We start from the raw sequence: 144179 nt of genomic DNA on the forward strand, positions 1-144179 counted from the left end.
TGAATGTTTGCCTGCCTTGCTAGGTTGGGGAAGTTTTCCTGGATAATATCCTGAAGAGTATTTTCCAGCTTGGATTCATTCTCTTCGTCGCATTCGGGTATGCCTATCAAACATAGATTAGGTCTTTTCACATAGTCCCACATTTCTTGGAGACTTTGTTCATTCCTTTTTACCCTTTTTTCTCCAGTCTTGCCTTCCCATTTTATTTCATTGAGTTGATCTTCGACCTCTGATATCCTTTCTTCTGCTTGGTCCATTCGGCTGTTGATACTTGTGCATACTTCACGAAGTTCTCGTGTTGCGTTTTTCAGCTTCATCAATTCACTTATATTCCTTTTATTTTGTCCATTCTTGTTAGCATTTCGTCCATTCTTTTTTCAAGGTTCTTAGTTTCTTGGCATTTGGTTAGAACATGTTCTTTAAGTTCACAGAAGTTTCTTACTACCCACCTTCTGAAGTCTGATTCTGTCATTTCATCACACTCGTTCTCCATCCAACCTTGTTCCCTTGCTGGTGAGGAGTTGTGATCCCTTTTAGGAGGAGAGGTGTTCTGGTTTCGGGTGTTTTCATCCTTTTTTCGCTGGTTTCTTCCCATCTTTAAGGATTTATCCACCTGTCGACTTTATAGTTGCTGGCTTTCAGATTGGGTCTCAAATCTTTCAGATTGACATTCTGTTTGTTGATGATGAGGTTATTTCTGTTTCTTGGTTTTCCTTCTGACAGTCTGGCCCCTCTGCTGTAGGTCTGCTGAGGTTCACTCCAGGCCCTGCTTGCCTGGGGTTCACCTGCAGCAGCTGCTGAACAGCAAGGGTTGTTAACAGTTTTCTTCTTCTGCTATCTTTGTCCCAGAAGGATACCCGCCTAGTGTCAATCTGATCTCTCTTTTATGAGGTGTCTTTTTGGATATATAGGGGTCAGGGAGCTGCTTGAGGAGACGGTCTCTTCTTTATAGGAGCTCAAATGGTGAGCTGCGAGCTCTGTTGTTGTTCATTCAGAGCTGCTAGGCAGGTACTTTTAGGTCTGCTGCAGCAGAACTCATAAACTGCTTTTTGTTCCCAGGTGCTCTGTCCCAGGGATTTAGGGCTTTATTTATGAGTTTCCGTTATGCTGCTGCCTTTTTTTTTTTTTTTTTTTCCTTCAGACCTGCCCAGCCCAGCAAGGAGGCAGCCTAGTCACTGTAGGCCTATAGCAGCTTTGCTGAGCTGTTGTGGGCTCCGCCCCACTGCCGAGTGAACTTCCCTGCAGTCCTGTTTATATGGGTGTAGTTAGAACTGCTTTGGCGATGGTGGCCCGCCTCTGTTGGGGCGGAGTCTCTGCCGTGGCGGGTTGCCTTGGCAACGGCGGGCTGCCTCGGTAATGGCGGACGCCCCTCCCCCACAGAGCTGGACCGTCCCGGGTTCAGCTGCGCTTGCTGTGAAACTCTCAATCCAGAGTTTCTGGTTGCTGTTCTTTTGTGGGGGTGGGACCAGCCGAGCCTGATCGCCTGGCTCCCTGCCTCAGAGCCTTTTTTAAGTTGGTGTTCCAGTCGCCTGTTGAAGAGGCACCGGGGTCTGTTTTCCCCTGTGGCCACTCACTGTGCTGGCTTAAACAGCGGCACTGAGGTTTGTGGCGCTTTTTTTTCTTTTTTTTTTGCCCTGGAATCTACTGTCCTGGTTCTCTGCTCAGTCCCCTTTTTGAACCAGTGTATGGGCGACTTCCCGTGGCTCCAATCGCCAGCCTAAAGGGCCCCCGGACCAGTGTATTTTGTACGGAGAACCGCGGCTCCGGTGCGCCGACAAAGCAGCCGCGTGGGGCAAAGCAGCGGCGCCGGCCGGCACAGCCGCGCTGGCCGAAACAGCCGCGCTGGCGACCGTGGAGCACCTCTGCCTGGGAATTTCCTAGTCTGTGGGCAATAAAAACGCGGCGTCCACTCACCCTCTGCACTTTCACTGGGAGCTGCAATCCTGAGCTGTTCCTAAACGGCCATCTTGGATCGTCCCATCCCTGTGATTTTATTTTGCAACTAATTTATTATCTTTAAGCACTGCTGTGTATTTCTTACTCTTTTCTTCCCTTTTATTTCTAGTTTATTTTAGCCTATTACTTCTGCTATGGTTTATTTATAATAGTAAAAAAGTTGGAATAACTTAAGTGTTCACACATTACACATTAATGTTGGGGTTTAGTCCTTCAGAAGTAGTATAGTTTGGGTGACAATAAGAGCTATTATTATATACCAAGGTACTGGTATTACTATATACCAAGCACTATGATGACAGTAATTTTATCACTCCTATTTTACAAATGCAGTAATTAAAATCTTCACAGAGGCTTAAAAAATGTGTAGCAGGTGACATAGCTGTAACTACTACTGGTGAAGCTAGCATTCGAAGCTAGGAAGACTGATTCCAGAGAGAATGTTTGTGTATGGTTGTAGAACACATGGCTGAAAGGAAAAACTGCATTATTGAGGATGAAAAGGTCAGTGAGACGTGAAGGTTGTGTCTGATGAGCTGTCCACCTGGATGTGGATGTCACTCAGACTAACAATAGGTTTCTGGTTGTAGAGCTGGGAAAAGAGAGGGAGACTTCAAGTCAGGGAATAAAACCTTTAAAAGCACATGGTACGCACCAAAAGGCTGGTGAGTGACAGTAACAAGAAGTGAAGAGTAATACTACTGCTACCACTATTAAAATAATGGCAAGCGAATATTTATGAAATCCTTATTAATATGTATGGCACTTTTGAAAAGCATTATCTCAAGGAATTCTCAAAATGATCCTTTAAAAAAGACACTGTAATTTTTCCCATGTTATGAATGAATTAACTTTTTAGAAAAATTGAATAAATTGCCTAAGTCTATGCTCCTATTCCAAGTCACCAGTATAACTATGTGAAATAGTTTTCAGGGAAGTCACCCCTCCTTCATCCGTCTATCTGTCCCTCCTTTTATCTATTCATCTATTTGCTTAACAAAATTGAGTGTCTTCTAGGTTAAGCTCTGATTTAAAAAAATGCCTTAAATCCTGGCCCTTGCCCTTGAGTCTCATGAGAAGAAAAGATAAGGGAACAACTGCTAAAAGCTATAGTAGAGGTATAATTTTGTTATTTGTAAAATGAGATTGCTGTGTTGTCTAATCTTTAAGATTTCTTTGAATTTCACCACTGCGATTCTAGAAACAGCAAGAAGTAATCGATGAAAAACAAAGTGTACACACCCTGGTGGTATAAAACTTGAATCTACTTAACTGTTGTTAATGTAAGTCCCATTTATTTTATCAATGCTATGCAGACTAGCAAATTTGGCAGCCAAGGAACTCAGTGTGAGGCAGCTGGGCATGATTTTGGATGGGGGACTCAAATTCAATGTTAGTGAAGTGTTTACAGTTTGCATGTGCTTTGCAGGTGTGTGACATCACTTCCCATAACTGATGTGAATGCTGGAAACAGTGGCAGCAGACTGATAGCCTGCCTTTAACCCTTTCCAGACAAACCATCTTGTGGGCAGATGTTGACCACACCTTCTTGCACATCTCCCTAAATGAGCCTGGAGATGAGCCAGTTTTTTTCCAATCTAGGCCTTGGTGTGTAATGTACAGCCATTGAAGTTCTTCAGGAAATGGTATCAAGACTAATTGGGGAAGCTAGGAAACCAAGAGCCTTCCTTTAATGTCCCAGTTAATGGCAATCGTGGGGAAAACAGCATAATTCTTATCTTTAGGCTGCAAACTTGTTGATATTTTATAATCAAAAACTTTGGGAACGTGGGAGTAGAAACAGGCTTTTTATGTAGAGGAAGCCCTATTAAAGTAAGAGTTTTCAAAACTAATAGTGTAAACAAAATTTCAGAGAATATTAAAACTACTTAAGGGAACAAAATGTTTTCGTGTTTTTCCTTGCCAAAGTTTCTGCAGTTTATCCAGTGCATCTTTCCATTGATACTGAAGGAAAGAAACCTACTTAGTATAAAAAGTTATTGTGATGTAAAATTACTTCAAAGCAGTTATTAAAACAGATTATGCTTTTAGTTTACTCATATCCTTCAGTGTTAAATCAGGCATTTTATTCAATGCTGAAGTAATTTAGAATGACTGCAAAAAAGTTGCTAGTAGTTGGCTAAAGATGTTTCATATTGCTCATATTATATGTTTCCTGGAATATATGTGTACATGCACATATACATGTAAACTGAAATGTAAATGTAAGTTGTATATGAATAAAAGTATTAATACTGAACTTGTTTTGAAGTAGACTGCATTTTAGAATTTCAGTATTTACTTAAATTTTCCCTCCAATTAGTTAACTTTATAAAAATGTTACTAGGCTGATATTTTTTTTTAAATCTTAGACATTTACAGTGCTTCAAACCTTGCTGCCGTTTTTATTCTTACATGTAACTTGAGGGTGGGTAGGCAAGAAACTTGTTACTTGTTGGTTATCAACAGAGAAGGCAGAGCTTGATTCATGAACTTCTGGGGACTCAAAATACCATTCTTTATGATTATTTCTGGAGTCACAAGGGCTACTTTGAACAATTGAAGAAAAATATTGACTCTTTGAAAATAGACTCCACTGCAGAAAACAGATAGCTATATTCTAGCCTCATTCTTCTTTCTTCCCATATTAGAGTTGGTCCTCTGCATAGGTGTCTGTTTGGGTCACATTATCTATGAATTGTATTTGAATAAATTGGTAGCTCTCTTGCAGCTGCAGGTGCTGGTTATTTTGTTTGAATTTGTAGCTCTTTGAGGTTTTCTGGCATGCATGATTTTAAAATTTAGACACAGCCTGCAATTTTTTTAAGTTCTAGACAATTCTGATTGAGTGGGTCTTATTAACTCAGTTTAGAAGTTTGAAGCTAAACCTTCATAATCCTCCTTTTGAAAGGTGTCAAGATTTGTGGTAGGGGGGTTTATTTTTAATGAAACTAAACTTGCATATTTTTCAAGTTTGAAGGTAAAGTGGGGTTGTGTCTATTAATTTACAGAACTTTAGAGACTGTAGAGACAGGATAGTAATTGACGAGGATATTGAATTTTTAAAGCAATTTCATTTTACAATATTAAACTAGAATCTTACTGTAATGCTAGAAAGTTTAGATGACAGCTTCATTTTTCTAGTACAATTGATCTGTTTTCCCTATTCATGTGATGCAGACCACAATAATTAGTTTTGGAAAAAGGCAAGAGGAAACCTGAAAGGAAATTTCTCTTTTGATATCTTGTGAAGACATCCGCCCCTAAGATATTTTTCTGTGATTGCATTTGTGAGAGACAGAGTCAATGACACTAACATAGGCTTTCCTTCCGTCATGGCTGTGATCTGGCATGACTGAATATGCAACTGAAATAAAAACAACCGGTGAGTCTACCGTGGAAAACTCAGAAGCCAACTGAAGATCCTATGGCAGCCATACTCAGGCACATAATCAAAACCAGGTTACCACCTCTAAGTCGGAAAATTAAAAATGACACATACTGGTTTTGCTAAGGGAGTCGGGCTCCCCTTGCAGGCAGTGGCAATTCATAATCATGCATGAGGAAGGGGCAGAGCAAAGGTCACTGTTGTTTACCATATTACACATTTTCATTGTCTTCTAGATATTTCAGGGATAACTTTCTTTAGGTGGTGAAATTTAAAAAAAACCCAAAATGTATGATTTGCTAATGATTTTTATAAACATTTTATTTTTAGATAATTTTAGATTTGCATAGAGTTATAAGCAATAATATAGAAAGATTTATATGCCCTTCACTCAGTTTCCCCCATGGTAACATCTTACATAACTATAATACCACACCCAGCATACTGGATAAATCCATCAGTAATGAATATGTGTCAATCCATCAGCCTTATTTATATTTATCAGTTTACATGGACTTAATTTGTGTGTGTGTGTGTGTGTGTGTGTTTAGTATTTAGTTTTATTCAGTATTATTATAATTGCAAATTTGTGTGACAACCAAAGATGCAGAACAGTTACATCACGAAGATTGTATGTGCTAGACTATTAATGAAGGATACACTAGAAGATTTATTTATCAATTTGAATAGATTTTCTGAGGTTATTTGTATCTAAAATGGTTTGTGACTAAGTGACTAAGAAGAAATACACCAAGTGATTAAGAAGACGGAAGATAAACTCCTCACTAATTTCAAGAAATAAGCTGAAATTGTGTGAACTGATCTCTCTGTGGAGTTCTCTGAGAATACAATGAATGGCCATACTGCTTTAGAAAGAAGAAATTGCTGAGCAGAAAGCAGAGAAAGATTTTAATGATATCTGCAACAAAGAATAAAGTCAGGGCTTTAGGGAGAGAGGTTAGTAGGCCGTTTGCACAATTTTAACAAAAGTAAGGTAAAAATTACAGCCCCAGATACTTTTGTATTTTTTTTTTTTTTTAAAGAAAACAAAGCTATGTCAGCAAGAATAATAATTAAAAAAAAATTGTTACTGGTCTGTGCTCTGTAAAAAGAACTTTCTGCCCCTGGGAAAACAATAAAAAATTATTTGCCCCTATATCAAATTTAGGACCACTTACCAAAATGGCTAGCTTGGCAGAGGCAGCTGCTTAGCTGGGAGCTCAATTGTACGATTTACTTGTAGCTCAGCATGAACTTTCCTCATAGACAATAGACATTTGTGTTCACACATTTGAAAAATGAACTTACACAAATAACTGCAATTTATACTGTTTCTTGAAACCATAAAACATTAACACTTTTAAACTAATGGGTTTGGGGCTACCCTCAAAATAAAGCTTTGTGTTTTCTGCTGCTACCCTTTATTTCTAGGGTAATGAAGACCATGTATAAAGGGAAATTGTTAATAGCAGAGAAATTGTGAGAAGTCAGTCATAAAAGCTGCATGTTGGATTTTTTTCCCCGTCTTTTGTCCTCTTGGAATTAAAGATTTTTTTTGTTTGTTTGGAGGAGAATGTTGATTTAGATATTATGTAATTTAAAATTCTCCTCTTTTCACTAATAGGCAGAAAAGACTGCCAGAGACACTGCTGATTAAACGTATTTTAGTACAGTATTATCATCTCACTGATCAACTGGACTATAAGGTTTATTTTTGAAGACCTGAATTTTACTGCTAGATTTAGATGGTAAACGTCTAGGAGAATGTATGAACTAGAAATATATCATGGAGAAAATGCTAAGAGGACTAAAGTATAAGAACTTAAGGCTCGAAGTCTTGGAGGTTTCACTTCTGTTGTGCTAGCTCTACCTCAGTTCCTAAACTTGCTTTACCCACCCATCCACGACAGGTCTTCATCACCTCCACATGCAGGCCTGGCCATATATGCTGGGTTCTGTGCTACTCAGCTATAATTCGTCCCTTCGTTTTTCCATATTGGTTCAGTTATAGGGACTGGGCTTATTCCGTTTCCTACTTCTGAGAATGTTGTTCAGACACTTGGAGTTCCATCTCCCAATTTTGCCTTTTTTGTTCTTTCACCTGGGATTGGAGACTTACTCTGCATCTCATAAGGAGAATGTTTTATTTTTTGTGTTCCAATAAATCTTTATGTGTAAAAACAGACAACAAGCTGGATTTGGCCTAAGGATATAGTGTGTCAATGTTTGATCTATCATATCCTGGCCATATATCTCCAAAGTCGTGTTGTTGTTTGCTATAAAAGCTTATACCAATGACATATTTTTGGGGAAACTTAAGAAACATTCCCCATTAAGGTTTTGAACAAAGCAAGGAAGTCCACTATCACTTTAAGAATTGGATGTTCACTGTTCCAGAGTACAAACTGATGCAACTGAAAAAGAAAAAAAAATCCAAAAAGTTCAAATGGAAAATTTTAATAAAAAATAACAGAATTTAGAAAGATGTCTGAGTATAAAATTAGTATAATGAAATTAATAGTGTTTCTATATTCAAATAATAATCCTGTAGAAAATGTAATGGGAAAAATTACAATTTGTAACACAACCAAATAATAAGTTGTTTATTAATAAATGTAGTAAGAAATGTTTACAGCCAATGCAAAGAAGAATTTGAAAACCTAGTTATAAATATGAAAGAAAACGTGAATAGAATAGAAAGGAATACCTCATTCCTGTAAGAATTCATTAGAAAAAAAACTAATTAGAGTAAAATAACAATTTTTTCCTAAATTCTGTAAGTTGTATTCATAACAATAAAAATAAAAAATATATAAATGTAATATTTTAGCTGGTAATAAATTTGCTTTGTTCAGAAAATTTTAATATCAAAAATTAACAACGAAATATTCCTCCTACCCTGTACTTAATTCTCGTAACTGTCTCCCACCAGTATAGCCCCTATTATTCTTTTTTCCCTTAAATCGTGTATCCATAATACTACCTTCTAGTTCACTACTTTGTTCTTAAATATTTTTTATAAAGAATTTTTTCAGAAGCTAATGTTAAGCTCTAGATTTTCTTCAAAGAATAATTACAGAAAGAGACAGAGACAGAGCGAGAGAGAGAGAGAGAGAAAGAAAGAGAGAGAATGAACTTTTGCAAGCAATAGAAAAGTACATATAGCTATAGAGTTTTAATTCAGATTTTAAAAGGTATACAGCACTCTGATAGCTCTCTGAGTTCCATGGATAAATCTCACAGAAGTCTTTGCAACTCAAGTCAAGAAGCTTTGGTGTATTTTCTTAATCTTCAGATAAAAATTGGGGGTACTCAGATGACTTGCCTAGATTTATGTAGTTAGGCTTTTTGTTCAAAGGCTGGATGATAAATAGTTCAGTTGACTGTTAAAGGAAGAAAAATACTACAACTTTCTTTGTAAGTACTAATTTCCTTCACTTACCTGATTGTCCTTTTTCTCTTCCAGCTTTGGCTTTTGATTTTGACTTTTCCCTATAACTATCTTGATTGCAGTGATGGATTGATATTCATGTGACCTCTTTAGTTTCTCCGTCATTCTTGTTTGTAGCAAAACATTCCTCCTTACCAAAGTGATTGTGGATTAAAGTAGATACCAGATAGAGACAGGAGTTTATCTGATAATATTTTTAAAATATGTTTTTTTTTGTTTGTTTGTTTGTTTTTTTTTTTTTTTGAGAGAGTCTTGCTCTGTCACCCAGGCTGGAGTGCTAACTCCAACCCCTGCCTCCCAGGTTCAAACGATCCTCTTGCCTCAGCCTCCTGAGTAGCTGGGATTACAGGCACCTGCCACTATGCCTGGCTAATTTTTGTATTTTTAGTAGAGATGACGTTTCACCATGTTGGCCAGGCTGGTCTCAAACTCCTGACCTCAGGTGATCCACCCACTTCGGCCTCCCAAAGTGCTGGGATTATGGGCATGAGCCACTGTGCCTGGCCATAGGTCTTAATTTTTTTAAATATATGCATTGGTGGATAATTTGACTTCCTAGAACCAGACAGTGGGTATATTTAATACATTAAATCACACTCTGCATGTGATTAGTCTGCTCAGGCTGCTGCAACAAAATTCTGTGACTCAAACAACAGAAATTTACTTTTTCACAGTTCTGGGGGCTGGATGCCTGAGATCAGTGTGACAGCATGGTTGGATTTTGAAGAAGGCTGTTTTGCTGGCTTGCAGACAACTGCCTTCTTGTGTGTCCTCACACAACAGGGAAAGAGGGACAGTATTCTGTGTGGTATTTCTTATTAAATGGTCACTAATCCCATCATGAACTTTTCTAAACCTAATTTTCTCCCAAAAGCATTATCTCCAAATACCATCACAGTGGGGGGTATACATTTTGGATATGAATTTTTGTGGCTACATAATTCAGTAATGGGAGCATCTCTGTATGAGGAATATAGTGAAAAGCATATAGTGACCAACACTTCAAGAAGTATGAGTCCTTCAGCTGCAATTTATGTGCTAAGGAAGTAAGGAAAGGAGGGGCAAGTGAAAATCACAAATGGAGAATAACAAGGAAAGAAATGGAATTTCTAGGGGTAGAAGATTATTGGATACTTACATTGGTCTGAAGAATAATTATATTGGGGACAGAACAAGACCTTGTTCCTCCAGAGATAAAAATATATATTTTTTATTTTAGCAAAATAACTCGGTTTTGGATTTAGAGTGAAAAGTAGAAGAACAATTCTAAACATTGGTTTTGAGTTCCGTTGAACTAACAGGGAGTAGTGAAGACAAGTGATGCCTGAAAAGGTTTGTTTGTAATTTAAATCTGGTCAGTCTATCAAAATGGAATTTGCTTGTAATTTTCTTTAACAGGGTATACTTAGTGCTTGAAATTACATTCGGAGTAGTTTTGTTTAATGAGTTTCCTTGAACACAATCCTATGTGGGTCTTGAACTTCACTGGATAGTGGGAGAGTTTGTGCTGCTAAAAAGCTGAGATGCTTTTTGAGCTGGGATGTTATTATTGTGGCAACATGAGGGTATTGACAAAAAGTGATCTCAAGATAATGACATATTAGAAAGAACACTGGGCTGACCAAAGTGAGATGTTCCGTTACATCTTGAAAGAATGACTTTAAATTCTGATAGAATTCAAGCATTTCTCTTTTGTGAATGTATTTCTTGATAAAATTGGGGATGTACCGGCCTAAGAAATGCACATCAGGGGTTCTGACTTTGTAACAGTGTCTCCATTACTGGGGAGAAAGTGATTCAGAGCATGAACCTTAGTGTCAGGAATGAATTGGACTCTGCCATTTATGAGCTAGTGTGACCTTGGACAAGTTACATTAACTTATCTAATTAGGCCTTAGTTTCCTAGCTTGGTACTTATAAGGACTGGATGATACAATGTTTAGAAAGAGCTGTGCATAGGGTTTGGTATATTTTAAAGCTCTAAGAATGATAGCTGTTATCAGGCTGGTAATTCATCAATTCTGTGACTGTTCATGCTTGGAAAAAGTTTAAATATGACTGTCAAGCCCACTTTTATTCCACAAACTGCACCACTGAATTGTGATAGCTAACTTTCTCTTTACTTCTACTGATAATTATTCATGACTTTTGACTACTGTCTCAAAATGCCAGCAAACAACAGTAGATATGTGTAGACTTTTCTCTCTTTTCTGGTAATAATAAAATACAAAAAGAGCCTGAAGTGAAATTCAAATGAGAAGCAGCAGAAGACATTCAAATTTTGGGGGGAACCAATTAATTAATTTTGATTAAGTATGTTTTAATTAGACCTAAGCATACAGAACAGGCTTACTTTTGGGTATAATCTTAAACTAAGTTAAGATGAAGTCAATTCAGTAAGTTTTATGTATTCATCCTATTTAATTTGCCATTTGAATAGGGATATATTATCTAAATAGAATTTAATCATCCAAGTTGTTTCTCAAATCAGGGATTTCAGGCATAACTTGAGAGTCAAATATTTCCATATATTGATATATTTGGTCAATGTATGTCTGGTAGAACAGTATTTTAGAGAAAAAAATAAAATCCAAGATCTTACAGGAAAAGATTTCTTCCTGGCTCCATTAATGGAAGCTTTGGATTTAGAAAAAAACAGTAGAATTTCACCCTGAGAGGGTGAAGTAGCCAAGGCAACCACTTCTAATAGTGGGATTATGACCCAATCTGGTACAGTAGCTAGACCACAAGAGAGACAAAAATGTTTCACTGTGAATAAGGAAGGATAGTTCTTTTCACTCTATCCTTTTCCTATTACTTTCTCCCATCCAGCTGTGCAGCCTCAGATCAAAATTCTACTTCTATTATACTGTAGATGAACCTAATGAGACTCAATAGCTCCATTATGCATTATTTTCTCAACATCTGTTAGCTGCAGCTCTTGAACTTAACTTTAAAGCCTTCTCCTTTGCTATTAAAGTCCTATTCATTTGCAATTTTTCATAACCCAATAAACCACTCTTTTTCAGCCCAAGTTTAAGTTGCTTGCTTGCCTGAGGCCAAATGTGCAGACAAGCTGAATGGTCAGCTAAAGTGTTAACAGGTTATTCTAGACTCTGGGTTCATAGTAATCACCTAAAAACACTAGATGGCACAGGAGAGATATGAATGCACCAAGGAGATTCCAGCCTTCAAACTTGACATATTTTTAAAAAATTTCTAAGTTTTAAAGGAGCAATAATTTAGGATATTCTTGTATGTTCTTTTCTATTAACTTTCCTGTTGTTGTCTTGAGCTTTATCACTGAGATTTTTCAGAAATGGTTGATGTAAGGTCAAATCCTCCTATCTAACTTGAAAACAAACACTTAAGATAATTCTTAATTGAGTAGTGCCTTTATTCTTTTAAATTAATTACAGAAAGCACCCACACTCACAAATACACAGAGATCTGCATATTTATATACTATTATATATATATATATGTTTGTATTATCTTTATGAAAAATTAAACATGTTCTGTATCAGAGCACTTAGAGATAATGTACACAATGGTATGTGTAAATATGCACATGATTCTATTTATTTTTCTAATTATGCAACTAACTAAATAGAGTTAAATTATAAGAAATACTTTTCCAAGAGGAAGCATCTAAACATAGAAGTCAATGTTATATGATTTCTATTTTTTTTCTCAGCTTGTAATGAGTACTTGTATTCCAGGAAGTTTCATGTATATTGTATTTATTAAATATGAGTACTTTATTATTTTCTTTAATGGAAAAATTATAAGCTATGAACAGGAAAGTATATTAAGCAAATAGTGAATGTTAGGACTCAAAACTGGTACCAATTACAGCAAGAGTACTATTAACCTTAATTACAAAATCATACTCATTTATAGGGCACATTGTACACACAAAGTCACAAGGTAATCAATGGTCTGCCACTGAATTATCTCTGAAATTTAGTGGAACTTAAACTGTAAATAGGAAGCTTATAGTTGTCATCATAAAACAAAGTCCTGGCACAGGAATGACTATTAAAGAATGATAGATTATCATTTTTAAAAAACAGATTTTGGAGGAAAGATCCAAGGTGGCCAAATAGGAACAGCTCTGGAGTGCAGTTCCCAGCAAGAAGAATGCAGAGGGTGAGTGATCACTGCATTTCCAAACCAGTTTTTACTGCACACAGACCAGGAGATTCCTGGGCTGAAAAGTGCCATGAGTTTCCAGCATGGCTGTTTCAGCCAGTGCTGTAGGTCTCTGCACAAAAACTTGCACAAATCTGGGTGGTCATTTCAACAGGCACCCAAAACATCTGGGTTACAGAGTTACCCATTCAACTGAAAAAAAGGGGGCTGAAACAGGGGGCTAGGTGATCTGGTTCAGCAGTTCCCACTCTCACAAAGACCAGCAATCCGAAATGATCTGGACTGAGAGTTTTGCAGCAAGTGCAGCTGGACCCCAGGACAGTCCAGCTTGGTGGGAGGAAGGGCATCAGCCATTACCAAGGCAGTCTGCCACTACTGAGGCAGTGTGCCATAACTGAGGCAGTCCGCCATTACTGAGGCAGACCACCATTACCAAGGCAGTTCTAATAGGAAGTTCACAGAGCAGCAGGGCGGACCCCACAGCAGCTCACTAATACCTCTGCTGGCAGACTATGGGTAGACTACCACCTCCCTGGGCCTCTCTGAAAAAAGGCAACAGCATGTCAGGAACTTATAAATAAAGCCCCACCTTCCCAGGACAGAGCACCTGGTGAAAAAGGCATTTATGAGTTCCGCTGCAGCAGGCTTAAACGTACCTGCTCAGAAGCTCTAAATGGAACAATGGAGATTCTAGCTCAGCACTTGAGCTCCTACAAGGGACAAACTGTCTCCTCAAGTAACTCCCTGACCCCTGTGTTCCCAAAGAGACACTTGTAAAGGAGAGCTCAAGTTGACACCTGGTGGATACCCTTCTGGGACAGAGATAATAGAAGAAGAAACCGGCAGCAGCCCTTACTGTTCTGCAGCCCCTGCAGGTGGTCCCCAGGCAAGCAAGTTCTGAAGTAGACCCCCAGCAGGACTACAGCAGAGAGGCCTGATTGTTAGAAGGTAAACAAACAAACAAACAAAAAAAACCAGAAAGAAATAACTTCAGCATCAACAAAAAGGATGTCCACTCAGAGACCCCATCCGAAAGTCACCAACTACAAAGACCACAGGTAGATAAATCCACAAAGATAGGAAGAAACCAGTGCAAAAAGGATGAAAACACCAAAAACCAGAATGCTTCTCCTCCTTCAAGAGATCACAACTCCACACCAGCAAGGGAACAAAGCTGGATAGATAGAGTCTGATGATTTGACAGAAACAGGCTTCAGAAGGTGTGTAATAAGAAAATTCTGTGAACTAAAAGAACATGTTCTAACCCAATGCAAATAAACTAAGAATGTTGAAAAAAGGTTAGAAAAAATGCTAATGAGAATAAACAGCTTAGAGAAGAATATAAATGACCTGATGGAGCTGAAAAACACAACTAGAGAACTTCACAAAGCATACACAAGTTTCAATAGCCAAACTGACCAAGCAGAAGAAAGGGTATCAGACACTGGAGATCAACTCAATGAAATAAAATGAGAAGGCAAGATTAGAGAAAAAAGAGTGAAAAGAAATGAACAAAGCCTCCTAGAAATATGGGATAATGTGAAAAGACCTAATCTATGTTTGATAGGTTTACCTGAATGTGATGGAGAGAGTGAATCCAAGCTGGAAAATACTCTTAAGGATATCATCCAGGAGAACTTCCCCAACCTAGAAAGGCCGGCCAACATTCAAGTCCAGGAAATACAGAGAACACCACAAAGATATTCCTCAAGAAGAGCAAACCCAAGGCACATAATCATCGGATTCCCCAGGGTTAAAAGGAAGGAAAAAAATGCTAAAGGCAGCCAGAAAGAAAGGTGGGGTTACCCACAAAGGGAAGCCCGTCAGACTCACAGCAGATCTCTTGGCAGAAACCCTACAAGGCAGAAGAGAGTAGGGGCCAATATTCAATATCCTTAAAGGAAAGAACTCTCAACCTAGAATTTCATATCCAGCCAAACTAAGCTTCATAAGTGAAGGAGAAATAAAATCCTTTACCAACAAGCAATTGCAGAGATTTCATCACTACCAGGCCTCCCTTACAAGAGCTCCTGAAAGAAACACTAAACATAAAAAGTAACAACCAGAACCAGCAACACTGAAAATGTACCAAAGGGTAAAGACCATTGACACAGTGAAGAAACTGCATGAACTAACAGGCAAAACAATGAGCTGGCATCAAAAGGCAGGATCAAATTCACAAATAACGATATTAACCTTAAATCTGAATAGGCTAAATGCCCTAAATCAAAAGACACAGACTGGCAAATTGGATAAAAAGTCAAAACCCATTGGTGTACTGTATTCAGGAAACCCATCTCACATGCAAGGACACACAGAGGCTCAAAATAAAGGGATGGAGGAAGATTTACCAAGCAAATGGAGAACAAAATAAAAAGTAAGTGTTGCAATCCTTGTTGCAGATAAAATAGAGTTTAAAGCAACAAAGATCAAACGAGACAAAGAAGGGCATTATATAATGGTAAAAGGATCAATGCAACAAGAAGTGCTAACTATCCTACATATATACGCACCCAATACAGGAGCACCCAGATACATAAAGCAAGTTCTTAATGACCTACAAAGAGACTTAGACTCCCACACAATAACAGTGGGAGACTTTAACACACTCCACTGTCAATATTAGACAGATCAATGAGACAGAAAATTAACAAGGGTATCCAGGACCTGAACTCAGACCTGGAGCAAGCAAACCTAACACATATCTGTAGAACTCTCCACCCCAAGTCCACAGAATACACATTCTTCTCGGCACCACATCGCACCTACTCTAAAATTGACCACATAATTGGAAGTAAATCACTCCTTATCAAATGCAAAAGAACAGAAATCATAACAGTCTCTCAGACCACAGTGCAATCAAATTAGAACTCAGGATTAAGAAACCAACTCAGAAACAAACAACTTCATGGAAACTGAACAACTGGCTCTTGAATGTTGACTGGATACACAATGAAATGAAGGCAAAAATAAAGATGTTCTTTGAAACCAATGAGAAAGAAGACACAATGTATCAGGATCTCTGGGACACATTTAAAGCAGTGTCTAGAGGGAAATTTATAGCAGTAAGTGCCCACATGAGAAGCAAGGAAAGATCTAAAATCGACGCCCTGTCATCAAAATTGAAAGAGCTAGAGGAGCAAGATCAAAAAAACTCAAAAGCTAGTAGAAGACAAGAAATAACTAAGATCAGAACAGAACTGAAGGAGATAGAGACACAAAAAACCCTAAAAAAATCAAAATATCCAGGAGCTGGTTTTTTGAAAAAATGAACAAAATAGACAGGCTGCTAGCCAGATTAATAAAAAAGAAAAGAGAGAAAAATCAAATTGATGCAATAAAAAATGAAAAAGGGGATATCACCAGAGATTCCACAGAAATACAAACTACCAGCAGAGATTTCTACAAACAACTCCATGCATATATAAATAAACCAGTAAAACGGGAAGAAATGGATAAACTCCTGGACACTTGCACCCTCCTAAGCCTAAACCAGGAAGAAGTTGAAACCCCGAATACAACAATAACAAGGGCTGAAGTTGAGGCAGTAATTAATAGCCTACCAACCAAAAAAAGCCCAGGTCCAGATGAGTTCACAACCGAATTCTACCAGACATACAAAGAGGAGCTCGTACCACTCCTTTTGAAACTATTCCAAACAATACAAAAAGAGGGTATCTTTTCCAAATCATTTTATGAGACCAACATCATCCTGATACCAAAACCTAGCAGAGACTCAACAAAAAAGGAAAACTTCAGGAGAATATCCATGATGAACATAGATGCAAAAATCTCCAATAACATACTGGCAAACCTGTTGCAACAGCACATCAAAAACCTTATCCATCACGATCAAGTAGGCTTCATCCCGGGGATGCAAGGCTAGTTCAACAAATGCAAGTCTATAAATGTAATCAATGACAGAAACAGAACAAAAGACAAAAACCACATGATCATTTCAATAGATGCAGAGAAGGCCTTCAACAAAATTCAACAGCCCTTTATGCTAAAAACTCGCAATAAACTAGGTATAGATGGAACATATCTAAAAATAATAAAAGCTATTTATTACAAACCCACAGCCAATATCATACTGAATGGGCAAAAACTAGAAGCATTTCCTTTGAAATCTGGCACTAGGCAAGGATGCCCTCTCTCAACACTCTTATTCAATATAGTGTTGGAAATTCTAGCCAGAGCAATCAGGCAAGAAAAAGCAATAAAGGGTATTCAAATAGGAAAGGAGGAAGTCAAGTTGTTTCTATTTGCAGATGACATGATTGTATATTTAGAATACCCCATCGTCTCAGCCCAAAATCTCCTTAAACTGACAACTTCAGCAGACTATCAGGATATAAAATCAATGTGCAGAAATCACAAGCATTCCTATACACCAATAACAGACTAATGAAGAGCCAAATCAAGAGCAAACCCCCATTCACAATTGCTACAAAGAGAATAAAATACCTAGGAATACAACTAACAAAGGATGTAAAGGACCTCTTCAAGGAGAACTATGAACCACTGCTCAAGGAAATAAGAGAGGACACAAGCAGATGGAAAAACATTCCACGATCATGGTTAGGAAGAATCAATATTATGAAAATGGCCATACTGCCCAAAGTAATTTATAAATTCAATGCTATCCCCATCAAGCTACCATTGACCCTCTTCACACAACTGAAAAAACCAACTTAAACATCATAGGGAACCAAAAGAGAGCCCGCATAGCCAAGACAATCCTAAGCACAATCCTAAGAACAAAGCTGGAGGCATCAAATTACCTGACTTCAAACTATACTACAAGGCTACAGTAATCAAAACAGCTTGGTACTGGTACCAAAAGAGAGATATAGACCAATGGAACAGAACAGAGGCCTCGGAGGCAGTGCCACACATCTACAACCATGTGATCTTTGACAAACCTGACAAAAGCAAGCAATGGGGAAAGGATTCCCTCTTTAATAAGTGGTATTGGCATAACTGGCTAGCCATGTGCAGCAAACAGAAACTGGATCCCTTCCTGACACCTTACACTAAAATTAACTCCAGATGGATTAAAGACTTAAACATAAGACATAACACCATAAAAAACCTAGGCAAAACCATTCAGGACAAAGGCATAGGCAAGGACTTCATGAGTAAAACACCAAAAGCACTGGCAACAAAAACTAAAATAGACAAATGGGATCTAATTAAACTCCAGAGCTTCTGTACAACAAAAGAAACAATCATTAGAGTGAACTGGCAACCAACAGAATGGGAAACAATTTTTGCAATCTACCCATCTGACTAATGGTTAATATCCAGAATCTACAAAGAACTAAAACAGATTTACAAGAAAAAAACAACCAAACCCATTCAAAAGTGGGCAAAGGACATGAACAGACAGTTTTCAAAGGAAGATATATATGAGGCCAATAAATAAGACATATATGAGGTGAATAAACATGAAAAAATGTTCATCAGCACTGGTCATTAGAGAAATGTAAATCAAAACCACATTGAGATATCATGTCACACCAGTTAGAATGGCATTAGACTTGGTTTTAAATTCTGGTCTCACCACTAATTAACTAGCTGATCGTGAGTACTGGATTCTCCAGGTCTTATTTTCTTATTTGTAACATGGGGTAAATACCATCTCATGATACAGGGTTGCTATGGGTTAAACAGGATTTTTCGATTTCAGTACTATTGACATTTGGGCCAAATAACTTTTTGTGTCAGAAGCTATTGTAGGGGCTGTCTTATGCCCTCTAAGATATTTAGCAACATCCCTGACCTTTTCCTACTAAATGTCAGTAGTGCCTCTCCCACAGCTGTGACAACCAAAGTGTCTGCAGACATTGACTAATATACCCTAAGGGTCAAAATTGCCCCCAGTTGAGAACCATTGGGTCAGAGGCAAATTATATAATATACTTGCATAAAACTGACATGATCTGAGGACAAATAATGGGTACCATAAATATTTAAGGTAAATTAAAAAAAAAAAGCAGAGTTCCAAAATTAGACTAAGAACAACAACCATAGAAGAGACAGTAGATATTCATGAAAGAGTGGAGTCAGAGAAACCATAAAAATAAAAAGTTGCAAGAGAGGATAAGAAGAAGACTCTCCATTGTACTGACATCTTTTATGCTTTTAAGGACACTTTGAATGAGAGATCATAGTTGGTTTGGGGTGACGGGGTTCTGGGGGCAAAATATGAATAGTGCCTTTCAACAATTTTAATTTTGAGTACTTTTAATTAGGGTTATTCTTTCTCTAGCTTCTATATGCTCCATCAATTCCTGTGCTTTAGGAGAAGGTAGAAAAAGGGGGCAGAGACTGGGTCTAAATGAGTATTTTAAATTACATACCATAAAACATATTATTCTTTCATTCCTTAGAAATTTCTTCAAAACTGACATCTTATGAGTTTACTTAGAGTTTCAGTTAATATGGGCACAGATCTTCAAATTCCTGACTTCTAGTCAGGCAATATCCCTGTGCCTAATACTAATTTTAGTCAAGGTTCAAAAAATAATTCTATCATATATTAGTATCAAAGTCTATTAGATATTATAGTATTACCAAAATGTATGATCTGCTCTTTCTTCTCTGTCTCTTAATGGCAGTGTATGTAATTTAAAATACTTCAGCCTAGGCAGTGTCGTGTGTGTATGTGTGTGCTCAGTTTTAATTTGTGGAGTGGGGGTGGGGTGCAGTTAGTTAAAATTCACAATAACCAAATATGGAATGCATATGCTGGAGGGGAGGGGTGGTTGGCTAGCACTTGAAAGACGCTAATCAAAATCCTACACTTTGGAGGTGTCTAATCCAAGTGTTCAATTCTCTTCATCCCAGATCAACGCCAGATGGCATGGTAATTAGCGCATAGGATGTAGAAATGTTTCATTGGCAAAATTAGTTATGTTCAAGATGTGGATCTGGGATTGGCTAGATATATTGATCTGTGGCTCCTGCATGGACAGAATTTCAGAATTTAGTGAACTTGATAGTCTACATTTCTTGGGAATTATTCCTTGGTTTAGAATTCCAAACCAATCTGGTATGAGTGTGTTCATCTGAGGGCTTTTTTTTCCTGACACCTACTGGGGTAGCCTAATTCTGCCTCTAGGAGTTTGCTTTCTCTGTCTTGCATTAACCTTTTATGCAGGATCCTGTTGAATACCTAAAAGCATAGAGAGCTGGTACTTCATCGAGCTTATAGAATTGCTTGTATTAGTATTTTTGTGACACTTTTAAGAGTTTGTGTGTGTGGCAGGATGTGGCTTGAACATTTACTTACAGCTTTATTTTACTCAGCAGCAAGGCTGCAGGTAAAGAGACATGCCAAAGCTAACAATATGTACTCAAAATAGCCCAATAATTGTAATCTACAAAATTGGGTCAGTTTGCAACCATCTGACACTCATTCCTCTGAACCGGAGAAAATAAAAATGCTTATTCCTTTATAGATGCCTGAGAAATTTTTGTAACTTAATGATTAAGCTTTAATTTTCTTGTGTAACAGAATTTACATTTATAGCTTAACATTGAATAGTCACATCATCTTACAAAGTTGTTAATTATTATTACTCTCATTACTATTATTCCAGTTTTTCAGATGAGAAAATTGAGGCACAGTGAAAGTAAGTAGCTGTGTGTTCAAGGTCATACAAGTAATTAACAGGCCTGAGATGATGATCTCAGGCCATCTGGTTCGTGATACCATGCTTTTAAACACAGCCTTCCAATAGCATTTAGGTTAAATGAGATAATTTATTTGAGAAATACTTATTAAGATATACACACTCAAACATTGGCCATATATAAATATGACCAAATATTGGTCTAATATGAAAAATCCTAGGATAATTAAATCCTCCTGTATATTTAGGTATATTTACTTCTTTCATAAGAATAGACCTACATTTATGTTATGAATTAATTATGACATTCATCTACAATGCATATGACTGTTTCTAGGAAATCATACAAAGAAATTCAACAAAGAAAGGATGCTTATAATGAAATGAGTCCTTCCTTATTATGCTACCATGTATATCATTATCATGAAAATGTTGCATCCATGTTTTACTTTGATTTTATTATTAATAGATCCAGTGAAATTTTATTTTTGAACACAGTATTTCCACAGTTTAAAAATCCTTGAAGAATTTTAATAAAATGTCTTTATCTGTCGATGATTTTTGCTCCAAAAATTTTCCAGATCTATTGAATATCAAACTTACTTTTAAGTTAGAAGGTCCTGTAAAGAAATCCTAACTTTTCCACTAATTGTCGATCAGACCTTGAAAAGTATAATTGGAAACAAGGTTATTTTTTTCTGTACACTACCTTCACATACTAATTTTTACTGACTGGAGTATTTTCTTGGCTTGGCTTCATTGGAACTAGGCAGGAGATTAAAGAGCTTGCTTTTGTTTTTCATGAAGAGAAAATACAATGGTTTTTTTCCTGGGTACCCATCAGCTTTAGATAAGCCTTCCAAGATCAAGAATGCTACAAAAGAAGTTAAAATATTTCTAAACCAGCTTTAGAGTTTCCACAAATGTGCTCAATTCACCTAACAGTATCTCAATGGGATGGCCAGGGAAATCTGGAGGAGACATGAGATTTCATTCTGAGTTCTAAAGGCAGGAGGAAGGAATGTTTGTTCCATGTGTTCACTCTTTGGAAAGCAGAGGATGGTCTGTTTGTCATTAATATTAACATGAATTAGTGTTGCTTACCTCACGCTGGAGCCCTTGTGATATAAAGACAGGACAGGCCAAACTTAGTCCCAAGAAAGATGGGTAAATACTCCAGAGGACCTGTAGACCTATTGTTTGAAAAATAAACAAGAATCAAACACCAAAGCCTATCAGAATGAGGGAGATTTTTCCACCACTGTCAATATGCTGTTGGGTTGTGGCAGTTTCTATGCTGAGAAACACAAGGAGGGAAAATTCTTTATGAACAGAGTGAACGGTTTTCTATGTAAATTGAAATGATTGATTAGTTGTTTTCTTTTTTTAAAGGTGTTTGATATATGGTATATCATTGTTGTCTCAATTTATAAAATAGGAGTTAAATTTTTTTCCTCCTTATGCAGGAATTTGTTGTGTTAAGTTATATAAACTAATAAGGAGAACAGATTTTCAAGAAACCATCATTTAAATATGAGATAAGACACATCCAGACAGTTTATAATGGTAGAAATGAAAATAGACAGAATTTTAATTGCATGTACTGTTATAATGATAGCTAACATTTGTGATGATCATTACCATAGATTTGGTGCTGTTTGTAACTTTACATAAGTTTTTCCATCCAATCAAAGCAACCCTATAATATAATATATTGGAAAGCAGAGGATAATATCTTTGTCATTTAACCGAGGAAACTAAAGATAGTAGTGATTAACTTTTTCAAGACCTCATATCTAACTGATGGAGTTGAGATGTAACCAAACACTTGTGATATTACTTTCCATTTAGATAATATCCTTTTCTGAACAAGTATTGGACAGTTTTTATACCTTTTTAAATGTTCTTCTGGAGGACATGACATTAACAGATGACTCCACTTTAGCAGTTCCAATATGTGAGAAAGTCTGAATGCTCTGCATTTGTATTAGAAGCTGGCCACTTGATTTCTATGGCCTCTGTAATGTATCAAGTAGGGGCTTGACCTTTCAAGTGTATTTAGTAGAGAAATACTGTTGGAAGATTATCATAAATTCTTAAACCTCATCATTTCAAAATTGAGGCAGATTATATAACTCTGCCTATTGGATACCTAACTCTCAGTAAACTCTGAGTGTGAAATATATGAGTAATGATTTGTGCTCTTGAAAAGTATTTCTTCAAAAAGTTCCAGAGTTAAGGTGGCTTACTGGATGGAAAGAGTGAGTATGAGTGGTCATCGAATATCCTCTCAGGTTTTTTGACTGTTAAGAGGCATAGCTCCCTTCTGTTCAGAGTCCTTTGTTTTGATTACTTCAGAGGGAAATCCTCTCTTTGGACTGACGCCACTCTCTTCAATTTGTCTGCAAATTAAAAAAGCAAACATCTATAAATAACACAAAGAACATTGACAATGTCTGATATTATCTAATTTTCAAAGTTAATATTGGGGTGCTTACTCTTTATCAGAAGCCCTGCAAGACATTTTATATCAATGAAATTTTGTTAATGTGTATAGCAAATCAGGAAATGTTATTATTTTAAATTCTTGTTTTATAGAAGATACTACTAAAGTACATTACTTTTCCAAGATCATAAACAAGAAGGATGATCAGAGATAGTTTGCATTCGTGGACAATAGCATGTATGACTAAGCTTTCCTCAAGGCCATGTTAACTTTCCCACTCTTAGTTATAATATAGTGCAAAGGATCTGCATTGTCTGGACATTTCAGAAAATATCTTTTTTATCTACTATATAGATGATATAATTGTATCAAATTAATAATAAGTGGCAGTTTTTTTTGGAAGGATTGGTGAGGTAGAAGGAAAGAGAAGAGCACTGTCAAGACTTAAGTATATACAACATCAGGGAAGTTTTTGGGAATATTACAGACTGGGGCATGCTGTGACATCCACTCCAAAATAAAGGACAAATCATTGTGTCTTTTCTACCCATAAAGAAGATGCTCAATGCTTATTAGACGCTTTGATTACTCTAGGGTTCTTGTGGAAAGGCAGCAATAGGTGAGAATGGAGTCAGCAGGCTGGCGGGGACAAATGACCCTGATCATCAGCAAGAGGCAGGGCTGCTGGTAGGCAACATGAGAAGGGAATAATATGCTTGCTATCTAGGTAATCCATTTGGACATCTCTTCTCAATCCCATGCTCCTCAGCTAAGGCTGGAGAAAAGCATGATATTTAGAGATTCAGACCAACAGATTCAAGGTCTAGGTTGTGCTATCAGGCAACCTGTCTAGCTTATTCTCCAAGCATGTCAATGGAAATAGCAAGGAGAATATGGAGGAGAAATATGATTTTGTTGTAAGTTTTAGAAGTAGGAAGATAAAATGGTTGTATCATGCTTTTATTCTTTGGAAAGCAGAGAATTGTGTGTTTGTCATTAGAATTACATGAATTAAATGTCCTGGACAAGGATGAAGGCAATTTGAAATAGGCAGTGGAAAGGAGGATGCTGAGGAAGAATTATAGCCTGAAGAACAACTGTAGCAGTCGAAGCTATAGTTCATTCCACTAATATTTCTTTTGTAAGTTTCCCCAGAAAACAAGGCCAACCAGAATATGGTAGAAACTCTTTTTAGATAGGGTGAACTTACCAAGAGAAGGAGTCAGTCGAGGTTTAAGTTCTATACTGCAGTGAATTCTCCACCCAGATTCTCAAGCTGATGTTTCGCCACCCTGTCCCTCACTGGAAACATCACTTGGCCCCAGAGAACTTCCTATTTCAAGCAGTTTTTCAGAAGATTTAGTTTATTTCTAGTTTAAAATATTTGGGGCCTCAGCTGGGAAGACTTGAAGACAGGGGATATTTTTATGGCTAGAACCTTGGGACATCTGGAGACGTCTACTCTTACATGTCTGAGAGTTGATGCTGGCCGTTGGCTGACACCTTAGATGGGCTGTCAGCTGGAAGACCTCCATGTACAGTGGCCTTTCCATGTGGTCTCTCAGATTGCATTAGTTTAGATTTCACAGCATGGTAATTATGTTTCAAGAGCTACCATCCCAATACAGAAAGACAGAAGTGCTTAGTATTTTATGACCTAGTTTTGAAAGTCACATATTATCAATTCTTATCACACAAAGCAGTCACAAAAATACACTCTGCTTTAAAGGGAAGGGGATAGACCCACCAATTAATGAGAGGAATGTCAATGTCACATTGTAGAAACACGGTGGGGAGTGAGAGATATTGTTGTAGTCATCTTTGGAAAATACAATCTGCCACATCAAGGAAGAGGAGACTACTTTTTCTCCTGCTTGTGCATTGTACATTTTTCAGTACATCACTGATGCATTAATTTTTTGAGATACTTTGAAGATAACATTTATTAGTCAAAAATAAAAGCAGAAAACAAAGAAGGACATAAAAAAATCAAAGTCTTCTAGCTGCCTTGAAGATAAAGTTTAAATTCCTTAAATTAGCATTCAGATATAATCGCCTTTACCCTCAACTTGATATTACTTCCAGGCATATACTATTCATTCCCATTGTTATAAAGAAACACCTGAGACTGAGTAATTTATTTAAAAAAGGAGGTTGAATTGGCTTATGATTCTGTAGGCTACACAGGAAGCAGAGTGGCTTCTGGGGAGGCCTCTGAAACTTATAAAATGGTGGAAGGTGAAGGGGAAGTGAGGACTTCACATGCCCAGAGCAGAAGAACTAGAGTGGAGAGGTACCATACACTTTTAAACAACCAGATCTTGTAAGCACTCCTTCACTATTATGAGAGCAGAACAACCCTCTGGATCCAGTCACCTCCCACCAGATCCCACGTCTAACATTGGGGATTACAATTCAACATGAGATTTAGGCAGAGAAACAGATCCAAATCATATCATTCAACCCCTGGTCCCTCCCAAATCTCATGTCCTTCTCACTTTGCAAAATACAATCATGTTTTCACAACAGTACCCCAAAGCCTTAACTTATTCCAGGATTAACTCAAAAGTCCAAAGTCTCATCTGAGACAAGGCAAGTCCCTTCCACCTATAACCATGTAAAATTGGAAACAAGTTAATTATTTACACAACGCAATGGAGGTATAGGCATTGAGTAAATATTCCTGTTCCAAAAGAGAGAAATGGCCATAAGAAAGGGGCTACAGGCTCCATGAAAGTCTGAAACCCAGCAGGGTAGTCATTAAATCTTAAAGCTTAAAAATAATCTCCTTTGACTCCATGTCCCATATACAGAGCACACTGATGCAAGAGGTCAGCTTCCAACCCTGTGCAGCTTGTGCAGCTCCAACCCTCTGACTTTGCAGGATTCAGCCCCACAGCTACTCTCCTGGGGTGGCATTGAGTGCCTGCAGCTCTTCCAGGCTAAGGGTGACAGCTACCAGTGGATATACCATTCTGGGATCTGTAGGATGTGGCCCTCTTCTCACAGCTCCACTAGGCGTGCCTCAGTGGGGACTCTGTATGGGGATTTCAACCCAATGTTTTCCCTCTGCACTACCCTAGTCAAGGTTCTCTGTGAGGGCTCTGCCCCTGCAGCAGGATTCTGCCTGGACATCTGGGATTTTCCATATATTCTCTGAAATCTAGGTGGTGGCTCCCAAGCCTCAATTCTTGAGCTCTGTTCACCTGAAGGCTTAGCATCATTTGGAAACCACCACATGGACTGGCACCCTCTGAAGCAGTGGCCTAAGCTGGACCTGCACCCCTATGAGCCATGGGTGGTGGAGGTGGAGTGGCTGGGATGCAGGGAACAATATCTCAAGACTGTACAGGGCAGCAGGGCCCTGGGCCTGGCCCAGGAAATATTCTTTCCTCCTAGGCCTCTGGGCCTGTGATGGGAGGGGTGACCTCAAATGTCTCTGAAATGCCTTGGAGGCCTTTTTTTCCATTGTCTTGGCTATCAGCACTTAGCACCTCTTTATTTATGAAAATTTCTACAGTCTGCTTGAACTCCTCCTCAGAAAGTGGGCTTTTCTTTTCTACTGCAAGGCCAGGCTATAAATTTTCCAAACTTTTACACTCTGCTTTCTTTTAAGTTCTAGTTTCAGGTAATTTATTTGTGCACACATATGAGCATATGTTGTTAGAAGCACCCCAGGCCACACTGTGAACACTCTACTGCTTAGAAATTCCAGTTTCTCTAAATTACACTCTTAAGTTCAAAATTCTACAGGTCTTTGGAACAGGGGCACAATGCTTCTAGTCTCTGCTAAAGCATTGCAAAAGTGATCTTTACTCCAGTTCTCAATAAGTTGTTCATTTCCAACTGAGACCTCATCAGCCTGTACTTCACTGTTCATATCACTATCGGCATTTTGGTCACAATTATTCAACAAATCTCTAGGAAGTTCTGAATTTTCCCTCATTTTCATGTCTTCTTCTGAGCCCTCTAACTGTTCCAACTTTACCCCAGTTCCAAAGCTTCTTCTACATTTTCAGGTATCCTTGTAGCAATGCCCCACTCCTTGCTACAAATTTTCTGTATTAGTTTCTTCTTGCATTGCTACAAAGAAATACTTGAGACTGCTTAATTTATAAAGAAAAGAGGTTTTATTGGCTTATGGTTCTGCACACTGTGCAGAAAGCATAGTGGCTTCTGGGGAGACCTTGGGAAACCTGCAGTCATGGTGGAAGGTGAAGCGGAAGCCAGGTCATCCCAGGGCTCCAGCAGGAGGCCTCGTCTCCCACAGTGGGGATTACAATTTGACTTGAGATTTAGGTGGGAACACAGGTTCAAAGCATGCCATATACTGTAACTTATTGTTTATTTATATAGTATATCTATGCCAGGATGTGTCCTAATGCTTTTTGCCTTTATATGTACTTTTTTCCTAATCTCAAAATTCCACCATAGAGTACCTCCACTGTTTGCCTAATAAAGTCCTACTCATCCCTTCAGGCTTTTCCTTCATGCCCAACCAGTCAGTGATTTCTCCTTTCTGCTTTCAAGCCTACTACAGCACCAATTAAGTACGAGTCACGTGTTGTTTATCCCAGTATTCTGAACTACATATTATTTTAGGAACAGGCAGTGCTTTATCATAATTTGTTAGTAAACACTATTTTCAATGCAAAGAGGATATCTTCCCACAGCAAATTTTAGAGGAGAGACCTTAACTTTTTCTAACCTTATTGCTTCTGTGAAGTAGTTATTATTCATTATATGACTCTATCTAACAGACCTGATTGTGGTGTGTTCTAGTTCTTCCAGATTTCAAAATGTTCAGAGGGTTAACTCCTACCTTTTTTTGGGTTCCCAGGGTATGTAAGGTGTTAATATGAAAGCACACAAGCTCTTCGATAATGTTAATGATCCACTCAGTGACTGTTATAAAGTGAATTCTATTGGAATAGTGACAAAAATTAATTTCCAGTGAAAGCTTTTAAAATACATTGTATATATTATTAATCCATTCACATGTATTAGATATATAACTATAAATAAATATATGTATGTATAACTATCTGTGGACATATATATGTGTGTGTGTGAATAGATGGTTTTAAAAAAATTTATTAAATTTGTTGTGGAACATGAATTTAAACAGTTAATCTTAGGATTTTTATTGCTTTAATTTTGCCAGTATGCTTTGTGCCTCTCTAAGGAAAGGTTATAGTAAAGTGGCATTTTCTATGTTTGCATAGCAGTCTCTAAATTTGTCAGATTGTAGGTCCAGAATCTCCTTCAGGAGTTACTTCTTGCTTGCAGAGGAAAGCCATGTTACTCTGTGGCCCTGTTTCCCCTACATTGCCTGACAAAGGACTTGACCCAGCAGAACCAATCTTTTCTCCAGGATTTTTGAATTTGGAACTGAAAGAAAATTGGGCCAATCTTGCTTGGATGCCTGGATTGTGGGTGATTTATAACACGCAGGAGCTGTTAATAGCCTTTCTTCCTACCATATAGGAGTGAAATGAAGCTTTCTCAGGTTTTTCCTGAGAAAAAGAAGAATAAAGTGGGAAGGAGAGAGAAAAAAAGCCCTAAGAGCATTTGTGTCCTTGAGTCTTTCTGCCTCAAATCCAATCAGATTCCTGAATTTAGCTTCTATAGGACATTCTATATTCTTTTTTTTTTTTTTTTTAATTATTTTAGGTTCAGAGTTACAAATGCAGGTTTGTTACATAGGTAACCTCATGTCATAGTAGTCTGTTGTACACATGATTTTATTACTCAGGTATTAAGCTTGATAGCCATTAGTTATTTTTCCTGACCCTTCCTCTCCTCTCACTTTCCACCCTCTGAAAGATTCCAGTTTGTGTTGCTTCCCTCTGTGTGTCCACGTGTTCTCATTATTTAGCTCCCACTTATAAGAGAAACATTCAGTATTTGGTTCTCTGTTCCTGTTGATTTGCTAGGGATAATGGCCTCCATCTCCACCCACGTTCCTAAAGAAGACGTAATCTTATTCTTTTTTATAGCTACATAGTATTCTATGGTGTATATATATTAATATCACATTTTCTTTAACCAGTCTATCATTGATGGGTGCTTAGGTTGATTTCATGTCTTGACTATTGTGAATAGTGCTGCAATTGATGTATATGTGCTGCATGTGTCTCTGTAATAGGTGGATTTATATTCCTTTGGGTATATACTCAGTCATGGGATTGCTGAGTCAAATTTCTGTCTTTAGGTATTTAAGGAACTGCCACACAGTCTTCCACAATGGGTGAACTAACTTATACTCCCACCAACAGTGTATACGCATTCAATTTTCTCCACAGCCTTGCTAGTATCTTATTTTCTGACTTTTTAATAACAGGCGTTCTGACTTTGTGAGATGACATCTTATTGTGGTTTTGATTTGCATTTCTCCAATGATCACTAATGTGAGCTTTTAAAAATATGATTGTTGGCCACATGTATGTCTTACTTTGAAAACTGTGTTCATGCCATTTGCTCACTTTTAAATTTTTTTCTTATAAATTTACTTAACTTCCTTATAGATTCTGGATACCTTTGTCAGATGCATATTTTGCTGCAAAAATTGATTTCCATTCTGTAGCTTGTTTACTCTGATAATAGTTTCTTCTGCTGTATAGACGCTCTTTAGTGTAATTAAATCCCGCTTGTCTACTTTCGCTTTTGTTGCAGTTGCTGTTGGCATCTTCATCATAAAATCGTTGCCTGTGCCTATATCCTTAATGATATTACCTAGTCATCTCCCAGTGTTTTTATAGTTTGGGGCTTTATATTTAAGTCTTTAATCCATCTTGAGTTGATTTTTTGTATATGGTGTAAGAAAAGGACCCAGTTTCAATCTTCTGCGTATGGCTAGTCAGTTATCCCTGCCTCATTTATTGAATGGGAAATCCTTTCCCCATTTCTTGTTTTTGTCAGGTTTGTTGAATATCAGATAGTTGTGGGTGTGTGGTCTTATTTTTTGGTTCTCTATTCTGTTCCATTGGGTGTGTGTGTGTGTGTCTGTGTTTGTGTGTGTGTGTTTGTTACCTAACCATGCTGTTCTGGTTACTGTAGTCCTGTAGTACAGTTTAAAGTCCTGTAGCATTATGCCTTCAGCTTTGTTCTTTTTGCTAAAAATTGCCTAGCTTTTTGGGCTCCTCTTTGTTTTTAAATGAATTTTAAAACAGTTTTCTCTAGTTCTGTGAAGAATATCAATTGTAGCTTAAGAGGAATAGCATTGAACCTATAAATTGCTTTGGGTAGTATGGCATTTTAATATTGATTCTTCCTATCCATGAGCATGGAGGTTTTTCCATTTGTTTGTTTCCTCTCTGACTTCTTTGAGTAGTTGTTTGTAGTTTTCCTTATAGGGATCTTTTGCCTTCTTAGTTAGCTATATTCCTAGGTATTTTATTCTTTTTGTGACAATTGTGAATGGGAATTTGTTCCTCATTTGGCTCTTGGATTAACTATAGTTGTTTTGTAGGAATGCTAGTGATATTTGCACATTGATTTTGTATCCTGAGACTTTGCTGAAGTTGTTTATCAGTTTCAGAAGCTTTTTGTCAGAGAATAATTGGTTTTCTATATATAGGATCATGTCTTCTACAAACAGGAATAGTTTGACTTCTTCTCTTCCTCTTTGGATGCCTTTGTTTCTTTATAAATAAACAAATTTTTATTTATCAAATTTCTGATTGCCCTGGCCATAAAAGAAAATACTAGATTGAACAGCAGTGGTGAGAGAGGGCATCCTTGTCCTGTGCCAGTTTTCAAGGAATTCCTCTAGCTTTTGCCCATTTAGTATAAAGTTGGCTGTTGGTTTGTCACATAAGGCTTTTATTATTTTGAAGTATGTTTTTTCATACCTAGCTTATTGAGAGTTTGCAACATGAAGGGATGTTGAATTTTTCAAAAGTCTTTTTTTACATTGATTGAGATAATCATGTGGTTTTTGTCTTTAGTTCTATGTATGTGGATAAATCACATCTATTGATTTGTGTATATTAAACCAAACTTGTATCCTGGGGATAAAGCCTCCTTAATTGTGGTGGATAAGCTGTTTGATTTAGCTGTTGCTAAATTCAGTCTGTCAGTATTTTGTTGAGGATTTTTGCTTTAATATTCATAAAGGATTTTGGCCTGAAGTTTTCTTTTTTTTTTTTTAATCTGTATCTCTGCCAGGTTTTGGTATCAGGATGATGCTGGCCTAGTAGAATAAGCTGGAAAGATTCCTCACTTTTCAATTTTTTGGAAAAGTTTCTGTAGGAATGGTACCAGCTCTTCTTTATACCTCTGGTAGAACTCAGCTGGGAATCCATCTGGTCCTGGGGTATTTTGATTGGCAGGCTATTTATTACTGCCTCAAATTTAGAACTCATTATTGGTCAATTCAGAGATTCAGTTTCTTCCTGGTGCAGTGCTGGAGGGTGTATGTGTCCAGAAATTTATCTATTTTTCTAGATTTTCCAGTTTATGTGCATAGAGGTATTCAAAATATTCTCTGATGGTCATTCATATTTCTGTGGGGTCAATGGTAATATCCACTTGTAGTTGTTATTTGATTTATTTGAATCTTTTCTCTTTTCTTCTTTGTTAGTCGAGCTAGCATTCTATCTTATTAATATTTTCAAAAATTCAGCTCCTGGATTCACTGATCCTTTAAATGGTTGTTTGTGCTTCTGATTTTGGTTATTTCTTGTTTCCTGCTAGATTTGGGACTTGTTTGCTTTTGGTTGACTGGTTTTTTTGGTTGTGATGTTAGGCTGGTAAGTTGTATCTTTGTTCTCATTAGTTTTGATGAACTCAATTTCTGCCTTTATTTTATTATTTACCCAAAAGTCATTCAGGAGCGGGTTATTTAATTTTCATGTAATTGTATGTTTTTGAGCGAATCTCTTAGTCTCTATTTCAAAGTTGATTGTGCTGTGGTCTGAGAGACTGTTTGTTATGATTTCAGTTCTTTTCCATTTGCTGAAGAGTGTTTTACTTCAAATTATGTGATTGGTTTTAGAGTAAGTGCCATGTAGTGATGAGAATAAAGAATAATCTGTTGTTTTTGAGTGGAGAGTTCTGTAGATATCTATCAGGTGCTGATCCAGTGCTGAGTTCAGGGGCTGAATATCTTTGTTGGTTTTCTGTCTCATAATTAACTATAGAAATGATCCATGAAAGTATAATCTTTAGTTTTCTGTCTCAATGATCTATCTAGCATTGTCAGTGGGGTGTTAAATTCTCCCATTATTATTGTGTGGAAGTGAAAGTCTCTTTGAAGGTCTGTAAGAACTTGCTTTATGAATTTGGGTGCTCCTTTATTGGGTACATATATATTAAGGATAGCTAGATATTCTTGTTGAATTAAAGCCTTTACCATTATATAATGCTCTTCTTTGTCTTTTATGATCTTTGTTGGTTTAAAATCTTTTATGCCAGAAACTTAGATTGCAACCCCTGCTTTTTTCTGTTTTCCATTTGCTTGGTAGCTTTTCCTCCATCTCTTTATTTTGAGCCCATATGTGTCTTTGCTTGTGAGATGAGTCTCTTGAAGACAGCATACTGATTGTTCCTGGTTCTTTGTCCAAGTTGCCACGCTGTGTCTTTTAATTTGAGGCATTTATCTTATTTACATTTAAAATTAATATTGTTATGTGTAGATTTGATCCTGTCATCATGATGTTAGCTGGTTATTTTGCAAAATTGTTATTGTGGTTGCTTTATAGTTTCACTGATCTGTATACTTCAGTGTGTTTTTGTAGCAGCTGGTAATACTTTTTCTATATTTTGTGTTTCCTTCAGTTCTTGTAAGGCAGATCTGTTGGTAACAAATTCCCTTAGCATTTTCTTATCTGAAAATCATCTTATTTTTTTTTCACTTATGCTTAGTCTAGCCAGATATATAATTCTGGATTGGAAGTTCTTTGATTTAAGAATATTGAATATTGGCCCCTAATCTCCTTGGACTTGTAGCGGTTAAGCTGAGAAGCTCACTGTTAATTACATGGGCTTCCCTTTGTAGGTGATCTGGCCTTTCTCTTTAGTTGCCTTTAACATTTTTTCTTTCATTTCGGCATTGGAGAATGTGATGACTGTGTGTCTTGGGGATGATCATCTCATGATATCTTATTGGCATTTTCTGCATTTCCTGAATTTGAATGTTGGCCCCACTAGTTAGGTTGGGGAATTTTTCAGGGATGAAATCCTGAAATGTTTTCCAAATTGGTTGTATCATCCCTATCTTTTTCATTTTTTTTTTCAGGTACACCAGTCTGTAATAGATTCAATCCCTTTATATAACCCCATATTTCCTGGAAGTATTATTCATTCAATTTTATTCTTTTTATCTCTGTTCTTGTCTGCCTGTCTTATTTCAAAAAGATAGTCTTCAAGCTCTGAGATTCTTTCCTCTGCTTAGTCTATTCTGCTATTAATGCTTGTGACTGTATTATGAAATTCTTGTATTGTGTTTTTCAGCTTTATCAGTTTGGTTTTTGTCTTCTCTATACTGGCTATGTTGTCTGTCAGCTTCTGCAATGTTTTATCATGATTTTTAACTTCTTTGCATTGGGTTACAATGTACTCTTTCAGCTCAGTAAATTTTGTTCCTATCCATATTCTGAATCCTCCTTCTGTCATTTCAGCCATCTCAGCCTCATCCCAGTCCTGAGCCCTTGCTGGACAGGTGATGTGGTCATTTGAAGGAAAGAGGGCACTCTGGCTTTTTGCTATTTCAGCACTCTTGTGCTCATTCTTTCTCATCTTTGTGGGCATATCTACTTCAATTTTTGTTGTTGCTGACCTTATGATGTTTTTTTTTTTCTTTTAATCTTCTGACCCCTTTTCTATAGGGCTGCTATAGTATCCTAGGGGTCCACTCCAGTCCCTGGAAACCTCAAATTTTCCAGTACCTAGATGTACCACCCCTGAAGGTTGTGAAACAGCAAAAATGGCAGCCTGCACCCTCCTCTGAGAACTCCGTCCCAAGAAGGTATGTACCTTTTGCCGGCCTAAGTGAACCTGTAGGAGGTGGCTGTAGACCTCAGATGGGAGGTCTCACCCAGTCAAGAGAAATGGGATCAGCAACCTGCTTTAAAAAAGTAGTTTAGCCACATTTTCTCAGAGCAGCTGTGCTGTGCTGGGGGCCCAGTTCAGCCCCCACACCCCTGATCACCTTGGACACTCCAAAGCCCAAGGCTGGAACAGCTAAGTTACTGAAACAGCAAAGATGAAAGCCCACCCCTTCTCCTGTGAGCTCCATCCTAGGAAGACCTGAAACCTCTGTCAGCTGAACACCAGCGGGGGTAACCAGAGACCCTGGTTGGGAGAGTCCACCAGTGATGATGAACAGGATTAGGAACCTGCTTAAAGAAGCAGTCTGGTCACATTTTCATGGAGGTGCTGTGCCGTGCTGGGGTACCACCTCCACTCCCTGTCAGCTTGGGCTTTTCAAGCCCAAAGCCTGAAACTGCTAAGTAGCCCAGACATCAAAGATGGAGGCCCACCCCTCCCTCTGAGAGTTCCATCACAGGGAGTTTTCAATTTTCTGTAGGCTACGGAATGCTGGTGGGGGTAGCTGGAGACCCCAGTTGGGAGGTCCTGCCCAGTAAGGAGGAATGGGTCAGGGGACTAAAAAACCAGTGTGGCCACACTTTTCACAGAGTAGCTGTGCTGTGCTGGGGTACTGCTTCCAAAGCCCACAGGCTGGAATGGCTACATTTCCCAAACAGCCTAAATGGTGGCCTGACATTCTGTATTCTTTATAAACATTATCCCTTTATATTAATTTAGTTCTTTATTTTTCAATTATAAGCAAAAGTATTTTAGTTAAAATATCATAGAATTGCTTTTTTTTTTTCTCAGAGAATTTTATGGAATTAATGTTACACAAAACTCATTTTGGATAATCCTGGCTATTAAATGGTAAAAATCAAAGAAAAGGGGCAGCTTTTTTCCAATTTCATCCTGTGACAGATTGGACAAAATTCTGGTTCTTCTAAATTTGTAATCTATAGAACAATAACAGTTTTATTTTATATGTACATATTTCTAAACATAATCATGAAATTTGGAGCTTTAGGAGACGTTGGAAATGATGTCATTGAACTTTTAAATTTGACTTAAAAAGAAATGGAGATCCAGAGGAGGTCAGTTTTACTCATGATTACACAGATAAATTGTAATTATCTCAACCATGCATTACAATCCATAGCATCCCTATTATTAAGCAGTCTCTTTATGGGAAAACACCTTAGTGAATCTCTCCAGATCCTGCTTGTTTGCAGGAAGTGATGTTTGTAACTTTCTAGGCACTTCTAAGGACCTACTGTTTTCCCAGTACTTCCTGTTTCTCACTTCATTCTGTCTGGATTATGGTGACAACTGCAGCAGTCATTTTAGGTATAGAAGTAGAAACCACATTTGAGATAGAACTGCCTCCGCCACAGAGTGCCTGGACAACCTCAGGAATCAGGGTTCATTATAAAAGAGAAATTAAGCTTTGCCTTGTCTGAGCCATTGCACTTTGGCTGTCTCTTTACCACTGCTTTTCTTATACCTGAATTAATATGCCCTAAAAATAAATCCTCATGTAGTTGTTGTATGATTAAATTATATACATATATATATTGCACTTAGAAAAGACAGGTAAACAGAGTAAGTGTTGAGTATTTGAATTTTATTATTTAATTGAAAGAAATTAGCTCAAATTGAAGACTAAAATTGTGAAAGTGTAATTGTTCTTAAATTTGTGTTAATCTTTCAAGCTGTTGTGGCATATATTATAAGACAAGGAGTAAAGTTTTCCATTTACTACCTTACCAGAGATGGTATAATATGGGGAAGTCTCAGATAGGAAGATGAAAAAGTAATCTGCCTGCTTAATTCTCCAATAGCCACCAAGAAGGATACCAATTAGTGCCCAAATGAGCAATGACTTTATATCTGGGATAGTGCCCAGAAGGTGATGGCCCAAGGTGATCAACTCATTCAAGCTTCTGAACTATTACTAGGATTTTGTTTTTTTACTAATGCCATTTTCAAAATAGGCAGATAGTCTATCCCTGCCAACAAATTCAATTTCAAAAAGAAAAGAATAGTGAAGTTTTTTTTTTAAAAAAAGGGGAAGGGAAAGTGTATATATCCTCTATTGAAGTTAAGTTATATTTTATTTTTTAATTTTAAGTGAAATCCAAAGTGCCTTTTTACTGACATGTGAAATAATCTGCTCTTTTGTGATTGACTAATGAATATCACACAGTAGTAATGGACAGGAAGACAAAGACACCCTCAGAAATAGGTCCTGTGAACTTTGCTCAATGCAGAAGATGCTGGCTTTGCTAGAAAACTCAGTGGTTACAGAATGATTACTAGGGAAATGCCTCCCAATTCTTGAGCCAATGCAGATCTGGACAGGGATATATGAAGACATTATTAATTTAGATGAAAGTTTTGTTTTTGCCAATATATCTTTTATTTGGCTCCAGATAAGACGGTTGTTCGGAGCTTTTTGAAAGACCTTAAGTATGCTATTTATTAGAGAAACATTCATTTAATCAAATAACACTCACTTTATAGAGGAAGAAATATTCCTCTGCTTTCAGGGCCATAGGTCATACATTGGAGTATGGCTTTGGTCACTGACAGTGCTGACATGATGGGGAATTCTTTTCCTCTTCCCTTATGAGGATTCTTTTCTGTAATCTCTGGCTGCATTAGAAACTTCGCTGCTTAACAGAAACAATTGTTCTTTGTTCTCGTGGCCAAATGAAAGCTCTTGTTTCCAGTCCAACTCTGCTGGCAGGTTAGATGCAATCAGAGGTGTCATCAAGGGAAGATGAGAATATACAGAATACAACCACTTGTTGTTTTTAGAGGCAAAATGCCCACTTTTTTGGCAAAGTCAAAGCTAAGCACATGTGAGAGAAAAGAAGGCTGAATTATGTATCTTTCAATGTGATGGTTAATGCTTTGCACAAATTCAAAGTAAGAGCTGAGAGCTTGAACACTTCTGCCCACTTTCATAAGATAGACATCTTCACAGGCAGGCTTAGACATTTTTACATGTTTCAGAAACTCAGAGCTTAAAATTTGATGCATCAAACACATCCATAATGCCAACACTTTAGAGTTCATATATTTATTCAAGAATCTTTTACTTGATGTGTGCAGTAGAAAGCCTATCATAAAATGATTTGTGGAATATCCTACTGAAAAAAATGCTTGAAAGAATGTAGAGGAATTTCTTTTGTTGCAAGTTTGAGGATGTTTAACTAGATTACCATCACACTAGGCTAGGTCTTTCCCTCTTCACAAACACTCAATTTTTCACAATATTGATTAGCCTGCTGCTGAAATAGCTCTCTGCTTCTTTGATCATTGTTTATGAATTACTTTCATAAGTACAGTAGTGCCACTTTTGTGAGCTTTAGGGAATCAACATAATTCATTTTTGTATTTGTGATTCCTAATTGCACCTAAGAGTTGAAAAAAAATTAAGAGAGAGGCTAACATCTAATTAAGAGAAATGCCTTCATGACCAAAGGTATTGCTAGAAGCTAGTGTCTTCAAAGATATGTGTATGGTACATGTGCAGAGAGAGATGACAGGGGCTGAGACAGTTGGAGTTCTAGAATGTGAGCTGATCAGGGAGCCATTAGAGAAAAGAGAGGGTCATTGAGGAAACCAGTGGAAGACGAAATGTGAAGGAAAAGGAAATGGACATCCTCTGTAATTGGAGCAGTGTTTGAGGGCTGAGAAAAAACTGTTAAGAGTACTGAAGGAGAGGAGAGTCTCAGGGGAATTGTGAGGCAAAAAGATTATCTTCAAACAGAAAAATTTCAAAAGCATATATTTAACAATCTGGGTTTTTTTTTTTTTTAATGAACATTTACTCTGTCTTTTGAAAGGAAAGATTTAACATTTAATTGCATTTTTATCCACCAGAAAGAACACATCTTCAGCTTAATTATTCTTCACAGGAAAAACCTGTGTGTGTGTGTGTGTGTGTGTGTGTGTGTGTGTGTGTGTGTGTGTGAGTGTTCCAAATGCTTAGTATCCACTAAACACACATTTTAGCGAAGTTCTAATGTCATGACAAACTAGAAGTGCACACACACACACACACACACACACACACGAGTAGATGATGTATGTGTGCTTTTTTATTAAGGCTTAATTCACAGTTGTAATGAACAATGCTGATTAGAAACAAACCAAAATTCTGGTGGTCTCCAAAGTGTGTTGCTGAAAACATTGACGCTTAACATGTAACATGGAGTCAATATTGACACATCTATTAGTACTGCTAGGCGAAGTATCATGCTTCTGTTAGAAAAAGTAATAGCCTTAAGGATCAGCTATAAGTAACCATCATGACATTTTTATCTAAGTTAGTCTGGTGATACTTGTGTTGTAGTCTTGTGAGGATTAGTTGAGTCAATGAATGTAAAAGTACTCTTAGAAGTGTTAAATATCTGTGCAAATGCATGGCACATATATGAATTGTGTATAAGGATATTATGATATGTCAACGTCTCTGAGAGAGCAGATATATGATATTGGTACTAAACTTCAGGTCAAGAATTGAAAAAATGTGTTCCAGGTTCTGGCAGATGTTCTCAGATCAAATGATTTTTTTAGTAAAAATTTATGTAAAATAATCATCTGATGCAGGATTAAACATGAAAAGATAATATAATTGGTTTATGTTTTGGTTTAAAAGGACTATTTATCCAAGTTTGTAGATGAGTTCATTTATGTGTTTGAGATCTGGCAATGGATGTAATGGGTGTTCCAGAGAGGCCACTATACATATATTAGATTCCATTGGGATTTAAGAAATTTAACAATAAAAGCACAAATAAACTATTATATGTGAACTACATATAATAAATAAATATGATAAATTTAAAACATTAAAACCAAGAAAGAAAGAAAAAGTAGAAACCAAAGGAAAAAGAGAATGAACATAGATGGACTATAAGGGCTTACAAGGTTATGGTTATACCACAAATTTATGTAATTTTCAACTTACAAAGTAAATGCAATAAATGTTATTTATAGAAAATGTTGAAAACACAGAAAGCTATAAAAAGAGAAAAGAAAAACTATAATTTCTCTAGCTAGAAGTAACCCTAAACATTTTGATACTTATTGTTCTAACCATTTTATTATCTATTAATACAAACCTTTATATACAAAAGTAAACGGATAGTCACATATTTTTTCACACTGCAATATATGTGACCATTTGCAATGACCTTAAAATTATTTGAGAAATAAGTTCTATATTCTTGTATATGTAACCATAATTTACTCAAACAATATCTAACGTGAGACATATGTTGTCTCCAAGATTTTGCTGCTGCAATACTGCTCTTACCATATTTGTGTATGAACACCTAATTTTACTTGAAAAAAATTTCTAGAAAATGACAGAAATTTTGACTGAGTCAAAAATCACAAAGAATTTGAAAGCTCTGAGGTTCAACTGTGTGAATGTGAATATTGGCTCTCCCACATCATGTCTCTGTGATTTTGAATAAGTTAACATCTTTGAGTTTCAGTTGATCTGAAATTAGAGATTATAATGATAACTTCTTCCTGGGTTTGTTGTGAGGGTTACTTTGATATTAAATAGCTGTAGTAAGCACTCTTCTTCACATCCAATGAATGTTAGTAGTTACTATTAATTAAACTATTACCTTAATAGTAATCAGTAATAGTAATCAGTGTTTTCAGCTAAATACTTAGGGGACCAGATTTTTGATTTGTTCCAAATCAAGATTGTTCATTATAACCATGAACTAAGATTTTAAAAAAATTCTGGAAGTACATATGTATCATCTAATCCTGTGTGTGTCTGTGTGTATGTCTAGTTTGTCATGCCAATAGAACTTTGCTAAAATGTGTGTTTAGTGCATAGTAAGCATATGGAACAGTTACAGACACACACACACACACACACACACATTATGTTACCATTATGTTTATTGGTGAAAACCGTACTTACTTTTGCACCAAACCTAATACAGTCATTATGTTTTGACATTGTGCTTTGGAAATATTGTGCCACTTAGAACTCTTATTTCTATCTCAGAACACATTTTAAAAATTCTTAAGTCAGCAAAGATGCAAATTTTTTGACATATATTGTATAAATATTATTCCAGTTTTTCACTTGCATTTTGATTTTTTAGACTTTTTATTTGTATGAGTCAAGTCCATTTATATTCACATAGCCAAACGTAAACAAATGATTGGCCACAAATACTTGAATCCAACACACATGTGGTGATGTGATTTTCCTCTGTGAAAATTAAGGCACCACATTTATTTATTTGTTTGCGAGATGGAGAAACCACATCAAGACTTGTGAGCATAGTAAGGATTTTCCCCAAGAAATATTTCTGAGTGTGTTTCAGAATTTAAATGAAGGTTTGCTCAAATCTCCAAAGTTCTACTTGCTAAATTAGGGATAAGATTATTTTAGTCTGAAAATGTTTCAAAGAAATGATAAGCCATTTCCCACCTTGAGTAGAAATAAAAATCTCCATTTCCTCATATTAAAAATTGTTTGCATCACATGCCTTCTCAGAACAGGTTCTCAGAAGAATTCACTGTAAGATATATCTTCTGGGGCTAAGTATAATATATTGACCTATCTATTTAATATGAACAGATTAAGCTTGGGTAATTATGATAAAAGATTGATATTAGTTAATTTAATTCTTGACAATAAGTATTTTTTTCTCATATTTCACGACTAAGATCAATTTTATTTTGATGCCATTCCTAATTTATGGACAATTACATCATATTGTTAGAATTTTGGAGAATATCTATTCCATTTTCTATGGTATAAACCAAGTATTTAAATCATTCCAAAGCTATTAATAAATAATGGGCTTCTACAAATTGTTTCTGATCTCTAAGGAAAATTTGTAACCTGCTTTGCCTCTGGCAGTGGTGTTAAACAGCAGGTTGGTTTGAACATCAGTAACCAAAAACCTTTATTGGCCTCCTGCAGAATATCCTACAAATAGGCTGACTGTGGTGGCTTATGCCTGTAATTCCAGCACTTTGGGAGGCCAAGGCGGACAGATCACTTGAGCTCAGAAGCTTGAGACCAGCTTGGGCAACATGGCGAAACCCCATCTCTACAAAAAATACAAAAATCATCCAGGAGTGGTTCTGCGAGCCTGTAGTCCCAGCTACTCCAGAGGATTGCTTGAGCCCAGGGAGTTGAGGCTACAGTGAGCCATGATTGTGCCACTGCACTTCAGCCTGGGCAACAGAGCCAGTCCACCCTCACCCCAAAAGGATAACGTACAAATAATCCACTTGACTGAGTCTCAGGTTGAGGAGAAATCAATAAAACTGTCAAATTCTCTTATATAATTTTGAATCAATTGTGAGACAGATGACAATAAGTGTAATACAATTAAGATTGGAGTAGCTATGTTTGGAGTTTTCTTTCTCTGCTTCTTAGGACTGGTCTTTAAGCCCAAATATACTCTGAAATCTGTTTACTATAAACATATTCATTCTTTTGGGGCAGTGAGGATTATTAAACAGATATGAACTTAGATTGCACTTATGGTTAGTTTCGTTCTGTTTAGGACTTATTCTAGATGTCTTGATTTACATATGCCAGTTTTCTTCCTGAGAAGAGTTACCACTTGGTAGACTTCCTTTGTATTCCTGACATTTTTTTTTAACAGCTTAGGATCTCTTTTAAGTTGTTAATAGATCTGTTGACTAATCAAAATTCTTTTGCGGGTGTGTGCTATCATTTTAGGTAGCAGAGTTATCAGGTAACACTGGAGTCAGATTCCACAATAATATCTTAACTATGAATGCAGGAAGCAATGCATAAGGCTGGACCAGTTAGCCTGCTCTTCCGTACTGACATTGGTACCACCTTGGAAAAAAGTAGATATTTTTCTGGTAATGGTTTGGACTTCTCTGTATTTTAGGCTTTTTGCTGGAAAGAATGAGAACAGTTTCTTACAATTGAAAACCTAGACTTTTAGCTTTAATCAGCCTTAGAGTCTGTTCTCTTGGTATTTACTCAATCCCTTTTATACATAAACTTCTTTTATCAACATAAAAATCTGAAATTATTAGTATTTTAAGAAAATGCATCTTTTTAAATCTGAAACTTGAAAACCACATAAACTATTTGAAAAGAAGAATGTATGCCAAGTTAAATTTCTCTCTCTCGTAGCTGATTGAAAGAAGAAAATTGGCCGGGCACGGTGGCTCAAGCCTGTAATCCCAGCACTTTGGGAGGCCGAGGCGGGTGGATCACGAGGTCAAGAGATCAAGACCATCCTAGTCAACATGGTGAAACCTCGTTTCTACTAAAAATACAAAAAATTAGCTGGGCATGGTGGCACATGCCTGTAATCCCAGCTACTCAGGAGGCTGAGGCAGGAGAACTGCCTGAACCCAGGAGACGGAGGTTGCGGTGAGTCGAGATGGCGCCATTGCACTCCAGCCTGGGTAACAAGAGCGAAACTCCGTCTCAAAAAAAAAAAAAAAAAGAAGAAAATTATAGTGTTGGCATAGTAGAAAGATCAAAATTCTAAACTCTGACTTAAAGTTTTCTAGAAACTGAAGTTAAGAGTTGTAGGCTTTAAATAAGAAAGAGAGAGAGAGAGAGAGAGGAGTGAGTGTGTGTGTGTATTGGGTGTGAATATGGTTGGGGAATATTTTGGATTATGCTTCTAATGTATGATTCAGTGTCAAAATTTGAATTTTAGGATACCTATTTCATATTTTAATGAGTTTATTCAAAGCATTATATGGAATTAAATGTCTGAATTTATTTTATACAAGTCCTGTATAGCCTGGCTCAAACCATTTAACGGCTTGGAGGTTGTTTCCTCAATTTTAAAATGGAGAGAATTGTTTGGCCAATCTGTCTCACAGGATTGTTGGAAACAGGGAAGATCATGTGTGTGAAATTTAAAAAAAAAAGTGGTAAAGATCCAAATAATTATGTGTTCCTAACCATTACTGTCTTTGCACTTACAATACACACACACACACACAAAAACACATGTGCATGCATTTACATGAATTTAAAGTAGTTGCACCATATGTTGAAACCAGGTAATATAAAATCCTCATGTTCTGCACACAGTGACCGGGGTTATAGGGGACTGTGCATGGAATTTATGCAAGCTGACAAAATTTTAGTGTGTGCTCTCACTTGTAAGCATTTACCTTGAGTAAACCTGTGACCCACCACCTAGTAAATGCTTCTGAATAGATGGTTGAGCTACTATGAGCTGTAGTTGCTGAAAATCACTGGCAGTTTCTGACTCCATTAATTCTGTGTTCAGCAATACAGTGTTTGGCACATTAAAAACTGCTAATTATGTCCATATTTTAATCATAATTTTCCAGTTCAGTTTATTATGATTTCTTCATCTTGCCCAAATTGTCTGAGTAAGCAGCTTATCTCCCAATATCTCCACTTGCCTAACAGATGTTGTCTCTCTCAACAGATGTTGGCACTTCCTAGGAAGGAACCAGCCATGTCTGAAGAGAGGAAATGATAATTAACTTCACCATGTGGAAAGCTTTAGAAGGAAGTATCTTGTCCTTCTGTTCAAACCCGCCTCCTCACCACCCCCAATAAAAATAAAAGCCAAACAAATAAAAAATTAGTGGTAGCTCTGAGTTTCTTCCTTTCACTTTTTCTCTCTCTTTATCCCTTTTTCTCTCCATTCCTTTCTTCTTTCAAATTACTTTTACTAGTTTAAGAGAATAATTCAATCTATGTTTGGAAATCTGACTTAAAACTTCAAAAATTGTACTGAAATAGCCTCCCCTTAAAGGGCGAACCAGTCATGATAAAAATAACAATTGATAGAAGAAAATAATATAAAATTAGCTGAGTTTATAGTTTCTTTTACACCTCCATAATTTATGTGGACTTGGAAATACAGAAAGAATACTGAAAACTAAGAAATTTTCTATGAATTATGAGACGTTTGCAATCCATATAGGCTTTAAGTCTAATATCAGGGGATAAAACAAATTGTCCTTAAATAACTTTCTGATACAACTTCCCCATTTCATAGATAATAAACCCTAGATAATAAACCTGAAGTTTCTGACCCCATTAATTCTGTGTTCAGCAATACAGTATTTGGCACATTAAAAACTGCTAATTATGTCCATATTTAATCTTAATTTTCCAGTTTATTGTGATTTCTTCATATGCCCAAATTGTCTCAGTAAGCAGTGAAGTAAATAAAGTGATTTAATTCAAGACACAGACTAGTTGATTTAGTTTGGATGTTTGCCCCTCCAAATCTCATGTTGAAATGTAATCCCCAGCGTTGGAGATAGTGGGAGGTATTTGCGTGACGGGGCAGATCCCTTATCCTCATGAGTGTCTTGATGTTATCTTTGTGATAGTGAGTGAGTTCTCATGAGTCTGGTTGTTTAAAAATGTGTGGCACCTTCCCACCTCTCTTGCTTCTGCTCTTGCAGTGTGATGTGCCTGCTCCCTCTTCACCTTACAGCATGATTATAAGCTTCCTGAGGCCTCACCAGAAGCAGTTCCCAGTATAATACTTCCTGTAAAGCCTGCAGAACTGTAAGCCAATTAAACTTCTTTTCTTTCTAAATTACCCAGCCTCAGATATTCCTTCAAGGCAACTCAAAAATGGACTGATAAACTAGTTGTTGGTATATCTATACTGAAAACATACTTTTATTTCTCAGTTATTTAAAATTTTTATTGAGAAATTGGTGAGTTCAAAGATGTGTTCATTTAACATTATACTATTATTTTCCCAGTCCCTAGAGAGGTATATTCAAGACATTGTATGTATTCATGAAGTATTTGTTTTTAAACAAATGTGTTCTTGTTTAATTAACAGCTTTCTCATTGAGAGACAATATTGAATTAAAGTTATAGATGGTGTTTCAGGAGCCATAACTGTTTAGGTTCAAATTCTGACTCCTCTATTTAACAGCTGTGTGATCTTGGGCAAATGGCCTAACTTCTCTGTGTTTCTGTGTTTCCATTCCCTAATTTCTAAAACAAAGATAATAAAATCTGCCTCATAGATTTTTATGAAGGTTAAATTAAAGTACTTGGAACAATGCTTGTCTAACACATAAACATTAAAAAATGTGAATTATTATTCTTGCCTTATGAACAAGTAGGACACATTTTGTTAAGAATACAAGTGTAATTTTCCTTTAACATAATGAGGCATAGAAAAATCTAAACATAAACCAATAAGGAAGGTTATTAGAATAGGATGGAGTGAATGTAAGTTGCTCATTTATTTTACAAATAAATATTTATGGGCAATACCGTGAAACTCAAATTTCATTCAGTTGGAGAACACTTTTGATGAATGTCTTTAAGTGCATTGTTTATATTCTTAGTAACATAATACAAGATTTGGAAGTGCCCTTAAAATTCCCATTATCTGCTTTCATACCCTGGAAATATTAGATAGGTCCCACTCCACAGAAAAGTTACTATAATAAACTAGTAAATCAAAGAGTAAGTATGGATAAAGAAAACACAGTATGAGAAACAATGCAACTTTGGATTGGGTACACCTTATTTCTGAAAAATTAGGAGGAAGAGAGTTTTTATAAAGATGTCCTTTTCTCTCTTGCAGCTTCTGTCAGGATTTTAAGAGGACAAGCAGAATTTTAAAGAAAAGGAAATGGCCTGTTTTTATGAAATTAACCAGTCTGTTTTCAAGGGGTAGGATAAGATATGGATGCTAATCATTATGAAGAAACTCATTGCAGAATTTTCTCCAATAGGTAGGCAAAAGAGTTAGGTATTTTGCTCTAAGGTGAAAATCTCAAATTGTGGAAGAAAGGGTGAAGTTAAGATTTAACAATGAAGTATTCCTTGCTCTTTGGATTTTTAAGACTTCTATATATCTTAAAGTCAGCTTTGTTGAGGTATAAATTACATATTATAAAACTTACCTCTGTTAAGTGTGCAATTTGATAAGTTTTTACAAATGTACACCATCATGTCATTATCATTTCAGTCAAGTTTACAGACCATTCCTATCATCCCTCAAATATCCCTTCTGATCTTTGTGACAATCTCCACCTCTCTGCCGTTCCCTGGAAGCTACTAATCTGATGTCTGGTCTTAATGTTTTGCCTTTTTGTGAATGTTATAAACTGGATTCATGAAGCAATTAGGTTTTTTACCCCTTTTTATTTCCTAGTAGTATTCCATTATATGGATATACCATAGTTTGCGTACCCATTCACCAGGTATGGGCCAGTGGGTTGTGACCAATTTTTGATGATTCTGAGCAATTACATATGGGTATTTGTGTGGACATATGTTTATATTTACTTTGGTTAAATATCTAAGAGCATGATTGTTGGGTCATATGGTAAGTATATATTGCAATTAATATGAAACTGTCAAATTGTTTCCTGGAGTGGCTGTACCATTTTGCACTATAACCAGAAATTTAATGCTGTTTCTCCACATCCACACTAGAGGTTAGTATTGTCAGATTTTTTAAAAAAGGTATCGTAGTAGAAAGGCAGTGATGTCTCCTTGTGTTTTCAATTAGCATGTCTCTAAAGGCTAATTATGTTGAGGGTTTTGGTTTTTCACTTTCTTTTTTATTTAACTTTAGTGGTACATGTGCAGGATATGCAGGATTGTTACATAGGTAAACATGTTCCGTGGTCATTTCCTGCACAGATCACCACATCACCTATGTGTTAAGCCCAGCATCCAAGAGCTATTCTTCCTGATGCTCTTGCTTGTCCCCCACTGATTCTCCAACAGGCCTCAGTGTATTGTTCCCCTCTTGTGTTTATGTATTCTCATTTTTCAGCTCCCACTTTTAAGTATTTGGTTTTCTCTTCCTGCATTAGTTTGCTGAGAATAATGGCGTCTAGTTCCACCTATGCCCCTGCAAAGGACATGATCTCATCCATTTTTATGGTTGCATAGTATTCCATGGCATATATACAGCACATTTTCTTTATGCAGTCTGTCAATGATGGATATCAATGTTTTTCATTCCATGTTTTTGCTATTGTGAATAGTGCTGCAATTAACATATGTGTGCATGTATCTTTATAATAGGATGATTTATATTCCTTTGGCTGTATATCTAGTAATAGTATTGCTGGGTCAAATGGTATTTCCACCTCTGGGTCTTTGAGGAATTGCCACACTGCCTTCCACAATCGGTGAGTTAATTTATACTCCCACCAGCAGTACAAAAGCATTCCTTTTTTTCCCACAACTTTACCTGCATCTGTTCTGTTTTGACTTTTCAATAATAGCCATTCTGACAGGTTTAAGATGGTATCTCATTGTGGTTTTGATTTGTATTTCTCTAGTCTTCAGTGGCATTTAGATTTTTCATATGTGTTGGCTGCATGTCTTATTTTGAGCAGTATCTGTTCATGTCCTTTGCCCATTATTTTTAATGGGTTGTTTGTTTTGTCTTGTAAATTTGTTTAAGTTACTTATAGAGGCAGGATATTAGAACCTTGTCAGATGGATAAATTGAAAAAATTGATTCCCATTCAGTAGATTGTTCATTCTGATGATAGTTTATTTTGCTGTGCAGAAGCTCTTTAGTTTAATTAAATCTCATTTGTCAATTTTTGCTTTTGTTGAAATTGCTTTTGGCACATTTGTTATGAAATCTTTGCCAGTGCCTATGTCCTGAATGATATTGCCTAGGTTTTCTTCTCGGGTTTTTATTGTTTTGGGTTTTACATTTAAGTCGTTAATCCATCTTGAGTAGATTTTTGTAAAAGGTATAAGGAAGGGGTCCAGTTTCAATTTTCTGCATATAGCTAGCCAGTTATCCCAGCACCATTTACTGAATGGAGAATCCTTTCCTCATTTCTTGTTTTTGTCAGGTTTATCGAAAATCAGATGGTTGTATGTGTGCAGTCTTATGTTGGGGTGCTCTATTCTGTTCCATTGTTCTATGTGTCTGTTCCTGCACCAGTACCATGCTATTTTGGTTACTATAGCCTTGTAGTATAGTGTGAAGTCAGGTAGTGTGATGCCTCCAGCTTTTTGCTTAGGATTGTCTTGGATATTTGGGATTTTTGGTTTCATATGAATTTTAAAATAGTTATTTTCTAATTCTGTGAAGAATGTCAATGGTAGTTTAATGGGAATAGTACTGAACCTGTAAATTACTTTGGACAGTGTGTGGCCTTTTTCACAATACTGACTCTTCCTATTCATGAGCATGAAATGTTTCTCCATTTGTTTGTGTCTTGTCTGATTTCTTTGAGCAGTGGCTTGTAGTTCTCCTTGTAGAGATCTTTCACTTCCCTTGTGAGCTGGTATTTTGTAGATAATTCCTAGGTATTTTACTCTCTTTGTAGCAATTTTGAGTGGTAGTTCATTCATGATTTGGCACTTGGCCTGCTTGTTGTTTGTGTATAGGAATGCTAGTGATTTTTGCACATTGATTTTGTATCCTAAGACTTTGCTAAAGTTGCTTACCAGCTTAAGAAGCTTTTGGACTGAGACAGTAGTGTTTTCTAGATATAGGATCATGTCTTCTGCAAACAACGGTGATTTGACTTCCTTTCTTCCTATTTAAATACGCTTTATTTTTTTTTTATCTTTTCTGATTGCCCTGGTAAGAACTTCCAATACTATGTTGAATACGAGTGGTGAGAGAGGGCATCCTTGTCTCATACCAGTTTTCAAAGGAAATGGTACTAACTTTTGCCCATTCAGTATAATAGTGGCTGTGGGTTTGTTACATATGTTTATTATTTTGAGGTATGATTCTTAGGTATCGAGTTTATTGAGAGTTTTTAACATGAAGGGAAGCATCTATTGAGATCATCATGTGATTATTTTCCTTAGATTTGTTTATGTTATAAATCATGTCTATTGTTTTACATATGTTAAACAAACCTTACATACAGGGATGAAGTCTACTTGATCATGGTGGATAAGCTATATGATGTGCTGCTAGATTCAGCTTGCCATTATTTTGTTGAGGATTTTTGTATCAATGTTCATCAAGGATATTGGCCTGAAGTTTTCTTTTTTTCTGTATCTCTGCTAGGTTATGGTATCAGGATGATGCTGGCCTCATAGAATGAGTTAGGGAGGACTCCTTCCTTTTCAATTTTTTGGAATAGTTTCAGTAGGAATGATACCAGCTTTTCTTTGTACCACTGGTAGAATTCAGCTGTGAATCAGTCTGGTCCTGGCCTTTTTTTGGTTGGTAGGCTATTTATTACTGCCTCAAATTCAGAGCTCATTAATGGTCTAGTCAGGGATTCAATTTCTTCCTGAATTAGTCTTGGGATGGTGTATGTGTCCAGGACTTTATTCATTTCTTCTAGATTTTCTAGTTTATGTGCATAGAGGTGTTTATAGCATTTTCTGAAGGCTGTTTGCATTTCTATTGGGTTAGTGGTAATATCCCCCTTTCATTTTTTTACTGTGTTTATTTGAATCTTCTCTCTTTTTGTTGTTGTTGTTTCAAACAGCCAGCTCCTGGATTTGTTGACTTTTTTTGAAGGGCTTTTTGGTTCTCTAAATCCGTCAGTTCAGCTCTCATGTTGGTTATTTCTTGCCTTCTGCTAGCTTTGGGGTTTCTTTGCTGTCGGTTCTCTAGTTATTTTAGTTGTGACATTAGTTTGTTAACTTGAGATGGTGCCTGTACATGTCTTTCTTAACATTGCCTTAGCTGTTTCCCAGAATGTCTGGTACATTGTATCTTTGTTCTCATTAGTTTCAAAGAACTTCTTGATTTCTGCCTTAGTTTTATTATTTACCCAAGAGTCACTCAGGAGCAGATTTTTCAGCTTCCATGTAGTTGTACAGTTTTGAGCAAATTTCTTAATCTTGAGTTCTAATTTGATTGTGTTGTGGTATGAGACTGTTATGAGTTTATTTATTTTGTGTTTGCTGAAGAGTGTTTTACTTCTGATTATGCTATCAATTTTAGAGTAAGTGCCATGTGGTGAAGAGAAGAATGTATATTGTTTTTTTGAATGGAGAGTTCGTAGACATCTATGAGGCCCACTTGATCTAGAGCTGAGTTCACGTCCTGAATGTCTTTGTTGATTTTCTGTGGGTAACCCCCCATATAGGCACCGAGGAATGAGAGCTAAGCAGAACCCTGGCACAGTTAGGGCTTGAAGAATATCTCACTTTATAGTGTTACTACTCAGCTATTTCCTTTAAATAATTCTTTATATAATCTTATATTTGTTTATAGAATTAGGGCTTGAAGAATACCTTTATATAATCCTCTATATATAATCATATAATAGTTGATAGTGTGAGTGCCTAAAGAATATTTCCATATATATATAAAATACATATATATATATATATATATATATACACATATATATAATTATATCTTAGTTCATAATGGGAGGAATGCCTAGAGTGGACGCAGTACAGAGCATGAATTAAGGAATAAGCAGCTTATAATCGGAGGAATGTCTAGAGCAGACACAGTGCAGAGCATGATTTAAGGGAAAAACAGTTATACCAGGACAAGAATCCATGGCCCAGGTGGCAGCGTTGAGTATTGTAAAGATACCCGCTGTATGGCAGGCTTGGTACAAGAGCCACTCCTCCTGATAAAGGAGTTGTAGGACCTTGCTCCAGTTCTTGTGGAAGGCTGCCCTCAGACCGGCAATCCACCTTGGTCACTGTGAACTTTATCAGCTCTTGCTACTGTGCTGTTCGAAAAGCATTTTCCCATAGGTCTCATTGGAAGCTGCCAGAAGGTGGCAGTAACACTGACAGCTCTGTCACTACTGTATGACTTAAAGCATCCCCTATAAATCTTCTTAGAAGTAGTTTGCCCATAGATAGACGTATTGCACACTGCGCCCTCTTCACTACGCGTGGTCCACCTTCAAGCCCCGGCGACCTAATGGGGGTGGACCCCTTACTGCACACGGTCCTTGCCTTGATGGGAACAGGCCCCTTGCTGTGCACTGTCCACCTCCTAGCCTAGGTGACCTAATGGGGGTGGACCCCTTGTTTTATTGCTCACAACCCTATCACAATCCTTAAAGATGATTTCACTCACTGCCCTATCCTCTAACCTATACACAATAAATACTCATACTTCTGGACATTAGGGGCCTCACCTGACTCTGCTCATAGGTAGTGTGGCCCCTCGAGCCCAGCTGCATTTTCCTTGTACTTCCGTGTCCTGTCTTTTTATTTCTCGGATGCTGAGCCTCAGCACAGCATAAAGCACACCCCACGACCCTGTGGGCCTTCAGCCCTACAATTTTCCGTCTTGATAATCTATCTAATGTTATCAGTGAAGTGTTAAACTCTCCCATTATTGTGTGGGAGCCAACATTTCCTTGAAGATCTCTAAGAACTTGCTTCATGAATGTGGGTGCTGCTGTATTGGATGCATATATATTTAGGACAGCTCACTCTTCTTGTTGAATTGATCCGTTTACCCTTATATAATTTTTTTCTTTGCCTTTTTTGATCTTTGTTAGTTTAAAGTCTGTTTTTTCAGAAACTAGGATTGTAACTCTTGCTTATTTTTGTTGTCCATTTGCTTAGTAGATTTTTCTCCATCCCTTATTTTGACCCTATGTGTGTCTTTACATGTGAGATGGGTTTCTTAAAGACAGCATACTAATGTGTCTTTTAATTGTGGGCATTTATCATATTTACCTTTAAGATTAGTATTGTTATGTGTGGATATGATCCTGTCATCATGATGCTAGCTGATTATTTTGCAGATTTATTTATGTGGTTGCTTCATAGTGTCACTGGTCTGTGTATTTTTTGGATGCACACTGTTTTTGTAGTGGCTGTTTTTTTTTAAATGTGTTTTGTAGTGGTGATAATAGTCTTTCGTTTCCATATTTAGTGATTAGAAGTTCTTGCAAGGCAAATCTCATAGTAGCAAATTTCCTCAGTATTTGCTTGTTTGAAAAGCTTTTTATTTCTCCTTTAATTATGAAGCTTAGTTTGACTGGATATGAAATTTTGGTTTGGAAATTCTTCTCTTTAAGAATGGTGAATATTGACCCCCAATCTCTTCTAGCTTGTAGAGTTTCCACTGAGCGATCCACTGTTAGTCTGATGGGCTTCCCTTTGTAGGTGATCTGGCCTTTCTCTCTGGTTGCTTTTAACATTTTTGGTTTTTTTCGTTTTGATTTTGGAGAATCTGATAACTATGTGTCTTGGAGTTCACCTTCTCTTAGAGTATCTTATTGGGGTTCTCCGGATTTCCTGAATTTAAATGTTGGCCTGTCTTACTAGGTTGGGGAAGTGCTTGGGATGATATCCTGAAGAGTTTTCCAACTTGTTTTCATAGTATTCGTTTCAGATATCCTAATCAATCATAGATTCAGTCTCTTTGCATAGCCTCATATTTCTCAGAGGTTTTGTTCATCCCTTTCATTCTGTTTTCTCCACTCTTGTCTGCCTGTCTTATTGCAGAAAGATAGTCTTCAAGTTCTGAGATTCTTTTCTCTGTTTAATCTATTCTGCTATTAATACTTATGATTGCATTGTGAAATTCTGATGTGTTTTTCAGCTCTCACAGGTTGGTTGTGTTCCACCCTGAACTGGCTATTTTGGTCATCAGCTCCTATGTTGTTTTATCATAATTCTTAACTTCTTTGAGTTGGTTTACAACATGCTCAGTGAATTTTATTATTATCTACTTTCTGGAGCCAATTCTGTCATTTCATCCATCTCAGCCTCAGCCTAATTCTGAGCCCTTGCTGAAGAGATGTTGCAGTCATTTAGAGGACAAGGGGCACTCTGACTTTTTGAGTTTTCACCATTTTTGTGTTAATTCTTTCTTATCTTTGTGGGCTTATCTACCTTTGATCTTTGAGGTTACTGACCTTTGGATGGGCTTTTTGTGTTTTATGTTGTTATAATTTTCTGTTTGTTTTCCTTTTAATAGTCTGGCCACTCTTCTGTAGGGCTGCTGCAGTTTACTGAGGGTCTGCTCCAGACCCTAGTTGCCTCAGGTTTCCTGTACCTGGAGGTATCACCAGAGAAGCTGCAAACAACCAAAGATGACAGCCTGCCCCTTTGTCTGGAAGCTCTACCTCAGGGGATTACTGACGTATTGCTGGCCTGAACATACCTGTAGGAGGTGGCTGGAGACCCTGGTTGGGAGGTCTTACTCATCAAGATGAATGGGATCAGGAACCTGCTTAAAGAAGCAGTCCAGCTGCTTTATGGTTGAGCAGCTGTGTTGTATTGAAGATCCTTTCAGCCCCCAATTGGTTTGGGTTTTCCAGGGCCCACAGTCTAGATTGGCTGAGAAGCCTGAACAGCCAATATGGTGGCCTGCCCTATCCCTCAGGCACTATATCCCAGGGAGAACATAGGCAGGGGTAGCCAGAGGCCTCAGCTGGGAGGACATGGCTGGGAGGACCTGCCCTACAAAAAGAGGATCAGGGTCCCGCTTAAAGAAGCAATGTGCGTCTTTTCTAATGTGCTTCCTTTTCTTCTATATATCTACTTTAGTGAATTCTTGGTTCAAATCATTTGCTCATTTATATTTTTTGTAGTAGTAAGTTGTAAGAGGGTTTTTATAGATTTTACATTCAAATTTTTTATCAGATATATGAATTACAATATTTTTTCCTCCCTTGTTTATGTCTTAGTTTTTAACACCTTTTGAGCATACATTTATGACTTTTGGGAGGTCTGATTTAGTACTTTTTTCTTTTACAGTTCACTTAAAGCTGACTTGAGCTCTTAACGTTAGGCTTATGAGTTCATTTGGAGTGAAATTTTGTATAAGATGGGACGTAAGTGTCATGGTGTGGTTTTTTTTTTCCTCCTTTGGCATATAAATATCTAATTACTGCAGCACTGTTTGTAGAAAGGGTATCCCTTCTTTATTGAATTATCTTGGCACCATTTGTCTAAAATAAAATGGTCATATTTGTGTCTGTCTATATCTAGAATTTTCACTTTTTTTTTCTTGAGACAGGGTCTTACACTGTTGCCCAGGCTCGAGTGCAGTAGCATGATCATGGCTCACTGCAGCCTTGACCTCCCCAGCTCAGGTGATCCTGTCACCTCATCCTATCATCCTACTGGGACTAAAGGTGTGCACCAGTAGGCTCAGCTAATTTTTTGTATTTATTCATAGCGATGGGTTTTTGCCATGTTGTCCAGGTTGGTGTTTAACTCCTGGACTGAAGCAATCAGCCTGCTATGGCCTCCCAAAGTGTGGAGATTATAGGCATAAGCCACTGCCTGGCTGCTTCATTCTATTTTGTTGTCTAATTTTTTTAGTCTTTTCTCATGCTGCTATGAAGAACTGCTCCTAAGTGGGTAATTTATAAAGAAGTTTAATTGATTCACAGTTCAGCATGGCTGGGAAGGCCTCAGGAAACTTACCATCATGGCAGAAGTGGAAGCAAACATGTACTTCTTTACACTGGGGCAAGGAGAAGCATGAGTGAAGGAGGGTGAACCCCTTAAAAAATTATATCTCATGAGAACTCACTCTCATGAGAGCAGCATGAGGATAACCACCCCCATGATTCAATTACTTTCCACTGGGTCCCTCCCACAACATGTGAGAATTATGGAAACTACAATTCAAGATGAGATTTGGGTGGGGACACAGCTAAATCATATAATTCTGACCCTGGACTCTCCCAAATCTCATATCCTCACATTTCAAAACACAGTCATTCCCTTCCACCAGTCCCCACATTCCAGCATTAACTCAAAAATCCAAGTCCAAAGTCTTATCTAAGAAGAGGCAAGTCCCTTCTGCCTATGAGCCTGTAAAGTCAAAAGCAAGTTAGTTACTTCTTGTTAGATACAATGGAGGTATGGGCATGGGTATCTTTCCAAAGGGGAGAAATTGGCCAAAACAAAGGCGATATGGTCCCGTGGAAGTCTGAAATTCAATAGGGCAGTCATTAAATCTTAAAATTCCAAAATAATATTCTTCAACTCCATGGCCCACATTCAGGTCACACTGAGGTAGAAGGTGGGCTCCCACAGGCATGGGAAGTTCCATCCCTGTGGCTTTGCAGGGTATAGCTCTCCTCCCAGATGCTTTCATGGGCTGGCGTTGAGTGTCTGTGGCTTTTCCAGGCGTATGGTGCAAGCTGTTGGTGGATCTGCCAATCTGAGATCTGAAGGAAGGTGACCTTCTTTTCACAGGTCCACTAAGAAGTGCCCCAGTGGGGACTCTGTGTGGGGGCTCCAATCCCACATTTCCCTTCTGCCCTTCCCTAGCAGAGGTTCTCAATGATGGCTCCACCCCTGCAGCAGACTTCTGCCTGGACAATCAGGCATTTCCACACATCCCCTAAAATCTAGGTGGAGATTCCCAAGCCTCAATCCTTGACTTATGTGCACTCACAGTCCTAACACCTTGTGTAAGCCACCAAGGCTTGGGGCTTGCACCATCTGAAGCAATGGCCTGAGCTGTACGTTGGCTCCTTTTAGCCATGGCTGGAGCTGAAGCAGCTGGGACTAAGGGCACCATGTCCTCAGGCTGCATAGAGTGGGGGGTCCTGGGCCTGGTCCAAAACTATTTTTCCCTCCTTGGTCTCAGGGATTGTGATAGGAGGGGCTGCTGTGAAGGTCTCTGACATGCCCTGGAAACATTTTCCCCATTGTCTTGGGGAAAATAACATTGGGCTCCTCATTACTTATGCAAATTTCTGCAGCAAACTTGAATTTCTCCCCAGAAAATGATATTTTCTTTTCTGTCATATTGTCAGTCTGCAAATTTTCCAAGCTTTTATGCTTTGCTTTCTTTTGAACACATTGCCACTTAGAAATTTCTTCCATCAGATACCCTAAATCATCTCTCTCAAGTTCAAAGTTCCACAGATCTCTAGGGCAGAGGCAAAATGCCATTAGTCTCTTTGCTAAAGCATAGCAAGAGTCACCTTTATTCCAGTTTGTAACAAGTTCCCCATCTTCATCTGAGACCACCTCATCCTGGACTTCATTGTTAATATCACTATTAACATTTTGGCCAAAGCCATTCAACAAGTCTCTAGGATGTTCCAAACTTTCCTACGTTTTCCTGTCTTCTTCTGAGCACCCTAAACTGTTCTAACCGCTGCCTGTTTTCCAGTTCCAAAGTCACTTCCACATTTTTTAGTATCTTTACAGTAGCACCCTGTTCACTGTGGTGCCAATTTACCATATTAGTCTGTTTTCATGCTGCTATAAAGCACTGCCTGAGACTGGGCAATTTATCAAGGGAAGAGATTTAATTGACTCCCAGTTCAGCATGGCTGGGGAGGCCTCAGGAAACTTATAATCATGGTGGAAGGGGAAGCACACATTTCTTCTTCACATGGTGGCAGCAAGGAAAAGTATGTGTGAAGGGAGAAAAAAGCCCCTTATAAGACCAGCAGATCTCATAAGAACTCACTCACTATCATGAGAACAGCATGAGGGTAACTACCCCCATGATTTAATTACCTCTCACTGGGTCTCTCCCCCGATGTGTGGGGATTGTGAAAACTACAATTCAAGATGAGATTTGTATGGGGACACAGCCAAACTATACCAACTTTGATTTCTGTAGCTTTATATAAATATTAAAATCAGGTGGTATGGATCCTCCAACTTTGATAGTCTTTTTGAAAATAGTTTTGGCTATACTAGTTCCCTTACTGTTCTATAAAAGTTTTGGAATCAGCTCACAAATTTCCACAAAATAAATATTGAAATTTTGGGGGGAATGTGGTAAACCTATAGAAAAAGTGAATAGGATTGATCTGTTAACAATATTGAATCTTGCAATGAATGAGCACAAGTGTTTTCATTTATTTAGGCTTTTAAAAATGTATCTTGGGAGTTTTTTATAGTATTTTATATATATATAATCTTGAAAGTATTTTATAAGATTTATGTCTAACTATTTAGCATAACAGTTTCATGTAATGTCTGATTATTTTAGTGTGTGGTGGGCATTTGGGATGCTCACCAGTACTTTAATTCTCTTTTTATTGTGCATTTGGCAGCTGTGCCCTTTTCTACCTCCTTGAAGGTCAGCATGTCCATATGTTCATCTTTTGCCAAGAACATTTCTGAACAAAAATCTGTAAGACTCGGTGGACAATTCATCCTGTTGCCCCACCACTGTGGAAAAATGGTACAAAAAAATGATGCATGCTTATGATATGTGTACATGCCAGGGTGATTGGAATGTTGGGTACGGGAAAAACGAGGAAGCTTGGAAAAGTAGTGCTCCAGATTATGGACACTTTCAGTGACAAGCAAAAGTGATTGAACTGTGGCTGGACACATGGCTTATGCCCATAATCCCAGCACTTTGTGAGGCCAAGGTGGGTGGATCATTTGAGGTTAGGAGTTCGAGACCAGTTTGGCCAACATGTGAAACCCTGTCTCTACTAAAAATACAGACATTAGGTGGGTATGGTGGCACATGCCTGTAGTCCCAGCTACTCAGGAGGCTAAGCCAGGAGAATTGCTGGAACCCAGGAGGTGGAGATTGCAGTGAGCCAAGATAGTGCCACTGCACTCTAACCTGGGCAGCAGAATGAAACTCCATCTCAAAAAAATAAAGGCAAAAACAAAAACAAAACAAAACAAAAAAATAGTGATTGAACTTTATTTTGAAAGCATGGGAGAACTTTGGAAGGGTTGTGAGCAGGAGAATAAAGTGACCAGAGCTGGGCCATAGAGTGCAAATCCAGCAACAGGGAGGATTAGACTGAAAAGGAGGAGGTACCAAGAATGGAAAGACTGTTTAGGAAGATTTCCCACTAGTTTGTTGAGATCAGGAGAGCCATCTATGTTTGCAATAGAGAAATCAGAAAGGAGAAAACAAAAATGGGATAATAGTAGAGACGAATTATGGGCGTGACTGGGCATAATCAACAGAGAAGACAAAGAATCTTTTAGGAGAAAGCTTCCCTGGCGATTTTGTAGGCGAGTCACCTTTTGGGGCATTTGGAAAATATGTATGTTTCTATTTTAATATAGAGGTAGCTATCATGGGTCAGTTGCTTTGTCAGGCTTTCCATTTTTACTGAGATGTGCGATAGGGTTGATACTTTCTCCATGGCAGAGTAGGAGAGGAAGAGAGAGGGTTCTAGGGAGATACTCTCCTACATTTCGATACTCAAGAAATAACCTTCTGACTTATTAAATAAAAACAGGAAAGGAGTTTTGTGTGGTCTGCTCTTTCTTCTGGAACTTGAAGGACTCTGTGAGCAGTCATGAGGTGATTATCCCTGGTGTTTTCCTAATTTTGAATCTAGGACTTATTATAAGATTGAGTTTTATTTTTTTTGCTTTGCTAATCAGAGCTCAAGGGTAAGTTTTTCAAAACCTTCATCAGCTGGCAAACACAGAGGCAAAGTGTGGACATAGTTGTGTATATATTCATTGAAGAATAAAACCCCGGTGCTTTTCCAAGCTTGCTTTCTTGTGGGAGAGACAAACATATTTTCAACAGGTGAGTGTCCTTTCTCTCCTCTGTTCTGTCCATACCCTATGGAGTAAAGCTGGACTGCAGTGAGAATGACCATGACCTACTTCTAGTTTTCTGAGCATGAGTTTTGCTATCTATTTGATGAAATTTCCTTTTTAGATCTTGGAATTAAGGAACTCTAGTAATGTCCCAGAGTATAGCCTTGTTTCAGTTTATTTTTCTGGCTACTTGGGTCCTTGTTCTTTGAGATGTATTCACGCACAGTGAAGGAGTTTGGAAATCTCTTGCATTATATTTCTCTTGGCCTGGAAAACATGTGCATCTGACAAAGGCACCCTCATAGCCAGCTTTATAATTGCTGGCTCTGTCAGCATTGTATGCCCTGAGGACTCATCTGATCTCCACCACTATGCTGCTATGCTTTGTCTTGGGAAGCAACGTTAGTATTTTTACATTTTTTTAAATGAAGTCGTATAGTATGTAATGGGCAGTAAAAAATGTGATTAATCAATCATGTAAACATAACTTTTAGATAAGAATACATAGACACCAGAGTATAAGGCAGACAAGGAGCCAAATCCAGCTGCTGCTTTTCACTGTGAATAATGTATAAAGAATGACCCTGGAAGCATCATATCCAGAAGCCAGTAATTTCAAATAATCAGTAGCATATATATCATTAGAATAAAAGTCACGCTCTTTTTCTTGCATTTGCTGATAGAATCTAGTACATAATAGTAATGACAAAATACACAGCAAAAACATTGTCCTTAACAGAGTACTAAAATCTGTTGTTAATCTGGAGTATTTTAAAAATTGAGAAGAAAGCTGCAGTGTCTGCCAAGTGGTGTTCAGACACTAGAGCGAATTTAGCCAATTTGTAGAAAAACTCACCTGAAGGCCAGGATTTTTTATAAACTCCCTATTCTGATTTCTTTTATTCTTTTATTTCTTGATCTTTGGTCTCAGTATTCTTCTGTACATCATTTTAAAATTAGATTGCTTCTTAAATTCCATTCTTCTTAACCCTAACTGACAACATGGTGATGACTTTACCTCCCATCATATACAGCTCTTTCAAAAAATAAGCTGTCAATATTATTTATGCATATGGTATTTGATATGTTTATTTGTTAATTTTTTATATTCATTTAAATTTGATTTTTATCTTTGTATAAATTCAGGAATATGAAGGTGTCAATTACAGGATTTGTCCTGAAACTCCTAAGCACTGGATTTCCTCCTATCTAGGAGTGGTCACAGCAGTAGCAAGAGTCTTTATTAATCAATAAAACATTGCTAAGAATGGACTATTAAGTGTCTTAAGCATTGGGGAGAATAAAATGAAAACTTACACATGGATTTGGCATCAAAATATAAATCTAATATATATATATCTATATGTCTATATATATCTATATAGACATAGATATAGATATATATAAAGGTCAGTGAAGGTTATTTTCCATAGATTATTGTGGTTCTTTGATTTTAATTGAGAATATTCTAAGACTCTGGAAAGTACAAGTTATCAACTGTAAGCCCTTATAGGCCCAGAAGCCATGCTATTAGGTTTCAGTTGTCCATGTGTGGGAAGATATACGAACTTCAAAGGAAGCTTTCTTGTGAAGAAACAATTTGAATGAACAGAAAAGTGATGGACTAGAGACAGCTGGGTTCAAGAAGGCAAAGTAATGTCTCACTACTTAATCTTCCATGAGGCAATGTTAGGAGATGTTGAATAAAAAGCAAAATTCGAAGTTAGAATTTCTGGAAACCTGAATGTTGAATATTATTTATTGATATAGTTTCTCTTTCTATCCTAGTCAATGGGTAAGCTAGATAGCTGTACATGTTGATTGACATTTATGAAGATATAACTACTTCTAAAGCTTGGTAATTTTCTTGTTGATCTGATAGAAAATATCGCTATAGAACTGAACTTACAAGGTTACTTAATTTATTGAGGGGGTAACTCAGGTGCAGGAGACCTGGTTCACATTTTTCTCTTGTGTCTGTAGAGAGGATGTAGTTTGCCACTCAATTAGATGTGGTCCCTTTCCATTGAATTTAGCACTTAAAATAAATGAGATTCCAATCAGAGTGGTCTTGTTCATTCACAAAAGGAAAGTAATTTCAAGTAGGAGCATGTGTCTGTGCAAACTCATACTGCTGATATATACAAAAAAGAGGTTTAGTTCACACATGTTTTCTATTGCTGCACAGGGATACAAATGAGAAAATTGGGCTATAAGACTTGATTAAAGTTTCAATATAGAAGCATTAAAAAAGAAATAAAATGCCCACAAAACAACATGCTGAAAATTTCCCCTGGCTTTGCTCTCTTGCCGGGTGGCAGCATGCTCCCTCTACAACAAACAAGCTTGATGCTATGAATGCCACAAGATTCCTCCCATGTGGTAAAGATCTGTCTCATTTATCTGAAATGTGTTCCATTGCTTTCCAAAATTCTTCCTATATTTCCTCTGAAGAAATCATTTCTAATTTGGAAACCTTTGTAGAAGAAATCCATATATTGTTTTACTATTTGGTGGGGAAGCAGCTCTCTTCTTCAGATACTGGATAATAATAGATTCTCTGAGTATGACAGCAATATGGCCAGCTTCTCTGTGAAAAGAATTGCTTCCATGCTGTTATTTGAAAGAAGAATAACAGCCTTTGTTATTGAAGAAATTGCTTCTTTTCATCAAAAATCCTGATTCATCTAATTGACTCTGAGAATATTACCTTTGTGTCCATGCTGAGATTCTGCCTCCAGCACAGATGTTGAAACCACAGATGTCCACCATACCAGATCAGAAACATTATTTTTCAAATAGTTTCTTAACCTCTAGCATCAAAACTGAAGATACGATCACAAATAGTAAGAACTCTTGTTTGTGTAATAGTTTAAGAATGAAGAGGCCTTTCTGGGTAAGGTGGTACTCTACATTTGTAGCATTCTATTTTTGTTTGGGGCTGGGGGATGCAAAGCAGATTGTCATTGATTATTTACAACATGTTCTTAAAGAAGAGTTTAATAAGCATGAAACACAGCTTTGGAAGGGTCACGTTGCCTGACCACATGTTATATATTAAGGAGAATTAATGCAATTGCAGATAATTTGTGCTATGGTGTTACTATTGCTTGTTAGTGCAAGAGCTAGAGGGTACGTGAACTAAATGTTCCTTAGTTCACAGGGTGGTGCATGATGCATTTTCTTGGCTCTCCTCACAAAGTCACAAATAGATTGAATGAGCTGAAAAATAAATCCAAAAGGATTTGCAGAGGGCAAGTACTCATTGGGGGCTATTCCTGACCAAATGTTATCTAGAGAACATCACATAATTTCTAATTGCTTGAATTACTTCACAGGTCAAATGCAACCCAGACTGTGTCTACATGGCACTATTGCAACTCTTTAAAATAAAAGCATCCTCTCTTAAAATCAGTTCAACTGATTTTGTTCTTCCCTTGAGCTGACAGGTTTGTTTGGCGTTGTATAGACAAAGCTTAATTTATCAGCAGTAAAACTTTATTCATTTAAACTACTAATACATAATTTGTGTTATTTTGATTTGGGTGGATCTAACATTTATCTTAGTACAATCTGTTAAAGACAATGAATAAAATTAGTGTACTAACAGTGTAAACTAAACAAGATTGTAGAGATTGGATCAAGATGGAGAAATGAATGCTGAACCCTACTTTCCCTTCCACCCCAAATGCCTAACAGATAAAATATTTTTATATTTAAAAATTGTTAGTTCATAATAACATTGTAAAGAAAAAAGAATGACTATAATAAAACATATGGAATCAGTTGAAGAGAAAACTTCAGCTCCCAAAATGTACAATAGGAAAGTGCAAAATATATGGAAGGATCTTTAGGGGACCTATAAACTTATGAATATTGACATTGCAACATAAGTAATCTCCAAAGCAAGGTCTAGCAGTTAATCGGCATGCCATACTGGGACAAATGCGTGGATTGCTTCACAGTGAATTTCAAAATTCCAAGCCACTAGTGCCCCCTAGCCCCTGGAATAGTGAGTGTGGGGATTTGGATCAGAGAGAGGGCTAGCTCTTAGTGGCTTATCCTGATGAGGTGTGATAGAAAACTGCACTGCTGTAAAACGATTTGCTGATACTTCCTTATTAGTACATTGTCCAACTCCTTTCCCATAGTGAAAAGGTATAGTCCATAGCAAATAGAAGCAGTATGCATAAATAGGTGAATAAAGATTACAAAATACAACCATAAGCACACAACTGAGAATTATGCATTAGGGATAGCGAACTGATTCAACATACCATCTGAAAAAAAAAAAAAGAGTGAATGGAGCATGCAGAGAAAGACTAGAAAATAAGTATAGATAATATTCACAGTGAGATGAGAAATTATCTCATCCATGAAATAAGAAATCTTTGAGATAAAATGATATAATTGAAAACGAATTGGATAGATTTAATATCAGACATTACTCAAGCATAAACTAAGGCGCTGCAAGATTAAGCAAAATAATTCTAGATTACAGCACAAAAAGACAAAGAGACGGAAAGTAGAAAGGAGTTAAGTGATAAACAGAAGGTTAATCATCAATGCTATTGAAGGTTCTGAGAGTGAGAAATAGTGAAAGAAACGATAAAAAATCTTCGAAAGATAAAGATAGACATGAGCTTTCAGGTGGCCTATAAGTGACAAATTAGATAAATTGAAAAAGACCCACATATACTTAGATATATTGAGTTTAAACTTAAAAACCATTATTTATATATAATTCTAAAGACCCAGAAAGCAGAAAACATATTTCTTTTTAAATATACTTTAAGTTCTGGGTTACATGTGCAGAACATGCAGGTTTTTTTCATAGGTATACATGTGCCATGGTGGTTTGTTGCACCCATAAACCTGTCATCTACATCAGATATTTCTCCTAATGCTATCCCTTCCCTGGCCACCCACCCCCAACAGGCCCTGGTGTGTGATGCTCTCCCTGTGTCCATGTGTTCTTATTGTTCAACTCCCACTTATGAGTGAGAACATGCAGTGTTTGGTTTCCTGTTCCTGTGTTAGTTTGCTGACAATGATGGTGTCCAGCTTCATCCATGAACTCATCCTTTTTTATGGCTGCATAGTATTCCATGGTGTATATGTGCCACATTTTCTTTATCTAGTCTATGATTGATGGGCATTTGGGTTGGTTTCAGGTCTTTGCTATTGTGAACAGTGCTGCAATAAACATATGTGTGTATGTGTCTTTATAGTAGAATGATTTATAATCCTTTAGGTATATACCCAGTAATGAGATTGCTGGGTCAAATGGTATTTCTGTCTTTAGGTGTTTCCGAAATTGCCACATTGTCTTCTAAAGTGGGTGGTACATCCAGAAAATGGAATATTACTTAGTGCTAAAAAGAATTGTGCTATCAAACCATGAAAATATACATGGAAAGGGCAACATGGCTGAATAGAAAGAGCTTTGGTCTGCAGCTCCCAGCGAGATCAGTGGAGAAGGCAGGTGATTTCTGCATTTCCAACTGAAGTACCTGGCTCATCTCATTGGGACTGGTTAGACCGTAGATGCAACCCACAGAGAGTGAGCCAAGGAAGGGTGGGTTGTTACCTCACTCAGGAAGCACAAGGGGTTAGGGAACTCCCTCCCCTAGCCAAGGGAAGCCATGAGGGACTGTGCCATGAGGAATGGTGCATTCTGGCCAGATACTATGCTTTTCCCATGAATTTTGCAACCCATAGACCAGGAGATTTCCTTGGATGCCTATACCACCAGGGCCCTGGGTTTCAAGCACAAAACTGGGTGGCTGTTTAGGTAGACACTTAACTAGCTGCAGGAGGTTTTTTTGTTTGTTTGTTTGTTTGTTTTTTATCATACCCCAGTGGTGCCTGGAATGCCAGCAAGACAGAACCATTCAATCCTCTGGAAAGGGGGCTGAAGCCAGGGAGCCAAGTGGTCTAGCTCTGTGGATCCCACCCCCACAGAGCCCAGCAAGCCAATATCCACTGGCTTGAAATTCTCACTGCCAGCACAGCAGTCTGAAGTTGACCTGGGAAGCTTAAGCTTGGTGGGGGAAGGGGTGTCCACCATTACTGAGGCTTGAGTAGGCAGTTTTCCCCTCACAGTGTAAACAAAGCCGCTGGTAAGTTCAAACTGAGCAGAGCCCCGCCGCCCTCAGCAAAGCTGCTATAGCCAGACTGCTCCTCTAGATTCTTCCTCTCTGGGCAGGGCATCTCTGAAAGAAAGGCAGCAGCCCCAGTCAGAAGCAAATAGATAAAACTCCCATCTCCCTGGGACAGAGCACCTGGGGGAAGTGGCGGCTGTGGGCGCATCTTCAGCAGACTTAAACATTCCTGCCTGCTGGCTCTGAATGGAGTAGTGGATCTCCCGCCACAGCACTTAAGCTCTGCTAAAGGACAGACTGCAGCCTCAAGTGGATACCTGACTCCCATGCCTCCTGATGGGGAGACACCTCCCAGCAGGGGAGGACAGACACCTCATACAGGAAAGCTCTGACTGGCATCTGGAGGGTGCCCCTCTGGGAAAAATCTTCCAGAGGAAGGAACAGGCAGAAATCTTTGTTGTTCTGCAGCCTCTGCTGGTGATACCCAGGGAAACAGGGTCTAGAGTTTACCTCCAGTAAACTCCAGGAGACCTGCAACAGAGGGCCCTGACTGTTAGAAGAAAGACCAACAAACAGGAATAGCATCAACATCAACAAAAAAGATGTCCACACAAAAACCCCATTTGAGGCTCACCAGCATCAAAAACCAAAGGTAGATAAATCCACAAAGATAAGGAAAAACCAGTGCAAAAAGGCTGAAAATTCCAAAAAACCGAAAGCCTCTTCTCCTACATAGGATCATAGCTCCTCACCAGCAAGGGAACAAAACTGAATGGAAAATGAATTTGACTAATTGACAGAAGTGGGCTTTAGAAGGTGGGTAATAACAAACTCTTCTGAAGTAAAGGAGAGTGTTATAACCCAATGCAAGGAAGCTAAGAACATTGAAAAAAGATTAGAGGAATTGCTAACTAGAAAAACTAGAAGAACATAAATGACCTGACCTGATGGAGCTGGAAAACACAGCATGAGAACTTTATGAAGCATACACAAGTATCAATAGCCAAATCAATCAAGCAGAAGAAAGGATACCAGAGATTGAATAACAACTTAATTAAATAAAGTGTGAAGATGATATTAGAGAAAAAAGAATGAAAAGGAATGAACAAAGCCTCCAAGGAATATGGAGCTATGAAAAGGCCAAACCCGCATTTGATTAGTGTACCTGAAAGTGACAGGGAGAATGGAACCAAGTTGAAAAATGCTCTTCAGGATATTATCCAGGAGAACTTTCCCAACCTAGCAAGAAAGGCCAACTTTCAAATCCAGGAAATACAAAGAACACCACAAAGACACTTTTTGAGAAGAGCAACTCCAAGACACATAATTATCAGATTCACCAGGGTTGAAATGAAGGAAAAAATGCTAACGGCAACCAGAGAAAAAGGTTGGGTTACCCACAAAGGGAAGCCCATCAGACTCACAGAGGAGCTCTCTGCAGAAGCCCTGCAAGGCAGAAGAGAGTGGAGGCCAATATTCAACATTCTTAAAAGAATTTTCAAACCAGGATTTCATATCCAATCAAACTAAGCTTCATAAGCAAAGGAGAAATAAAATACTTTACAGACAAGCAACTGCTGAAAGATTTTGTCACCACCAGGCCTGCCTTACTTCAGGAGCACTAAACATGGAAAGGAAAAACTGGTACCAGCTACTGCAAAAACATACTAAATTGCAAAGACCATCGACACTATAAAGAAACTGCATCAATTAAAGGGCAAAATAATCAGTAGCATCATAATGACAGGATCAAATTCACACATAACAATATTAACCTTAAATGTAAATGGCCTAATGCTCCAATTAAAAGACACAGACTGGAAAATTGCAAAAACATATTTCTTGTGAAAAGTAGAAATCAGGTGAAAATTAGACTTCTTAATGGCAACATTGGAAACTAGAAGAAAGTGGAGAAATATCTTTAAAGTTTCTGGGAGAAATAATTTCACATTCATAATTTTATATACTCCTATGTTTGCTTATAATTGATAGAACAGGGGTTTAAAATTTTATATATTTTTCACATTTGCAAAAGCTCAGAATATTTACTAGCCACAGATACATTCTACTACCATTTTGTTTGAATAAAATTAAAGAAAACAAAACAAAGACAAGAAAAGAAGTGAGTGTAACAAATGATAATAATAAATACTAATAAGTTACTTACGTAATGTTAAAACTGTAGTAATAATTACATAGACAAATATTTATTTTGCAGTGCTATTTTTCAGGCACTGCTTTGGGAACTATACATTGACAGAACGTGTAAACATTCATGTTGCAATTTAAGGAGAAACATTGGAAATACTAAATATGCATGTCTAGCTCCCAAACCACCAAATGAAAAGAATGGAATGAAAGAATTTGATCAATACAATAAAAGCAAGCAAAGACATGGGAAGCAGTCAGAGGCATGGCTTATTAAAAATGTAAATAGATGGAACAAACAAGCCACATATATTAAAATATATAGCCATAATCAAATTACAAGTGAAAGGATTAAATTCTTTCATGAAAAGGCAAGGAGTCCAGATTAAGTTTAAAAACCAGATAAGATTATTTGATGTATCTGACTCAAATCTTGTAAGCTTCCTCAGAGTCCCTCAGTTGTTTTCTTTCCTCTGAATACACCACTTACCTCTTTATGAAGTCGCTGGCACTGCCTCTGTGGAGTCAAGAGAGATACAAAGAATTGTATGGCATTTGCCAGATGTAGTTGAGTGCAATCTGATATATAAATGACAAAGACCGTTTTTCTGAGAGGGCTGCAAAGTACCATCAGCATATATGTGTGTGTGTGTGTGTGTGTGTGTGTGTGTGCGCGCGCGTGTGTGTGTATGTATATATATATATGTGTGTATATATATATGTGTGTGTATATATATGTGTGTGTATATATATATATATATATATATATATATATATATGTGTGTGTGTGTGTGTGTGTGTATATATATATAATTGAGATGAATTCTCTGTCATCCAGGCTGGAGTGCAGTGGTGTGATCTCGGCTCATTGCAATCTTCTCTTTCTGGGTTCAAGCAATTCTCCAGCCTCCACCTCCCAAGCAGCTGGGATTACAAGTGCATACCACCATGCCCAACTGCTTTTTGTATTTTTAGTAGAGATGGGGTTTCACCATGTTAGTCAGGCTGGTTTAAGACTCCTGACCTTGTGATCTGCCCATCTCAGCCTCCCAAAGTGTTGGGATTACAGGCGTGAGCCACCTTGCCTGGCCCATCAGCATATATTTTAAAAAGACAGTGTTAATTCAATACCCAAAAGGACGTTTTAATACACCAACTTTCTACAGCCGTGAAGTAAGCTGAGAGGAAGCTGCTTATCAATCAATAATGGCATTTTCTCCAATGCCCTCTTAAGATATGGCTGGGGAAGCTAATGGAAAATAAATAGATAATGGAGTATTTAGCCATAGAGAACTATGGACTAGGATGTTTATGCTAGGAATTGGGAGTTGGGCCTAGTCAGATGCTTTTGATTACAGCATAGGGGGATCTGTCCAGAGTGATTGGAATAGCTATAGACCAGAGACTGCTGTTTGCCTCCTGTTCATTTGTTTTTAAAATAGTCTTGCTTACTGCAGTTATCCTTTCCCTATCCCACCATTTGTGTTGGGCATACTGAACCAAAGGGTGTTGGAGGCAGATAACTTGTTTTTTAAGTTCATAGGTCTTGAGATCGAGAGCAACCACATTTGGATCCATTGTAGATCACAAGATCTGGAACTTTGTGCCCAATGTTTTTATTAAATGAGCCTTTTGGGGAATGTCTGGAAGGGGTGAGTTTTTCCTGTGTGACAGGGTGAATATTTGTGACCAAGGGAGTGGTATGTGGTGGATTGGATAATTATTCTCAATTTTAACTCCATCTCTGTACCATGCTATTTGGCTTTAACTTCAGTGAAGGAATCATTGGCTTTGGGCTTGGTGATGGAGCATGCCTTATTGTATCAAGAAGATGATTTAAATTTGCTTGTTTTGATGGCTTCTTGTGTTTCTACCATCTACCACGAGAAAAAAAATGTCTTAGGTAGGTAGTGGTCTTGAAGGAAACATACAGAATAGAATGATGTTTGAATTCAAGCCATAATCGCTTTCATCCAGAATATCCCAGCCAAGGGTGGAGAGTCATAGATGACCTTCAGACTCATACATGACAAATGAGAGCTTGTTGCAATGTACTGTTTGAGGGGATGATTACTTTGCAACACTTTACAACAGAAATCAAACACAATGGGAGTTGGTTAGGAAGAGTAATTTACAGACCTGTCAGTCACAGTGTGCTGGGCTATGCTAGGACAACAAACACAACATCTCAGTGGCTTATAACCACAAAGGTTTGTATTTTACCCATGCTGCATGTCTGTTGAGGATCAAATGTGGCTTTACTTCACAGTGTATGTACACCAGCAGCCAGGCTGATGGAGCAGCTTAAGTCAAGAATATTGGTAGTTTCATAGTTAAGGAGGAAATGACTATGAGAAAGCATATGCTACTTCTTAAAGTTTCCAGTCAAAAGTAGCCAGTGACAATTCTATTCAAATTTCCTTGCCATAAGCAGCCACATAGTTACTTCTAAGGTCAATAGGATGGAAATATATAATCCTCTATAACAGGTTAATAACAAATTTAAAAAAAAACTGAATTGCTGTGCTAAATGCATTTTATTTGCCTTTGCATATACTCTGTCAGCTGATGTAAAAATGTTACTAATTATTGTGATTAAAAGAGAAAATATTTTCTTACACTGAAACAACTTAAACTTTCAGTGTCCTTCATGTAATTACAACATATATATTTTGTGGCATGTTCTACATTATGCTGGACTTTTGTCACTGAAAGCAAGACCCCCAACAATACCCACTTGGACTTTAAAAGCTTTCTAAATTATCAATAGCTATCAATTGCTTGCTTTTTATGGTAGAAAGAACACTGGTTTTTGAGTATTCAAATTCTGACTCCTTTTTTTCTGTCTTTTTATTTGGCCTCCTTGAAACTGATTTTTTCGTTAAACAGTAAAATAAGGAAAATAATATCTATACTTTAATCCATTAGGATTAAAAAGTTATTTAAAATGTCTACATAGAGGAATGCTCAGTAAGTGCAAACTGCTGCTGCTGTTGCTTTTCTTCTCCTTGTTCCTATACAGGAAATTTCTTGATGAACAGCTGATCTAAGATCAATATTTTGTTACTTATAGAATGCATGCTATTCAAATAGGCAACAGAAACATGAGTCTTCTTTAGCATAGTGGCACTGACATCCCGTATAATGACATTCTGAGACTTGAAGTCTTGAACTGTCAATCCAATTATTGTTGGAATAAAAGAAATTCAAAATGCTTCTCAATGAGAATAATTTGTACAAGAGGCAATCATTTGGAAACTACATTATCATTGTTGATAAGAATTAGAGGAATCTGAATTTACACTTTCAAACATTTATAGAACAGATACCTCTGATATATTTGGACTAGTCATGAGATTATGTTTTTAGAATTATGACACATTATTCTTAGGCATGGACTCAGATGTGTGTCCCTTAGAAAGAAGCATGTAGTGTTTTTACAGCTGGCTTAGGTAAAATTTTGTCAGATAACTTCACAGTGTTTTTCCTCCCTTTTCTATTATTTGAACTTTAGGCAAGGTATGCTGTGGAACTAAAAATCCAAAATGTTTTTGCCCAAAAGAAACTCCTGAAAGTCCAGCATACTGGATGTCTTCTTTGAACTCGAGGAGGTTCACATGGACAATGCAGTATAAAAGGAAACATCTATTTTTCAGGAAGGCAGATTTGCCTGAGATCTATGAAACTTTGTTCCTTGGGTTGAGAATTGATAGGAAATTGGTCACTTCTGGGAAGGTTTCTCATGAAACCATACAATCATGTACTACTCAGCATTGTACTAGGAATCATCAGGTTTACAAATAAGACTTTGTGGAATTTACCTTTAAGTAGTTGACATAAGAAGTTAATAAATATGAAAAACTATGAAATGATATTGTGTTGAATTGAGCAAATGTGCTATAAAAATTCATCAAAATGTATAGTGAAGGTTTGGAAGAGAAGTAAAGTATCATCTTAGTCCTCGACAATTAATAATATTCTAAGTTACGGGAAGATCACAGGCAAGAACAAGGGAATAGGGAAGAGCCTGCTTTGTGAAAAAGCAATCAGATTGGGGTAACTATAACAGAGGGCTGGGATTCTAAGGGACTTCCTTGGATAATATGTCTTGAAAGTCAAGTTTTCAGAATTGATTTCAGGAAACTGCAGGAGGAGAGAGGATGAAGTGCAATGGTGTTGAAGGCAGGAAGCCTGGGATCAAATTTTTGTTTTGCCTCCAAGTAGCTTAATGAATAAGACATATAGGATCTTTATTGTTATGAATGCTAAGACTAGTGACAAACACAAATATTAAAGTAATACATTCTCAAATAAATGCATATTTAAAATTATAATGAAGTTCGTAGGACTAAAAGAAGTTACATTTGTGGCACAGTGAGCAGAGAAGGGCAGCATGTGGCTGGGGAGTTAAGTCTTGGTCAGATTCATGTTACAGATGGTGAATTTCATACCTAGAGTCATGGAAAAGAAAGTTTCTTAAGCTAGCAATCTGTTTGGGTGTGCGTTCTTTAAACAGTATAATGGTTGCAATGTGAAGAAATGCTTGGAAGAAGATAAAATCAGATTCAGGAAGAGTGGTTGGAATGCCACCAGAGGTACTTGGGCAGAGATGGGGTATGGGTTATACCAAAAGGCAGATCCCAGTGCCTATTTAATCCTACTTTCCTGGGACCTAGAGCAGTATGAATGAATCTGCAGGACACTAAGAAAATGACAGATTGCCCAATTGAGTAGTCCAGTACAAAAGACATCTTGATAATATTTGAAGTCCCTATTCTTCTCTCCAGAAGCTTCAGCAAATGATCGGAAAACTTCTAACTTTTCACACTCTCTTTTTTTATTACCTTGGAATAATGTCATGTTTTAAAATATACATGGAATTAAAATAAACATGCTGGCTAGAATAAAAAGGCGGATTTCTAAAGTAGAATTAGGAATCAAGTAGTAAATCTCACATTTTAAAAATAGAGATTCATTATCTTCAGACACGTTCTTCCTCACTCACATGTGGGACCAGGCAATGCTGTGTTGGGTTGTCCCATCACATGTGTTCCAGGCCTTGTGGACACACACCAGATACACAGGACTTTTGAATCATGGAGTAATCCAAGAGGCCCATTAGGTCTTGAGTATCCTGCTGCCACGGTTGCATTGCTCCATACCAGAGAGCTCTAAACTCATTGTCTAGTTGAGATTTAAATAGCTCATGCTAAATTGCTGTCTTCTTTTTCATTCAGGCTCACTCTTCATCTTATTTGAGGTCTGTGAAATCTTTTTTTTTTTCTTATTCTTCACTCTTTTGAGAGTTTTCTTCTCACTTTTCATTTTTCTACGCTTATGTAGAATTTAATCTCATGCCTTTATATTCTGGCACATCTGAAGTTTAGGCAAAAACAGCTGTTGATATTTTCAGCAAAGGAGGTCAGGGATTTAGCCTTTAAAATGTTCCATTTTCTAGGTGGATGGTGTCTTACGCTAGGTAGTCCTTCAATGCCAGTTGGAAGCCTTGGGTGTCCCTGCTGTTCACCTGCACTTCTGTAACAGAATTGCACAGCCACATTTCTACCTCTGCAAATATGTCCCCTGGAACTACTCTTTGGAAAGATGTTCTAGCCAAAATAAAGCTATTTATAAAAGTAGGGTCTACTTCTCTATTTTTACGTAAATTTAAAACACTGCACTTCACCTCACACTTCAAAAATCTACAGCTTCATCCTGCCCTATTTGATTTGCCTGGACAATGTTTATATTAGATTCAAAAGAGATATGTCTCTTGGAATAAAAATCTGCCAGTACACGTGTACTAAAGGAACAGTAGTGTGATGTTTATTGGTTTGTAAATCTGCCAGAAAGTAAAGAATGAGGCACTGCTTTTGTATTGATCACCCTTTCTGTCATTAACAGAAAGGAAAATTTTAGTTCTACCCACCAGTGCCTATAACAACAGGCAATTCTATATTTAATTTGAACTAATTATATAGGACTATATTTTGATATGAGTCTTTTATACATTGATATCATCAGTTTATTAAAAGAACACAAACTTCTTATTTTTATTTATTTCTCAAATTTATCTTTTGATCAACCACAAACTCCCTGAAAATATTCTCTTAGATGCTCAAGTCACATCTGCAGCATAGTAGTCTGCTGTTTTTCTTTCTGCCATTCTAGTTACCCATGGTCAACTGTGCTCTGAAATATTAAATGAAAAATTCCAGAAGTAGACTATTCATAAGATTTAAATTTCATTCCTTTATTCTTTATTCATTATTCTGAGTAGTATAATGAAATCTCATGTGGTCCTGCTCTATCCCACAAGGTGTGCAAAATCATCCCTTTATCTAGTGCATCCACGCTGTATGCGCCATTGCCCATTAGACACTTAGTAGCTGTTTCAGTTATCAGATCGACTGTCACAGCATTGCAATACTTGTGTTCAAGTTGCCCTTATTTCACTTAATAATGGCCCCAAAGTGCAAATGTAGACATGCTGATATATTGTTAAAATTGTTCTCTTTTATTATTATTGTTAATCTTTTTCTGTGCATAATTTGTATGTTGAATTTTATCATAGGTATGTATATATGAGATAAAAAACATAGTATATACAGGGTTTGGTATTATTGGTTTCAGGCCTCCAGGGGTCTTGGAACATATCCCCTGTGTATTAGGGAAAACTACCGTAGACTGTTTTGAGGTCATACATTTTAAGAAGATAGGGAAACTAAAGCCTTGACTTTAGAGCATTAATGGGTTGTTTGGTCTCTTTTAAAAGTAGGAATTCTTAACTGAGCTTTATATCTGATATCTGAATCTGTGATATGTTGAGACATTAGTCTGTGAGTGGTTTTTCCTCTGGATTTTCTCCCTTCATCAAATTACCTATTCCTTCTAGTAGATAGTGGTTGTATAATGCCTAACCTCAGGGAGGCCTGTTGCAGGAGAGAAAATAGAAATAGTCCGCAAGTCTTAAATGCTTAAAAGGTGGCAATTACTGGCCGTAAAGTAATTCTGTCAAAGAATCATGAGATAGAAAGGATTTCCTTTGGACTTTAATGTTTCCTCAGAGAAGTGGAAGGTGTGGGTCATATGGCCTCAAGAGCACACATGACCTGCCCCTGATTATTGGCAGCATACTGGCTAAATATGTTGAATAAAAAAAAAAAATCAAGCCTTCATTAAGAATTCAAGTTAATTTTATTCAGAATTTCCTACTGAGGATTACAGACCTGTGTCCCAGTAGCAGCCCTTTAGAGAGCTTCTATTAGACTGCTCAGGCATAGTATTTGAACTCACTGCTTATGTACAGGTAGGGGGTTATAGGTGCATCAGATTCTCTCAGAAATTACATTAAAGCAGAACCAGATCAAGGCTTGTGTCTAAGAGTACAACTGGCTATGGATTACAGAAGCTTAGTCATTAACCCCATCAGACATTATTTTATATGCCGGAAAAGGCAAAAACCAAGGTCATTTATCTTTTCAGAAACGTAGTGACTAAGACAAGAGACATTGGGGGCTGCGTGCTCTAGTTTGTGTTCAGAGCATCTTTCTGGCGAGTGGCACATTGTCACAGAGTCAGAGGCTTTGTGAAATTATGTTGGCAAGAAGAAATGAGCTAACATGGCTTATTATATTTGCAACTTTGAGTAGTGGCTTCATGGGACATCTAGACTGGCAGAGCTATAAGCAACCTTATAAAAGTGTTTTATGCATGGCAGACATCATCAGAGGGCTTCTGGACCTGGGGAGGTTAGGCTGAAAGAGTTACTAGGCATCTCAGGGGTAACCTGTGTGCAGACCTACTAAACACTTCCTGATGTTTAATAGGTACTACAGTAGTCTTTCAGTATACATTGGGGATTGGTTCCAGGACCCCTGTATGTACCAAAATCCATGCATACTTAAGACCTGAAGTTCGCCTTGTGGAACGTGCATATTCAAAAACTTTGCCCACCATATACATGGATGAGTTTCACATTCAATGAATACTGTATATTTGATCTGTGTTTGGTTGAAAAAAATCCATGTATAAGTAGAGCCACACAGTTCAGACCAATACTGTTCAAGAATCAATGTATAGGTAACCATAGTTCCTAACGCCTTGGTGCTGCTAATAGCGTACCTGAACTTTGGCACAAAGTGGGGAACGCCTTTCGCCTGAGCACAAGTTTCCTACTGGTTTATGCGGATGACAGCTTGAAATGGAAATTAAGTGGTTTTATAGAAGTCTCAATTATTTCTCACATGCTTAAATTAATGGCCCAGAACTTATATTCTCTACATATGTCTAGTGTTCTGTTAAGTTACCACCTGCATGAGGGGAATTCAATTAAATCTAAGTTTATTTTGCATCCTGTAACGTTACTAAATTTATTTATCAGTCTTAAGAGTTTTTGGTGAAGTCTTTAGGTTTTTCAAAATATAAGATCATGCATTTGCAAACAAGGAAAATTTGACTTCTTCCTTTCCAATTTGGATGCCTTTTATTTCCTTCTCTTGACTAATTGTTCTACCTAGGACTTCCAGGACCATGTTGAATAAAAATGGTGAGAGTGGGTTTCTTTGTCGTGTTCCAGATCTTAGTGTAAAGGCTTTCTATTTTCCCCCATGCAGCATACTAGCTGTGGCTAATTATGTTGAAGTATGTTCCTTCTATACTCAAATTTTTTAGGGTTTTTTTAATCATGAAGGATGTTGAGTTTTATTGAATGGTTTTTCAGCATGTAATGAAATGATCATATTTTTTTTTGTTTGGTTTGTTTTTGTTTTTCATTTTTTAAACAAAGTCTCACTCTGTAGCCCAGGCATGATTTCAGCTCACTGCAGCCTCTGCCTCCTAGGTTCAAGTAATTCTCTTGCCTCAGCCACCCGAGTAGCTGGGATTACAGGAAAGCACCACCATGCCTGGCTTTTGTGTTTTTAGTAGAGACAGGGTTTCATCATGTTGGCCAGGCTGGTCTTGAACTGCTGACCTCAAGTGATCTGCCTGCCTCGGCCTCCCAAAGTGCTGGGATTATAGGCATTACTCACCCCACCCAACCTTTTATATTTTTTATAGTCATAAGTTTATTTATGCTCTGATCTTTATTATTTATTTATTTTAATAATTTTGGCATTGGCTTATTCTCATTTCTAGTTCCTGTGGCACATCATTTTGATGTTTATTTGGAGTCTTTCTATTTTTTTTAATGTAGGCATTTATGGCTATAAGCTTCTCTCTTAGTACTGCTTTTGCTGTATTCCATATGTTTTGGAAATTAAGTTGCTTTATTATATTGTCCTTCCATTTTCATTTGTTCTAAAAGATTAAAAAAATTTTTTTTAGTTTATTCATTGACCCATTGGTTGTTTAGAAGCATATTGTTTAATTTCCATGTATTTGTACAGTTTCCAGTGTTCCTTTGGCTATTGATTTCTAGTTTTGTCCTTTATGGTTGTAAAAGATACTTGATATGATTTCAGCATTTTTGAATTTATTGAGATTTGTTTTGTGTCCTAACATTTGCTCTATCCTGGAGAATGTGCCATGTGCTGATGAGAAAAATGTGTATTTTTCAGCAGTTGGTGAAATGTTCTGTAAATATTTGTTAGGTGCTTTTGATTTAGGGTATAGTGTAACTCCAATGCTGCTTTGTTGTTTTCTGTCTGGATGATCTGTCTGTCTCTCAAAGTGCAATGTTGATGTCTCCTACTATCATTGTATTGCAGTCCCTCTCTCCCTTTAGATCTATTAATGTTTGCTTTATATACTTGGGTACTTCAGTGTTGGGTGCATAGATATAATTGTTATTTTCTCTTGATGAATTGTCTTCTTTGTTATTATATAATGACCTTATTTGTCTATTTTATACAGTTTTTATTAAAATCTATTCTGATATAAGTATAGTTACTCTTGCTCTTTTTTGGTTTTTATTGGTATGGAATTTCTTTTTACATCCCTTTACTTTAAGGTTATATGTGTCTTTATGAATAAAGTGAATTTCTTGTAGGTCACATACAGTTTTTTAATCTGTTCCACCCTTCCATGCTTTTTAATTGGAGAATTTAGTTCATTTGCACTCAGTTATTGATATGGCCTTACTATTGCCATTTTGTTATTTGTTTTCTGGCCACTGTGTAACTCTTCTCTTTCTTTCCTTCTTTTATTTTTTGTGGTTATGTGATTTTTCTCTGGTGGTATGTTTTAATTCTTTGCATTTTATGTTTAGGGCACCTATGATACATTTTTGCTATGTGGTTACCATGAGGTTTATAAAAAACATCCTATAGTTATAACAAGTTTTTAAAAGTGACCAACTTATTTTGAGCACAAAAATGAAAACGAAAAAAAAAAATTCCCCCAAATGTATTGCTTTTTATGTTTACTGTACCTATTATAAATTTTTGCCATGTGGTTACCGTGAAGCTTACAAAACACATCTAACATATTAACAGGTATTTTTAAATGACCAACTTGCTTTGATCATAGAAGTGAGAAAGAAATAAACAAACTCCCCAAAAGCATTAACTCCATTCTTATCCCACATTTTGAATTTTTGATGTCACAATTTATACTTTTATATTGCCTATCTCTTAACAAATTGTGTTATTATTTCTAGCATTTTGTCTTTTAGTCTTCTTATTAATGATGTAAATCAATTAGACTCAAAAATTACATTATTAAATACAACAATCACATTTATGTTGTTTTCTTCCAGTTTGAAATACTTCCTTTAGCATTTCTTGTAGAACAGGTAGATAGTGATAAACTTCCCCAGCTTTTTTTTTTTTTTTTTTTTTTGGATGGGAAAGTCTTAATCTCTCCTTTCTTTCTGAAGGATGGTTGTACTGGGTACAGAATTCTTGCTTGACAACTTTTTAACATTTAGAACTCTGAATATATCACCCCACTCCTTCCTGATTTGTAAGGTTTCTGAGGAGAAGTTGAGAAGTTTGCTGCCAGACATTTTGGATTTCCTTTATATGTTACTTGTTTCTTTCCTCTCACTACTTGCAAGATCCTTTCTTTGCCTTTGACTTTGAGAGTCTGATTATAATGTAACTTAAGGTATTCCTTTATGGGTTGAATCGGTTTGCTGACCTTTGACCTTCCTATACCTGAATATTTATGTCTTTCCCCATATTTGAAAAATTTTGTTAGTATTTCTTTGAGTAAACTTTCTACCTTTTTGTCTTTTTCACTTTCCTTTTTAACTCCAATAACCTGAATATTTGCTCTTTTGTTGTCCCATAGATCTCATAAGCTTTGTTCATTCTTTTTAATTTTTTATCCTCTGATGTTATATCTTCTTTTTTTAATTTAATTTATTTTTTTATTTTTTGATGTTGTGTTTTCAAATAATCTGTTTTCAAGTTCACTGATTCTTTTTTCTCTTTGATCAATTCTTCTGTTGATGATGCCCATTTCATTTTTCATTTTATTCATTGGATCTTTCAGCTCCAGAATTTGTATCTGATTTTTAAATTATCTTAACCTTTCTGTTAATTTTCTTTGATGAATTTATAAATTGCTTCTTCGTGTTTTCCTGAAATTCATTGATCATCCTTAAAACAACTATTTTGAATTCATTGTCTGAGAGATCACACATTTCCATCACTTTAGGGTCACTCTCTGGTACTTTATTTTGTCTGTTTGGTAAGGGGAATATGACTTCACCAAATGATGCTTAAGGAAGTGTGATGATGTCTGCTTATTGAGGGATTAGGTATTTACTTCAACCTTCACAGTTTGGCCTTGTTTGTGCCTGTTCTTCTTCAGAGGTCCATCCAGGGATTCTAAGATAACTGACTCTTGTATTCCTTGAGCTTTTGACGATTGTACCTATTTCAGCACTAGAGGACACTTTAAGTGTCCAAACTTCCTGCAAGTCTCACAAGGCCTCTAAGATTGATGCAGCTTTTTAGCCCAAATGGGCCTGGGGAAGACACAAGAAAGGTACTGGAGCTATGTGGGAACATTAGTTGGGTTCCTGAGCCAGAAGACTATCCTTGTAACCCTCATGAGTATGCCTCCCAGAGCCTCTGCACGGGTGGGATGGGTCCCTGATTGCAGCAAAAAAAGTGGAGTTGAGAGTGGGTCTGCTATGGATTAGAGATATGAATGTCCATCTCACTGGCCCAGATAGGTATGCATCTCTCAGCATGTCTTTGCACAGATGGGGTAGTTCTCTATCTACAGTGAGAGGGACCAGAACTAATACTGTCTCTACTTAGAATCTGCTGTGGGGTGAATGCTGGAGAGCTGGAGAGCTCATTTATCCATTTTGCACAGACTATTGCACATCTACCAGCAGGTTTCTGCACAGATATAATAATGCCAAATAATAGCAACAGGGGTCAGAGCTGAGGCTTGGCCCCTTCAGGATCTTCTGTGGCATGAAGGTTGGTAAGCCCATATGGGAAGTTTAGTCTCTTGAGCTGTGAGATATGGCGCAAGTCTCCCTCTGAATCCTCATGTGAGCAGCTCTGAACTGAGACCTCAGCAGAGAAGGGCTGGAGCAGCACCACAGGGCAGTTTTCAGCTTTACTGCCAAGACCAATGTCAGTGGGCAGAGAGCCTTTCCAACAATGCGCTAGTGTGTGCTATTTCTTCTGGACCCCTTGGCAGCTGGTTTTGGTTGTAGGCTTATGGCCAAACGGGGCTATAGCCAAACCCCTTGAGGGACTGAGCTGTTTCTGGGCTTGAACCCAAAAGCAAACTCAGTGGAGCAGATCAGCCACTTGGGTGTTACCTAGGTCTTTGACTCCACTGGGATTTCACAAACACCTACCTGAATCCTGAGGCTCCTGCAGAAAGAGTTTTGACTGTGGTTGGGTGCAGAATTATTGTTGTGGTAGAGGGATATGAGTACATAACCTTCTATTCTGCCATCTTGGTGGCATAATAGTTTAAATCTAAGAAATGCAAGTCCTAGAATCTTAAAGAACATCACTCTCTGGGACATAGTGCAAGTTTGTCTTCTTTACACATTAGGCACTTTGGTATTTTAGTTTTCCTTAGGAGAAAAGAGAAAAGAAAATCGCCTTATTTTCTTTTCTCACATGACTACCCTACAATTCTGGCTTTGGGAAACTGAGCAATGGATGCAGCTCTGATTACAGGAGCTGTCATCTCAGAGCATCCTTGGTCTACAGAGGATAAGCAGAAGAATTCAGGCACTTTTTTTTTTCTTCTTGAGACAGAGTCTCACTCTATTGCTCAGGCTGGAGTGTAGTGGTGCAATCTCGGCTCACAGCAACTTCTGCCTCCTGGGTTCAAGTGATTCTCCTGCCTGAGCCTCCAGAGTAGCTGGGACTACAGGTGTGTGCCACCATACCTGGCTATTTTTATTTTTTTATGTTTTGTTTCAGTAGAGATGAGGTTTCACCATGTTGGCCAGGCTGGTCTCGAACTCCTGACCTCAGGGGATCTGCCTTGGCCTCCCAAAGTGCTGGGATTACAGGCATGAGCCGCGACGCCTAGCCTTTAGGCATTCGTTCAAGGCCATTTTAGCTTCTGGCTTTCAGGACATGTCATCAGGATGACTGAGAAATAAAGTTTTTTGAAGAAATAATTTCCATCCAAACATTCACTAAGAGAATCAATGGTTTACTGATTATTTTAAATGAACCTACATTTCAATGTATACTTTCCTATATACATATTATATGTATAAAACATATGCACACATATATAAATATAAATATAAAAATTATATATGTATATATGTGTATGTAAGTATATAAAGCTGAAATGTGTGTCTGTGTGTGTGTGTGTGTGGCACAGCATTTTCTTTCTGGTTTTTCTCTGTTCTTTTAGCTTCAGAGCAAATGGAGAAAGCATAAGTAAAAGACAAAGGTGATTGAGAGAGACGGGAATTATTGGCTTCTTTCTTACCCTTAATGTTGACAAAATGTGTACAGTTTTAGACAGGGTCAAAATATCTATAACAGAGTATTTAGTTTGGGAATCTTTTATGCCAAGTCAAAATCTGGGTGATTTCAATTCAATAGATGACAATGTATGTTTGGATCTAGCTACCAATTCAGATTGCACAGTAAGCTATGCCAAAGAAGGCCTTCTCCTTAGCTCCATCTTCTCAAGAGCCTTGGTGGCATAATTTCAAGAATGAAGAATGACATAGAAAATTATATGAAGATCCTCAAGGAAAGCCTGGCAGTTTTATTCCTCAGCCTTTTGTTATTATCATTATTAAACTTTTCTGAGTACAGGTACATGCCCATATGTACTCATGCATATATATTTGTATCAGCATAGGAACTCCTGCAAAGAAACTTGAAACAATAAGGAACATTAAGACTAAGTTATTACTTAAGAAGGATTAAATTCTAGAGGAAATGAAATGGAAGTTTTCAAAAGGAGGGAGAGGTACAAGTTAGGAATGCCAGATTTATCAAATAAAAATATAGGTTTCTCAGTTAAATTTGAATTCCAGATAAATTAATAGTTAAAATATATAAGTAATATTGCATGAGATATACTTATGATTAAAAGTGACTTATTGTGTATCTGAAATTCAAATTTAATGGGAAACATATTTTATCTGGAAACTGTAGTACAATAATGATGCTTCCTGGATCATTTTGTCTCAAGGGGCAAAGTATAACTGGCCACTCTGAGAAGTCAGATTCTGGATTCAGAAATCATGTGATAGTCCCCGTTGAAGTCAAGAAAATCCTACCACTAGCCTGGGGATGGGTGTGGGTGAGGCCCAGTATCCTGAGGTTTTTTCGTGTGAAGAAACTACTCTGGATTGTTTTGAGAGGCATGTAAGTCAGTAGGTTAGAAGAAGAAAAATGGAAGCTGGTTCTTGAAAATGACAATTTTACAAGGGAAAGAAAAACAAAACAAATGTCAGAGAATTTTGAGAGTCATAACCTGAAGTGAAAGAATGAAGCAGAAATAGTCAAAATGCCCAGGTTAGTTTTTACTGTGTCTTTTTCTCTACCTTCTATCCTATTTGATTTCCAGGAGAATCAAGGGGGGAGATTTGGGTAAGACTAGATTTCCTAAAACTTTGCAAGTAAGAGTGATTGGGAGACAGTCAAGAGTTTCTTTTTTTTTATTCGTGATTTAATTATTTAATTTGCAATCATGTATATTTCTACCTAATACCTATGCATACCTACATAGTGATACATGATATAAATTTGGCCTTTAGCTTGGTGACTTAAGAAAGTAATAATTAATATTAGTGAAAAATATAATATGCATTTTAAAGGGAATGTAGGCCAATACCTTGGACATTTTTATTTTTCAGTGCATTTCCTTGTTCTCTTACTCTGGACCCTGAAAACATATAATCCTTAGTATTTAACGTAAATTTTCTTTTGATGTTGATGTTCGTCAGCTCTTAGTTTAAATGCCAAACAGTTCATACACCACAGAATCTTCTTGCAGTCCATGAGGGTAATCAGCATTTCATATTCTCCTTCATGTGCTTGCTATTAGTAAGCCTGCAAATTCTGTTCCCAATTACCAGAGATATGCTAAATATATGTATAGCAGAAACTTGCTAATTTGTAACTTAAAAGACTGGAAAACAATGAGCTTAAATTAATTAGGTATCTGGTATTTTTAAAAATTACAAAACAACCAAATGTAAAGCCGGCTGCCTCGCAGAGGGTTAAACACACACATCCATCTCTCTCCGTGCCTGATAACTACGTCATCACCCAAGCTCATTATCTGGCCTTGCCGCATGGCTTCCCCGCAACCACCTCCGCATACCAGACCCAAGCCCACATTCAGCACTAAATTATGCCTTCAACCCCTAGCCCGCTGTTGATAAACCCTGCAGAAAGTTTTTAAAGAAACCCCATCAGACCCTTCCCGATAGCAGTCTGCCCTGTATGCCCCCGGCAGGCCCACTTACCCAAGGTCCAGCCCGCCTACCCATAACAGCTAGTTCCGGATATTTCCTGCTTCTTAACAGTTAATAAGATTGCCTTCGCTTTGTCTCCCCAATAGCCAATCAAGGCCCACTTACCCAAGGTCCTGCCCACCTACCAATGGCAGCTAGTTCCGGGTATTTCCTGCTTCTTAACAGCCAATAAGATTACCTTCTCTTTGTTTCCCCAATAGCCAGTCAGTTGCCTTCTCTCCCCATAAAACCCCACTCCCTGAACAGCCCGGCACGACTTCTTTGGCCCCTTCCAGGACCACAGAACATCGCCTGGGAGCTGAATAAATTAGCTTCTCATTTTATTATTCTTGCCTCAGTTTCCTCATTTTACCTCAGCAATAAATCTTACACCAAACATTAACTAGGCTGAGAAAGAACAACTATTGTATTCTATAAAAACAGATTATATGAACAGATAATGGCTTACATGAGACTTCTGAGTTAGCTAACAACTATATGTGTTTACGGAGCTATACATTTAAATGCCAGTTGCAAAATGCCAAGGCCAATTTGCAGAAAATTAATGTATCTAAGAACCAATTTACTGAATGGCCAGTTCACTGCGTTACAGAAGCACTTCTTAGAGTTGTAGTTTTTCCTGTGGCCCTGCTTTTGCCTTCACCTTTACCACATTATCTGCACGTGGATGTTTTCCCTTAAATACAGTTTGCTCAATTCTCTATTTATGGCTTATGTTCATTCTTGCCTCTGGTAGCAAAATGGCTAAAGTGAACTTTTAGATTAAAATATTAATTTGGACCTTTGAGCAACTGAGGAATGCTAAACAGAGAACTAGAAAAGAACACTGAACTGAGAAGCAGGCCTAGAATCTGGCCTTGTTATTAGGGAGGTATGTGACCTTGAACAAGCAACTTATCTTCTATAGGCTTAGGTTTCCTCATCTAAACATGTTATCAAATATCTCAATGGAAATGGATCTCTGAGAAAGAAAGAAGTTGAAGTGCATGGTGCATGTAACTGAGCAGAGCTCATGGTCCCTTTTACCGATGAAGTATGTTGAGCCACCTCAACTGTTACTCATGTAAATATTGCCTATTGTGTGTGTCCTGATGGACAGAGGGTCAGCCAAATAGTCCTCAGATCCCCTTCAGTCCTGATATTCTATGATTCATAATCTTTTAACATACTAGAACTGCCATTTCTGGGGTTAGGATTTCTGTGTTTATGGTTTGAGGGAGTTTTCACTCCATAGTTTTCCAGGAAACTTAAAGTACAGATTTAGATAAGGTGCTTCAGCTAAATGAGATATAAAAGTAAGATACTTAGAATACCTTTAGTAATAAAATAAACTCTTTTATGCCAGAATAAAATTATTTAACATATATGTCCATATTCTTAATAAATCCATCTATTCATTCATTTAGAAAATAGTTATTGCGTAACTGCTATATACTTACATAGTAGATCTGGAACTTGAGGGATAAAATTTTTCACAAAATGTGCACAGACTTTTAAGAAGATAGTCATGCAATCGTGCAAGCACATATAATACAGTGTGAGAATTTCTTTGTCAGTTATACACAATGAAATTTTTATTGGGTTTGCCAAATCTCGGAATGTTGCCATATGATAGTCCCTTTATGGCATTTCTTGACCATAGATCACCATGCTGCTGCCCAGTGGAATTGCTCTGGCCACAGCTGGCTTGATCTGCCAACACACAGCACAGCTACAAGCCAGTGTCCTGTGGGTGTGGTGGTAGGAAAGAACACCTCAATAGAGATTCATGGTACCTCATTGCCTTGATAAAATCTTTTCTAAACAGTTTGAATTCAATATATAGAGGAAGTCAGACAGTTGATAACTGGAAAAGAAGCTGAAATATTGTGGGCTAATGATGACAGAGCCTGAGTAAAGGGTTTTCCATATTCTCTTTTAGGAGGAGAATGGTGAGATAAACCATGAAAGCTGCCTGGGGTCCTGAATGCTCTATTTCCTGAACCATGTTCCATTTTCCTGGTCCCTGGCTGGGGGGAGGGCGGTATTCTATTTGTCTGGGGCCCCTCTTCCTCACTTATACTCCAATCCTTACAACAGATGCCCACTTGTCCGTAGCCTGAGTGAGTTTCTGATTTCGGCAATGTGAAGTGCCGAACACAAAGGTATTATGAGATGATGAAAGAGGGAGTCCTAACTGCTTCATAGAGAACATGGTTCACCTGAGACTTGAAGGGCACATAGCGTGGGCCACAGAGAGGCCAGAGAACCAACTGGGCAAGTGCAGGGGAGCAAGTAAATATAAGCCAAGTTCAGGGAAGAATCAGTACTGCACAGGGGAGGTATGTGTAGGGATAAGATATGAGGAGGGATGGTCAGATCATGACCAGATCATGAAAATTATGCATTTCATGCTATAGATAGGCAGGAGCAATTGTAAGAATTTTCAAACAAGCACCTTGGCAGCAATATAAAAGGTTAATTAGATAAGATTAGATTTGGAGAGTAAAAGACAAGTTAGTGAATCTTTTAGGGCATTAACTAGCGTACGAGCAATATGTGTGTGGAAATTATAAAAGAGATTGGAAGGCAGTAGGATGAACAAGATTTGGCAACTGATTGGGTGTGAGGAAAGACTCAGGGATGATTCCCAGGTTTTCTGGTGTGGATGAAGGGGCAGATGAAGGTGACATTTCTTGAACAAGAGAACATGGGAGAGAAATTTGAAGAAAGTTCTTCTGGAATTGTGGCACGAAGATGTGTGACTGCATTTTTATTATGAGGTCTAAACTAAAAATGGAAGACCCTATATAAAGCAAGGTAATATAGAAATTATTCTAGGTCCTGAATGAATCTGACATTGCTTTACTTTTTCTTAATTACAATTCTGTAATTATTGGGCTCTCACAGCTTAAATTTACAGTAGCTGAGAATTACTTGACAGATGCCTCCTGATGTTCTTTGCCTTCAAGGTTACTCTGGGAGACAGCTGGGGCACACCCATTTTAAGCTACATCTCCCTGATGAAAGCCATCAGACACTGCAAGGCTGGACAATGATTGGGGGTTGGGGGCAGGGGAGCTTCCAAACCAAAATAACAGAATACAAAAACCTCTCTTTGTTTTTTATTTCCTCTCATTGTTTTTTCACTGCCTCTAAATGTAAGAATGGCCTTTGTTTTACATCTTGTCTAGAGTCTTGTCTCAGGGAGAAGTTGAGCTGGATTCTGAAGTAAAGGGTGGCTTACACAGGATAACTTTCAAGCTTCCACTCTTGTCTTCCCAGCTTTCTTTGATCCCTCAATAGTTTCAAGGTTCCCTTAGTGTTTCTTTTACTATACAATGGTGAAGTTGTTTACCACTAGAAGGAGTTCATCGGGTGAAATTTGCCAAGACTCCCTTAAAACTGATGCTGCATGCATGCATGAATTGCTTCCAGGGTTACTCACTCCTTTAGCTTTTGCTAAGGAATCTGTCAGTCAACTGAGTTGCTGCTGACAGCAACTTTTTAAGACTCTTTTCTCTTAACCATAACACATTAAACACTTTGAAAACAGATAAGCAAACGTTTTCTCACAGTCTGTTATGCATTTTTCCTTGCTGCCCATTTCAATATAATGAAATTCACGTTGTACAAAAAGAATTCCGGTAAAATGGATCAGATTTCATTCTTTACTATTTTGTCCATGTGTGTTTGGATTCCCATAACTCAATGACATATAGGGTTAGTGTGATAGCAAGTTTTCATTTTAAAGATTCAAAGTCCTACGATCTACAGCTTAACTTAAGTTTTCCTGGTAAAAAATGTGATGTTTCTGTTTGCATCTATTCTCTTTCGTTTTGCTCATCTTCTCCTTTAGCATGAGTCTAGCATTTTGAAACTAAGATAGCCCTCAGTAATGTTTTCCTAGGGGAGTACCCTCACTGTGATTGCAATACCCAACAAGCTATGTGGAAATGAGCTTTAGGATGATGAATCACTGTTGCAAAAAGAACTCAGTGCCACTGATAAATATTAAAGAGCCGCTGTTGCCCCCATGGAAATAATTTTATTTATTTGCTTCTAAAACCCATTCTCTGTACTTCTCTTCCCTTTTATTTATGTGCTGATTTACATGACAACAAAGTCTCTGGTCCTCAGGAGCTTGTCTGCTCCTGCTGCTATTCTCTCCTTGGAGTCCTCACCCTCTCTTTGCTGAGGAGATGAGTGACAATGAAGTGAAGAGTAAATGGCTACTAGAGCAGATGAACTCAGAGAAACAAAGATTCCCTTTTCATGCAAATTTCCATAGTGATTTAACATCAAGGAAGAAAAGAAACCAGGGCACAAGGTATCAAGAGAACTGGATGGTATTTGACGTTGTTCCATGAAGCCTTGACATCTCTTTAAGAGTGCCATCTATCAAAGCATCTCCTTCCCTTTCATATACAGTGAAAACACATTTCCAATTTGAAGAGAAACATGGAGGCACATAAAATCTAACCTCAATCCCAGGGCCTGGTTGTGCACTCACACCGCCAGTCCCTTCAATGTCTCATTTAACTGGGTCGCTCATTCCTAACCAATGCGAATGTGTCCCTGCATGCTTGCTTATTGCCTAAACTACCCAACGCGCCTGGGAGGCCTCCTCCTTTTCTTTTCTGACTTAAACTTTCTCTACCTTTTAAAGATTAATTCAAGCCCATTCTATTATCCTTAGAGTCTTTCCCTCTAGATCTTTCTTCAGAAATTCTATTGTACTAGTTCCTGCCTATAAGCTGAGTTTTCTCCAAAATTTGTTGAGAAAAGTAATCATGTAATATACTGCATTTTTTTGTCTACACCTCTTGATATAATAGCCAGCATATAATATGTATTTGTTAGATACACTGGCTGTAATTTAAGAATTATGAAACTAAGAAGGGTAAGTTTATTTTAGATATGCATCTATCTGTGATTGTTTTTTCTTTAAATTTAAAATCCATGGCAGCTTGCCTTAAAGATAAAGCAAACTACATGGCCTGCTTTTGATTAATTGACTCTTCAGGGATGCCATCAGTCACAGAAAGGTCAATTACTGCATTTCAGTTAAAATAATTTTTAACTCAGAGGCTTGATACTTACATTTGGTGAGAATATTACTGACAATAATAATATTTATAATAGTTAATACTTAGTGCTTACCTCATTATCAGTTAAAACATTTTAAGTATGCATACTCTCATTTAATCCTCACAGACAACCCTATGAAGTAGGAAATATTGTTATCATTACCATTTTATAGATAAGGAACCTGAGTGTTAAGTAACTTGCCTACAGTTGTAGAATTTGGACCTCGGCAGTCTGGCTTTGGGAATCTGCACTCTGAACCATGATTCTTTTCTGCCTGTTACACTACCATAGGTTCTTGCTCTGCCTTCCTACCTTTTGCTGTGTACAGCGTCCTTTACTTTCCAAACTTCAGCACTAGACATTAAGAGAATTTTTCTGCCAAGCCTTTTATGTGAGATCTTACTACTGACTATGCAAAACTCAAAAGATTTAATTTGGATAGAAAGGTTCACTCTAAGTGAATATAGTAATATACTCAAAGTTAGAACTAAGATTGTTGGAACATTTTAAAACCGATGAAAATATGGTGCCTGTGAAAACATGAATGAAGGTCAGTAGATCAAGTAGTTGGTTTAGAATTCCTTTTAATCATGGTTTCTTTCTATTAGTTATTTGTTAAGATTAAATTGTGAAATGGGTGAATAAAGATAAAATAATGCACATGTTATAAAGTTAAAAGAAGGAATATATATAAAACTGCCAGGAAAATATATAATATAAAAAAAAACAACCCCTGGACTTCTTCTCTTGCTATAAGGAACAGGTTTCTCACCTGAGAGGGAAAAGGCTCCTTGTCACTCTGTGACTAATTTGTGAAGCCAAACTTGTGTTCTGGGACTGAATTGCCATTAATATTGGTCACTCTTGAAATAACTCAAAGGACAATGTGTGTGTGTGTGTATGTGTGTGTGTGTGTGTGTGCATGTGTGTTTGTGTTCATGTTTATTTGAGAATGATATTAGGACCATTTAGACAAGAGATATATTTTCTGAAGTAATATATGGTGAAATTAAGGTTAAAAACCCCTCCCATCATCAAGAGGGATGGTAAGAATTAGAAGTGAGAGCAAAATATGATTCTGTGCAAAAAAACAATTCCAAGGGCACTCCTTGTTGGGGGAATGTCAGAGGTTTCTGCAAGCTGTACAGTGGAGAAGTGAACCTGGTCACTCACAAGTCAATGCTTGTTGGAACAGAAATAGAAGGAGATAAAGCTTTATACATCAATAAATATCATCACCCTCATAAAGTAAGAAACCTGTTTTCCCAAATCACAATAAAAGAAAGAAACAAAGAACAACCAACCTAGAGATTATTCATCTGTCACACATCTACTGGGAATCTGCTGTCTGCCGGATATTGTACTAAGCAACAGAGATAGAAAAAGAATAAATATCACTCTCTGTCCTTCAAAACCTCATAATCTGGGGGGGTGGATGGGCAGATTTAGGGAAAAGTTAAAAATCAGTATTAGAAATTACAATGCAACATAAAAAGTGGTATGGCTAGGTTGCCCGAGGAGTAAAGAGCAGAAGTGAAGAATGGTTTTACCACAGCAGGGAGCACAAGGAAGACAGGACCTGTCTGGGTAGAAGCATGAAGAGGAACACCGCCCCAGTGGGAATGGGATGCAGAAAGGCATCACGGTATGACAAAGTAAGGTTTTGTTGGCAAGCTGTAAATGGGGACACACAAAATGTGGTAATGCTGTCCCATTTTGTAATGGCTTATATTTAGAATGTTTGGTACTTTCAATTACTTAGTTAATCTTTAAAACTTCCCTCTGAGAATGTTTTCAGCTGCTGTGGATGACAGGTTGGCCTTGGCGAAAGGTAGGTGTGGGCATTTCCAGGATCCATGCCAAGGGCAGGGGTGCCTGTGGGCTTCTTGTCTATGTTGTGGACTATATAGGATGAAGGAGAACGCATGTGGCTGTTCCAACAGGAATAGCCTTTTGGAGGAGCTGATGTGCTGCTCCCCAATTGTTTATTGCTCTTTTGCCTTTCTTTGCATCTGCTTCATATGTCTTCCTCCCTTTCTCTACATGAAAAAGTCTTATTCTTATTTTGATGTAAAATAAACGTTAAAAACTACTATATGGAAAAGTTTCTCACCTGGTCTGTGCATATTCCATATATACACTTTGCTTGGGCATGCAAGAGGAACACATATAAAAGCTCTTTCTTTTCCCCCTTTATAGTGTAAAGTGGTCGTCTGGATTTACTTCAGTGATTTGAATTAGTCGTGAGTCAAGACAACATCTGACTTGCAGAAACCACACTCATCATGGTTCAGTAATGATTGCATTAGTATGAAGGGTGTGTGTGTGTGTGTGTGTGTGTGTGTGTGTGTGTATTGAAGGAGAGAATAAGACAGTGAACTTTCTGCTCACAAGTACAAAATGACCCAAAGGAAAACATTCTGAAATTTAAATCTGTAGTTTTTCTCCCCCTGAAGGCAGCTGTGTTCCCTCAAAGCATCAACCTCTACAGAATGCTCCACAGGACGCTTGGTATCCTACTGTTAGTACAGTAACCGCAGACACATTGTCTGTAGTGTTAAGAGGCAAATAATATGGTCATAGCCACTGATTTAATCTTTCGATTGGCATCTGAATATAGGCAGTTGTTTTAAGATAGTAATTAGCTAAGCCCTGGGGGAATTTCTTTTCAAAATACATGCTAGTTTTTATGTGTCTCATTTTTTTTGCTTAGGTAGGCTGTTTATTCAACTAAATAAAGATATATGGAAGTGAACTGGTTTCTTTGGGATTCCTACTTTAATTTGGCAGGCATACAGACTGCTAGTAATACCTACAGTCTGTACCAAAGTCAAAGATGTAACACTGTCGGTGTTACATCCAGACGGTGTAACACTGTTGGGATATTTATTTGGCTTCTGGAGTTTATTTTTCAATATAGAAAACTAGAGATTTTGACAGATTTTTATATTATGATGTGCTCACACCTGAGGGGCTGGACTCCAGGGATATATCTGCTTGCTGGCAAAAGCAGAAATGACTGATATTAGGATTTTGAAGTCAGTGACTTCCAACTTTGATCCTACAGCAAAATATATATTGAACTGATTTGTTCATTGCACAGTGTCTGTCATGAGATGAGGTTTCAGCCTTTAGATTCTTCTTGCCCTCTCAGATAAACAGCCAAAATATTCTGTTGGGGTTGTTATACCATCTCTTCAAAGAGCATGGAGATGGGGCTAGGCCTAGAACTCTGTGGAAATAGCAAAACTCTGCCTTAACTCTGGTTTTTTCTTACAAGGAGAACTTAGTATACACATAACTAATTGGATTGATCATGAAAATTGTGTACATTTCTTTGTGAATACAATATATATCTCTAAGTGTCCTAAACTTTCTCACTTTTTTGAATCATAATGATTTTCCACCTTAATATATGCTTTATACTTTTCAATTAACTTTTAAAGAGAAGAGCTAAGGAAAATAAAAAGGGTGAAAGATGTAGTAAATTGGAAACACTCTTTGCTCACACAGTTTATGGTGAGATTCGTATCATAATGAAATAGTCTATCCTTGGGCTACTTAGGAGTTTGCCTCACACACTGCGGACACACCTCACCAGTGAACTAGATTACCATGTGGATGATGTCCCTCACTGAATGAGAGAATCAAATTAATTGATTCCATTGTTTGGCCTTTGTGTTCCCGTGAAACTGCCAATCCTCAGCTTCCCCACTCCAAAGAAATTGAAAACGGAAAACTTTGTCACCCATGCTCGATTTCCTTCAGTGCTGGAGATAATATTGACCAATTCTAGCAAGAGATCTCTTCATTGGTTTCCTAAACGACCTGTTAATTAGTCAGTGTCCTCTGTAAAACATACTGATGATGGCTCAGAGAACATGCAAGCTTCCTGCAAGCCAACTCCTCTTTGATACTTTTGTGCACATTTTCTCCTATAAATTTTTATGTTATGTACTCATTTGAAAAAAATCAGTTGTTTCATACACAGTTAAATTCCTTAGGAAGCAGATTCGTTTCTCTTTTATATGGTTTTTTGTTTGTTTCTTTGTTTGTTTCTGATCTTGGTTATTTCCTTTTTTCTGCTGGATTTGGGTTTGGTTTGTTCTTGTTTCTCCAGTTCCTTGAGGTGTGACCTTAGATTGTCTATTTGTGTTCTTCATCCAGATACAAGAAGCACAAAGAACAGCTGGGAAATTCATCACAAAAAATCTTCGCCTAGGCACAGTGTCATCAGGTTATCCAAAGTTAAGACAAAGGAAAGAATCTTAAGAGCTGTGAGACAGAAGTACCAGGTAACCTATATAAGAAAAGCTAGGCCGGGCGTGGTGACTCACGCCTGTAATCCCAGCACTTCGGGAGGCCGAGGCGGGTGGATCACGAGATGAAGAGATCGAGACCATCCTGGTCAACATGGTGAAACCCTGTCTCTACAAAAAAAATACAAAAAATTAGCTGGGCATGGTGGCGCGTGCCTGTAATCCCAGCTACTCAGGAAGCTGAGGCAGGAGAATTGCCTGAAGCCAGGAGGCGGAGGTTGCAGCGAGCCGAGATCGTGCCATTGCACTCCAGCCTGGTAACAAGAGCGAAACTCCGTCTCAAAAAAAAAAAAAAAAAAAAAAAAGAAAATCTAAGGTCAGTTTTTCTAAGAAAAGTAACTTTATTGTGTTTTAAAGACGGCAAAATCAAAGAATCAGGACTTAGATGCAAGGCATAAAAATTGCTGTTTTGTAGGTCCAGATGAACTTTATGAAATTCCCATCTTTTAAAATCATAAGTGGTTGAAAGTTGGCAATTTTATATGGAACTCACTATTATATATAGGAATATAATCAGTGACCTATACTCAGAGGAAATCCTTTGACACTGTATCAAACAACTGGTCATTAAATGCATATTTAGACATTGCAAGTTATAGTAAAATGTTGAGAATGTGTCTCATATTTATGGGTCACCAATTTATTTTATTTTTTTTTCTTATTAATCAACCAATTGTGATTTATAGTCTTGTTGATGAAAAGAGGGCTTTTACAATGCAAAGTCTCTGATGAGGTTTAGAATTTATATTCCTACCCTAAAAATGGGATACCTTTTGCTGGGATGACTGAGGAACCTTTATACAACAGCATTCAGCCATCTCTGTGTGTTGAAAGACAGTCTGAGAACTAGAAAGGGATCCTCATTCCTGAGTCACACACTCCAGTTTTCTATCATTGTAAGCATCAGTCATTGGCTAAAGTCTGGTAACTCCCACCTTTTTGGTTTACTGCTTCTTTGTGGTGCTCGTGCCATTTTTTTGTTCCTTCCAAGTTGCTGGTTGTTCATTTCATTTTTAAAAATAATTTCACATTTTATTATAGAAATATGCAACAGACCTAAGTATATTGCATGATGCTGAGGTTTGAGGTATGATTGATGTCATCCCCTAGGTACTGAGAATAGTTCCCAGCAGTTTTCAACTCTTTCCCCTCCCTTTTCTCTTTCCCCCAGTAGTCCCCATTGTCTATTTTTACCATCTTTATGTCCATGAGTACCCACTGTCTGCTTCCACTTATAAGTGAGAACATGTGGTATTTGGTTTTCTGTTCCTGTATTAATTCACTTAGGATAATTGGTTCCAGCAGAATTCATGTTGCTTGAAAGAATGATTTCATTCCTTTTTAATGACTGCATAGTATTCCATGGTGTATACATACAACATTTTTTTTAATCCAGTCCACAACTAGTAGGCACCTAGGTTGATTACATATCCATGCTATAGTGAATAGTGCTGCGATGAACACACAAGTGCATACTTTATTTTCTTTTGGATCTATATATAGTAATGGAATTACTGTGTTGAATGGTAGTTCTATTTTAATTTTTGTGAGAAATCTGCAAACTGTATTCTGCAGTGGCTGAACTAATGTACATTCCTTTTTCTCTGAGCCCTCACCAGCTTTCGTTGTTGTTGTTTTTTATTTTTTAATAATAGCCATCCTGATTGATGTGAGATACTATCACATTTTGGTTTGGATTTACATTTCTCTGATGATTAGTGATGCTGAATATTTTTTCATATGTTTATTGGCCACTTGTAGGTTTTTTGAGAACACTCTGTTCATGTCTTTTGTCCATTTTTTTGAATGGGTTTTAAAAATTATTCAATTATTTAAGGTCCTTTTATATTCTGAATATTAGATCTTTATCAGATGCATAGTTTGATAATATTTTCTCCCATTCTGTAGGTTGTCTTTTACTCTGTTGAGAGTTTCTTTTGCTGTGCAGAAATTCTTTAGTCTAATCAAGTCCCACTTACCAATTTTTGTTTTTGTTGCAATTGCTTTTGAGGACTTAATCATAAATTATTTTCCTAGGTCAATGACCAGAATGGTTTTTCCTAGGTTTTCTTCAAGGAGTCTTATACTTTGAGGTCTTACATTTAAATCTTTTGTTCATCTTGAGTTAATTTTTGTATATGGTAAAAGATAGGGTTCCAGTTTCATTCTTCTGCATATAGTTAGGCAGCCATCCTGGCACTGCTTATTGAATAGGGAGTCCTTTCTTCATTGCTTGTTTTTGTTGACTGTCAAATATCAGACAGCCATACGTGTGTGGCTTTATTTCTGAGTTCTCTATTCCATTCCATTGGTCTATATGACTGTTTTTCTGCCAGTACCATGCTCTTTTGGTTACTGTAGCCTTATACTATGGTTTGAAGTTGGATAATGTGGTGCTTCAGGCGTTGTTGTTTTTGCTTACGATTGCTGTACCTATTCAGGCTCTTTTTAGGTTTCATATAAATTTTAGAATAGTTTTTTCTAGTTCTGTAAAAAATGGCATTAGTGGCTTAATAGGAATAGTGTTGAATCTATAGATTCCTTTGGGCATTATGGCCATGATTTTTCCAACTTATGAGCATGGAAAGTTTTGTCAATTGTTTGTGTCATTTTTTATTTCTTTTAGTTCTGTATTTCTTCTTGTAGAGATCTTTCACCTTTTTGGTGAGCTGTATTTCTAGGAATTTCGTTTTTTGTGGTATTGTAAATGGGATTTGTTCTTGATTTGGCTCTCAGCTTGAACATTATTGGTATATCGAACTGCTACTAATTTTTATATATTGTTTTTGATTCTGAAACTTTACTGAAGTTGTTTAACAGTTCTGGGAGCCTTTTGATGGAATTTTTAGGGTTTTCTGGGTATAGAATCATATCACCAGTAAAGAGAGGTACTTTGAATTCTTTTTTTCCTACTCATATACATTTTATTTCTTTCTCTTGATTGAGTGCTCTGGTAAGGACTTTCAGTGTTATGTTGAATAGGAATGTTATGAATGAGCATCCTTGTCTTATTCCAGGTGTCAAAGGGAATGCTTCTAGTTTTTGCCCATTCAGTATAATGTTGGGCTGTAGTTTTGTCATAAATGGATCTTATTATTTTCAGATATGCTCCTTTAATGCCTAGTTTCTCAAGCGTTTTTGTTTTTTTTTTTTTTATCATGAAGGGAGGTTGAATTTTATCAAGAGCTTTTTCTGCATCTGTTGAGATGATTATACTGTTTTTTTTTTTAATTCTGTTCATGTGGTGAATCACATTTATTGATTTGCAAATGTTGAACCAACCTTTCATCCCAGGAGTGAAGCCTACTTGACTATCATGATTTAACTTTTTGATGACCTGCTGGATTCACTTTGCTAGTATTTCGTTGAAGACTTTTGTGTCTACATTCATCAGGGATATTGGCCTGTAGTTTGTTTTACTCATCCCATCTTTGCCAGGTTTTGGTATCAGAGTGATGTTAGCTGTGCGTAACGAGTTAGGGAGGAGTCCCTCTTCCTTGATTTTTTTTTTTTTTGAATAGTCTCAGTAAAACTTGTACCAGCTCTTCTTTATACATCTCATATAATTCAGCTGTGAATCCGTCTTGTTCATGGCTTTTTTCGTTGGTAGATTTTTTTAAATTACTGACTCAATTTGGATCTTGATATTAATCTGTTTAGGCTTCAAGTTATTCCTGATTCAATGTTAGAAGATGGTGTGTTCCAAGGAATTTATTCATTTTTCTCTAGATTTTCTAGTTGGTGTGCATAGACATTTTCAAAATTATCCCTTAGTATTTTTATATTTCTAAGGGATAGGTTTTAATGTCACCTTTGTCAATTTTGATTGTGCTTATTTGGATCTTCCCTTTTTTTCTTTGTACATCTACCTGGAGTCTATTAAATCTTGTTAATTTTTTAACGAAGCTTGTTTTTTAAAATTCTTTGTATTAGTTTTTGCCTTTCAATTAACTTCAGTTCTTCTATAAATTTTAGTTATTTTTTTCATCTGCTAGCTTTAGGATTAATTTTTTCTTCCTTTTTTAGTTCCTGTAGGTGTGATATTAGATTGTTAATTTGAAATCTTTCTGACCTTTTGAGTATGTATTTGGTGCCCTAAACATTCCTCTTAATGCTACTTTTGCTGTGTCTTACAGATTCTGGTATGTTGTGTCTCTGTTCTATTGCTTTCAAAGAATTTTTTGATTTCTGTCTTACTTTCATTGTTTACCCAAAAGTCATTCAGTTTAATTTCCATGTAATTGTGTGGTTTTGATAGATCTTCTTGGTATTGATTTCTATTTTTATTCCTTTGTAGTCTGGGATTATGGTTGGTAGGATTTTGATTTTTTTCAAGTTATTGAGAGTTGCTTGACGGCTGAGCTAGTGGTCAGTCTTGGAGTATGTTCTATGTACAGATGAGAAAAATGTATATTCTGTGATTAAGAGGTGGAGTATTCTGTGGATATCTATTAGGTCCAGTTAGTCAAGTGTTAAGTTTAATTCCAAAATGTCTTTGTTAGTTTTATGCCTCTGTGACCTGTCTAATGTTGTCAGTGGGTTATTGAATTCCCTCACTAGTATTGTGAACTAAGCCTTTTCATAGGTCTAGAAGTTACTTTATGAATTTCAGTGCTCCAATGTTGGGTGTATATATGTTTGGGATAGTTAAGTCTTTTTGTTGAATTGAACCCCTTTATCATTATGGAATGCTCTTTTTGTCCTTTTTTACTCTTGTTGGTTTAAAGTCTGTTTTATCTTTTATGAAAATAATGACTCTTGCTCTTTTTTGGTGTTCCATGTATGTGATAGATGTTTCTCCAGCCTTCCACTTTGAGCCTGTGGTCTTGTATGTGTGAGATGAGTCTCTTAAAGAGTTGAAAGGATCTTGTTTTTTTAATTCAACTTGCCACTCAGTGCCTTTTAAGTAGTGTGTTTAGATCATTTACATTCAAGGTTAATATTGATATGTCAAGTCTTAATTCTGTCATGAAGTTGTTTGCTGGTTGCACTGTAGTCCCTATTGTGTGGTTACTTTATAGGGTTCCTGGGCTAGGTACTTTAGTGTGTTTTTGTGATAGTGTATATTGTTCTGTTGTATCCATGTTTAGAATTCCTGTAAGGATCTCTTGTAAGGTGATCTGGTGGTCTAGTTGTTGGTCTAGTGGTTACCCTAATAGCGGTAACTATTTCCCTTAGCACTTGTTTCTCTGGAAAATATTTTATTTCTCCTTCACTTGTGGAGCTTAGTTTGGTGGGCTATAAAATTATTGGTTGGAATTTCTTACTTTTAACAATACTGAAAATAGGCCTCCAGTGTCTCCTAGATTGTAAGGTTTCTGCAGATAAGTTTGCTGTTAGCCTGATGAAGTTACTTTTGTATGTGATCTGACTTTTTTGTCTAGGTTCCTTTAAGACATGTTTCTTTAGCAACGGCCCTGAACAGCTCTGGTGAATCTACGTCTTCATGATGTTTATTTTGTATAGTATTTTCCAGGTGTCCTCTACATTTTTTTTGCCTGGATGCCTACCTCCCTAGCAAGATAAGGAAAATGTTCTTGAATTATTCCCTCAAATATGTTCTCTGGTTGTTTTCTTTTTCTCTTTCTCAGGAATGCCAATATTTCATAATTTTGGTTGCTTCACATAATCCCATATTTCTTGAAGGCTTTGGATATGTCTTAAATTTTTGTTTGTTTGTTTTTGCCTGATGGGGTTAATTCAAAAGACTGGTCTTCAAGCTCTGAAATTATTCCTTCTGCTTAGTACAGTCTATTGATGACGCTTTCTTTTGTATTTTAAAATTTCTTAAGTGATTGTTTTCAATTCCAAAATCTCTGATTTCTTTTGAAGATATTTATTTCTTTCATCATTTCCTGGATTGCCTTATTAGTTTCTTTGTGTTAATTTTCAACCTTATCTTGGATCTTATTAAGCTTCCTTGAATCCGTGGTTTGAATTTTTTATCTGTCATTTCTGAGTTTCCATCTTGGTTAGGGATCAATGCTGGAGAGCTAGGGTAATCCTTTTAGGTATCACATCATCAAGAGATTTTTCATGGTGCTAGAATTCTTGCCCAGGTTCCTTCTCAATGAAAACACTGGTATTTTTTACTTTTTGAAATTATTCTCCTGTGGGTAGGATTTTTTTTTCTTTTTCTTTCTTTCCCTATAATATTTTTATTTTTTTCTTTTTTCCCTTTCCCTTTATCCCACTCATTAGGGGGTATGACTCTAGAGAATTCTAGGCAGGGTCTTTTGACTTTTCTTACACAGCCAATGCATTTCTGCTGGTATGTTTTATATTGGACAGTGCAGTTTAACCTGAAATTTAATAGATAGCGCCTATGGGTAAGAGCTGACTTTGGCCAACACATGGCTGGGTATATACTCAATCCTTGTTTACTGGGAGAAGCTCTCTGTTGCCTCAGGAAATGGCCTTATTTATGGAGTTCACAGTGGTCTGAACTCTCTGCTCAGCTCCAGTGGCGTAAGAGAGAAGATGTGTGGAGTTGGAATATACAGCTTCACCTACAGAGCCCTGGTTGCAGGTACAAACATGAGGCCTGAGGAAGAATCCAGTGGGCAGCCACCAAGAGCCCAGAATTGTGCCTTGTCATGTAGCTAGAAAACCTCCTTGGCCCCAAGTTCTCTGCATGAGGACAGGGGGTGGCCTAAATGACTAATCCAGGTGAGTGGGTGCTCCAAATGCTTGGAGAGCTGCCTGGCTGTGGAGGGAAGAAGGTCTCACTGTACCACACTCTATACCCAGGTAGTGGGGGTTAGCTCAGGCTGTCAACCCAGGTGAGCAGGTGTTCCTAATGCCTGGAGATCTGCCTGGGTAAAGAGTGGCCCCAATGTAGATGATCTCTGCACAGGATGAGTGGGGTGACTCAGGCTCCTAGTCCGTGTGAATGGGTGTTCTGAATACCTGAAGATCTGTCTGGAAGTGGAGCAAAGAGGACTCCATTGCACCACAATCTATGTCTATGAGGGTGAGTTCACTCAAGTTGCTGTTCTAAGCAAGTGGGTGCTCCAGATGCTTGAAGTTCTTCCTGGGGTGGACCAGAGAGGTTTTCTGTATACCACAATCTCAGGGGAATAGGGTGAGGCACTCAAGAATGACACCTACAAACCAGCTCTAGGTCACTATGCTGCCCCTGGCTGTCAGTCTTGTCATCCAGGATAAACTGTAGTTGTAGCAGCTCTCTTCCTGCCCCAGGCCTGTGATGGAGGAGAATATAATTCCACTACATATTGATGAGTCACTTTCCACAGTTATGGATGTGGAGGCCCCTACTCTGCTCCAGAGCAGGTGCTCCAATCTCCGGACAAAAACGGAAATGCCTGTGCAGCCACAGTGCCGGGTTGACTTTGTTTGCACTTGGATTATAAATGGTATCCTTGTCTTGATCCTGGTCTAGGAAAATATCTCTAGCTTTTCCTAGTGTCTTTTTCCCACAGCATCTTCAACTCTCTCCCCTAGGTTAGCTTCAGGGTTTGGGAGAAACAAAGTGCTTCCCTCAGCCTGGATTGCTTGGATCCCTGTGGAAAGCTGAGTCACAGAGGAAAGCAGTCTGCCTATCCGATGTACTGGGGCTTCACTCAGCTTTATAAGTCAGGCACTGTCATGGGATCTGTTTTCTTGTGCTTTCCTTCCCAAGATCTGGATGTCCTTCATGGATCCCAGTGGAAAGATAAGTCACAGAGGAAAGCTGTCTGGCTCTCTGATGTACTGGGGCTTCACTCAGATCTGTAAGTCAGACACTGTCATGGGGTCTGTTTTCCCGTGTTTTCCTTCCCAAGATCTGGGTGTCCTTCATGATTTCAGTGTATTTCCATTTTCCTTCTCGACATAAAGCTCATATGATCTTTATTCACTGTTTTGCTATTTCCAAGTAGTTGAGGCATGCTAAGGACCTCTAATCTGCCATCTTAAACAACAACAAAAAAGAACAAACAAAACTGATGTTGAGTTTCAAAATGGGAATGATTCTATCTTCTGCGGAGGCTAAAGCTTACACAATTTAGATATCTTCCCTCCCCCTTCAAGCCCCTTCCCGCTAAATTGCATATTTAAAAGTAAGGTATAAAGTAATTATTTAGAATAAAAAAGAAACTACAAAAAGTAACTAACTTAAAAAAACAAAAATCATTATAATCATCACAAATTCATGAATATAACATAATATTTCATTAACTAACTGCCTGACATACCTATATATATACTGTTTCTTACATTTTTTTGCTTGCATATGCTTCAAATGAAAACAATTTTTATGTTTACAACAGAGAGAATGGAAGGATAACCCAATACTTCCTCTAATGTGATTAATTATATATGTGAAAATAATAAGTATATATTTCTGAAAAAGGTTTTTCTAAACTACCAACAATGTACACTGATAGTTTAGAAAATATATGTTACCAAAAGTTTAGAAAAAAACTCTTATCTGACCAATTCATTGTTATTTTTCATCAGTTTTTAAGATTACTATAAAACTGGGAGAAATTCTATCATAGGTTTGTGTATACAAAAACAATAGAGAGTTTTTAAAAGATAAATTTAGAGATGACAGAAAACTCTTGGCTGGGTATGGTGTAAAACTCATGCCTGTAATTCTAGCACTTTGGGAGGCCGAGATAGGAGATTTGCTTAAGGCTAGAAGTCTGAGACCAGCCTGGGCATCACAGTGGGACCCAATTTCTGCAACAATGACAAAAAAGCCTGGCATAATCGCATGTGCCTGTGGTCCCAGCTACTCAGGAGGCCTAGGTGAGAGAACTGCTTGAGCCTAGGAGGTCAAGGCTACATTGAGCCATGATCACAACAGTGCCCTGCAGCCTGGGTAACAGAGTGCAATCCTTTATTATTTATATTAAATAAATCAATACAAGAAAGCACTCTTCCTATCAGAAGTCCCTTTTTCCTCACTTGATTTAATGAGACATTCCTAATCTAAGGGTCTTTCCAAGTTTCTTCTGCTATTATAATTATTATATTTTATACTGGTAAAAATTCCAGAAACCTATGATCACAGGAACATATTGCTAGGTTTCCTCCTATATCTGTAGAAGGGCTCTGTGCAGGTGAGGAGTCCCTGAATGTCTTAAGATTCAAAGTATTCCCTAATAAACCTACTTCTGGATCTTTGTCACTTTTCCATTATTTCTATTTAAGAAATCAATTGTGTATTTGCTCTTGCCCTCCGGACTGGCATCTTTCACAAAACACTATGAGCCTACAACGGCCTTAGGGACTCTTCAAATGCTGGACCTTGTTCACTCTGTGGGCTTAACCGAAATTTCAGACTCTTCATCTAAAATTAGGTCTTTGATGTCCAGTTTTCATGTTGAGTACACACACAGACATATTAGGGACTTGATCCATTGACCCTACTTTTTGTTGCAGAGACCATTGTAGATTTGGCCTCTTCCCCTACATTTCCTGAGTAACAGCCATCCCTTCCAGTTCCCCCTAACTGACAGTAGCCTTGTAAAAGCCTGGGTTACCCTCATGTAACAGTGTCCATTGACCAGTGAAGGCCCAGTCTGAACTTAGCTTACAAAACTACTTTGTACATTTTGATTTGAGCTGTTGGCCAAGTTAACTGGGGTTATCATTAAAGCAGGGTTTATCTCTTACCCTTGGTTCTGGCCCCACTTTCTTCCCTTTTACCTATGTTTTTTCCTTCTGTGATTTTAGCACACCACTCAGCTGAGAACCCACAAATAATTATAATAGGAACTTTGAAAAACAACACTCAAGTACATTCTGGAAGAAAAGTATGTGATGAAAGTGTATCTATACTGAAAAGAAAAGATGCTTTTAAAAGAACAAATAACATGTACTGGGAAATTTTTTTTAACTGAAGAAATATGTCTTTCTATTCCCTTGAATCAAATGATACTACATGGCATTACTGACATATTTATCTGTTAACAGGTTAATGGGAATAAATACTTCTTCTACCTAATCCTGGCTGATCATCATACATCTGGTTTGAGATTACTCAGCGTGAGTGAACAAAGGAAATATCTCAGAAAACTGTCAGAAACTATGCCAGTAAGAATTCCAGACACTGTAACATGATAAATGGATGCTTTGTTTATTTTAGTTATTGGATGGGATGTTGGATGGCTAAGTCTTCATGTTGTGAAGGTTTCTGTTTTACATTTCTTTGGGTTTTGATCTCCTCTTTTGGTCTAGCTTCCCAATATGACAGACCTAAGGTTGTTCATGTTCTAATATCATTCCTGATATTAATTGCATACCTTTTACTGCTGTTAGGTAATTGGATTATTTGACACAGATGGTAGAAATAATATTCCTGCAAGATAAATTACATGTTGTCATTTCAACCAGCCAGATATGGGCCAGTAAAGGGTAAGCTGCTGTATGTTGTGTTTCACACATTTTACCTGGTGTTCCCAGCATTCTGGAAGATCGACTGAGTCTTACTTTCTAGTACATGCTCACTGGTGTTTAGAAATTGGAAGCCGTTTTCTGAAATTGCACTGTACGAACATGGAAAATATGGGATGTTATTTTTGTCTGTTTTCTGCTACTATAACTGAATACCTGAGATAGGGTAATTGATGATGAACAGATATTTATTGGGTCATAGTCCTGAATGCAGGGAGGTCTGAGATAGAGGGCCTAGCATGTGGTGAGGCCTTTCTTGCAGTGGCATCCTATGGAAAAGACAAAAGAGTAAGAAAGAAGATGAGAGAGGACAATACAGAGAGTAGAGGACAAAACTTGCCCGTTTATAATGAACACACTCTTGCCATAAGTTGCCATAAGTTGATGAGGATAGAATCCTCATGGTCTAATCCCCTCTCATTAGGCCTTACCTTCCAACACTGTTGCATTGGGGTTCATGTTTCCAGCACCGGCCTTTTGGGAGATATATTGAAACTATAGAAGATGCTAAGGATTGAAAAAAATAGCATCAGTCTGAATAGAAAGCTTCTACATATAAATTGCAACTCAAAACTTCAGTATGATAGCTACTTGTCTCCTAATGAAATATTTTTAAAAATTGCTTAATTTTTAAATATATCACATTTCAAATATAGGATTGTTTTGAATAAACAGGTTTTAAATTTCTGTTCTCTATTATTTGTATCAGGCCTCCAAAGATCCTTCTTTAAAGATTCATGCCTTTTCTTAAGAAGCTTATGAATCTATGATGTTAAAAATTTGGAACCTTGTATTATCTTTTTGATTTGACATATTTTTTTGTTCTTTCCCCATATTTTTAAAAGCAGTAACCCCAAATACCAAATATATGTGTTTATGGCATGCAGGTCTTTCCAATGAGCCCATAAACACTGAGAACCCCACATTTCCTTGTGAATTGATGATTTATTACCATAGTTGAATAGTTCTTTTCATTGGCATAGAATGTTTTTTTCAAGGTGCACTAGATCATGATTAATGAGTCTCGCAAAATCCTAAACCTCCAAAATCCTAAGTATATGATTTATCCTTACCAAGTGTTAATTACATAAAAAAATTTTTTTTAATACTTTTCTAGAATTATGCTCTAAGAAACTTTTCTATTAAATACAAAGTGAAAAATAATTTTTTATGTTATTTATAACTTTAAATGACTTTAAAATAGTGATTATCAAAAGTAATTACTGTATGATACATGTGTATAGAAAGTTACTTATATACTTTAAACAAAACCATATCCATTAAAACATATCCATGAAACAAAACCATATTCAAGAATAAATTTTCATTGTGACTATAGTCAATTTTGCAGATTACTGTCTCCCAAATGACAGACGTTTTTAGTGTAATACTTAATTTTAATTTTTGTGATAACAAATGATGGTGATTCCCAGTGGAACCTTTTTTGCCTTATTTTATACCAAAGCTAAAACACCATTTTCACAGGTGTTATAATCAAGAAAAGATAGAAAAATATCAAGCAAATTCAAATAATTTTATCCAACAAAGTCTACTTTCTGTATTTATTTTAGTATGGATATTTCTTCATGGAAATGTTTTTGCCTTTGAGATGAGGCAAATAAAGAGTGCTATGTCCCGAGGAAGTTCCCTATGCTGCTTAGTTACAAAATACTTGGCTGTCTTTCACTTACTGGCCAGATATATAAAATAATAATATATCACAATCTATTTAGCTTCTATTATATCTACGTTATTGGCCTCAAATTAATGACATAGAGTCATAACCATATTAACCCACATTCTCATGCTGTCATTCTTTGTATGGTTTGTTGTACTGTATATGCTGTCCAATTGATAAAACATGTTCTCTGTAAAAATGACAAATATATGAATATGTAATTATACTTAGGATTTCTTAAAACTTTACTTTGTTCAATTTGAATTGTGTGATCCATCTGGAAAGAAACATTTTTCAGGATTTCTAGATTTGGTCCTTGGTGATTCTCCTGTCTAATGACAGAAGTCAAATTATATGCCATATTTGGATGAAAAGCCTTAAGCTATTAAAAGAAGAAAGAATGACAACAAATTTGAAAGGTGCATTAAAACATGAAGAAAGCATTTGCTAAAATCCCTAGTGGGGCTATTTACATTTTGGCAGTAATTACTAATAAAACTAATATCCAAGAGGTTGAAATTCAAATGAGTACTGATCAGTGCATATTTTTTGTGTTCCTATTTTAAGTCCATTGTTGAATTGGATATAGTGAAAACAACAAAAGTGGTAAATGTTACTATATCCACTTTCTAGGAATTTGATATCCATTTAGTGAGACAAAAATAATCCATATAAAACAGCATAATCCACCTTTCATGGGATATACAAGAACAATACATTTTATTGGTCACGATTATGGCAGAAACCTAATCTTTCAAGACATAGAACTTATCAGTGCAAAAACAAGTGATTACTTGAGGAGATGCATCATGATACGATGGAAAGAATTTGGACTTTGAAATCCAAGGACCAGCTGTGTTAGACTCCTTTTATGCTCTTATTTTTCTTTCTTTCTTTTTCTTTTTTTTTTTTTTTTTTTTTTGAGGCAGAGTTTTGCCCAGGCTGGAGTGCAATGGCATGATTTTGGCTCACTGCAACCTCCGTCTCCTGGGTTCAAGTGATTCTCCTGCCTCAACCTCCCAAGTAGTTGGGATTACAGGCTCCCGCCACCACACCCAGCTAATTTTTGGTATTTTTAGTGGGGATGGGGTTTCACCATGTTGAGCAGTCTGGTCTTGAACACCTGACCTCAGGTGATCCACCTGCTTCGGTCTCCCAAAGTGCTGGGATTACAGGCATGAGACACCACGTCTGGCTGATGCTCTTACGTTTTTACAACTCACATTTATTTCTCCAGCTATTGCCACAGCACTCAACTGGGGCAGGTGTAACCTGACAGATCCTCACCCTGGCTGAATTTAGTATCTGTCACCATGAAGCTTCTCAGCTGCCTCCAAGTGGAAGACCTTAGAAACCCACTCATCTCATCTGGTGTATATGTAGCCCTGAAAGCGTGAAAAGTTAACACTGAGTACAGAATCTTGAATCAATGGGAGATAAAAGCTGGCAAATAAATATTTCCCTCTTCTGTTAGGCAATTCTGAGATGACATCTCCACACTCCTTAGACATTATCTTGTGGAATGAGACCCTAGTTGTTACCAATGAGTACAGCTTGATCATAAATCCTTGGACTGGCTTCTCCTTCTTCTGTTTTCATTATTCCAACTCCCCTATTCCTGCTTCTTAGGATCAATACTAAAAATGAACTACTTGCACACGAAGCTTTTTCTTAGGCTCTGCTTTTTCAAGGGAAAACACAGATGAAGACACTGTTTTTGACATTTAATAAGTGTGAGCGTGTGAATGTGGAAAAAAAGACACTTCAAGTCAAGATGTACCCTAGATTGCCTGGGATCAAACTCAAGCTTTGTCAATGATTAAGGGTATGACCTTAGGCAAATTACTTTAATTCTTTGTATCTTGGTTTCCACACTTCCAAAATGGGTAGACAGCCAGTACCTACATTATAAGAATTGTTGTGAAGACCACATATAATAAAAAGCAGTATTTGACTCATGTTAGTGAGGCTAAAATTATTTCATTCATGCAAAGCACTTATGATAATGCTGGCATACTACTGGCTTAAGGCAATGCACATTTATTATCTTACAGTATGGAAGTCAAGGTGTCCATAGGGATGTCTTACTTCTGGAGGTTCTAAGATGAATTCACTTTCTTGCTTCTCCCAGCTTCTAGTATTGCCCACCTTGTTTGCTCTGGGGATCCTTCCCTGCCACACTGAACTCTGCTTCTCTTGTTGCATCTCCTTTTCTGACTCTTGACTTTTCTGCCTCCCTCTTATTGGGCCCACCTGAATAATCTTCCCATCTCAATAAATGTATTTAATCTCCAAAGTCTTCTTGGTCATGTGAGGCAACGTATTTACAGGTTCCAGGGATTATGATATAGATATGTTTGGGGAGGCATTGTTCTGTGTGAAACAAAATGCTCAACAGTATTGGCTTGGTAAATGTCTCTAAGCCCCAGTTACATCATCTATTAAAAGCAGAATGATTACAATCAGAATGGCATGGCTATGGCATAGTATTTAGATTTGTATAATTACAAAATCATGCTTTAGAATTGGGCCTTCAATAATACCTCTTAATCTTACACTGTAATCATGGACAGCTCTAATAATACTGCATGTTAAGCCCTGTGCCCGGGTCATACTAAGAGATTTGTAGTTTCCCAAATGCTCATGATACTCAATTACCGTGCTGTATTTTAACTGATTATTTCTCTTTCTCCCTTAGAAAACTATAAGATTCTCAAGGAGCCATGTCCCGTTTATCCATGTGTGTCTTGTGCGCATGACAAAGTAATGCTTCCTAATTTCTGTTGACTGATGGCATTGCTGATAATGCATACGTACATGAGAAAAGGCTAAGCACATAGAAGAATACTTAAGGATAGTTATTACCTCAGATCTTATTCAAACTGTAACTATTGAAAGGGTCAATCATGAATTTTTTGCATTTAAACTTTGACACAGCAAAGATGTGACAAACAGTATAATATTGCAATTAAGTGTTTCGGTGGTAATGTTTTTTTAAGTACATGTGCTGTGGGCAGAGCAATTAAATACAATATAAGGTCAACTTTTCCCTCAGACCAGAAAGCAAATACAGAGCCGATGATCTCAGAATTCTACTGTTTGAACGTTGAAAAAAATACAAGTCTTTTGAAGCCACTTATCGGGTAATGTCCAAATGCAAGCAAATATCACTGTTGCACTCTTAATCTTTCTGGGAAGCATATGTAACTGTATAGGCGAATTAGGTGATGCTCTTGGCAATCTGGAATTTTGCTCAGAATGCCTCAGGTGACATGAGGGTTTGATTGTGCCCTGAAACTACCTGCCAGAATACCAGCTGTTTCCAATCCTAATTTTGTAATGAAATTGGGTGTGAATGTGATGACTGCTGTAATGGATGCAGTACTATCAAATTTATATTTGATATTAATATGCTGTTTCTGGTTACAGCAGTGACTTTCTCAATTTTCCTGCACCTTGTCTGTAGGACGGAAGCCATCACAGCACTATGATGTCAGGCCAAGACTCTCTTTCCCAAAGCTCAAATGGCATCTGTTGTAGGACACTGCAATATTTTGTGTGGGCCACAAATTCAAATTCAGCCTTTGAATACCTTACAGCTGGTGTGAAAGTAGTGAGTTATCGAAATTGGTTTTTCATAATCAGTTATTGATTGAACTTCTTGTTCTGTGCTTTCCCCTCCTGTCACTACTGCACTGCACTAGTGTAAAGAAGGGTCTTTATTTTATGTTAGTAGTGTTGTTGCTCAGTGGAATTGTGTTTATTATGGGAAAAATATTTTCGTTTCCAATTATTCAAGATATGTTCAGCTTTACAGAATCATTGAAACTTTAAGACACACTACTTAGGATTTAAGATAGCAAAACCAACTTATTAATCTTGGTCATCTGTAATGTTCACAGTTTCTAAAATTTAAAATTTATGTATGAGTTGCTGAGATGGCTAATTTTCTTGTGTCAACTTGGGGAGGTTATGGTATCTAGTTGTTTCGTTACACACCAGTCTAGGTGTCACTTTAAGGGTAGTTTTAGATGTGATTTACATTTAAATCAGTAGACTTCAAGTAAAGCAGATCACACTCCATAATGTAGGCGGGCCTTGTATAATCAGTTAAAGGCCTTAAGAGACAAAACTGAGATTCCTCTGAGACGGATGGAATTCTAACTTCAGACTGCCTTAAGACTCAAGACTGCAACATCAACTTTTCTCTGTGTCTCCAGCCCTGGCCTGACCTGCAGACTTCGGACTTGCCAGGCCTCAATCACCTGAGCCAAATTCCTTAAATGTCTTTCTCCCTCACTCTCTCTCTCTGTCTCTGTCTCTCTCTGTCTCTCTTTCTCTCTCTCTCACTCTTTCTCCCCACTCCTTTCTTTTGTTTCTCTGAAGAACTCCGAATAATACAACAACCAACTGACTAAGAGAATCTACCAGGCAGGATAAGGCAAAAAGGGCAGGACAGGGTAGTCTTATTTTATATGATACTATTAGCTTTGCTTGTTTTTCATGGACACTTTGAAAGATACTATAAATAATAGAAACTGATCACAATGGTTACACATGCATATACAAATATGGGAAAGATCGCAAATGAGTTTGAACTACACTGGCCTTTGAGATACCTCAGATTTTCAATTTGATTTATTTTTAAATTTCTACTTTTTTTTTCTTTTGTTTTTGAGATGGGGTCTTTGTCACCCAGGCTGGAGTGCAGTGGAGTAATGTTGACTTACTGCAACTTCCACCTCCTCTGCTCAAATGATCCTCCTGCCTCTGCCTCCTGAGTAGCTGGGAACTAGAGGTGCACACCCTTACACCTGGCTAATTTTTGTATATTTAGTAGAGTTGAGGTTTTACCATGTTGGCCAGGCTGGTCTTGAACTCTTGACCTCAAGTGGTCTGCCCAACTTGGCCTCCCACAGTGCTAGGATTACAGGCGTGAGCCACTGCACCTGGCTAGCTTTCTACTTTTTAATTTAATGTTTTGGATGGGTAATGCATACAGTTAAAAAATTTTTGAATGTACACAAAGTAATAGGAATTGAATATCAGAGAGTTAAATATTATAGTATCTGAGAAAAAATGACTTTCCAGGATACTATTGTGAAATTCTGTAAATGTACTACTGTATAGCTATAGAGGAGAATATAAGTATTAGATTAGTTTTTTTTCCAAAACAATTCTTACTCATTTCAGCTAGAGGGGTAAAGAACACACATGTTCATTTATTCAGTTGTGTGTATAAATTGGGCTATAGTTTACTAATTCATTTCTAGTAAGAGAAATTTGGTAAAAAAGAGATTTTGTTTTTAGATAATAGAGACTGTGCATGTTTAGCATTTCATAAACAAAACAACATGGATTAGGCTTCCAAACTGAATTATGAAATTTCAATAGATTTAGGACTTATGAAGAAAGACTTATGCAATACAATTTGACACTTCCATTTCTAGTTATGGACAATTTAATACAAATATGACTTTCACAGATTATGTGAGGACTGTCAGCTTTAGCTGCACATTTTAAAAATATTCAGACTAAATTAAAATAACCTGTTTCCAGCCTTTGAATTATTTATTTACCTCTTAAATGTTTATGGATGTGCCAGATATAAAAAACAATACTGTAGCAAACAGTTGAGTGAATTTGGGAGCTAGGTTTGGATCCCAGCTATGCTACTTAACAGTATTGAACATGACAAGTTTACTTAACTTCCTCATCTACAAAGCAAGGATAAGTACAGTAAGCAATCCTAGAGGATCTTGAATATTAAATGGATCACCATGTGCGAAGCCCATTGAATACTAGCTAGCATATAGTAAATGCTTAGTAAAATAATGGTTCTCCTTACACCTCTGTACAGCTTTTAACACAAAATTTTAATAATTCAAAGGCTGGAAACAGGTTATTTTAATTTAGTCTGAATATTTTTAAAATGTACAGCTAAAGCTGACAGTCCTCACATAATCTGTGAAAGTCATATTTGTATTAAATTGTCCATAACTAGAAATGGAAGTGTCAAATTGTATTGCATAAGTCTTTCTTCATAAGTCCTAAATCTATTGAAATTTCATAATTCAGTTTGGAAGCCTAATCCATGTTGTTTTAATTGTTTATGAAATGCTAAACATGCACAGTTGCTATAAGGAAGACAGAAATAAAAGAGATTGACTACAATTCTCAAAATGCATTAGAACTCAGAGACATTAAAAATTAATCTGTTCAGGCCGGGTGTGGTGGCTTACATGTTAATCCTAACACTTTGGAAGGCTGAGATGGAAGGACCACTTGAGGCCAGGAGTTTGTGACCAGCCTGGGCAATATAGCAAGACCCCAGTTCTACAAAAAAATGAGGAAACAATTAGCCAGGTGTGGTGGTGTGCACCTGCAGTCCTAGCCACTTGGGAGGCTGAGGCAAGAGGATTGCTTGAGCCCAGGAGGTCAAGGCTGCAGTGAGCTATGATTGTGCCACTGCACTACAGCCTGAGTGACAGAGTGAGACCCTGTATCAAAGAATGAAAATAATAAAGAAATCTGTTCGGAGACAGAAACATAATCTAGGTGTTAATATATTTTTCTCTTTATACTCAACATACACTGTATTTATGAACCTTTATTCATCCTTTCATATCAGAATCCTCATGTATTTAGAATGCATGTTTATTTCTGTATATTTTTGCAGAAATTACTGCATGCAAATGAGGGTGAATAATGCTGTGTTCTGCTTTCATTTCTTAGTAAGAACCTATAAGGCCAGAATACCCTAATGTGAATTACATCATCAATAGTATATTTAAAAATATATTTTGCCCCATGATGACCACTTATTTGTCTGAGGATTTCGCTTCATCCTTCTTCTTGACCATCTCTTCAATGGACCCAGTGTTTATGCCAGAATAATTTTCTTTGGCCAGATCATCTATGCATGTATAATTCTTCATGTAGGACTTCCTGCCATCTGTTTCAGATTTTATTTCCTATGTATGCTTTCTTGTTCCATCATCTGTATTAGTTTGGAACTAATTCTTGAGTAAGAAGTAGTGTTCTTTCCTGAATCTGTTCTGAATTGCCAGGGGGTTGGGTATTTGAAAAGCTTCTTATGTAAAAGAAAAAAGAAAGAAAAGAAAAGAAAATAGTAAGCACTATGAGCATTAATTAAACTTATTCTACTTTGAATATTTTATGCTGAATTATCTTTCTGATTGAGGTTCCCTTGGTCTTAGATAGTGTTTACTAACACTGACCTAATTTGAAAGTCAATGTCTCTTTAAGAATATACAGGAGAATTACATGACTGCAATATTTGATAGCCATGGTAAGTTCACAGAGGAAAATTTGGAACTTATACTCAGATGTTTCATAAAGAATCATTTTATATCTATTAATGGGGGAAAAAAGCTGATAACCAAGATTTTATTCACTCTCCCTCTAAAAGAAAAACACAGCATATTGTGATATCTGCTTATAAGCAGAGAGGAGTAATAGATCACTGGTACTTTCTTCGTTTTTGCCTGTGGCATTTTTATAAGAAATGAGACCAACCTTAGTGATTAGCCATGAGCATGAAGGGTAACTGGGCATTAGCAAGTCTATATTTCTTATTGAGTTAAAGGTTAGCATACTAGTTATGAAAGTTTCCAGGTCAGTTTTTTTTGCAGTCTATTCAGTCTTGGGAGACTTTTGGGGAAGTTTTACAGGATGCCAGTAAGTTTAGGTCTTGAAGACTTGATGGATGTCTTTGCCTGCTTGAGTAAATTGGGAAATATTGAAAGCCAAGGACAGTATGTCCTTTGCAATTACCAGAAGCACTGATTGCTACATGTACTGGGATTTTCAGGAGGAAAGAAGAGGGAGAAGATCATAAGCACATCCTTAGTCTTTTCTGTCTGAAAGTATGCCTCGGGCTTTTAAGTAGAAGACAACACTTCCTCAGAATAATTAATTAAAGTTTTGCATTCTGATTTCAAAAAGAAAATTAAAGATAACTTACTCTCAAGGTCATGTTAATTTTTTGCCAAAGCTGAACTGTAATACAAAATTTTTATTAGATACATTCAGGTTTTCTAGAAATTTTCTGAACACATCCAGAATGTTCTACAATGTTTAAGACACCTGGATAAGAAGGAAACCTGAACAGTTTGGGCTGTTTATGAGTCCCTGAATGGCAGAGAGTGCTGGTGAACTCAGGGCAACAATCCGATTGACCCATGCAGGCATAGCTTCTGTAACCCAGAATCATGGCCATTTTGAAAATACAACCGATTTAGAAACAAAGGGCTTCGGCCACCTCTGTTTCAATAAACCAAATTGTGATATCTGAAGTGTCATTGTTTTCTAGTTAACAATGTGGATTTTTAAGAAAACACCTTCATAAAGAACATATATGACACAAAGCAGTGTGGTCTTGATCATGTAATCTATTCCCTAGCGGAAAAAAATAAGATCGTCTTTGTTCCTGTGTATAATATAAGAATTTCTCAGTAGTAAAGTCATCAACTCTAAGAAATGTTTAATTATTTCTGCATTAATTTGAATGAAGCGTGCCACGTTACAATCTATTTCTATACTCTTGACTGCTCCACCATTGGAAAACTTTTTTTTTTTTTTACAAAAGGAGTTTTTTCTTCCTGTGCATATTTTGCTTAACATGTTTAACATCCTTGTTGTCAGACCTCTACTATTAAGGGATGCTTTCTTTGTTATACAAAAGGGATTGAATACTAAAATGATAAAGCTGTTTTATGTAATTCAGCAATAAATATTATCTGTTTATGTTTGGCTTAGGCATCTTTAGAATAAATCAACAAGACATACTATGTGTGTAATTATTTCAGAAAACAAAACAGCCTTAAATATTGTCCTCTCTATTCTCTTTCCTGTACAATTTCAACTGTTTCTAAGTTTCATAAACTGGCAGGCGTAAACAGTTAAGTGTCTCCCTACAGGGTTATAGTCTTGTTGGAACTCTCATAACTAATGTATATAAAAAGGTTCTTAAGAACTTATCTGCTGCTAATGGTTGTGAGTCAGAGGAGTGTTATAACAAGATATTTATATATACGAGTATATACACAATACATATATGACATATATATATATATATATATATATATATTATTTGAGCTTTGCTGAAGTTATTAATGACATTTGTAATGTGATGAAGGGAGAATATACTATGCTTTGCTTTCCATAATGGCTAAGATAAATGACTATCACTTACAGTCCTCAAATGCAAACCATCGCAATCCGAAAGCAGCTCTGCAGAAGAGGAATGCACACCTCATTTTGGGGCAAAGAATTATGCAGAATGTGTCCAAGACACCTGCAGAAAATTAAAGACTTTACTTCTCTGTATGTGAAATTCTCATGAGGTAATTACCCTCAGTGTCAGACATAATACTGCTCCCATTAGATGGAATACATCGAGGGAAAATTGAATAGACTTTTTGTCGGGAGTGCTCCTAAGGATTAATAGGGCTGTCTACAGCAGTAATTGGAAGGTTTCCCTCCACTTTGCATGCAACCATCCTCACTTGTGTCTTTCAGGTTTATTATTAGGCCATTGCCATTCTATTTACCATGGAGGCTCAAGCGTCTTCCTTGTTAATGTCTCCTGCCAGCACCTTTGTTTCTTTGGAATGGGCTGCTGCCTTTAACCACTTCCCCTTTTGTGCTGGCCCTGCCTTGCCTCCCTTTATGTCTCTGCCTGGTCACAGTGCCAAGAGCTGGCAGGAAAGCAGCTCCTTTTCCATGCATCGCAAAGATGAAAGTGACCAAATAGGGCTTGATCAGCTAAAGCATCTCACTTTGTTCAAGGCCTCTTTCATCCTTCAGGGAACTTCCTCAGCAGGGCTGGAGCTGAAAGCTAATCTTCCTGACTGTGTTTTGGCATCTATAACACCAATATCCAGTTTGTAGGTCTATACAGCGAGTGGTCTCTTTGTTTGGATTTTTAGTATGCCTCTAATTATTGCATATGATTTCTGAGGTAAAAGGAGATTCAGAAATCCGCAACATATTGTTTCCTTTGCTTCTCTAGCATACGAGGCCACATTAAAAAGATTCACACTTGTCATGCATTATATTCTATTATTCAGTGTTACTGTTCTGAGTCAGGTTAAACTAATAGTAGACATAAAAGGACTGGATGTAGAATCACGTGGCTGTATGATAGAATAACTGATTCGGGTGTGTGGTGAGGGGTGTGTGTGTGTGTGTGTGTGTGTGTGTTGTCAGGAAGACCCAGGGAGATTGGGATAAGAAATGAGGAAGGGGAATATTTATACAGGCTAACGGTTTGAAATTTTCCTTTTTAGGTATTGAGCTTGAAGCTACAGATTTTAGTTTATTCACTTTGCCTTTCAGTGCATTTTTGCTGGCCCTTGTAGCAAATGAAAAATGCAAGAATAATGTTTTCTGCCAATGAGAAAACCCAATATGATGAATTGTGCTGAAATAAATCAACAAAAAAATAAAGAGACACGATTTGTGCCCTGTCTCTCTTTATTCTTTGGGGTCAGTTTAGTGACTCAATATTTGGAACCACTCTGAATTTATTTTGAGTTGACTTTTCAGAACTTAGAAATATTAGTTTACCATTGCTAAAATATTAGTTTAAATATATTTTAGGTTAATTTTAAATATACTAACTTTTCTATTTAGAAGAACTTAAAACAAATTCTGGTAAATTCTCAATATCTCCTATTTGTATGTTTTTATTCTTCTTAGTAGATAATAAAGTCCTTAAGGGTACTATCTGATCTCACTTCTGTATAGCTCCTGCTTTCTTAGCATCGCCAACTTTCAATAAATATCTGTTAAAAAGAATCCTCCAGGGTAATTTGTTTTTGTGATGCTAGGGGTAAAAACTAAAATAAAAATAATGGCTAAGAAAAATTTTAGTTTCAAATATTGACCATGCAATTTTTTTTAAAGTTTAGTAAAATGATCAACTCTTAATTTATAATACTGTTCTTACACTAATTTCATTCACACGTGAAATAACATAAATAATTATTACATGATTATGTGTAATTATATAATTGATTATAACAAAATTATAAAATATATCTTCACTATATATAATATATACATATAAACTATCTTTTATATATGGAATATATAATTATACATTATAATTAATTATAAGAATTATAACATATTTTAAATATATGAATATATAAAATTATACAAATAAAATGAATTGTAAAATATAAAATTAGTATAATGTAGAAATATAATATATAAACACATATATTTAATGTCTAATTAATATATGTATATAAAATCAATACAGTTATGCTCCAGTTAAAGAGAGCAAAACAAGGGCATTTAAGTTTAGAAACCGATAAGAAATCTTTATTGTAATTAAAGGATTAAACAGAGAAAGTTCTTGCTATGTGTTTAAATATAATTTAATATTTTATATTCAGACACAGAAGTACAAAGTACGTAATACAATGCCTCATACATACTAGATGCTTAATAAAAATGGCAGCTACTACTATAATTTTTTTTAAGTTGAGTCTGGTCTTGATCTGTTACCCAGTCTGGAGTGTAGCTCACTGTAACCTGGAACTCCTGATCTTAAGCAATCCTCCTGCCCCAGCCTTCCAAGTAGCTGGGACTACAGGTATGAGTCATGGCACCTGGCCAACCACTATTCTTGTTACTGTGTTTAAACATCTGTAGTGAAGAGGATCCAACACTAGATTATCTTTAAAAAAATAATTTCCATTTTTATTTTAGATTCTGGGGGTACATGTGCAAGTTTGTTAAATGGGCATATTGCGTGATGCTGTGGTTTGGGTATGATTGATCCTGTCACCCAGACAGTGAATATAGTATGCAATAGTTAGTTTTTCAACCACTCCTTCCCTTCCTCTCTAGTAGTCCCCAGTGTCTATTGTTGCTATTTCTGTGTCCATGAGTACCCAGTGTTTAGCTCCTGCTTATAAATGAAAACATGTAGTGCTGCATTTTCTGTTCCTGCTTCAATTCGGTTAGGATAGTGGGCTTTAGCTGCAGTCATGCTTCTGCAAAGGACATGATCTCATTCTTTTTACGGCTGTGCAGTATTCCATGGTGTATATGTACCACATTTGCTTTATCCAATTCACTACAGGTGGGCACCTGGGTTGATTCCATGTCTTTGGTGTTGCAACACTAGACCTTAACTTATGTTCAGAATATTCAGAATATGTCCTGGCTCAGTCTTGTGTACTATCTGTGTGAGCTTAACATATATATATATATATATATATATATATATATATACTTCTGAAATTAAACTTTTCCACCTCTAAGGGCATATGAAATCATTTAAAAATTATAATATTTTGTATGAATGGAGAGTATTATTATTTTGAGAATGTTATCTTCTGCCTCATTTATAGAACTATATCTGTAGTGTAAACCAGTTGCCTATGGAGCACAGCCTACTCATCTACATATTCTAAGATTCTGCTGATCTGTGGCTGATAAAGACTTTTGACCAGAATATACCATGACATATCACATGAAATGTCAGTTACAAAATTTATGGAACTGAGATTCTCAGAATGGCTGATTCAGACAAAGTCATGTTCCTCAAAGCACGTAGATTTGTGAAATTTCGTCTTGTCAACTAAATGCTGGTAGAGGAACCAGACAGACAGCAATCCAAAGTAAAACCTCTCTTTGTTATATAATGTAACTACATTTACCAGCTGGCCTTGGCCTGGAGCCTTCTGTTCCTACCTGGATAGGGCCACTGCAGGCCCTGAATGGGCTGTTCAGTCTCCAGACCCTCTTGCTTTCTGGCCCTCTAGCAGATTTTAAGCAAAAGCCTCATTAGTGGTGGTGACACCTGCCCACCAAGGAATGATGGAAGACCATCAGCTCATGGCTCAATGATCACCAAATGTCTAGTAGGTTGTGAAAATATTTGGTCATGACTCATTCACCACTTGGACAAGGTTCAAAGTGAGGAAAACTCAAATGTCAAAGACCTTATATTCATGTCTAGTTTCATCAAATGTCCAGCTATCTTCTCTGAATAAAATACACATTACCACCAAAAAAAGTAACACTTTAACCCTCTGGAATTTGCATGTTTTGCATGATTTTTTGGTCCTTGTACACAGTCACATAAAGAATTATTCTTTTTTTATGACATGTCTATGTATGTATTTATTACATGACAGCAGGAAAAGATTAGTAAATTAAGTGCATTTATGTTAGAATATTTTCTTTTCTATTTTTCACACAAATGAACATGATTTATGAAAACACAGGGTAAACTTTTTCCCTCATGAGCATTTGCAAACTGAAGCCAGTAATTTTTATTTGCTTTTTCTGGAAAAATAGCTATTTTCCCTCTATATGTGTTTTTTGGAATCTTTATTCTATTTTTGGAGGCAACATAAAGTGGCATGCAAAAAGCAGTGTGCCAATTTTTTTAACACTTTGTTAAATAATTTCTCATCCTTTTCCACCTACTCCTCTGCTTTTTGCCTATTTAGAGTCCTTCTTTGGTAATTTTTGCCCTCATAATAGTTTTGTTAGATTTTATTCTTTTCTTCCTAGCTTGGAGATTATTTACTACTTCCCTGGATTATGCTGAGGTATTTTAAGAAATCAACTTCATAATGTTCAAATGATCAGATAAAATTCATTGGTTAGTTTTTCTCATCAAAATTTCCTATTTTTAAGGCATATAATATTTTCCTTAAAGAGATTTGGAAAATACTCTATACATACAAAGGAGTATATGAAGTGCACACATATACTGTAAAATTACAACAAATAAAATTAACACCCATGTGCCCACCTTCTAGCTTAAGAAATAAAACATTATAGCAGTGTATCCCTCTGAGATCACATTCCTTTCCCTTTCTATATTTTCTGTCTGATCACATGTATATACCCAATAGTAGGTTTAATTTGTTGGTATTGAATTTTATGAAAATCAAATCCTAACACACAATATATGTATTCTATGCCTTGCATATTTTCCTTAAAATTATTTGAGATTCATTTTTATTGATTTATAAAGTACTATTATAAAGTTCTCTTATAAGGTACTTTTCATCACTTTAGAGAATTCAACATATGAATATACCATTAAGTTATTGTTCCACCTCTCATATCACACATATCTGTATAAAAACAATAGTACAGCACACTTTGTTGAGCATTTGTTTTGATAAACGTCTGTGATTGTTGCTGTTCAGAACAATGTTGCTATGCATATTCTTATATGTCTTCTAGTATACATATGTAAGATCTCTTAGTAGTAGAATTACAAGGCTGCAGCATACATACATGTTCAGCTTTATGTGACAAATAGCTTTCCAAGTGGTTATACCAATTTATATGTATACTGTCAGTGGTTAAGAGTTCTTCTTGTCCCATATTTTTACAAAAATTGACATTGATTTACTTTAAAATTTTGCATGAAATTGTATCTCATTGAAGTTTGAAATTGTATTTCCTGATTGCATTTCCGATGAAGATGCATGTTTTAACAAGTTTATGGTTCATTTATCTTTCCTCTTTTATTTAATTCTTGTTTATGTCTATTGCAATTTTTACTTGAGGTTATGTGTCTTTTTCTCACTGATTAAAAAGAACTTTTCTGTATCCTAAATACTAATGCTTTTTATTTACAGATACTGCAAATGTTTTCATTCAATTAGTAGCTTGTGTTTTTATTTTCCTCATGGTATATTTTAAGAAACAGAAGTTTTTAATTGTAATGCAGCTAAATAGATCAATCTTTTTATTTATGTTCATACCATTTGTGTCTTGTTAACAAATATTTTCTTACCTGAAGTTCATTAAGATACGATTCTATTTGACAACTTAAAAGTTTATAGATTTTTACTTTATAAAAAGAAAGTACTTCATATATCTAGAATTTAAGATTTCTGTAGCGTGTGAGGTCAAGATCCTGTGTGTCTTATTTTTTCACATGAATAATAACTCTCCCAGCATGTTTATTGAATACTGGTAATACTTTCCTTACCAATCTGCAATGTCAGCTTTGTTAAGACTCATTTATATATGCTTGGCTTTATCTCTATTATTTCTATGTCTATTCACTCATATTATTTATATATGCTTACACCTCTTATATGCTCTGTTTATGATATAATAAGTCTTAATATTGGACAAGGCACAACATCTGACCTTTTATATTTTAGGCATGTTTCTGCTGTTTTTAAGCCTTTGGAATGCCATGTGGATTTTAGAATTACTTTCTTATATTCCATAGAATAGCTCTATTCAGATTTTGACTGGAATTGCATTTAATGTATAGGTTTATTTGACAGAATGTGCATGTAAGTGATTCTTGGGGTTCCTATATGAAAGCATTACATACCTTTCCAAATAGAGAAGATTCTCAAAAAATATCTTTCAATGAAGATTTATAATTTTCTTCACACATATTTTTTGTTAGATCTATTCTTTTACATTTCTTTTGGGGCCTTAAAATGATACCTTCATACATATTTTTTAAATTTGATAATACTATATACCAACTAACAAACCAAAAGTGCACAAAACTTACAGTTTAGCTTTTTATTTGAAAAGCTTCAGTTTAATAGTTGAAATACAAACAACCATGTAGCTATCTACCAGGTTAAAAAATAGAACATGGGTAGCTTTCTAGAAGCCCTGTTTATGTGTTTTCCTGGTCATAACCTCCTCCTGGTGTTTCTTTCTAGCTGTCACCCTTTCTCTCTCTTCTTCTCCATAGTTAAACATATGAAAAACATTACCTAAATCTGCCGCTCCACTTTGTTTCTTCACTGATTTCTCAACCTTCTGCAGTATGGCTTCCGTCCCCACCCCAGCTGCTGTCACCACAAGTGGCAATGACAATAAATCTATGGAACACAGGTTATATATGTGTTTTTCTCAGGATGATATAATTGACCATTATTTTCTTGATGAAACCCTCTCTTTGTACTGTCGTTATCAAACACTCAACAGATTCTATCCTACCTACTTAAGCCACACCTTCTTAAGCTTTTGTTGTTGTTGTTGTTTTGCAAAATTCTCATCCTCTACCTGGTGGATTCATTTTGGACCCTTCCTAACTAACTCTAAATATGCAACCTGGGGAATCTCATCCACTCCAGTTCTAGCAATCATTATCAGTAGACTGAAGTCTCATCCTTATCTCCAGCCTCCTGGCCTCAGGTAGGCCTATCCAGCTGCGTATTCTACAGGTCACCTGGATGATCCTCAGGTACTAGACAGTCAATATGTTACTGAACTCATCATTTTTTTCTCCCTAACCCATCACCACTCCATGGTCCCAAACAGAGCAAATGCCACCACATTCATTTCATTTCATTTCATTTCATCTCCACTCACATCACCATAGATCAGACTCCGTCGTCTCTTCCCTAAATTTCTATACCAGCTTCCTAAGTGGTCTCAGTACTTCCAATCTACTTTTCTTCTGTGCAGCCAGAGTAGTCTTTACAAAGAAAAAAATTATTTTCTTATTTCTTATTTAAAACATATAATTTCTCCCTGTTTATCTCAATTAAAAAACACGAAGAGTAATAGAACCTTTTACATGGCCAACATGGCCATGAATGATCTGGCATTGTCTCCTCTTTCCATTCTCTATTTCCTCTTTATAGAATTTCCTACCATGTTCATCAGGTCTGACCATAGTAGATATCACCTTCCATGGAAGGCTTTCCAGGAGACAATCTCCGTCTCTACTCCATCACCATATCACGTGGCTTCCCTAACATGCTACCTTTCCTTTACCCTAGAACCCTGTTGTCGTTAGAAGTTTGTCTGAATCTCCTCTTCATTAAGCTCTGTGAGTAGGGTTACAATATTTTTAAGAAAAATAGTAATACCATGGTTTAGACTACTTTATCAAATGTCATTCTTTAGAAAATCCATTGATAATAATCTATATTATATCAGTGTTTTGCAATAGGTTGCATTCCCTGATTGTATATCATCTTATAGCATACTTTATCTGGGGAGAGAAACTCTTCTAGACTGATATTTTTCATTTATTTATAAATTCAAATATAAGTTCAAAATTTGCACTTGACAAACATTTCCTGAAAATCTATTTGTTTATTTTGTGTACCAAGTGTCTAGCAAGGGTACTTACTAAAGAATTGTTGAGTGAGTGAATGAATGAAATAATATAGAAGAGGAAAACAAAATATTCAGTTAATATTATCGGAGGAAATTATGTAGGTTATTATATTTATTAAAATCAAACATATAGTGATAACTTGGTTACTACTGACCTACTTTACAAAATAGCAGCTTAGTGAAATTCTCACTTTTGAAAGAAGTTATTTAAGAAGAGACATTTTTCACTTTTTATGATCAAACTGCCCCTTTTTCCTGCAATAATATTTATATAAAATTTCTCCATTCATCATGCTAGGCATAGACCACCTCTGCCTCTTCCTACCTCTGTTTGACAAGGATTACTACTGAGGCAACTGTAAATATTATGTATATCAGTGGTAGGCAAACCTTATCTGCAAAGGATGAGATAGTAAATATTTTTAGCTTTGCAGGCCCCAGTATCTCTTTGCCTCTATTCAAACTTTGCTGTGGGAAAGCAGCCATAAACAATATATAAATATGTAGATATGGCTGTGTTCAATAAAATTTGTTTACAGAAGTTAGCTGCAGGATACATTGGCCCATGGACCACAGTTTGCTAATGCCAGCTGTAAGGGAAATATTCAAGGGAGGTGAAGTCTTGAGAGCAAGCCTAAATTAGAGATCTGCTCTATATTTCCAGTCATTATACTTCTTTTATAAAGGGCAGGTAAAGGTGAACAGCAAAGGCTGCATTAGTAGGAAGGAGGGAAGGCAATTGTGCCTATAATTCCTATTCACGGCTGGCGATCTCACCAAATGCAGCTTGCATTTCCAACATCTAAGGCGATGCCCTTGACATTCAGTTTGAAAAGCAACTGGGTTAGAAAAATAGTTTCTTTGAAATAATGGTTTCAACATTTATTTTGCATGAGCAAGATATGTTTGAGATAAATTTGGGCTACTTCCAAGGTAACTCTAGGGACTTCTGTGGTATATCTGTAAGTGTTTACAAGGCAAAGTTTGCAAATTACTTAAAACCAGGAATAGTTTCGTAACTGAATGCTTCCTCACTGAGAGGGCAATAGATTTCTTGAAGAAAAAACAAGCACACTAAGAACAGCCTGACCACTTCAACAGAATGTTAATAAGTTCCAGCATATGTGGCATGTGGATATGGCAAAGAAAGCTGTTTTTCTACCATATGTGTCTACCCATGTACTATATGTATATGTGTCAATACTGTGTCATTAGCACTATAATCTAGTTTGGGAAAGAAATGTCAATAATTCTTAAATTTATATTTTATGTTGCAGCATATTTTCAAAAAACCCTACCCCATGATATTTATTTATTAATACAATGAGAATTAAAAATTTTTTTCAAGTTCTGTGCTTGGCAAGCTGGCAGGGCATTTCTCCAGCCTGTAACTGTCCCCTTACTCTACTCGTTTGGGTTCCATGACAGCCTATAATAAGAAACTGTTCTACTTCAAAAAATGCTTTGTAAGTCTTCTTCAGGGGAACGATTAGGTTGGTGCAAAAGTAATTGCAGTTTTGCTATTACTTTCAACCAGCCTAATATATCGGCATCTGAGAGTTGTATGTACTGAAGACTTCAAAACAGTGAGAAAAAAAAATAAAACAGTGACTTTAAAATTTTTAGGGTATATAAAAATCACCAGGTGAGCTTGTGCAGATGCTTGGGACTTGCCTCTAGAAATTATGATTGTGTACATCTCAAGAGGTGCCCAGGAATCTTCATCTTTTATTCTTCAGTGCCGGTAATTCCAAAGCAGTTGGTTCGCAAGGCAGTTGGACTTCACTTTGAGAAGGACTGCTCTTAAAGCTTACTTTAGTTGTGCCTTATGGGTTTGCAGCAAATAGCTCATTGCAATAGATGCTGTGTTTCACCGTTGAGTTGCCTCCAAAATGTTTTCTGGTGTATGAAAAATTTTATGATTTGAATTACGGACTTCATTCAGCAAGACCCCACTGGCTTATACATTCAACAATAATAACATGGAAGCTACAATAAATAGGCAGATGCTTGGCTCCTGCTATTCATGTGGTAGAAATGATCATATTCAGCAGCAAAATCCAGAGTGAGACTGGATGAAACTTAATCAATCAAGTCAGTTTCCAGAAATATAATCCATTCCTAAGAATGAAGAACAATAGTATGCAAGTCATTAAAATCATTACATCAGTCAAGTATTTGAAGAAGGGATTTATGTGTCTGCCTTTGTTTTATATATAGCCAGACTACTTAATCCTATAATTTTCTTCACTGATTGCCAAGACAACACTCTAGGAATGAAATAAAATGATGTTTGTGGTTTCACACTTGAAATCATTAAGCAAATTTGGTGATAATATCTGAATTACTAATAAACAAATAGTTGGGAGACATATACTATTGTTTTGTTGTTGAAGAGCTGTCATTATTTTTCCTAAATGCTTTATTTTTATTCTTTGAATAATTGTTTAGTAAATATTTAGAAGAAATGTAGCTCATCAACCTGTAGTCTCAGATGCCTTCCTCTCTGCCTTCCTTCCTTCCTTTCTTCCTACCTTTTCCTTTCCCCTGCTCCTTTTCCTCTTTTTCTCCTCTCTCTCCCTCCCACCTTTTCTTCTTTTAAATGTACACATTTAAGTAACAGCTTTGTTGAATTTTGTTATGGCATGGGCTAGTGATGTTCTTCTAATTTTGATCTTATTGTTGATTAAGATAATTTTAAGCAACTATTTTAATGACCAATTTCTCCATATTTCCCAAGAGTAAGGTGATACTGATTACAGTTCAAAATACATAGAAAGTTGAAATAACACCAAAAGCTTCACTTATTTCAAAGTAATCGTGGGTAAGCACAAACATTTCTATCTTCTATGAAAGATTATGTCAATTTGAACTAATATATTTTGAAACAGACTTTTGCAGGTTTGTTTAAACCATCATTTCTGAGGATGAATATAGCATGTGCCAGAGTAGTCCCTTCCAGAGCTTTACATTTAGTTTAAATGATGCCTGACCCTCTGGTGAATAACTGCTCTTAAAAATAAATTGTTGATGCTCCTGAAGAGAATACACTCTTTCAGAGCTCTGGCAAACTCTGTAACTTACCTCTGATACACCTTACAACTGGGTCTCTGTTACACTGACAATATTGGTCATTTATTTTTCTTTTTAGTTTCTTAACAATGTTTTGAAAAGATTTAATTATATTTTACGTTAAAAAACACAGTAATTTTATTTTGCCAGCACAGTCATAGCTTGAGGTAATTTAGATACAAACCATAAAAGTGCCTGTCAATTTTTTCTTCATAAGAATCTCCGAATTTCTTTCTGACACTCAGGAGCCCAACACACACCGATTCTCAGAACCTACTTTGTGGCTTCCACACCCCTCCTGCAAGTTCTGATGAACAGCCTAACTATGACTTCAAAGTTCTAGTAATTTATTGTCACAGAGGTATCAGGAGGAAGATAATGTTTAGATGAAGAAAACAGCCTGTAAAGAAATTGTCAGATTGTCAGAGTCACCTTGTTGATATTATATTGACTTAATGAAATTAACGTTAACCCCCAGCATGCAGTAGAGCAAAGAATATTAAACTAGGAACCAGAGATTTGACAGGGTCCTTTAGTGACCCAGGTAATGTCACCTAATCTCTCTCAACTTCATATTTCCTAACTGTAACCTGGGATAATAGATTTTTCTGAAGATCATATGAGATAAGCTTTTTAAAGCATATTATGAACTATGAAGTACTAATAACATGTATAGTTATTGTGTTTGATGTTTTATGTGTGTCTATTAGGTTAAGAAAGACATAAATGGAAAGTTTAGTCTAAAAATGACTGGATTCCAATGAATTACTAACTTGTTTATTTTTAGCAAAATGTTTATAAGAAACAAGTTTGTATCATTAGATAATGACATTTCCTCAAGTGAGATATTTTATCAAGTGAAAAATTTGACATGCATTTAATAAGCTGGAAATTGTTGAAAAGTTAGTTTACGGCAGAGATACACAGCAAATAAATATGCTTCTTCTATGAAACTATATTCATAGTTCTTATTTACTGGGATGAGTTTAATGAGGAGAAACAGTAATGCCTGGGCTATTTTTTAAAAATTATTAAGCAAGATAAAAAATGAATTTTATCAGGATATTTAAAGGCAGCTTGAGAATTCATGAAATTCCAGTGTGCTTTTATTTATTTCCTTCCATTCCTAAAGATTTGCAATCAAAACGAAAGTAGTGTTTTAGCAGATAATTCACTAGGTACCATCACGACCGTTAGGGCTAAGTTTTTTTTATTGTGAGTTTTATAAAAGAACTTCTAGAACTGGAAGAATGAAAATGGAGGAAGAAACAATGGTAGCACTACGGGGAAGGAGCCAGAGGCTTTTTCTTCTCTTCATCCCATGACAGATGGTATACTGTATACCTATGCCAATTTCAACAAGACTATGTCATGAAACGTGGACTCTGGCAAGGATTGGGGTTTAGCACCATCATATCGAAAGCAGGATTCATTGTTGCGACTTTGGGTTGGGAGCTGCTGGAGTAGAGATGTTCTCTAAATCCTCAGGAACCATGCGCATTATATAAAATGGATTTTTTTCAGAGAACTCTGTTTCAATATTCCTTCTGTAGATTCAATGTTTGCTTTATTTTGAGGTTTCATTGAATCTCTTTGTATAATATCATTGGAGACAGGAGGACAGTGTTGGCTACTCAATAAATTATGTTTTCTAGGTGTCTTGTGTAATAACAATACAAACTGAATTGAGATAAACTAAAAGGGTGATCAGGGCTTTTATGTTACATGGTGTGATTCTACAGGAAGGATTCAAGTAATTAATTATAGTTCCTTTAGTTCTGAAAAATATAAGGTAACTTTACACAACTTTAAAGGTACATAAAATTGAGCCAATTAGAATACAATAAAAAATGTTTTCAAAAGAAGGAAGCAAAGCAAATGCAGAAAATGATAGAAAATAAAGACAGCGTAAGTACAGGGAAGAAATATTTATGTCAAAAGTTAATTGGTTGCTCTGCTTGAGGGCTAAATGTGTCTCTACAGTTCTATTAGCCATCAAGAAAAGTACAATTCTCATAAAGCAAGTGTTTAGAAATAATAATGCCTATCATTTTCTTGTTTAAGAATACATTTTAAAAAGAAAAGTACTCATTTTCAAGTGTCCATTAAATAAATCAAAACAATTGCTTGAGGGAGTTATACTGTTAGACTTACAATATAGCAAGAATGGAGGTATTCTTCCTCCTTACTTTTTTTTTTTTCTAAAATAAAAGGCTAGAATTCTAGTCTTCAAAATAATCTCTCTCTCTCTTTTTTTTTTTTTTTTTTTGCAACTTGTAAATCATAACATTCACCATGTGAGGCTGTGATGCTGAGAAAGTAGAGTGATCAAGCACTCCAAATCAGAAACCTGAAATCCTATCCTTGTGTTAATTCTTGGCTTTATTCTCGTCATTTCTTATTATTAAGCACTTTTTTGTGTGTGTTGTTATAAAATAAGAATAAAAATTAATTAACACTTGTAATTCAGGAAATTTGTTGAAGTTATTCAAAAAAGTTTCATAGCTTTTTGTATCTTCTAATGAAGGATAATATGAAGTTTTTTAAAACAAGTTTAATATTCACTTCAACAGTTTTTTCTGCCTGATATTTCATGCATTCATTTATGACTCTTTGCAATGAAAGGCTGCCTGACATCTGTTTCAAATCACATTTTCCCTAATTTTTATGTATGCCCTCTTTTTCCATCATCTGCATTAAAATTCAAAAGCAGACATGATCTATTCCATACTGGTTTCTTCTCTATTGCAGATCTATAAAACTTATCATTACTGCCTTGTTTTGTAGGTTTCTTTTGTAAGCATTTGTCTTCTTGGCATTTCTTTCTTTCACCTTTGACCTGAAATCAGGCATAGTTTTGGGTCCTTGTTTCGGCATGTCAATGGCTAAAGCATCTTTCGGTAAAGAACTAATCAAGTTGGCAATCCAAGAGAGGTCTGTGTATTCTCACTTCTCAGATTTGCAACACCGTCTCATCATTCTCTCAGTGCCTTTTCTTATTTCTGTGAAGTTTTAAAAATTATTCCCCTACATGGTGAAGACATCTGGACATTCTGAATATGTGTCTGATTGTACATTATGTGTGTTGTTCTTTTAAAAAGAGTGGAATTCCAAGTCTTCTGCTCTTGTTCATTCTTAGAGGTTTGGTAAAATTCTTGCTTTGAATGGAGTCATTCTTTCTCAACAAGGTAAACCTTATGGAGATTTTGTTGGAAACATCTGTGTGACATCTCTTCTATCCTGGAAAGCAGCCCGCTCATGCTGTGTGGAGGGATTCATTTAATTAAGAGGGACAGGAGTCTGCTTTGAATTGCCTAAGGGTGCAGCTCTGAATTCTCCAGTCTTCTCATAAAAACTCTGGTCTTTGCAGCATCTCACTTAGAGATAGAAGATGGAGTTTTACACTTTCTGGGAATATCCTGCTAATTTGGATGAGTGGGTTTTGAGATAAAAATATACAACTTTTTGACCTTTCCCTCCCTCCCTCCTTCCCTTCCTCCCTCCCTTCCTTCCTTCCTTCTCTCCCTCCCTCCCTCCCTCTTTCCTTCCTTCCTCTTTTCTTTCCTTCCTTTCTTTCATTTTATTTCTCTTTCTTTTCTCTTCCCTTCGTCCACCCTTCCCCTCCTCCCCCCTTCCCCTCCTCCCTCATCCTTCCTCCTCCTCCCCAATCCTTCCCCCTCCTCCCTCCTTTCCTTTCCCTTCCTCCCTCCCTCCCTCCCTCCCTCCCTCCCTCCCTTCCTTCCTTCCTTCCCTCCTTCCTTCCTTCCTTCCTTCCTTCCTTCCTTCCTTCCTTCTTTTCTTTTGAGATAGGATCTGATTTTGTCACCCAGGCTGCAGTGCAATGATGATTATAGTTCACTGCAGGCTCAACCTCCTGGACTCAAATGATCCTCCAGCCTCAGCCACCTAAGTAGCTGAGACTACAGGCACATGTCACCATATTCAGGTTGTTTTTACATTTTTTTGTAGAGAGGAGGGCCCACTATGTTCCCCAGGCTTGTCTCAAACTTCTAGCTTCAAGCAACCTTCCCAACTCAGTCCCCCAAAGTGCTGAGATTATAGGAGTGAGCCACCATGCCTGGCCGACTTTGTGATTTCTATACTCCATTAGGGCTAGTAAATGTAACTGAATAATAATTAAGACCTACTAATTTTGGCCAGTATACATATATTATTCATATACTTGGACAAATAATACATCGTTCATGCCCCTTAGTTTACAATCTAATAAACAGAGAGCTAATTGACCAATTTGAAAAATAACGTGCATCGATTGTATTAATGTTGATTTTTACAAAGACCTATAGTAAAATGGGTGAAAACTATTTAACCATCTTCACATAACAATCTTTTACTTCTTTTAGCTTTGTTTTCAAGTTCTGTGGTTTGTAAGGCTTACCAAATGTTTTGTAATACTTTTGTTCTCTCCATTTGTTCAGACATCTAAAAATTCCTTTGTGTTTGTAGGATCAGTGATTTTTAATTCTTGGGCTTAATCTTATTGCAAGAGGGTAGGTAAATTTGAAATATTTTGTTTTGGTTTCTCATGCTATCTTCAGATACTATAGTTACCTAGTGATAATTCCTATTGTTCTAGACTAATTATTGGCATAACTTGTAACTGGCATAACAGTTAATAATAGTGGTATTGATAATATGGCATGTTTTTTGATGGACTGGAGCCTTAATCTATGGTCTTTGGGATGGGAAGGAGCATTATATTAAGTTTGTATATTAGTGAGGAATCATGCTATTAATTATAAATGTAGCCATCTCCTGTTCTTGGTCCACTCTTCCATATTTTTCTATTAAACTTTTTGAGAAAGAATATGATTAGAATTTGTATATAATTTTAAATATGCAATTGTTATTTTAATAGATTCTCTAAACCTCTGCATATAGTCTTGGTAATCTTGCTAACTCTAAGAAATATCAGGAATACAGGAAATCATGTAAGTGATAATTGGTGAAGTATTAAGAGATGATCAGTGTAAAGATTAGCAGGAGTTGGAAAACTACAACCTTTGAGCCAAATCTGGCTCACCATCAATTTTTGTAAATAAAGTTTTATTGTAACATATCCACATTCATTTGTTTATCTATTTCTGTGGCTTATTTGTGTTATGAGGGCAGAGTTGAATTGTTTCAACAAAAACCTTATGTCATGGAAAGCCTAAAATAGTTACTGTCTGGTTTTTGCAGAGAAAGTTTGTGGATCCCTGGTCTTGAGATGGCTCAGTGTGTTACTGTGTAATTTCCCATGCATGTTAAAGGCTGAGTTCATTTTTTTTTCTCTTACCACACCTGACCACTTAATTGTCTTGAATAAATTAGGACATAAGAAAGTCTCATAAGGTGGCTTACAAAGTCAATGATTTCATTTAATAACTATTTATTGAATTAAAAATATTTTTTAGTGACAGTCTTGCTGTGTTGCCCAGGCTAGATAATAGTGGCATAGTCATAACTCAATGCAGCCTTGAATTCCTGGGCTCAAGCCATCCTCCTGCCTCAGCCACCTGAGTAGCTACAGGATAACAGGTGTGTGCCACCACTCCTGGCTAGCTAAAAAACAAAACTTGTTTTGTAGAGATGGTGTTTTACTATATTCCCCAGCTGGCCTTGAACTCCTGGCCTCATGTGTTCTTCCCAACTTAATCTCCCAAAGCACTGAGATGGCAGGTGTGGGCTACCATACCTGGCCCTATATGATATATATTAAACTCATTATAGCCTGCTGTGAAAAGATGGCCATCTCTCGATTGATACAGTATTTTGATACTCTTAGTAGGTAATGACATAATGATGTATTTAAATAATTCATTTTAATGACTTTCTCAGGAATAGAAGTAAAATCAGTAGAGTGACTTTTATGATGACTCTCTATGCTAGTCTCCTGTATCCAGATGGCAGCTTAATTCCAGAAAGTACTATATTATCAGCATAGAGAACAATGTTGCCCATGCTCCAAAATAAACACTTAGCTTCTCATATACTCTCTTACCCAAATCTCATTTTATTGATAAGAATCTTAAATTCATTATGGTTAAATTGTTTGACTAAAACTAGAAATTGTTATAAGGGGCAGAGCTAGCATCTGATTGTAGGTCTGCAGAGTTCCAAAGCCATTGCTTCTTAACACAAAACTCTACGCCTAGTATACTGCATCGAGACTCAGGGTCTTCAGAAACATTTACTTGAGGGTTGTGAACTTTTTTTTTTTTTTTCCAAAATAGCACCTGGATATTTCTCAAAAGTTATCAACTACCTGCAGAATCTTATCAACTAAACAGGTAAAAAGGTATTAGGTAGGTCTGATGCACTCTCATCTGTATAAAGGGAAAGTGAAATACTAAAATCCTGTGCACTTCAAAAAACCAACAGTTTTACAGAAAAAGGCTGTCTGGAGCTAAAAGCAATCACAACTGTGTCTGCCATGCATTCTATTTCTTTAGCAAATGTGGGAAAATGTTCATTGCCCTCCCAAGTTCTTCTGTCTAGGTCACTCTTTCTTATAAAGCTAATATTACATTATGGCAAAGGTAGTAGTAGATAATAACATGAAAGCAAGGTATGATATTATTAGTAAGCTAGAAGAACAGTCAAGACATTTTTGAGTTTATTATAGGCCCTAATGGAATGCTGAAAGACCCCTCAGCCTGCCATATCCTTTGATGTTGGTTCCTTTAGGTTCCTTACAATGGCCAACTCCTGCTAGAGTAATTGTTTGTTATCCCATTCCTTGAAACTGACTTCATTTGTAAAAAAAAAAAAAAAAAAAAAAAAAATTGACAGCTACACAAGAACCTCAGATTTGTAATGATATTTGGAATATTTTAGTCATTTTGCTACAGTCACTGGATCTGTTTAACTGAAAATGAAATAAACTTCTCTAAGAATCGTGAAATTTTCAGGGATGATGTATCTGTGGAATGTCTCTTTTGTTGTCTTTTTTCCTTATATAGCTTTACATAGCTTTAACTTGGCTCACTGATTAATACCCAGGGGCAGTTATAAACTGTTTTATAAATATTTGAATGGAATTTAGTTTGCATATATGCACAGCTTGGGTATTGAAATGGATAAATCTATTGAATTATGATCCTGAACTATTTTAAGCTTCTTTCCATTTTTGCATATAGATGTCAAATAGTTATGACCACAAGAAATACAATTATTAATTTCCTATGGCAATATAAAGCATATTAGAAGAAAATAAAGCACTGAGGAACAGACACTTTGTTTACTGATTTATATAGGCATAACAAATTCTAACCTGTTTATGGGTTCAGTGAAATCCATTAGCTATAATGTGACAAAAATAAGAGAATTGATTGTTTTGGCTCAACTCTTTAGGTAGCACTAAGTACAAGATTGCATCGGGGGATGCGAACTATAGGGAACGTGGATAAACAGAGTTGAAAAAATATATATTCTACATATTCTACATGTAAAATTGTAACCATATCATAACAGAAAACATATGTGGTACTATTAGCTTGATTTGAATTACTGAACATGCATATAAGCTCTTTCTTCCAAAATTTTACATAAGAGCATGCAATTATAAAGGTTATTTCAGGAGTGTAGGGTGTACTGCAAACCAACCTAATGATTAAATAGTATCAAAAAATAAGGAACAATTTTAATTAAAAGCCTGGAAGAAAATAGTGTTATACAAAATTGAGCTTTAATAAGTTAGGATATAAATTCAGTAATCATTTAGATTGAATAAAGTACTTTTTCTAAATGTAAGAATCATGATAATCTTATCTGAATATGATTAGCCTATTAGGAAAACACTGTGATGTCATTAAGAAAATTAACATATTCCAGGTGCATAATTCTACTGGCACAGTGCCATTGTGGAATGTATTTATTCATCTGTAACCAAGAGAAATATAATTTAATTCAGATGTGCAAGATAAAGTTCTGTTCAAAACTACTAGTGGCATTTTCCCCTACTGGCACCAAGAAGCAAAACCTGAGCTTTTAACAATATGTTTTAGCAAATCACAAGTCTGTTTTGCAGAAGCAGTGTTTTCAACCCAAATCCCATCAAAGTAGTGAATGAAGACTAAAATACGTTTTTGGGTGCTAATTTAAAATTTTTATGCAGGGAAATAAACATGTTTTAAGTTTATAAAATGAGTTAATGAACTTATGTTCACACTTACATTATTTATTAGTAAAAAATTTTTTTCAGTGCTTTCTATATGTCATACTTTGTCTTAGGTAGGTATTGATATATAAATACTTACCAAATTACAATACCTTGTATATTAAGTTTGCTTGGAAAAATAAAAATTTTGTTTGTGAATTAAAGCTAAAAATTAATTTTATCCTTCCAATTATTTGGTTGTTAAGGTTTATTTAATACATAAATTAGTTTTTTGAAGTATTTTGGAAAAGGCCCAGATGTTTTAATTTGAAGTGAACTAATTTTTTTAAAAAAGAGAGGAAACTGTATTGTTATTCCTAAAAAAGAAATAGCGTAAAATTAAGAAGGTGTATATCTTGCTTTAAACTAAAATTGTTCATGAGCACCTCAAAGTAGTTTCAGCCTTTTAAGTCTTTCCAATTTAACAACTAAATTAATGGTTTTTATTCAAAATGCTTTTTAAGATTCTCTTTTAGCTTATTTTATCAATTTATCAGAATAAGAAAGGAGGAATTGACATTAAGGATTCTGTGTTTCTAGTCATATAGGAAAATAACATTTTTCTATAACCCAAATTTTTCCCTAGTAAAGTATTCATGGGAATGCTAGGTTTGAATATGTCTGAATTATTATTTTTACTATATGTACTGTTTGCTAAATCAAGCCTATTTTTAATTATTTTACATTGCTTTTATCTGCTTTGGCCTAACAGTGATTGGCAATTGGAAAGAAAAGAAATATCCCGAGGGAATGCAGTTTTCACTAGATTCATTTGGAAAAAATTTCCTTTTGAAAGCATAGGTGCCTTTTAAATTAGTATCTTTGCATCACAAGGTGTTGATACATCATATTGAAGCCTAATGAATGTGATTCAGAACTATATTCTGGGATACTTCCACACTTCTCTCATCTTAAAATTCTTGATTAAATCTATGAAATCCTGTTTCTGTTTCTTCTTGAATTTTCAGAGTAAAATAAATATTCTGTGAACTATCAACGAAACCTAGATATTCAAATCCAACTCCCCCTTCTACTTCTTAAAAAGAAAAAAAAAAGGTGAATGTGAGTTAGTCCCTACTATGGTTTCAATGTCCCCTTCAAAGGTTGAAATTCAGTTGTAATTGTGTCAGTATTGTCAACCCAAATAACAAACAGAGAGGGAGGCTCTATAGAAGAAAATGATGTTTACTTAATAATAAACATTTCAGAGGGAATACATGTGTCATAATAAACTATGTGTATATTCAGGGAAGTAAAGAAAGATAAAAATATCAAAGGAAACATGAAGAAAATTACATAATTCTTTTTAGATAATTATCCTCGTCTACAAGGATCAATAAAGGTGGTGCCTGCTTGAATTTGCTTACGCATTTGCTGGACAGATGTCCTCATAGAAGTATTTGTGTGTATGTGTATGTGTGTGTGTGCGCGCGCAAGGTTTTGGTGGCCTTTGTGCAAGGTTATATTTTTGCAATTTTTAGTGCTAGTTCTTGTTATCAGACATTCATACATTCTGAGAATCTTCCTTTAGGCCTCCCCTAGCTGTATTTGTCAGAATTTTGAACATAAGTGACTCCATTTTGATTCTGACAATTTGCACATTTCCCTCTTTTGATCAAGATCTTCTCTGAAAGCATTGCTGATCAATTATCTCTTACCAAGGTTTCTATTGTCCCTTTATGTCAGAATATACCTGTCCAGGTTTAGTCTAGCGTTGTCTTGTATTGGAGGGAAGTGATTGGTGACTAGGAGTCATTATCAAAAACACTTTTAGCCACATTTGAACATGAAGGGTGGGTTGAAGGAAGCGACTTTCAAGCTAAGTCTGCCTGGAGTTCATTGTTAACTTTAATCTGTTTGTTTTGTAGGTTTTGTCTTTACTTTTAAAGTGTTGAGGGAGTATTATTTTGTTAGGAATTGCATTTGTGTACAAATTTAAGAAGTAACAGGTATAAAGTTTTAAAAGGAAAATATAAAGTAAAATAATATCAGTTTGTATAATAGTTTTGAGCCATGAATCTAGGCTTGCAGGCAACTAATCTAATAATTTAAGTGACCTTGGAAAATTAGGTGAGACTTACTAAAACATATGGCCTTAAAAAAATATATTTATGCATATGGGTCTCACCTTTCCCAGAAGAATTTAGTCAGATACAGTATATAGTATTAGCAATAGTACAGACATTTTCTTATTTAGCTAAGTAGAAATTTTAACTCATGAGGAGTTTTATCATCTAGTATACTATGACTGGGTTGAATTAGAGGATTTAATCCAATTGTGTTAAGTATGTTTTCATTCTTAGGTGGACTAAAGGATCTCTTAGGTTAGGTTTTGACAAGTTACCAGCAGAAGCTACTGATTATAAAATTTCAATGATATTATTCCATTGTTAAGTTAAAAAGGAAACTTTGAACCCAGGCATTTTATGTACATATTGAAATATAATATTTTGGTCCAAGCCTTGATACTATAACCAATATTTTAATTGTATATAGTTATAAAGAGAGCAGATTATTTTTAAATTTATGTAAATAACTGTATTGTTATAAAAAATGGGAATATGCAATGGATAGTTTTTGAATTTTGGAGATACTAAGGGAGAAAAGGTGTTTTTACCTTTGTTTACAAAAGTATACTTAACCAAACTATTGTAAACTCCAACAGTTTAAGAAAGAAAATTATTTTAAATCTGGGAAACAAAATATTTAAATAAAGAACCAACAATGTTTTAAATAAAAGTCATGAAAACATACTTACCTGTCATTTAATCTCAAGTAATTAATTTTTGTTTTGTTTGATCTTGGTAAAACTGGTAATTGAGATCGAACAAAACAAAATTTAACAATAGGGCTTGTTTACTCAAATTGTATTTTTTAAATAATTAGTTAATTGTCTGAAAATCTTTTGAAATATGTATATATGTATGTGTATAAATTTTGAATCTTCAGTTGAAATCAAATTAGATAATTTTTGTGTGTTTAAAAGTCTCTATGCCTGTTTTAAAAATATAAAGGTAAAAAATAGTTTTTTCAAGAAAAGGAAGTATATCATAAAGATTGATAAGACTGAGAGATAAGAAAACAGGGCACAGATGCAAGTGGATTGGAATAAGAAGTCTTTTATTCATTTATGTAGACTCTGATGACCAGAGTAGCAAGGTTGAACCCAAGGAGGTCACTGAAGATGTCAAGTGGCATTTGATGAGATACATCTGATTAAATAGTAAAGTAGCCATTTTTAGGTGGTGGAATTCTTGGTCCATAACTGAATTAACATAAACACAACTAGAAATTTCAATGCAAAATTAAGTCATCACTACCATTTTTTCTATTTTGCTGAAAGAGTTAATAAGCAAATATAAGTGAAAAGGTAAGGCAAATGATTTAACTCTTTAGGGGAAAAAGCCAGACTATTATGACTCTTATTGGCAACTCCTTCAGAAGAACTTTCTTGAATGGCTTCCATTTATAAATGTACTTTTGTATCTAATGTAATCTAATTTTATAAATAACGTTGTAAATAATGTTTTTGGATTCCAAATTTTTAGTTATTTAATCAGTTTTTAGCTTTCACTTTTTTTTCCCCTCTGAAACGAAGTCTTGCTCTGTCGGCCTGGCTGGAGTGCAGTGCTGTGATCTTGGTTCACTGCAACCTCTGCCTCCCAGGTTTAAGCAATTCTCCTGCCTTAGCCTCTGAAGTAGCTGGGATTACAGGCCATGCTACCACAGCCAGGTTTTTTCTTTTTCTTTTTTTTGTATTTTTAGTAAAGATGAACTTTAGATGAACCAAACTAATTCCATCTTAGATGTGAGCCTGACTGACTCCAACTTGGCTTCTCCATGCCCCCACTGCTGTTTCTCCCTTGAGTGCATACCTGGGCCACACTGTGCTGTGTTATGCTGTACTTAGAACTACAGAAACATAGAACATATGGTTGTAACCATATCCTGCTTGACAAGCCCATTCAGTATTGTGAATACCCCCTTGATTGATTGTGTGGAAAGTACCAAATGCCCCCCTTGGTAACCAGCAATCATGGGAACTGCTCGTGTATACCGTCCTTAGTTAATCAACAATCATGGGAGCCTCCTGCCTCCTAGTTACCAGGCTACTCCCCTAACCTGCCTATTCTGCTTCTGTAAAATTCTGCTTTGCCCCCTTACCCTGAACAACATATAAAAGGAAATCAAACCCCTTCCTCAGGGCTGAGAGATTTTGAGCGTGAGCTGACTCTCGGTCACCGGCAATAAAGGACTCACAATCAGATTTCAGAGTGTGGTGATTTTCTAACAACTTGCTCGGATATAACACTTTCATTGTGTTGGCCAGGCTGGTCTTGAACTCCTGAGCTCTTAAACTACCCACGTTGGCCTCCAAAAAGAGCTGGGATTACAGGCATAAGCCACTGCACATGGCAGGTTTAGATTTTTCTTACATTTTGTTTATTTTATTTTCTTCCTTTTGCAGCTCAACATTCTGTGATTTTTAAACAATATAAACAGGGGTCTTTTACCAGTATGTTCTTATATTTTAATTCTAGAGAAGAGACTTCATTCTTAAAAATTTCATAATGTTCTAATTCTAAAGAAAGTATAAAGGTGATGAGTTATTCATTACATGGTAAGAGATGTATTTTCTGGACTTGTCTTCCAAAATGGAGAAACATGATGTCCTACTTTTTGGAAAAATTGGTGGTTCAACTGAATTGACATTGTTTTTCTGTTTTTTTTTTTTGTTTTTTTTTTTTTTTTGGTACACTCTGAGATGTTTTTTTGAAACAGAGAAACTGGTGGGCACGGTGGCTCACATGTGTAATCTCAGCACTCTGGGAGGCTGAGGTGGGTGTATCATGAAGTCAGTCAGGAGCTCAAGACTAGCTTGGCCAACATGGTGAAAACCCATCTCTACTAAAAATACAAAAATTAGCTGGGCATGATGGTGTGTGCCTGTAATCCCAGCTACTCAGGAGCCTTAGGCAGGAGAATCACTTGAACCTGGGAGATGGAGGGTGCAGTGAGCTAAAATCATGCCATTGCACTCCAGCCTGGATGACAGTGAGACTCGGTCTCAAAAAAAGAAAAAAAAGAGAGAAATATTATCAGGACTGTTTACAGAGGATACACATAAGAAACAGAAAATAATGTTTTAATATAAAACTACAACTTGTATAAAGTTAGAGATCGAAACTTATTTTTTTCTATTTAGATACATCAACTCCTCTATTTTGTTCTATTTATAATACGAGGTAGATGATATTTTGTCCAAAAGAGGCTATTTAGGATTGCTGTTGGAACACACTCAATTTACACTTGCTTTCTGAACAGGCTGTCACATTGACAGAGGGACCAGTGTCTTCTTACCTATTTAATGTGTTTACTTTCTTATTAGAAGAAACTCTTCAAATAGTCTGGGTTTTCTTTTTTTTTTTTTTGTTCAAAAAATATTGACAAGTAAGATAGAAAAGTTATTTCTTTTTAAATTATGGCTAAGACAAACTGACTGGATTTGACTATGTTAAAAAACTTTTCTTGTTTGAAACCCAGATCATTCTTTCACTTGAAATTTTAAAGTTATATATGTATATATGTAATTAATTAACAAGTGAATTACTTCAAGTGAATTCTTCCAATATGTATCGAGAGAAATGTATATATGTATACCCATGTCTTAGCTATACCATTATTTTTAAAATTTGACGTTTTTTCCTTTGTCTTGCATGGCTCGATTCAATGTAGAGAAAATTTTATGCACTAATGGAGAAACTGAACTTATAAGGTCACATAATTTAATAATAGGACAATATAGTAAAAAACAAGTTTTCTGTGCTCAATGATATAAATTTTAGAAATATCATATACTGAGCAGTCACAACCTACCTTCTAGGTAGGTTTTGAAAGATCACATATACTAGAGAGTTCATTACTTGACAATCAGAATGTTTTCAGTGCTGATAAAAATTAAGAAAATAGAAAAATTATTTAAGAGGGCATGTATATAAAACTGTGAACATGAGTCTTTTTTTTTTTTAGATGGAATCTTGTTCTGTTGCCCAGGCTGGAGTGCAGTGATGTGATCTCAACTCACTGCAACCTCCACCTCCCAGGTTCAAGAGATTCTCCTGCCTCAGCCTCCTGTGTAGCTGGGATTACAGGTGCCCTCTACCATGCCCAGCTAATTTTTGTATTTATAGTAGAGACACAGTTTCAGCAAGTTGGCCAGGCTAGTCTCGAACTCCTGATCTCAAGTGATACTCCCACCTCAGTCTCCCGAAGTGCTGGGGTTATAGTCATGAGCCACCATGCCCGACCATGAGTCCTTTTAAAATAAATTTTTATATTTCCTGTGATTTAATTAAAATACATCATCGAATAGTACAAATAACTCAAATGAGTTCAGTTTAATTGTTTTTAGAATTAATGACTATTAACATCATTGCCAAATGAAGAAACAGACTCAGATGGGTCACATGTTTTTTTGTTTGTTTGTTTTAAATCAACCAGCATAAAGTTTATTTATTGCAGAACAGAAAGGAAATGGGAGTTTCAATATTTTTACTATTGTGTTCTCACATCAGACTAGACTATAGAATTTTAATGTATGTATACTTGTGACCTCCAAAGATGCCTGTATCTCAATCCTGGGAACCTTTGAATATATTAGGTGATATGGCAAAGATGAATTAAGGTAGTAAATGAAATTAAGGTTGCTAATCAATTGAACTTAAAATAGGGAGAGTATTCTGGTTTACCTAGGGGTACCCAATATATGTGCGAGAAGTCCTTAAATGTGGGATAAGGAAACAGAGGAGTCAGAGTCCGAGTAATTGCATGTGAGAAGGACCACTGGCCATTGGTGGCTTCGAATATGGACAAAGAGGGCAACGAGCCAAGAAATTCAGCGAGGGTCCAAAAGCTAGAGAAGCCAAGAAAACTGATGCTCCCCAGAGCCTCAGAAAAAAATGCAGTCCTGCAAACACTTGATGTTAGCCCAGAGAGGCCTATTGCAGACCTCTGACCTCCAGCAGTGTAGGATACTAAATCTATGTTGCTTTAGGTCACTAAGTTTATGGCAATTTGTTATAGCAGCAATAGGAAACTAATGCAAGTTAGAAACAGAAATACAACTTTTGAAATTGTAAGTGGAGGTGATTGATTTTCATATTTTAGGAATGAAGGATCTTGGTAAAGAAAAGCTGAGAATATAAAGACATATGTAGACTCTTTCCTTTGGGATTCCCAAATGAGTTTGTTTTCTCTCTCAGAAGTTCATTCAGATCAGTGTGCAGCATACCCAGGGAAGATTTGTATCCACAACTGGAGATCAATACACATTTTTGTGTAATCTTAAAGTTTCTTTTAGAAACAGTGTCCTGTGATTTGTTAGACAAATATTAAGGTTTCCACTCTTTCGATCAGCTCATGGTTTTGCCTGAAGGGCTTTATTTCTTTTTCTTTTTAATCTGTGAAATGGGAGTAATACTACTCATTCCCTAGGTAAGACTGGGATTTTCTCTTTGAAGACTTAATGTGGTAAAAGCATTCCTTTTCATGTTTATTTTCTACAACTAAAGAGGGCTAGTCTAAAAGAAATTCCTGATGCTTTGATCTTGTTCATTGACAAACTGGTTTCCAAGGCCTACATTGTTTTCTTTTTCTTTGTTTTTGTTCACAAAATTAAATTTGCTTTACTTCGAATTATTTGGGTTCACTGCTATTTTCATGATAGTTAAAGAACTGTGGTTGTGACCTCCCAATTTCACTGTGGCTATAATAGCTTCTATTCTTTGTTTCCTGGGTCCTGCTCAGCAGTAATGTTGAAAGCAGTTTTAAGACCAGGCAGATTTGATTTCTTGGAAGGATTCCTGGGAACATTGTCACAAGGACTTTACCAAAGTCTTTATCTGATAAACAAGGATCTTATTCAGACTCAGGCAGAGGGCGAGTAAGCTGGCACAGCTGGAAAACAGTCCAACATCATACAACACAGTGTCTAGTTAGCCTTCACACTGGCTGATTAGTTTTCTTCTAGGAGTCATGCCAAATGGTGTCACTAGACTGAGGTTAACCACCCAGTGGTGGTTAGATCTGGGGCTTTTTGTCTTTAAATATATGGCTAGCTTTTAAAATTGAGCCTAAATTTCAGTCAAAGATACCTGCCTTTCTCTTATTGACAAGAGAGACAAAAACCTTAAAATTGGTAGACTCGTTACTCTCATGTTAATGGTTAAATTTACAACTGATAGTAATCTCAGTAACAGTTGGCTGATGGACATAGGATATTACACATTTAAAAAGTTTAAATTTATTGATGACTAGGAAATTATACTACTGAAGTTGTCAATAATTTATTTAAAAGCCTTTCAAAGGTATGTTGGACGATTTTAGTTAATGCCAATGTTGAATATTAAAGTATTTTGCTGGCCTTTGCCCTGGGTTCCTGGAATTTCCCCCCAGTGATAGGAATGTCTTTGTTATTAATGGTGGACACTGGGATTACAATTGAGTTTATGCTAACAAAGTGAATCATGGTGGACCCCAGATAGTTTCATATCGGGGCTGGCATGGCCATGCTAAAATTGACCAACCATGTGAGTAACAGGTTTTACTCTTTCTCTCTTTCCTTCTTTCTGAGACAGGGTCTTACTCTTTCATTCAGGCCGGAGTTCAGTGGCTCTGTCATAGTTCACTGCCACCTTGAACTTCCAGGCTTAAGTGATCTTCATTCTTCAGTCTCCTGAGTAGCTAGGACTATAAGCATGCACCACCATGCCAGGCTTATTTATTTAAGGATGGACAGGGTCCCACCATGTTGCCCAGAGTGGTCTCAAACTCCTGGCTTCAAATAATCCTCCTGCCTTGGCCTCCTAAATTGTTAGGATTATAGGCATGAACCACTATATCCAGCCCAAGGATTTGACTCTGAACCAGGTGCTGCAGGCCTGTTATCCTTACCTCTGAGGAGTGAAGGGGAGCAGAGCTGGAGATTGAGTTCAATCTTATGGCCAGTTAGTCCATCAGTTATGCCTACATAATGGAACTTCAGAAAACTCTGGATATCTGAAACTTGGGTCAGCTTCCTAGTTGGTGATATGCATGGTTGTACCAGTAGGATGACATCTCCTGAAGACAGTGAAGCTTTACATTTGGGATCCTCCTGGATCTCATCCTATGCATTAATTCCTTTGCCTGGTCCTGATTTATATCCATTTTTAGACAATTTTAATAAGTCTAATGTTTTCCTAAGTTCTATAAGTCAGTCGAGCAAATTATTGAATCCAAAGGATGCAGTTGGAATCTCCAGATCTATATTCAGTTGGTCACAAGTGAAGGTACCTTGTTATGTCTCAATGTGAGGCATCACAGATGATGCTGATTATCAGACACTATTATAATTAGAATATAATTGGATACATGGGATTTGGTATCAATTCATTTATGAGTAATATTTATAGAGCACCTATAATGTGTCAAATACTGAGCAAAGTACTAGGGATGCACTTTTGAATAAGCAGAATTGTTTTACTTGTGTCAGAGCAAAAGCATCTGTAACTGTGGACCAACAAGGGTAAGGACGGATTCCCTGGAGCAGTGCCCCAGGGGCATACCTTGTGGCCAGTGTCCGAAATGAGAGGGGACTTGTGGAGGACTGTGCTATTAACCTGTAAAATTTGACCTAACTCCAAAAAGTTAGTGTCATAATTGCATTGTAGCTGATTAGAACTTTCATACATAGAAATGTGTACATTTATGTATATATATATCTGAATCATAGAGTTCATTTTACTATTTTAACTTAGAATTTCATGCACATTTTTATCCTGCTGCATAATATACTGAAGTAACATATTTTAAAATCATTTTTATATCAATGAATTTTAAATAGTTCTTGTGGTAAGCCATATGGAAAGGAATTTTCTTAGTCTTTTGATTAAATGAAAATTGTTCTTTGATTATCATCCAAATGTCACTTTCATTCAGTATAAAATTTGACCATGAAGGCTGGGATGGTTTCTTGATACTCCTAATAAGACACTGATACACATAGTATTGCTAGGTTAAGCAACCTATCTGATCATATTTTAGGTAATACCTGTATCTTAGACTCAGGAATTATTATGATGACAAAATTGTTTATCCTATGACTATCATCCAAATGCTTGCTACTTTTCATTATAATAGCGAATAATTAAGCAGTACAAATGTGTCTATACTCTTTTTAATTGAGATAAATGTTCATGATGCAGACACTGGTATTTCCCTTTATTACTGATGAGGAAACTGAGGCATCAAAAGTTCATATAACTTGTGACAATTACATAAGTAGTCATTGGCAGAGCCAGTAGTAATCCCAGCATTCGTTACCCTTGTCCTAAATCACTATAATCCATTCATCAATTGTAATTATGTCTCAACGAGAGGCATCACAGATGATGCTGATTCTCAGACACTATTGTGGCAAGGCATCTGTAAATGTAGATCAATAAGGGTGAGGACGGATTCCCTGGAGCAGTGCCCCAGGGGCTCTTCTCAGTTCCAGCCCTCTCCTAAAACACTCACTTTACAGAGAAGAAAATCCTGGGCTTGGCTTCTTATGTGCACTCTGTGTCTGTGGGAAAGAGGCATCAAGAACTAAAAAGAGGAGATGAAAGGAGCAAAATCGATTCAATGAGACTAAAAAAATAAAATAAATGCATAAAACTAGTAACACTTTTTTTGTTGTTTACATTTCTGTGTCCTATTATTTTAATGTGGTTCCTTATAAAACTCTATAGCTATCTATCTAATTTATTTTTATTTTAAAATTATTTTTAGAAGCAGAGGCTTGTGCTGTCACCCAGGCTGGAGTGCAGTGGTGCAATCTCGGCTCACTGTAGTCTCCACCCCCTGGGTTCAAGCGATTCTTGTGTCTCAGCCTCCCAAGCAACTGGAACTACAGGCATGTGCCACCAAGCTGGGGTAATTTTTTGTATTTTACTAGAGACGGGGTTTCACTATGTTGACCAGGCTGGTCTTGAATTTCTGAGCTCAGGCAATCCAGCAGTCTCTGCCTCTGAAAGTGCTAGGATTACAGGCGGCAGCTACCACGCCCGGCTCTATCTAAATTTAAATGGGATTTTACCACTTTGGGAGGCCGAGGTGGGCGGATCATTTGAGGTCAGGAGTTCCAGACCAGCCTGACCAACGTGGTGAAACCCTGTCTCTACTAAAAAATACAAAAAAAAATTAGACGTGGAGGCACGCACGTGTAGTCACACACGTATAGTCCCAGCTACTCAGGAGGCTGAGGCAGGAGAATTGCTTTAACCTAGGAGTTGGAGGTTGCAGTGAGCTGAAATCACACCACTGCACTCCAGTCTGGGCAGCAGAGTGAGACTCCGTCTCAAAAAGATAAATAAATAAAATAAAAATAAAGAATATTTTACAATTCTGAGATTCTTACTAGAACATTTTCATATTGAATATTCCTAAATGATAATTGCCTAAATTATTTCTATTTATGTTTTCTTTCACTTGCCAGTTTAAAATTACTGAATCCACAAATTCTATTTTTGATTTTCTATCACCTAAATTCCTTTCTGAATTACTATAATCTACTAGTTTTGACTTACAAACACACAAAAATACATTGAATGTATTTTGAATACAAAAAATGTCTTGTCTGGTTTTCAGACAAGACAAACATATAACATTATATCAAATATAGTTGCCTTTGCCTCTCTACGGG

Source organism: Sapajus apella, unplaced genomic scaffold, assembly GCF_009761245.1.
Source record: "Sapajus apella isolate SASKATOON/1434 unplaced genomic scaffold, GSC_monkey_1.0 scaffold27, whole genome shotgun sequence".
NCBI classification, from domain to species: Eukaryota; Metazoa; Chordata; class Mammalia; order Primates; family Cebidae; genus Sapajus; species Sapajus apella.